This window comes from Furipterus horrens, unplaced genomic scaffold (genome assembly GCF_987537825.1).
Source record: "Furipterus horrens unplaced genomic scaffold, mFurHor1.1.pri manual_scaffold_11, whole genome shotgun sequence".
Classification (NCBI taxonomy): domain Eukaryota; kingdom Metazoa; phylum Chordata; class Mammalia; order Chiroptera; family Furipteridae; genus Furipterus; species Furipterus horrens.
Genome location: NW_028327181.1, coordinates 63,973,083 through 64,082,759, shown reverse-complemented (window position 1 = coordinate 64,082,759; position 109,677 = coordinate 63,973,083). Strand labels below are relative to the sequence as shown.

At 41.4% G+C, this 109,677-nt stretch overlaps 1 protein-coding gene, 3 long non-coding RNA genes and 1 pseudogene across 7 annotated transcripts; 2 read left to right on the top strand and 3 right to left on the bottom strand.

Moving 5' to 3' along the window:
• The first annotated feature begins 20,433 nt into the window (after positions 1 to 20,433).
• Positions 20,434 to 98,746, top strand: LOC149998022 (SKA complex subunit 2). Of its 4 annotated transcripts, XM_090257716.1 has the most exons (6): positions 20,434 to 20,489; positions 23,616 to 23,702; positions 28,672 to 28,848; positions 41,671 to 41,724; positions 55,889 to 55,958; positions 67,306 to 67,380. In XM_090257716.1, exons 1-6 carry the CDS (start codon positions 20,457 to 20,459, stop codon positions 67,323 to 67,325), a joined length of 441 nt encoding a protein of 146 aa, XP_090113842.1. In that variant the 5' UTR covers positions 20,434 to 20,456; the 3' UTR covers positions 67,326 to 67,380. The 4 variants fall into 4 exon arrangements, with proteins under 4 accessions (XP_090113842.1, XP_090113843.1, XP_090113845.1 ...); XM_090257717.1 differs by lacking the exon at positions 41,671 to 41,724; XM_090257719.1 differs by lacking the exons at positions 41,671 to 41,724; positions 55,889 to 55,958; positions 67,306 to 67,380 and adding an exon at positions 98,577 to 98,746.
• On the top strand, positions 29,780 to 30,505 carry LOC149998025 (enhancer of rudimentary homolog pseudogene; annotated as a pseudogene).
• Positions 50,767 to 53,290, bottom strand: LOC149998024 (uncharacterized). Its single transcript, XR_016507248.1, has 3 exons — positions 53,222 to 53,290; positions 51,174 to 51,228; positions 50,767 to 51,092 (listed from the first exon to the last, which is right to left on the bottom strand). It is a non-coding gene; the product is annotated as an uncharacterized LOC149998024 (long non-coding RNA).
• Positions 81,408 to 95,536, bottom strand: LOC149998023 (uncharacterized). Its single transcript, XR_016514017.1, has 3 exons — positions 94,840 to 95,536; positions 84,983 to 85,054; positions 81,408 to 81,422 (listed from the first exon to the last, which is right to left on the bottom strand). It is a non-coding gene; the product is annotated as an uncharacterized LOC149998023 (long non-coding RNA).
• A 3,022-nt stretch (positions 98,747 to 101,768) lies between the features above and the next one.
• On the bottom strand, positions 101,769 to 104,272 carry LOC149998021 (uncharacterized). The gene is made up of 3 exons (XR_016514119.1): positions 104,230 to 104,272; positions 102,182 to 102,236; positions 101,769 to 102,100 (listed from the first exon to the last, which is right to left on the bottom strand). It is a non-coding gene; the product is annotated as an uncharacterized LOC149998021 (long non-coding RNA).
• Positions 104,273 to 109,677: the final 5,405 nt, after the last annotated feature.

Below are 109,677 nucleotides of genomic sequence, written 5' to 3'. Positions count from 1 at the left end.
CAAGCCAGGCATGATGCTGCCGTAGGGCCTCTGAGTTGGCCGTTGCCCCTGCCTGCCCCAGGTATGCTGATGACTAATCTCTTGCCTCTTGAAAGTCTTGCTCAATTGGCTTGAGGGTTTTTGACCCCTGCTGATGAATTTAAATAGAAGAGCTGACTTTTGGTCAAAGAATTCTCAGGGTAAAAATGTTATTTTCCTTTCCACCTTCTTTCAGTGTTTAACATGGGCCATTTCCCTTGCTCTTCTGTGGGGATCCTGAGTTTATTTCTAAGTATTTCTAGCCCACTCTTGTCCTGGAGTCGTGGCCAGTTTCACAGGAAGTTCCTCTTTAGATTCTCCATCTTGAACAGGCTTGGGTTTGTCTCCTCTTTCATGTGCTCTACCAGGCCTTGAAAGCCTAAGTTCACGATTGCTTGGCTTTGGCACATTTCCTCAGGGAGAATGGTAGTTTCCACATCCTCTCCTGGTTCTTGCTTTTTCTTCTCCTTTGGCCTTTTAAACCCTTTTTGCTAGCTCACTTCATTGCCTTTAAATGATTGAAAACATTTTATTCAGCATTTTAAATATTTCAGTAGGAAGTAGTTCAGAGTGTCTAGTCTTTATTGCCAGAAACAGAAGTCCATTAGACATCAGCTTTAGGAAGGCAGCCCATTATAGGAGAAAACACAGGGGTTCAGGAATCCTTGGTCCCAATCCCAGCCCTGCTTTCAACTAGCTGGGATTTTAGACAAGTCCCACGGACCCTCTAGGCCTCAGCTTCTTACCTGGTAAAGTAAGGGCATAGGGTCTGTGGCCTCAGAGATTCTGTGATTCCATGTTACTGAGAGACTGTTTCTGGGTTTTGGTTTTTGTTTTCTTTAATTCTCATCCAAGGATATATATATTGATTTTAGAGAGAGAGGAAGGGAAAGAAAGAGAGAGAAACATCAATGTAAGAGAGACACATTGATTGGTTGCCTCTTGTATATGCCCGGACCAGGGATCGAACCCACAGCCTAGGTATGTGCCCTGACTGAGAATCCAACACACAGCCTTAAAAAAAAATTTTTTTTTTAAAGATTTTACTTACTTTTAGAGAGAGGGGAAGGGAGGGATAAAGAGTAGAGAAACATCAGTGTGTGGTTGCCTCTCATGAGCCCCCAGCTGCAGTCCTAGCCTGCAACCCAGGCATGTGCTCTGACCAGGAATCAAACCGGCGACCCTTTGGTTCACAATCCGGTGCTCAATCCACTGAGCCACACCAGCCAGGGCAACACACAGCCTTTTGGTGTACAGGATGATGCTCCAAGCTACTGAGCCACTGAGTCAGGGTGAGACTGTTTCTGTTTTGATGAAACTCATGACTGTTAGAGGCAAAGCTCCCAGCTCAGGCGGGCTGTCTGTATTCTCTCAGTATCTGCCAGGCCCTGGGCCTGGTTTGTGAAAGAGATGACAAATGTAGAATGTCAGAGGCAAAAAATGTGAGATAAAGAACAATTAATCAAAAAAAGAAAAAAAAAAAGATCTGGGGGAGTGTGTGGCAAGGGAGCAGGGAAGAGACTGATATTACACACTGGATAAGGGCCACTGTTTCTAGGTAGGTAGGTGGTCAGTGTGTGGGCGAGGCTGCCTCGGTGCAGGGATCTGCCATCCTGCTGATACCTTGGGGCCTTGCAAAAGAAGGTCCTGGAGACAGAGGCTCAGGACCTGGTCAGCACCCTGCTCCCTCCCCCTCCTCTCCTTCATTTTATATATATGTCTATACACATATGATTTTACATTTTGTAATTTTACATATAATTCTATGTATTTACGTAAAGTTATTTATAGACTATTTTAATTAATAGGCTTTATTTTTTTGATTTTCAGGAAAATTCCGACAATAGTACAGAGAGCCCCCATATGCCCCACGCCTAGTTTTCCCCATTATTAACATCTTACGTGAGTGTGGTACACTTGTTATAATTAATGAAATAATGTTGATACATTACGGTGAACTAAAGTCTATAGTTTATTCAGACTCCCTAGACTTAATGCCTTTTTCTGTTCGAGGGTCCCATCCAGGATACCATATTACATTTAATTGTCGTGTCCTTTTAGGCTCCTCTTGACTGCTGTGGCAGTTTTTAGACTTTTCTTGTTTATTTATTTATTGATTTTGATTAAAAAATCACGGTAAAAACATACATAAAATTTACCATTTCAACCATTTTTAGTGTACAGTTTAGTGGCATTCAGTGCATTCACACTGTTCACCTTCAGAACTTTTGTATCAACCCAGACTGAAACTCTGTACCCATTAAAGAACAAGTCCCCACTACTCCTCCTCCCAGCTCTATGCTAACCGCTGTTCTACTTTCTGTATGAATGTGACTATTCTAGGTACCTCATGTAAGTGGCATTGTGCAGTCTTTGACCTTTTGTGTCCTTCCTGCCTTCCTCCCTTCCTGCCTTCCTCCCTCCTTCCCTCCCTCTCTTCCTTCCTTCCTTCCTTCCTTCCTTCCTCCCTTTCTTCTTCCCTCCCTTCTTTCCTTCCTTCTTTCCTTCCTCCCTTTCTTCTTCCCTCCCTCCTTTCCTTCCTTCCTTCCTTCCTTCCTTCCTTCCTTCCTTCCTTCCTTCCTTCCTTCCTTCCTTCCTTCCTTCTTTCCTTCCTTCCTTTTTAACCCTCGCAGTTTGGAGAAGAGTTACTTACTGGTCAGGTATGTAGGTTGGCCCACTATTGGAATATCCGATGTTTTTCTTATAAGATTTGGTCTTCGATGTATGTCTATCATTCTATTCCAAACAAGATGCCAAGTGCTGAAGACTCGAAGATTAAAGTCTAGAGGCTCAACTTATGCTCATTTTACAGATGCCACCTGATCTCAGAGAATTTTAATTTACTTGCCCAGGGTCATGCAGTCGGTTAAAGGCAAGAATGGGATCTAAACTCTCCTTGTGACTTCAGACTGCACTTTTTCCTCCTCACTCCCTTTCTCTAGGCCAGCCAGAGCCTGTGCCCCGATGCTCTTCTGCAGGCCTTTGCAATTAGTGGGGCCTGGTCAGGGCTGGGCAGGTTCTGGGCTACCTTCACTGAGCAAGCAGCAGCTCCTCACTCAGATTTTTCTTAAGTTTTTTAAAAAATTTGAAATATTTGATATATGCACATGAGTGTATGAGATCAGTTTAAAGAGTCATATTAAAAATAAAACCCTTGGACCCAGAACCTAACTTAACAAAGACAGTGTTTTCAATACTCTATAACCTCCCCGTGTGCTTCCTTCAAACCCCAGCCTCACTGCTTCAAATAATCATCATCCTGAATATTCTGTTTTTCATTCTTTTGCTTGTACAGCTTTACCACATAGGCACATGTTCCTAATCAATATGTTGTTTAGTCTGGAGAGTTGGTGGACTTTTATTAAATGAAATCGCACTGTATTTATTATATTGTGACTTGCTTTATTCATTCAACATTGTGTTTATGGGATTCATTGGAAAATTATAGCTTATTTGTTTTTCATGGCTAGATAGTATTTGTTGTATGACTATATATTTTCTAATCCATTCTCATGTCCATGGGGTGTTTAAACTATTTGTAGTTTTTGTTTTTATGAACAATGCTGTTATGAACAATGTGGGGCCCACATGGTGTGGGAGGGTTTCTCTAGGTCAGGTTATGATGCGTAGAACTGCTGGGTGTCCCAGATAATGCTGCTGTGTTTTCTGAAGGCCTGAGTCCATTGACACTCCTGTCAACAGTATATGAGGGTCCTCAACACAGCATGTCCTAAGCTGTCTTTGGTGTTGGTTTGTCTCCCACTCAGCTGTGTCCACGTCTCAGAGGCCCCTTGGCTATACCCAGGTCTCCCTGGGCCTCTGGCCTGAGTGTCTCTGGCTTGGTCACCTCCAGGCCCACCTGGACTTCCTGCTTTCCCGAGAGTTGGAGCCTTTGCTCGTATTGTTGGCTCAGCCTCTAGGAGCTCTCAGCACAGTGCTCCAGATTTGGGTCCCAGGGGTGCGCTGTGTCTCTGGGGATCAGGATGGTTAGACATCACTTCCTCTTGCCAAGCCAGGTGGCATTGGAATTTTCTACCATAGAGGGGGACAGTGTTGTTTCCCCACACCCCCTGAACCAGGAGTCTGCAAAGAGAGCTTTAGAGGCTTTCATAAAGGCCTTTTGGCAGGTTAGCGCCAGCACTGTCAGTGCTGGCAGGAGCATGTGACATCTGTGCTGGCTGCAGACCAGGCTGAGTGAACATCTCTGTGCACAGAGTCAGCCAGCTCATTTAGCCGAGGGCCTCAGGTGTGTGAGGACGCCCAGAGCTGGGCCCCCTGGCGAGGCCCGTCTGGGAGCCCACTTCCTACTGCATTCGTCCTCCTGAGAGATGCTCCTTTTTGACAGGGCAGTGCCAGAAGTGCTGTCCGGCCTCCCCGGCCCAGAGTGCCTGGGTTTTCCTTGTTGTGGGAAGTTACTGTGATATGGTGGGAAGAACTGGGTTTGAAGCTAGAAGGACCTGAGGCTGTCACCTCTTAGTTGCGTCACTTAGCCTGTCTGAGCCTCAGTTGTCCCCATCTTCACAACGGTAATAGGAATTTCTGCTTCATTGGATTCATCGAAGTAAAATAAGTAAAGAGCCTGGCAGACAAGAGTCGTTCAATAAATATCAGTGACTATTATTACATGAGATAGAGGGGATTTACTTTCACTAAAGGGAAATAAAGGCAGAGTGACATAGAGACTGATTATGTCTTATAAAACAGCCCAGACTTCAAATTTTCAAGTATTTAAAAACATATTTTCAAAAAGAATACATCATAAATATTTTAGAAAAGAGAAAAGGAGAAAAAAAAACACCCCAAACTGCCCTAAGAGCCCACCACCTGAACACTGCACCTGGAACATGGTGGTGTACTTCCTTCCAGGGTTTTTTCACAGCATTTTATTAAGTGGTTGTCATTTTAGGATACACACATCTCTGTATTCCTTTTCCTTTACTTAACATTGTACCATAAACATTTTCCCATGTTGCTACATGCTATTCGTAATTGCAGTTTCTTATGGCTGCCTACCAGTCTTAATTAAGACTTTTATGCGGAAAGTTCTCCAGTATTTCAGGTCTTTCCCTTAGGATTCCAGAGGCAAATAACTGGGTCATAGGGCATAAACACTTTTTATAGCTTCAGATTTATATTGCCAAGTTGCTTTCCAAAAAGGTGGTATCAATTTGCAACGCAATAATGCCTGATAAAGCTCATCCAACTGCATATTCTTTGGTATTGGGTATTATAAATACAGTCTTCTTTTGGCGGATTTATGAACTGGGCCTTGTCTTTACTGGTAGCAGTTGCCAAGTGAAAAAAGTAAAAAGGAGTTAAGAAACCATAACAAATTTCATTAATGCAGAATCATGGAGCTGGAAAGAACTTGAGTGGTCTATTAACTTCTTGTCTCCCTTGATTTTACCTTCTGCACGTATTTTAATTTAAATTAATTTTTAATTTTTATTCTAACATAAAAGTTTATTTTTATACATGAATAAAATATAATTATTAAAGACATTTTGGAAACTACAGAAAAAGTTGAAAGGTAAATCACGCTTAGTCCCAAGGTTAACATTTGAGCGTATTTTTCATTCCCCCCCTAGATATTTTTCTCCTTTTATTTAATTGCGAGTATACTATATGAGCAATTTTTAAGTTATATATTCTTATGAGTATAATATAGTTATTTATCTATGTAACTGTAAAGATATATAGACACCCTTTTTATAGCCCATTTGTTTTATTTTTATTGGCTTAAAAAAAATCCTGACCCGAGGATATGTTTATTGATTTTAGAGCGAGAGGAAGAGTGGGGGAGGGGGAGGAGAGAAGCATAGATAGGTTGCCTCCAGTATGTGCCCTGACTGGGGATTGAACCTGCAGCCTTTTGCTGCACAGGACGATGTTCCAACCCACTGAGCCACCTGGCCAGGGTTTATTGGCTTTTTTTTTAAGAAACTACATACTCATGATTTAAAAAAATTCAAATAGTGCAGTGTGTACAATGAAGGGCAGTGTTCCAACTATTGACCTGTCATCCTCCCCAGAAGAATCATTGTCATTATTTTCTTATGTATTCAGAGAAGTTCTGTGCATATTTAACATAAAAAAGCTTTTCTACACGAATTGTAGAATACCAGACATATTGTTTTGCACCTTGCTTTCTTGTCTTTTTCACTTACTATATCTTGGAAATCATCCCACAAAAGCATATATGGTTTTGACATAGTCTTCCTTTTTAACAGCTAATAGTATATATTGGATGCATGTAGCATCATGTATTTTCCAGTGTCCTATGGAAGGCTATTTCTTTTTTTGATCCTATAGACAATGTGTCAAGCAACAGGCTTGCCCTTCATGCACACATGTGAGTAATATCTGTAGGATAAATTCCTAGCAGTGAAGTTTTGCTAGGTCAACAGATGCATTTAAAAATGTACACTTTACATTTTGATAGATATCATCAGATTGCCTTCCACAGGAGTTGTACTGATTTAAACTCAATAACATGTAAAAGTACCCCTTTCCCTATGCCATTGCCAACCCAAAGTGTTAACAATGTCTTTGGTCCTGGACAAACTGAAAGGTGAAAGTAGCATTTCGATTTTGTTTTAGTACATATTTTTTCTTTAAGAAAGGCTAAATAACCTTTCAAAGCTGCTTATATTTTGTTTTCTGTGAACTGACTAGACATTGTTTTCAATTGCTGAAAACAATCCCATGGAGAGGATTTTCCATAACGTACCTGACCATTTCTGTGTTCTTTCTAAACTTTCTCTGTTACAAATAATACCGCGGTGGACTTTTTCGTGTGTGTGCATAAAACATCTTCAGCATTTTGTTTTGTTTTCTTGGAGAAGATTCTTGGAAATGAAATTTTTGGGTCAAAGGGTATTTATTAGTATTTTAAAGACATGATTGCCAAATTGTTCTTGGAAAGGTTGTACTAATTTACAACCCCACAAACAATGTGCCCATGTGGCCAGCTCACTGCCCCATTACCAGTACTGGCTTACCACGTTTAAAGGATCTCCCAGGCTTCAGATTCTACAGATGTATTCCACGCTCTCATCCAGCATTCACCTAACCTTTAAAGCCAGGAGATGTTCCCTATTTGTATGGCAAACCAAATCCCTCCTGTCAAACCGAGGCTCAGCTTTGTTCTGGAAGGACTTAGAGTTCTGCATCAGAGATGGCAATGTCTGTTTTCCTTTCTCTGTCAAACCCCACGGCCAAGTTTGTGTGACTCATTGTAGAAGAAAAACGCTGCTGCTGTTCCAAGAAATGCTCAGATGCTTCTCTGCTGGATAACTGATTGGAACAGAGGACCTGCGGCCCTGGAGGTATGGGCAGCACAGGGTGCTGGGCTCAGCCCAGGGAGGTATCATCCCATTCACTCTGGCTGGGGTGCGGCAAGTCAGTGAGGGCGGCCATGGGGAAGGTGTCCTGTGTGTTGGGCTGCATCAGAGCAGGTGTCACCTGGGAGAGGAGACATTTGTTTTTATCTGCTCAACATCTCTTTCCTCTTCTGGTAAGACAGGGGCGTCTTTCGCTCTTGCAAACTATTGTATCGTGACCCAGCCCTGGCCTAATAGAATCCCCTTTCCTCTTGGCCAGAGTGACTGACTCATGAGCAGGCACTTGACCCAAGAAGGACCAGTTACAATCCTTCCTGGAATTTGACATATGGATGCTGGAGGAAGAAACTTGGTTTCTCCCACAAAGTCTGGTAAACTGGGATGATTTAGGCTTAAGGCTGCTGGTAGTTCTCTTTCCCACCATGTGCAAAACACAGTCTGCAGCAGAAGTCTGGGAATATGGACTGAAGGAAAGACACGGAGATGAGGCTAGAGAGGGGAAAGAGGCTGTTTTTACTCCAGCCATTTGTGCTTGTCTGAACTGTATTTCTTTTGGGAATTATAACAGAAAAACTGAAGTTCACCCTGAGAGGCCAGAGAATTTGCAATGTGAGAGGTGAGTCCAGAGAGTTCTAGAAAGAGGGAGCTGAGGGCTGATGCTAGAGGCAAATAGCAGTTGTCAGATTCAAACAGCTCAGATGTTTGAGTTGATAGGATGGAGCAAGGTAAGAACTGGTGGCTGGGAATACGAGAAGCTAGTCAGGAAGTGCAAAGCCAGAGAAGATGAGGGAGTCCTTTGCGTTCACCTCGGCACAAGGTGAGCTTGAGCCATGTTGGCAGTGGTCGCAAGGAGAATTGTAAAGGAAGAATCCACAGGACTCGGAGACTGATTGGCTAACTGTATTGATCTGCTTGGGCTGCCATAACAAAACCCCACAGACTGTGTGGTTTAGAAACTTTCTTCCTCACAGTTCTGGAATCTGGAAGTCCCAGGTCAAGGTGCCAGCAACATTGGTCCTGGTGAGGCCTCACTCCTTAGCTCAGAAATGGGGCTTTCTCGCTGCATGCTCATATGACCTTTTCTTTGTATGAGGGTGGACAGAGAGCACTTGCTTCCTCTTTTTGTAAGGACACCAGTTCTATTGGATTAGGGCCCTACCCTTATGACTTGATTTAACTGTAATTATCTCCTTAAAGGTCCTATCTCCAAATATAGTTGTATTGGGAATTGGGGCTTCAACATATGAATTTTAGGCAGGGGGCTGGGGGTGGCGGTGGTTACAATTCACTCCATAACACTAACCAAGTAGAAATAAGTCTAGGGTAGAATGATTAATTTGTTTGGGTTTATTTTTCCTTGTGCTTTAAAAAGATATTTGTAATCACAGGTACATGTGATTTAAAAAAATCTCGTTCTTTTCACTTGTCATTATATCATAAGCATTTCTCGGTATTGCTATGTGGTGTCCATAACTAGCCTTTTTAAAAGCAATTTGTGTTCCTGGTGGCCGGTACCCTAGCATTATTCCTAATCTTATCTTAACTACATTCGCTTAGATAGCCCAGTAGCTGCAAACCCTATCCACTTTTACTTTGCTAAGCTCATTGTAGCCATCCCTTTCTCCTTACCTGACTGCTAACAACACCCTGCCTTAAGGCCAGATCATCTCCCGCCAGGGCCTTCCCCACTGGTCCACAGGTCACCCTGCCACTCCACCCCTCAATACCCAACAAGAGGAGGCAAGTGTATTTTAAGGCTTTTCACCCTACTTCTCCACCTTAACATTAATTGGATGATGAAGTCCAAACTCTTAAGCTAGGCATTAGATGTCTTCCGCAATCCAATAAGACTTCCTTCCAATTAGAAGTATTCCAATCCTAACTTGGTTCCACTCACCTACTCTGTTTCTATAGGAACCTTTTCTAGAGTCTGACAGGCCCTTCACTGTCCTCCAATAAGATATCCTGCGATTCCCAGCCCATTAACTTTATTTTATCTAGATGTCCTTCTGGATTATCTAGTCATGCAAACACACCTACGTGCGTATTTGACTTTCCTGCTAGACCATATCCTTGCAGGTAAGGACTGTGCCTGAGTCACACAGTCCAATGTGCCGACTCAGATAAACCCAAGTTCATCTTGATTCAAACCCTGGCTCTGTCCTGTACAAACTATATGATCCTGGACAAGCTGCCTAACATTAAGCCTCAATTTTCTCATCTGTAAAATTGGGAAAATAATGGTACCTAATTCATATGGCTATTGTGTGTAACATGTATTGAACGTGGTTATATGTAAAAGTCACCTCACCAGAACCTGGGATGTTAGCGCTTACTTGTTTTGATGATGATGATGATGATGATGATGATGATGATGATGATGATGATGATGATGATCGGCACTCTGGAAATGCTCGTTGAGTGAATCTCGGACTTGGCTCATGCACAGACAGCAAGGAGCAATGGCTTTTCTTTCTCTTTTGTGATCCTCAGCCTCTTCTCTGCTCAAACATACCCGTCTTCCAGCCCTGACTCAATATACGTAGCCACCAGCGAGAAGCCTCCAATGCTTAGTTTCTGTCTGGGTAGCTTGAGTAGGCTTACCCTTAGGGCCCAACACTTTCTGCCCAGGAACCAGCTTTATGGGGTTGCATTGACTTTTCAAATAGGACATCCTGACTCACCTGGCTGGTACCCTCTGCGAGAGTCCCCTGGAGTCAGAAAATGGTTCCCGGCCCACGGCCACGACCACCGCAGTGCCTCTCATTACACCTGCCCCTACAGCTGGAGGAACTCATGACACAAAAGGAGCCCTGTATACCATCTGTTCAAAAGGTTAAAAGTTGTAAGTCAAGCTATCAAAGTGTTAAATGTGTTCCATCCCCCTACCTTGTCAAACGTACTCTTGTAATGACAAGATTTAAAAATATGTGGAAATATGTGTAAAAATAATGTACACAGCTATGTCACTCCTATTGCCGAAATTGACGAAATAGTAAATATGACTGAATTTAATCATAATTGTTTCTGTTTGGATGCTCTGTAGTGGGCAAGCCATGTTTGAATGAATATAATACAAATGTGAGAAATTAAAATTGTTTTATATGTTTTCAAAAAGTTAATATTGAATATTTTAGAAGAAAACTGTATTAAAATTAAAAGGTATCCATAAAACTCCCTATTTACTTAGATTTTCTTTAATTTTTTCAAAGGAGTTTTACAATTTTCTCCATAAGGCACTACCTAGCTTTTGTTAGATTCACTTATTTTAGTTTATATTTTTGGTATGATTATCTTTTTAAAAATTACTTTTTAAATTTGTTGCTGGTTGTAGAAACTCATTGACTTTTTTATATTGCTTTTTTAAATTCAGCAACCTTGCTAATAATTTCTTCATAGATTTTTGCATTTTCCATGTTGCTGATAACATACGTAAATAATGAATGTTTCATTTCTTCTTTCCAATACTTATACCTTTATTTCTCTCCTCTTCCTTCAATACATTATTGAATGAAAGTGTTATAAGCACTTTTGACCTCAATCATTCACTCTTTCACCATTAAATTTTTGCTGTCAGTTTTCTGCAGATATACTTTAGGAGGTTAAAGGAATTCTACCGTAGCTTTCTTAGGGTTTACTTTTATATATTTATTTTTATCATGAGTGGAAATTTAAGTTTATCAAAATTTTTTCATTTACTGAGATGTACCTGGGTTTTTTCTCTTTTAATCTGTATGAATTATGTGAATTTGGTTTTCTAACATTAAAACAATCTTGTGTTCCTGTGATAAACCCAACTGAGTCATGATTCTTTTACACATTGCTGGAATTACTTTGTCAATTTTTTTATCTTCTCCCAAAGACATACTTATTGATTTTTAGAGAGAGAAAAAGGACGGGAAAGAGGGAGGGAAAGAAACATCAATGTGAAAAAGAAACATGTATTGGTTACCTTTTATATGCATCCTGATCAGGGACCAAATCTGCAAACCAGTCATGTGCCCTGACTGGGAATTAAAGCAGTGAGCTTTTGGTTTGGAGGCTGGTGCCCAATCCACTGAGTCACAGCAGCCAGGGCAGTAGTATTAATCTTTTAAAAGAACCAAATTTTGGATTCTCTCTCAGGCCTCATAGCACCATCAAGAGGTAGGAAATACTAGACACATTTTAAAGCTAAGGGAATTGAAGCTCAGAGAAAGGAAGTCACTTGCTTAAGGTTGCAGTAGCCTCAGCACTGGCTCTGTCCTGCCCTTGGCCTTGTGCTCTGCTGCCTTGGTGGGAGTCAAACTGAAGAGGAGACCATCATTCCACCTCATTTCCCCCTGAGCCCTGGGTCCTGGGATCCCTGCAGAGGGTCTCAGTCATCAGCCAGATTGTTCTCCTGTGCAGGGCCTGGCGCTGCCTCAACAATCAGTTCCTTTTTCCCTTTTGAACCTCAACCCAAACAGAGCCATGGATACAGAAATAGAACCTCAGCATGGGGAGGTAGGGAGGGATGTGTGTGTGCCCGCGAGCACGTACGCATCCCTATGACCTGGGCCACTATAAAGGAAACTTAGACATTAGCCTTCATTCTTCCAACTCCTACCCCCACCGCTGCCTAGCCTGCAACTCTACTTTTACATGTACCAGCAGTATGGATGCTTCCCACCCGGAGGAAGCACGCTGAGTGCCCAAGAGAAATCATAGTGTTCGTCTTGCTCTGTGAATTGCCAGTGGGGTTTCTGGAAGCCATTTCTGGAATTTGTCTTCCAAGCCTATAGTGTCCAAACACTGTGGTTACAACTGTGTTTAAAAAAAATCATATAAAGGAAAAAAAATGGGGTTATGAGTTTTCTAATTTTCAAAACTTTCTGTAATGTGATTATTTTTATAATTAAGAGTTATGAAAAAATGCAATGAACTGCACAAGCTCTATGTTGCTTTGCTCTGTGTAAAACACCTGCCGATTGCTCAGCGTTGCTTTTGACAAAGTGGTATGTAATACGATATTGCCAAGGTTTCTAAAAACTGTTTTAATTTTTTATTGTGGTAAAATATACATAACATAACATTTACCATTTTAACATTTTAAGTCTATAGTTCAGTTCCATGAAATGCACTCACATTGCTGGGCAACTGCCACCATCATCATCTCCAGAACCTTTTCATCTTCCCCAAATGAAACTCTGTCCCTGTTAAACACTGACTTCCCCACAGCCCCTGGTTATGTCTATTCTACTTTCTGTCTCTGTGGATCTGACTATTCTAGATACTTCATAAAAGTGGAATCATATAATACTTGTCCTTTTGTATCTGTCTTATTCACTTGGCATAATGTCTTCAAAGTTCTTCCATGTGGTACCATATGTTGGAATTTCCTTCCTTTTTAAGACTGAATAGTATTTCACAGTATGTATACACATTTTACTTATCCGTTCATCCATGGATGAACATGTGGGTTGTTTCTATCTTTTGGCTCTTGTGATAAGGCTGCTATGAACATGGGTGTACAAATATCTACCTAGAGGTGGAACTGTTGCCAAGGAGATTTTTAAAACTTGATTTTGGGACTTTCCTTTGGACCTTATTTTGAAATAACCCAGCTAAGGCTGCTCATTGTCCGTTGAATGTAGATTTTACTTTTAGAAACTTCCAGCAGTTTTGCAGGGGCATCAAAATGGATTGGTTTCTTACTATGTGTTGCCCTGGTGCTACAAGGTTTAGACATACTGCATCTTCTAATAAAGCAAGGCTGAGAAGTAAGGACAGGTGTCTTGCTTTCCAGACGAGGGAACTGAGACAGAGGGGAAGAGCCTGCCCAGTGTACAGTACCAGTCACAGGGTCAGGGTTCGAGCTCAGATCTGTTTGAGCTCAATGCCTGGGCTTGGCATTTTACCATGTTCTCTTACTTGGAAGCAATCGTTGGGCTACCAAATTAGAAAATACCATTTTGGATCAAAAAGGTATGATTGTGGAGACAGATATTAGAATATTCATTATAAAATTTTCCAATCAAAAGGAAAATAAATGATCATTTGTCTAAATTTTGGAGTATAAAGAAAAGCAGAAAGAGAAAAGTTACCCATGGTTGTGCCCTCACTGTCAATCAATCGTACCGTTGCATAAAATGTTGAATTGCATTTCCTCCACAGTTCAGCTGGGCATGGTGCTCATTTGATCATTGCAGGTCAAGAAGAGAAGCATTTAGTCACCTTAACGAAGCTGTGTCTTTTCATTTACAAAGGATTACTCTGTCAGGAGACGTCAGAGTGTGGCAGCTGCACAGAGCAGGAAAGAACTTGCGAAGTGCTTGCCGCAGCGAGAGAGGGCTTTTAGCTGAGAGCCTCCCGCTGCCCCGGTTGGAGCCAGCCACATGCCTTGCCCAGGCAGCTCTCCAGCCCGGACCGAACGCGGTGGGGGCACCAGCACCCACTGTTTCTGCCCAACAGGGGACTCCTCGAATGGGCAACTGTGCTCCACTGCCCACGGGGTTGCCCAAGACTTCGCATAATTTGCGCTGCGGTCTGAGACGTTCCCCTCCCTGTTTTTCTCACTCCCCTCTCTTTTTTCACAGGTGTGGGTCTGCACGGCACTCTGAGGGCTTTCCCTGCCCAGGCCTGCCTCCTCCCCCTTTTCCTTCATAGTTATTGTCCCCCGATAAACCTCTCAATCCTGACTCCCGCTCTGCACCTACTAACTCCTAACTCCACCAGCCACTACCGGGAGCACCCGGCTCTGGGAACACAGGTGGCGACTGTTGATGGCAAGCTCCGTGCACATTTCTGAGTTTTTCTTTAGTCTTTCAAAAGCAAAGCTTAGGATTTCTACATGAAGTGATGTTCAACATACCACCAGTTTTGGACTTAATGCAGAGCATAAAAGTATATATTTATAATAATGGTGTTTTCTATTTTTTTTGACTCAACCGTATGTTTTAATATTTTAAGAAGTATAAAATGGTAGTCTAACAGAGTGAAATCCTCGTCTCCCTGTCTCTATCTTAATTGTAGCCTGCATTTCTCCTGTGGCCTTTAGGCGAATAGCTCCTGCTATCACACTGATAATTATTAAAGGAATTCTGCTTGAAGTTTGAGCTTTCAGCGAAAACTTGCCGAGTCTCAAGACCAGATTCAAATTAGCTGGGGTCAACAAAACTGGGCAACAAAGAGATGTAGAGATTTCCCGCTCTTCCTTGGATTCCTGTTGGCGCCTAGGTGTCTCGTTCCTCTTGGCCATCCATACCTCTTGGGCTGAGCCTCCTCCCTTTTCTTGACATTAGAGACACCTGAATTCTGGGCTCTTTTAAAATGGGTTTGCCGAAGCTCTATGCCCACCCCCTCCATTTTCTCTAGCTGGGGTCTCCTGGATCAATAATCTTCTCCTCACTCCAAGCTCTGACATTTTGAATATTGGCCTCTTTTATTGAAGCATTGGGCACACGAACCTTGAATTGGTGACAGTAGAATAATATGTAAGAACTCCGAGAAATCATAGAAGAAACACTAATGAAAGACTGGAAATGAAAGAGAATGAAACATGGAAGCCAAACCCTGCAATAACGAAGATGGACAGATAACACTATAAACGAGGGGAGTGGTGGGACATGAGGCAACTGTTCTCTGGAAATCCCGGTTGTGACTAATCAATAAATTCTGATTAATGTGGAAGAGGATAACATAGTAAAAATGTGTTAACAGCTGAGTGTCTTATAATGCAAGCTAGTGGAATTAAGTGCTAAACACATAAAATAAATATATGAAAGTAGCTGTATCTGCTGTAACTCACACCACTGCAGGGGCTTTGAAGAGCTGCTAATACAATAGGAATGCATTTTCTGTCTCTGTGTTTGGAGATACAACAGGCCATTCCCAGGAGGCCACGCTCCCCACCTCCCACAGTCAGGAAGGGCAGTCGGGCCTGTTCACCACTCCTTTGCATTCCGTGTACCTAGTGAGCAGCTCCCATGATGAAGGCGGAGCGGAGTCTTAGGCTGTTGGAAGCATTTTCATCCTGACTGCACATCTAAGGCCTGGCCTGCGATGTCTGCAGCTGCCCACTGGGAGGCAGGGGCTCCATCTTGCTCCTGTCTTGAGTGCCTGGGTCGTGTGTCTGGGACATTGAGATCACAGGCCTGGGCATTTTCTTTGTTGCTCCATTTATTTCCCTGACATGAAACCTACCCCCTCATGCTCCCTCCTCCCCCAGGATGTCCTGATTGGCCCCAGAAGCTCATCTTTGCTTAGCCTGGCTGCTCATTCACTAATGCCCAGGCCGCACTCAGAGCCTCCCAGGTGTTAACAATGTACAGCCAAGGCTAAGAATTGCTGGCTTAGCTAAACCCATTTTCCCCTCTGGGAGGAAGGAAAAAAGGCCATTTCATTGGCCACACCACTGCCCCTCAGGACAGAGCCAGGTCACCCTCACCTCATCCCATTCAGCAGTGCCTGCCGTAGCTCTTACATGCACACAGTCTTGTCCTCTTATGGAGGGCCCTTAGGTTTAGTTCTCTCCACCCTCCCACCCAAACCCTCAAATGAGCCAGATGGGTGTGGAATTTAGGGTAAAAACCCAGAATCAAGATCTATCCTTGACCACAAATGGACAGCTAGCTCTGGTCATGCTCTCTAACCCCTATGAGGCTGAGACTTTTACATCCAAAAATGAGAGTGGTACTTTTGCTCATCAGTCCTCCTTTCCTGGGAGCCCGGATAAGAGCTAAGGCTTGACATACAGCATTTGCAATCCTCTCAATACCCAGTTAGGTAAATCTTTTCGTTACCTTTTTGCTAATGGGAAAATAGACTCAGCTGAACGCACTTGTTAGGGTCATGCAAGGGGGTGGGCTTTGGGATCAGACAGACTAGGTTCAAATTCCCGCTTCACTTCTTGCTAGCTGGGGAATCTCCAGCATGGTAATGAACCAGTCCAATGGTCCATTGCAATGGGAACCCTAAGAATTTTCTGCTGTACTCTCAAATCTCTTCTGGGCAGGCTCTGGCTGGGCAGTAGTAGGGTCAAGAGAGCAGCGTAGGAAGCTCAACCCAAACTGAGGGAGTGACCTTCTCCCCTTCTCCAGTCTGGGGCTCCCTCCAGGCAGAGGTGCTGAGGAGAAGAACACATGAGACCGTTTGGATAAGCGAGTGCACAACTGACAAGTCACACAGGCTTTGACCAACCTCAGGGGGAGCGGCAACAGGTATGGGATGAACCCCCACGTTCCTTTGAGTGTGCAGCTCCAAGATGTTCCTTTATTATGTGTAATTCCGATGATATCTCCCACAGCCTCATTTTATGTTGTGGCACAAACTACTCTCAAACTCCTGCTCAGAACTCTCCCTAAGGTGGAGCCAGCTGGACTCTGTGAGGCCCGATGGGAGCGATTGTTTACTTTATTTGCATGTGGCTTTTTCAATAGAATGTCATATCCTAAGGTGCGGGGCCCGTTGCCAGGGTGACAAGATGTAGGGCATATACCGGTTTAGCCTTTGCTGAGTTCTGACTCTCTTGGCTTACACCTCTCCTGTGTGCTAGACTGTTCTAGACCATTTCCATGGTCACAAAAACATAAACATGCTGAAATTTCTCCTTATTTTCTCTGATTCTCTATAGGTTCTCCTGGAGCTTTACCTTATCCTGAATTCACCGACTTCACTTTTTATTTCTGTTGACGTATTCTGATACTGTCCCCACTCCAGTGTAATAAATTATTAGCTCTGAGCGATACAGGCACCCAACCTGTCCCTCACAGGTAATTGTGAGGAGTAATTGAGATAATGTGTGTAAGCACCAAGCACATTGTAAATGCTTATACAAATTAGCTATAATTATATAAACAATAGTCATACTGTGTGGCAGAGCTATGCTAGCAGGAAGTACAAAGTACACTAAAAATGCTCAGTAAACTGAGAAATGGTAAACAGTGATGGGTTGTAACTACTGCGTGGTGTCTGGGAGACCTGAGCCCCAACTAATACCTTTATTTACTTATTCACCAAACGTTTACTGAGGTTAGTGGTGGCAACTTGTCACATTCACAGCTGCCCCATGTTTCCTTTTCTTTTTTCAATTGCTAACTTAAAAAATACTTTTTTATCCTCATCAGAAGATATGCTCATTGATTTTAGAGAGAGGAGAAGGGAGAAAGAGAGAGAGGGAGAGAAACACCGATTGGTTGCCTCCTGTAGGTGCCCTGATGGGGACCGAACCCATAACCTAGGCATGTGTCCTGAATGGGAATCGAACCTGCGATCTTTCTGTTTATGGGACAATGCTCCAACCAACTCAGCCACGCTGGCCAGAGCAAAAAAAAATTTTTTTTTAAATTGTGATAAAATACACATAACAATATCTACCACCTTAACCATTTTTAAATGAATGGGTCGGGGCATTAGGTACATTCACATTATTTTTGCAGCCAGTCACCATCTATCCAGGGCGCCTTTTTCATCTTGCATGCTAATGTCTTTTGAATTGTCTTTCTGTCTCTGGGGAAATTCCTCTTCTGCCTTCCCAGCGAGAAAGTCAGAACTCATGTTTCTACCTGTCCTGGGACTGGGCTGCAGGTCTGTGACCAAGCTCCACCAACCAGCAATCAGATGCGGCTGTGTAGACCGGGGTTCAGACGGGAGCCAAGGAAGAAATAGGCCGCAGGGGAAGCCGCCATATTTGCTGGCATAGGTGGCAGCAAAGATGTCCAGCTTTTGGTGGTGGTGGCTGCAGTGGTGGTAGTTCCCGCAGGTGGCAAGGTCAGGTTTCTGATGCAGAAGTGAAAACAGCGCAGCTGCTGTAGCGATTGCAGGATGACAGGTTCTGGGCACTTCAAGCTTGGCATTGGCAGTAGTTTCCGTATCTCGCCATGGTTTTGGGTGTCACATCTGGATTGTTTTGTCTCAAGTCTACTCACGAGTAAATTTCTTTTCCTTCCTTCCTTTCTTCCTTCCTTCTTTCCTTCCTTTCTTCTCCTTCTCCTCCTTCTCTCTCTATCTGGAACTCTGCCAGTCATTTGCATCAAAAGGGCCACAGAGAATGGTGAGACCAAGGCTGCCTAGCCATCTTGTTTTTGGATGCTGTTGGCAAAGCTGCTCCACCCTTGAGCTCCTTTCTAATGAACTGGTCAGGCCCCAGCTCTTCCCTCGTCTCTCCTTGACTCTAGTCCAGGCAGGGAGGGCTCTGGGATGCAGTAGCTCCTCCTTATTGTTGGGATTCCTGGGAGAGAAATTATTTTCAGAAACTGTCACTGTTCAGATCCCAGGCGGCTGGGCGAGAGGGAAGACGAGCTCTAGTCTCACTGGGTCTGCAGATGGTTGACCATCCGGCCACAGGACAAGCTTCATGCAGTCAAATTTCTGAAAAGTTCTGCAAAAGCTGATGTATATCATTCTGGAGATTATTTTTCAATGAAAAAAAAATCTAGGAACTAAATAATCTTTTCTCCTCTTCTGTGGCTGTGTGCATATGATTGTGTGTGTGTGTGTGTGAGGGAGGGAGAGAGAGAGAGAGAGAGAGAGAGAGAGAGAGAGAGAGAGAGAGAGAGTGTGTGTCTTGAGCTCTGGGTCATTGTCACTCTAATAGACTTCTAATTAAATACAGTAATCAGCACATGCAGAGAATTTAGAGACTAAGTCAAATCTGTTAGTATCAAAAGGTGCAGTCTGAGATATTCTCAAATTAATGTTACATTAAAATATAACCACAGGTCTATCAAAAATTAAAGATAATTAATTCCTACCTGAAACATGACAGAGGACTCAGCGAGCTAAGGTTTGTATTTATTATCATTGGTTTATTAAAAGTATTAGGTGTTGTGTAGAGGACAATTGACCAACTGAAAGAGTATACAGCAGTCTTCCTTGAGGTTAAAATACATATACTTGTTCCCTTTCCAAATGAGTAATGAGAGATACAAATTCTTTTTACTGGGTTAGGTAAGATTCCAATTGCTCATACTAGGTAGAAGCTCATTTTCTTATGATTATTCAAAGTATTTTTCCTTTTTTTTTTAAAAATTAAAAAGTACTCTTCCTTGCTTTTTACCTCCCTTGTTTTGAAAAGATTTTAAGGGCAACTAAAAACACCCTGCATCACCCTGGCCCCAGTGGCTCAGTTGGTTGGAGCATTCTCACACACCAGAAGTTTGTGGGTTTGATTCTGGTGAGGGCGCATACCTACATTGCGGGTTCTAACCCCAGTCGGGATGCAGCCGCTCAATGTTTCTTTTTCTCTCTCTCTCTCTCTCTCCTTCTTTTCCTCTCGCTCAAATCAGTAAACATATCCTGGGGAGGGGGTTAATAAAAAAGAAGTATTAGAAATATGGTTAAGGTAGAACTCGGCATGACAGTTTTAACCGCCTCAGACCTCCGCCCGGCTCCATCTCCCCTCGAGTGCAGCCAGTCGCCACCTCGGAAAATCTTAACAACACAGGCAGCAACAGGCCCAGCCACGGAAGACGCGAGCCGGGGTAACACAGGAAGATATCCCTGCACTTACTAGTCTAAAAGCCCACGGGTTAGCTGAAGTCCAGGGAGCGGCCTCGCCCTCATCATGAAGAAAATTTCAAAATTGAAACCTTACTGTGGAGGGACCAATCGTAGCCACGTTCTCTCCAAGAATGGCGTTCCCAGTGACGTAAGAGCACAATCTGGATTGTGATTGGCTGAGATAGCAGCACGCTCCGGCCAATCATAGCTGAGGTGCTTTGGTATGAATAAGCAGAAGGCGGGAGCGAGGGGAGGAGAAGCAGGAGAGGAAAGAAGGTGTGTCACTTCCTCCTGTGCGGTTTGTGGAAGCCGCTGTGTCATTGGTTGGCTCTTCTTCCGATTGCACCAATCGCAATCTTCTCTGCTGAGCCCTAACTAAGAAACTGAAAGCAGAGATGAGGGTGTAACCAATGAAAAAAAAAAAAAAAGAGTGCAGCAACCAATCTTTTTGCCCAACAGGAAAAGGAGTTTCCTAAGGAAAGGTGTTACCTAGTCGCCAATGGGCGGGCGCCGCCGAAGCGGAGGAGCCAACGAGTGCAAGACGTTGAGTGACAGCTGTCCAATAGGGACCCTCAGTGCTAGTACGGTTTGTGGTTTAAGCGCCGCGGGCGGCCTGAGGAATGTCAACTATTCAACATGGAGGAGGAGGTCGATAAGCTGGAATTGATGGTGAGTGTAAAGTGAAGGAGATCTACTGGGTAGTTTATGTTTCCCCGGATGGCCGCCAAAGTGGGACGCAATTTGGAATCGCCGGAAACCCTGGGCGGAGGCTGGACCAAACCTGAGTTCCCTCCTCCTGCACCAAAGGGAGCTGCCTGCTCTTTTAACCGCTGGGGGGGGGGGGGCGTGCAGAGAAGGGGTTACATCCGGGCAACTAGTGAGGGAAATGTCGGGAGAGGCTGAGGGTGTGGGGCCATTGAAATAGTTTGTTCCTTGCCCTCACCTTTCTGCCCCTCAAGGAGCTGTAGCTGGTGTGGACGTTCGTATTTCCACCCAAAGATGTGACTGGAATGGTCCCCACAGGCCCCTAGAAGGGGAGAGGTCGGTCACACTCCAGAAAAAGGGGGTGGAGGGTGGGGTTTGGTGGGGATAACGGAGTGTAGCGGAGAGAAATCTGTTCGGGCCTGAACTGTTCGCATCCTCCTAGGCGGGCTGGGAAGTCTGAGAAAGGATGCCAGACTTGCGGGCTCAACTTCCTAGCGGCCAAGAACGCCCCTAGACCCGTTTTTGTTTGGCCCACAGGGGCAGGCCGTCCTTGGGTGGGGGAGCGAGCGATGGGCACCTGGACCCTAAGCTCCTTTCCTGGAGCACGGGCGGGATCGCACGAGGAAGGCTCCCTGCTCCTGAGGTGCCTGGTTTCGTTCGTTTGTGAAGGTAGGGGGCGGGGGCGAATCGTTGGAAAGGACTCCCTCAGTGCTCGTCCTGCACGGGGGCGCCAGCTGGAGAGTGTCCTAGTTTTCTTCTATGGACGCTTCTCCACTTGCCCTCTTTATTCACTCCCTTCCGTCCCTAGGCTACTAGCTACTAGCTTGATCGGCCGCGTTTTTTAATCTTGTTAGTTCCCTTATTTTACCTTCAGCGTTACCAGTTTTGTTTTTTCAATTGGGCTGGCTTCCTTTAAAACATGGAATTTGGCGGACTCACCCGTCATTGAGCTCCTGTCGGTTTTTCGGTAAAGAAAAATAAGGTTAAGAAGCCAAAAGCTTTCTCACCCCGCAGTCCGCCCCTCCCCCCCTTGCCATTCGCCGGCATTGCTCCTTCGGAATCACACATTTATGCCTGCGTTGCTTTCTCCAAGCAACGCTTTTGCACTGTTGGTGGGAATGCAGATTAAGAATATTTACATTGCTGTGCAGTCACTACCATCCATCCCCAGAGCTTCATCTTTCCAAACTAAAACTCTGCACCCATTGAACAGTAACCCTACATTCTCCCTTCACCCCAGTATCTAGTGACCACCGTTCTACTTTCTCTAGGAATTGAACTACTCTAGGTACTCATTTAATATTTGTACTTTTGTGACTGGGTTATTTCACTTAGCATAATGTCCTCAGTGTTCATCCATGATGTAGCATGTATCAGAATTTCCTTCGTTTATAAGACTGAATGATATTCCATTGTATGTATGTACCGCATTTTGTTTCCTCATCTGTTAATGGACACGTGTTGCTTCCACCTTTTGGCTATTATGAATAATGGTCCTATAAACAGGGGTGTACAAATATCTGTTTCCGTGCTTTCAGTTTTTTTTTGGTGTATACCCAGAAGTAGAACTGCTGGATTGTATGGTAATTCTACTTTTAATTTTTTGAATTTTCTGTCTCTTAAAGCCTGTTTATAATTTTATTGTCTTCTCAAATATTTTGTAATTGGAAGTGTGTATACATTACTTAAAAGGGGCATGGGAAATTTTTTTTTAATCCTCATCTGAGGATATGTTTATTGATGTATTTACTTATATTTTTTCGGGGGTGGTCAGGGAGGAAGGCAAAAGGAGAAAGAGAGAGAAAAACATCAATCAGTTGCCTCCTGCACACCGGGGATTGAACCCAGCAGCTTTTGGTGTATGGGAGGATGCTTCAATCAATGAAGCCCCCTCGCCAGGGGCTAAAGGGGCATGGGAATTTAAAAAAATAAAAAACCGAAAGCAGTGGTATAAACCCCTGACTTTTAGCATTTGCCAAGTTTCCTGTGTAAATATTTCCATCCTGATCAAATTTTAGCTACCCCTATGATGTCCTTGAAAGTAGAGTTGGAAAGACATGTGTATTAGCACATGATATTGTATTTCCTCTATACAGTTATGATATACCTCAAGAGCACAGATAATAGTAAAATAACTGGGAAGTTATGATTTTTGAGTATTTATTTGTTTTAATAGATTAATTATAAATTCACATAATTTAAATCTTAGTGATACCTGTGTTTAACAACTGGCTTGCAAAAGTCCTTGAAAATTTAGCTGACTCCATCATCCACCCAACTGTCAATTGAAAGCACACTCTGTTGTATCTTTCTTTTTTTTTAAAATACTTATTTATTTTTAGAGAGAGGGGAAAGGAAGGAGAAAGAGAGGGAGAGGAACCTCAATGTTGGAGAGAAACATAGATGAGTTGTTTCACACACCCTGACCAGGGATTGAACCTGCAACCCAGACATGTGCCCTGACCAGGAATTGAACTGGTGACCTTTTGCTTTGTGGTAGGACACCCAACCAACTGAGCCACACCAATCAGGGCTCTGTCATATCTTGTAAAATATAAGTTACTCAAAAGCAGGAACCACTATTTTTTGTTACTATTTGACAATGTTAATACATTGTGGACTTCCAGGTATTACAAGAAGTCATTGCTGAAATGACTCTCTTAAAAAAAAGATATTGTTAAATGGACTATGGGATTATGCTAGTTAAACTTTAAGCAGAAGTAAAATATCAAGTTAAAGAACACATATAGGCTTAAGGGTTTCTGGTTCATAAATAAGTTAAGGGCTTCTAAAATAGAGATTGTTTTAAGGGAACCCTGAAGCCACACATGTGATAATCTTAAGAATTCTGTGGTAATAGAGAAATTTTCAAAATGTTAAGTAGTTTAAAAAATTTTAATAGACCTTGGGTATTATATATAGACCATGGAAGATTTTTATATATTTTTTATTTCCTTTTTTTCAAAACGAGTTATATATCACATTATCAAAATATTAAAAAATATAAAGAGAAAAGAAGGAATAGTTGCAGAATTGTGTTTATTAATATGCCTCTTACTTCACAAAATAATGATTTATGCTGATTTTTAGTTCCAGAAAGCTGACTCTGACCTGGATTATATTCAATACAGGCTGGAATATGAAATCAAGATTAATCATCCTGATTCAACAGGCGAGGTAATCTGGAAAATCAATGTCTTTTCAAAAGAATATTTTATTACAAGATTTTCTGATAGTATTTCTAATAATAGTGGTTATAACAATTACAGTATTAAGTACTAAGTTTATAGAATCTTAAAATCTTTTTATGTGGGAAACTTGGTCACAGCATATGAGAACACACTATTGTTTCCATAGTCAAGGGAATTTGTGGCTACCTTTTTTTTTTACACTTAAAAATAATTATTGAGTCAGGAAATAATGAACCATTGTGGAAGCCTCTGACATTGTAACATTTTTTTGATTGAGTGGAAGTACAAATTAACATATTATTTTATATAAAATTGGTAAAGCATGGTGAGTGTTTAGTTTTTACTGAACATTCTAGCTCCTTACTAGGACTATTCTAGCTCCTTAACTGACTTAGCTTTTTCTTTGTTTTTCTCCTCTTTTCTCTGACTGAAGAACAACAAACCAATTCTGGTCCAGTGGTACCACCAAATGACTGGCCAAAGGACTCCTCTGAGTCAGTGTCCTTCAAGAACTATGTGGAAGGCATTTCACATGATGCTCCAACTTTCTCTCCATTTTCCATCTCATCTTTGTTCCACTTCCAGTTATTTTTCTCTTCTACAACTTGTTTTCAAAACAGCTTTATTGAGTCATAATTCACATAACTATAAAATTCATCCTTCCAAAGTATACATTTCAGTGGTTTTTAGTATATTCAGAGATGTGCAGTCATCGCAACAATCAATTTTTGAACATTTTCATTACCTCAATAAGAAACACATGGCCATTAGCAGTCACTTACCAACCCCACCCACTGCCTGCTCCAAGCAGCCACTAATTAATTACTTTATATTTCTGTACATTTGCTGTCTGACTATCTAATGTGAATGGGATCACCTATATGTTTTTCAGACACATTTCATATCTTTTAAATATTCATCCATGTTGTAGCATGAATCAGTACTTTATTCTTTCTTAGAGCTGAATAATATTTCATTGTATGGCTATACCACATTTTCTTATTTATTCATTAGTTGATAGACATTTTGGTTCCTTTTTTTGGCGACTATGGTAATGCTACTCTAAACATTGATGTACAGGTTTCTGTGTGGAAATTTGCTTTTATTTCTCTTGGGTATATACCTAAGAGTAGAATTGCTGACCAAATGCTAACTCTACATTTAATACTTTCAGGAACTGCCTATTATTTTATTTTCCAGAGCACCAACACCATTTTACATTATTATCCTTTTTTGTTTTTGGTGGTAGACTATACATAACAAAATTTACCATTTTAACCATTTAAGTGGTATTAAGTATATTCACATTAAATGCAACCATGATTACCATCCATCTCCAGAACTTTGCGTCTCCCCAAACTGAAAATGTATCCACTAAACAATAACTCCCCGTTTCACCCTCCCTCCAACCCCTGGCAATCACCATTCTGCTTCTTATCTATGAACTTGACTACTCTTGGTACATTAAAAAGTGGACTCAATACAGTATTTGTCCTTTTGTGATGGCTTATTGCACTTAGCATAATGTCCTCAACATTCACCCGAGGTGTAGTATGTACCAGAATTTCCTTTCCAAGGCTGAATAACATTCCATTGTCTGTAGGTACCACGTTTTGTTTATACATTCATCTGTCAGGGGGTGCTTGGGTTGCTTCCATCTTTCGGATATTGTGAATAATGCCACTATGTACATGGTTGTACATATATCTGATTGAGTCTTTGGGCTGTTATAACAAAATACCACCAACTGGGTCTCATGTAAATAACAGAAGTCCAAGATCAAGGTGTCAGTATGACCAGGTTTGGGCCCTCGTCTCTGGTAGACTTTTGATTATAATCTCACATAGCAGAGGAGAAAGATCTCTCTGAGGCCTCTTTCATCAGAGCACTGATTCCATTCATAATTACTCTGACCTAATCGCCTCCTGAAGGTCCTACCTCCTAAGTCCATCTCCATGGGGGTTAGGTTTTAACCAATAAATTTTGGAAGGACACATTCAGACCACAGTGATTATGACTCTGCAAATATTGCTTTTATCTAAAGTCATAGTATACTGTATTTGCTTTTCCTTTCTTACACACTTCTTTTTCTGAAGCTTTAAATTATTTTTTTTTCTTCAATCTCTTTAGTTTCCCTGTGCCTTTATCATTCATTCAGCCTCAGACTTTCCTAACAGAACTGTAAGACTTGTCAACATTGTCAGACACATCACATGATCCCTCAGTTCCATTTTCCCCAGTTCTTTCCCATATCCCTTCTTGTGCTGTTTTTCTGCTCCAGTCCGACCTGCGCAACAGGCCCCCTGCCTGGCTGTGTTTCTGGGATTTCTTTACCAACATTTCAGTAATTTCTTTAGTTTTTCTCCTCGTTTGGATCATGTGTTTCACTCTTTCTTGTTTTACTCCCTTGATTAGGTGAAGCATATCCTTCAGAAACTTTGAGGAGGAATACACAAAAGGTTAACTTTTTGAGATATCAGATGTTTGAAAATATCTTTATTTAAGCCTTATTTAACCCTTTAGTCAACAGATGGTTTGGTTGAATATGGAATTCTAGATTGGAGATTATTTTTTCTTAATTTAACATTATTGCTTTGTGGTTTTTTAGCTTCCAGTGTTCTTGTTGAGAAATAGATGCCATTCTAATTTCTGATCCTTTGTGTGTGTTCCTCCTTATTCTACCCTCCCCCCATCTCTCTTGGAACTTCTATAATATTTTATTCATGCTGTGAAATTTATTTTATGGTTACAGTATAGGTCCTTTCATTAATTCTGCTGTTACTTGGTGGGGCTCTTTAAATATGAAAACACATGGATCTGAAGTTTTATAACTTTTCTTACCCAGTATGTTCATAAGAAAAGAAATTCTTTGTTGTGGCCTTTAGTATTTCCTTTATTTTTCCAGTTCTGCTGGAGATCTTTTATCCAATACAATGTCTGGCCTCTAGAAATAGGATGGGAAATATACCCCTAAGGGTGACAGGACAGGTCTCAATGTCATTGGGGGCAATATTGAGTAGATACCACAAAAGGCAGCTTAATATACATTTGGTGTTATTTATTATTTCTTTGCCCATGTCAAACATACTACTAAGAGTTCTTTTTTCATACTGTCTTCTGTCCCTTCTTGTAATGCTCATGGCATAGGTCTTGATCACTCTCTGCAGAATTATATTACTTGTCTTCAAGTTAGATCTTTTGTTTTTATTCCTTCCTGTTGGATTAAAAAAACAAAAACAAAAACAAAAAAAAAACATTTCCATCATTAAAAGCTTAGAGAAAAATCTCCAAGGAAGCGGAGAGGGGAGGGCGATGAACTGAGTCTCTGCCTATAGCCATGATGAAGGGTCCATGAAGGAGATATTTGAAGAGCAGGAAGGTAACTAAGATGATACAATTTTATGGAAATCAAGAGTTTGTTTTAAGGCCATGGCCAGGTAGCTCAGTTGGTATAGCATTGTCCTAATATGCCAAGATTGTGGGTTTGATCCCTGGACACATACAAGAATCAACCGATGAACACACAAATAAAGGGAACAACAAATCGATGTTTCTCTCTCTCCCCACTTCCTCTCTGTCTCTAAAAATCAGTCAATAAATTAATTTGAAAACTTACAAAAAGAAGGTTATTAAAATTTTATTCCATAGGGCAAGCCTGACCTTTAAATTATTTTAAAGTTTTGCAAAGAATACTAGTCTGTGGGTATGTTAAACTGAGGAAGTATATTATAGGATCTCAAAGGTCAGTGGCAAATGGAAAAAAAATGAAACTGGTTTTGAAGTGACAAGAGAGTCAAGAGAAGGAGTTAATTTTTCCCTTAGTATTGGGGAGATGTCTATATGTATTTGAAGTCTCTAAAGGGTACTGAAATGGTTATTGAAATAATAGGAAAGTCAAGTTACGGAGGCCATGGAAAGGAACGACAGCAATAGTGGCAGTGTTAGGGGGCTGAGTATGGTGAGAATGTCTATAGATGTTCTCCTTTCGGGATGCAATGCCAGGAAGGGAGTTTTTACTAGATGTTTTCTGCCTTCTCAGTAAAGTAGTCAGTGAGGTCTTATGGCAGGAAGGAGTAGGTGGAAATTGAGGGAGTAGAGAAAGTTTGGAATAGCTAGTATTGAAGGTTTGCTAAGGAACCATCAGGGATTGAAAGGAGTTACCAAGTGGCAGAAAGGACCCAGTTCAAATGAAATGTCTTTTATGGAATAGTGATTATATTCCAAAAAGACTTTGAAAAACCACTTAATATATAAATATAGTTGCTTGAGTTGCCATGAATTTTATATAATGAAGTCAGCGAATTGGTATTTATATATACTTTAGCCCCATGGCAGTGTTTAAGAATTTTATAAGTGGTTCACATTGTCTTATTCTTTAACAACAAATTAATATAGTTCCTTTAATCATCTTCTGAATCGCGTTTAAAATTGTATTTTAGAAATACTATGCAATTCATTGGTTTGAACTATGTATCAAACACTATGCATTTAAAATGACCTTATTTGATGTTTAATTGCTTTTTTGTGGACTATTTCTATACGTAGGCTTTATTTTTTTTAATTTTTATTTTTCAATTATAGTGACATTCAGTATTATTTTATATTGGTTTCAGGTGTACAGCATAGTGGTTGGACAATTATATAATTTATGAAGTGATCCTCCCAGTAATTGTAGTACCCACCGAACACCGTGCATAGTTATTAGAATATTATTGACTGTATTCCCTGTACTGTACTTCTGTACCTAGACTTTAAATTCCTTGAGGATAGAATCTAGGTCTTCTACTTACCTCTTTCTTTCCCTTCTCCATCCTTGTCACACAATTGCATAATAAAATATTCACAGTGTTTCTTAAATGGATGGTAGAATGCCTTGTATTTATTTTAATTCTTAAAAGAAGTTTAATTTTTCATTTCCACAATTTAATATACATATATATTTTTTCCTGATGTAGAAAAATCCAGTTACACTCTTACAGGAATTGTCAGCAATAAAGTCTCGATATCAGACTTTGCATGCACGCTTTAAGCCGATTGCTGAGGAGCAGAAAGAGACTAAGAGCCGCATCTGTGCTACTTTCAGTAAGACTATGACCATGATACAAGAACTCCAAAAGCAAACAGACCTGGAGGTAATGCTTTCAATTGACATGTTAAATTTGTAAAGTTTTTATTCTGAGTGTTGCTTTGAAAGATGAATCCTCAGTAATGTTCATTTTAAAATTCATCAGTTTGAACTGTTGATAGAAATGAGGTTTTCTTGATTCCCTTTTAATTTATTATCTCCTTGTATTTTAAAATGAGCATGTGAACTTGGCATGGCTGATTAAGAGGTATGCTGTCTTGGATTATGCTGTCATGGCAGAAAAGGTGATAATACTTATTAAATCTACCAGCTCTGTTGGTTCCATAATGTAAGGGACAAAGAAACTAGTGACCCTCAAACCAGTAGGAAATAATTAATAGCAAAGGACAAATGTAATTGAATCTTGAATTAGGGGGTCTCCGAGTCAACAGTATTAGCATACATACAAGTCAGGAAGTGACATTCTGCAGTTCATCACAAATGTCTCTGAGATCAAAGGGGGGAAGATATTCATCACCAAACACAGGGAAATGGGAAAATGTAGCTAGACAGCTCAACAAACAAGTTAGCAAATCTCCAAGGGAGAGCTGGAGACAGACCTATAACCAGATTACCCTTAGTTAATTACCACCCTCAGTTAATTTAATTAATCAAGTTAGACTGTAACTCCAGAGTATCCAGCATGGAAAAACGGAGGAGGAGGGAGAGGGGAAGGGGGTTTTACTTGCATTAGGTTAAAGCCAGCTTGCTTTGTCTGTTGGGGCACGCATATCTTTGTTTCGTGCCCCCAGCTCTGCAGACCTGTGAATGAACAACGCATCGGCTACTGCTGAGTCCTGTGTCCTGGTGTTTTTATTGTGAGCATTTCTCACAATAAGAACTAGTGAGAAGGGAAGGAGGATGGGGAGTGGAGGGAGCTCACCAAACCAACTGAAGGAACGAACTATAAAAAAAAGTCAGTTTTCGGCGTGCGGCTAAGCTCGTGTGAGGTGGTGGTGTCGGCGGCGGCTGCAGTGAAAGAGTTGGCGCGATGTCTCACACCATTCTGCTGGTACAGCCCACCAAGAGGCCAGAGGGCAGAACCTACGCCGACTATGAATCAGTGAACGAATGCATGGAAGGAAGGCGTTTGTAAAATGTGTGAAGAACATCTGAAGAGAATGAATCCCAACAGCCCCTCTATTACATATGATATCAGCCAGTTGTTTGACTTTATTGATGATCTGGCAGACCTCAGCTGTCTTGTTTACCGAGCTGATACCCAGACATACCAGCCTTATAACAAAGACTGGATTAAAGAGAAGATCTATGTGCTCCTTTGTCGGCAGGCCCAACAGGCCGGGAAATAGTTGTGCCGGAAGATTGAGGGTGGGCTTGGAATACAGGTGTACAGTGATCTGTAGTGGGAGTTTTGTATTATAGTAATCCTGTTTCCATTTTGGTACACTCTAGTCAGGGTTGAATGTGCTAGATGATAATGGCATCGAACAAGATCACCCCCCTTTTTTTCTTTTCCTGTTTTTTTTACTGAAACATTGTTATGATTTTGAGGAAAGTTTTTCTTCATCAGTTAATGTTCATATCTACTTTGCAACATTCACTGTACTAACCCTTCAAGTTGGGGTCGGGGTGGTGACCCAGTTTAGTTATGTCCTAAGATAAAGTCTTGGTGCAAAATAAATAAATGTTCTTTAGTTAAAAAAAAAAAAAAAAGTCAGTTATAGATGCTTTCCAGACTTCTCAGTCAGAATACTATTTTCCTGTTTTGGGGACAGTAGAGGGAGATCCTCTATTTCAGTTGCAGTAAGGTACAGTAAGGTGACTTTTTCATTTAATCCATGTGAATTTGGGGCAAATGTTGGCTTGATCAGCCAGACCACCTGGGCCATTCAGTAGCCAAATGTGGCTATATAAATTAAAATTCAAGTAATGAAATAAAATGAAAAATTCAGTTCTTCATCTACTGATCGGACAGTGCAGATATAGAATATTCCCAGCATCACAGACAGTTCTATGGGACAGCACTGCCCTGGAGATTCTAATTCTGTAGTTAGTTATATGGGGTGTTCTAGATTTGGCAGTATCTGTAGAGATGACCTAAAGTAGTCCCCTTACCTGCAGTTTGGCTTTCCCCAGTTTCATTTACCTGGAGTCCAAAAATATCAAATGGAGAATTCCAGAAATAAACAATTCATAAATTTTAAATTTCAAGCTATTTTAACATGATGAAATCTTGAACAGTCCCACTCCATTTTGCCTAGGGATGGAAATCACCCCTTTGTTCAGAGTATCCACGCTGTATATGCTACCTGCCCACCTGTTAGTCACTTTTTAGTTCTTTCAGTTATCAGATTGACTGTCCCAGGACAGCAATCCTTGTGTTCGAGTCACCCTTATTTTATAATATTTAATGCAAGAGTAGTGATGCTTGCAATTTGGATATGCCAAAGAGAAGCCAGAAATTGCTTCTTTTAAGTGAAAGGGGTGAGTACAGTACAAGAAGATATTTTGAGGACTTCCGGCCAAGACGGAGGCATAGACAGACATGCTGCGTCTTCCTCCACAACTAAGAAGGAATACAACTACCTCAAAACTAGAAACAACCAGAAGCTCCAGAAAATCAAACTGCATGGAAGTCTAACAAACAAAGACAGAAAGAAGAAATCCTCATCCAGCCAGGTAGGAGGGGCAGAGCCAGGGCGGAGAGGACGAGGTGTGGTGGTGGTGGCAGCAGGCCAGTGGAAAGCATAGTTACACATTTCAAAAAGTCAGGAGGGACACCTGGGGAGTGTTCTCAGCTCCTCACCAGACCTCGCAGCTCACGATCCCAGCACTGGGAAAAATCAAGCCTCATTGCTTCTGACTGTGCAAGCCAGTGGGGGTTGGGGCGGAGGCGGAAACTGCCGGTCTCTTAGTGGAGTCCACTTCTTTAAAGGGCTGCTACGGTCCTAGAACATACGCAGATCCACCCACCCTTGGAACGACGGCCAGGGCAATAGCCAGAGGGGTGCCAGTCCCATACGAAAGTGAGAGAGGTGCCTGGAGAAGGGGCAAGTACTGGGCAAGTGGCATTGTTCCCTCTCAGACCCCTCCCCCACCCACAGCGCCACAAGGACGTGAAACAGGTCATCCTGTACTGACGAATCCCTAAGGCTCCGCCCCTTGCAACGTAACAGGAGCGACAGCTCTACCTAAGACACAGAGGCAAACAAACATAGGAGCCTGTCAAGATGAGCAGACAGAGAAGTATGGCCCAAAAGAGGGAACAGATCAAGGTTCCAGTGGGAGAACTAAGTGACGGGGAGTTAGCCAACCTAACAGGCACAGAGTTCAAAACACTGGTGATGAAGATGCTCACAGGCTTGACATATGCTTGACTGATATGCTTGAGTATGGCAAACGCATAAGAGAAGAAGGCTATACTAGGTGAAATGAAGGAAAATTCACACAAAACCAAGGGTGAAGGGAAAACCGGGGTTCAAATCAATGATTTCGAACATAAGAAAAAAAGTCAACCAGGGCAGGAGGAGGAAACAAGAATTGAAAGAAATGAGGAGAGGCTTGGGAACCTCTGGGACAACTTTAAACGTGCCAACATCCGAATCATGGGGGTGCCAGAAGGAGAAGAGGAAGAGCAAGAAATTGAAAACTTATGTTAAAAAAATAACGGAGGAAAACTTCCTAAATTTTGCGAAGGAAGTAGACATACAAGTCCAGGAAGCACGGAGCGTCCCGGGCGAGCTGGACCCAGAAGGGACCACCCCAAGAAACATCATGATTAAAATGCCAAAGGTGAAAGATAAAGAGAGAATCCTAAAAGCAGCAAGAGAAGCTGAGAGTTGCCTACCAAGGGGTGCCTATAAGACCATCAGCTGATTTCTCAAAGGACACTTTGCAGGCAAGAAGGGACTGGCAAGCAGTATTCAATGTGATGAAAAGCAAGGACCTACAGCCAAGATTATTTTATCCAGCAAAGCTAGCATTTAGAATGGAAGGGCAGATGAAGTGCTTCCCAGACAAGGTAAAGCTAAAAGAGTTCATTACCACCAAACCATTATTATATGACATGTCAAAGGAACTTAAGAAAAAGAAGATCAAAACTATGAACACTAAAATGAGAACAAACTCACAAATATCAGCAACTGAATAAAAAAAAAAAAAACAATCCAACTAAGCAAACCAGAATAGGAACAGAATCATAGGTATAGGGTCATTTGGAGGGTTATCAACTGGGAAGGGCTTAGGGGGAGAAATGGGGAAATGGTGCAGGGATTAAGAAGCATAATCACTTGGTACAAAATAGACAGGGGGAAGTTAAGAATAATATAGGAAAGGGTGAAACCAAGGAACTTATATGCATGACCCATGGACATGAACTAAGAGGGGTGGGATTGCTGGAGGGAAGGACGGTACTGGGCAGAGGGGAGCAAAGGGGAAAAATAATTGGAACTACTGTAACAACATAATAAAATATACTTCAAAATATATACAAAATATAAAAAGATATTTTGCGATAGACCACATTCACATAACTTTTATTACAGTATATCATTATAATTATTCTATTTTATTATTGGTTATTGTTGTAAATCTCTTACTGTGTGCCTTATTTATAAATTAAGCTTTATCATAGGTATATATGTGTAGGAAAAAACAGTATAGATAGGGTTCAGACTATCTCCAATTTCAGGCATCCATTGCGGGGCTTGGAACATGTCTTGGGACGACTGTATATATTTAGGCAGATTTGGAACTATTTGAGTGATTCTTTAGGTTCTACCTCCTATTATTTCCCCATATAACATTTAGTTTCAGCCAGCCTGTTTGTTGGTGCTCTGTGAAAATCTTTTACAAGTTCCCTTTGGCTTCTCTTCTTCCCTTTGCTTTTGTTCCTATCTGCTTTTGTGAATACTATTTGCTGCTTGTTTTCTTAGCATCTGTTCTTCCTTCCTGCCTTACAGAGCACTGATTTTTCGTGAGATGTGTGCCATCCCTCACAGCCTCATGCCTGAGATAAATAACGCTAGCACTATCCTCAACACCAGTGTGTGCCTGATTGGTAATGGGAATGGATTTTCCTTTAACTAAACTTAATCCAGAAATGGGTTTTTAACCGAAATGATATGTAAGGAGGGAAAGTCTGAAAGTAGAAACTGAGGAAGAGTTTCCTCTCACTTCTGAGAAAGCCCTGGGAAAAGAAAACTTTCCTTCTAAACATTTTGCATAAATGTGATGCCTAGATCTATTTTCCTGTCAGCTTGAGGAAAAAGCCACCATCAAGGATGTCAGAGACATGAAATGGAAAAAAGAGTCCTTATATTCTTGAGCTCCTGAATAAACCAGCCCTGAAGTCTGCCCTTCTGTATTTATTTTGCAAAGATAATAACTTTTCTGATCATTTATCTATTTTGAAATATGTTTTTGTTACTTGCATCTAAAAGCATCTTAATTATCCTTCAAAATTTAGCCCAAGTTTCTACTTCTGAGGAAACTTCCAGGTTATTTTTCATTTACATTTGTTTACCAAAATACGTTTACAGTGTGGCATTCAAACATCATATCTTTGGTTCTGTCAAATTATAGTCCTTAAATTGTTTGATTTCTTGGTCTTGTTTCTTCAACTTAATTGCAAGTTCTTTGGAAGTTCAAACATCAGAGTACTTTGTATACAGATAGCTAAATAATCTATTTTTCCCTGCTTCCCTAAATTTGTGATCACATACATAGTATGAGTTTATAGCAATTATTGGTGTGATAAAGAAGTTAACAATTTGACAGTCTGTAAAGGTTTTCATAAAAATAAAGTATATTTGAGCCTTTAAAGGTTTTGAAATAAAGACTTTGTTATTTGTTTTCTAGCTGTCACCACTGACTGAAGAAGAGAAAACTGCGGTACAACAATTAAAATCTCACGTATCAGACTTATGAAGAAATGGACTTGCAGAGGGGAACTCTAATAGAGTAGAGATCAATTTCAGAGAGATTTAGGAGGATATCTTGTTAGCACTTGGTACTTAGAGGTGGGGTATGGTGAAGGAGAAGGTCTGGCCTGGGTAACTAGAAAGTGATGCCTTTCACAAGAGAAGGGAATATGAGAAGGGCAGATGTTCCTAAATTTCAGTCAAAAGGATGTAATGGGAATAAAGGGATTTAAGCACACATATTTAGTTTTGCAATTTCAGGCAAGGAAGTGCTAACATTATTTTGCATCTGTTTTTGTATAATCAGGGTAGCACAGATGTCCTATTGTAAAAGAATGTTTATGCACTATAAGTCAGTCCAATGTGAATAAGCATGCTTTAAAAGATAGAAAAAGTATTTGTATTATGTTATACAATATATTATAGAACTCTTCATTTTTGAAAATTTTGATTGAAGATGTGGTCACATTATCAGTGAGACTGCTATGTGACCTATAGTCTCCCATAAAACCTACCTTTTATAATCTGGTTTTTCTGTTGAGAGCCTTTTATTTTTGTCCTGTTCCTTCTGCTTCCTAATGTTGAACAGCATGAGTTCTGCTTTCCAGTGCTCTCTTAGGCTGTTCCTTTTGTATTTCAATATGACCTTTGTTCTCCTTCAGCCTATATTACTGTAATGGTTCATACTATGTGAAAGCTAAGAAATTGAAATCAGAAGAGCAATGGCGACTGCTGCTTGCCAGTTTTGTGTGTGTTTGTATATGTTTCCTTCATTATTTATTTATTTAAGATTTTATTTAATTTTAGAGAGAGGGGAAGGGAGGGAGAAAGAAGGGAGAGAAACATCAATTGGTTGCTTCATGCACACGCTCTGACCAGGAACCGAACCTGCAGCCCAGGCATGTATCCTTACCAGGAGTTGAATCGGCGACCCTTTGCTTTGCGGAAGGATGCCCAGTGAAGCCACACCAGTCAGGACCCCTTATTTATTTTTTTAATAACTTGACAATAAGGTAACTGTCCAAAGTAGGGGCAGATCTTGATATAAATGTTAATCGCAGGGTTATATATAATAGTAATACACACATCTGGCTAATAGCAGGCAAGTAGGAAAATAAGTCATGGTGTATTTATGCAATAAGAGGTGAGAGTTGTCTATAAATTTATTACTTTTAATGTTCTGGGAAATGCCAAATGGGGGAGGGGAAGCAGATACTGAAGTTGTGAAGTTAAGGTTGGGCTTTGACATGTATCTGAGATGTAAATAGCAGGTTTTAAATTTCAGCTGTGTGACCTTGAGCAAATCACTTAACTTCTATGTGCCTGGATGGTTGGAAGCACAATGAGATGGTGTTTGGTTTTGAAGGATACTTAGCAATCCTTCCATAAGTGATCTTTCCATATATGTAATAAAAATGAAGCATTGAAAGGACTAGGAAAAATGAATACAATATTGGGTCTGTAGGTTATAGAATTATACCTCAATATAAATTTAAAAATTTCTGTTATGAGAATGTATTTGTCTCTTGACCAACTTACAATAGCTGAGAAAACGGGGTTGGGAGAGTAGCTGCAGTTAAAATTGTGTTGTTCTGTTAGAATATTTCAAGAACAGAAAGCCCCCCCCACTTTTATAAAAATTGGAGAAAAATAAGTCACACCTTAGTAACAGATACTAATTTTATCCAGTCCTCAGGCAATTGATATTAAGGAAGTTCCTGTACATAAATCTTGGTGAGAGAATTTTTCAGTCAGATTAATCTTCCTAAATTCTCTTCGTCCATGGCTCACAGTTTAAAAAAACTTCTTGTTGTCCACTACTTATAAGAAAGTCCAGACTTCTGGCCAAGATGGAGGGCTAGACAGACATGCTGCGTCTCCCTCCACAGCTAAGAAGGAATACAACTACCTCAACACTAGAGACAACCAGAAGTTCCAGAAAATCAAGCTGCATGGAAATACAACAAAGAAAGAAAGAAGAAATCCTCATCCAGACAGGTAGGAGGGGCGGAGCTGGAGTGGAAAGGATGTGGTGTGGTGGCAGTGGCAGCATAGGCCACCAGAAAGCACAGTCACATCTTTTAAAAACTAGGGAGGGACACATGGGGAGCACTCCCAGCGCCAGACCAGACCGAGCACACAGCTCACAGTCCCAGCACCAGGGAAAATCAAGCCTCATTGCTTCTGACTGAGCAAACAAGTGGGGGTTGTGGTAGAGGCAGAAACTGCTGGTCTCTCAGCAGAGTCCGCTTGTTTAAAGGGCCCCCACAGTCCTAGAATGTCTGCAGACCCACCCCTTAGGGCACAACGGTCAGGGTAGCAGCTAGAGAGGTGCCAGTCTGGTGCGGAAGTGAGAGAAGTGCCTGGAAAAGGAGTGAGAGCTGAGCAAGCATTATTGTTCCTTCTCAGACCCCTCCCCACATACAGTGCCTCAATGTGGTGAAACGGGTCAACTCTACTCACAATCCCCAAGGCTCCGCCCTTACAATGTAACAGGAGCGACAGCTCTACCTAAGACACAGGCAAACAAACACAGGAGCCTGTCAAAATGAGTAGGCAGAGAGAAGTATGGCCCCAAAGAGGGAAAGGATCAAGGTTCCAGTGGGAGAACTAAGTGACAAGGAGATAACCAAACTAACAGATATTGAGTTCAAAACACTGGTGATGAAGATGCTCACAGGCTTGACATATGCTTAAGTACAGCAAACGCATAAGAGAAGAAGTGAAGGTTACGCTAAATAAAACAAAGAAAAATCCACAGAAAACCGATGGTGAAGGGAAGGAAATGGGCTCAAGTGAATGATTTGGAACATAAGGAAGGAAAAAAACAGCCAGCACAGAATGAGGAAACAAGAATTGAAAAAAATGAGGAGAGGCATAGAAATCTCTGGGACAACATCTGAACCATGGGGCGGGGGGTGGGGGTGGGGTGGTGCCAGAAGGAGAAGAGGAAGAGCAAGAAATTGAAAGCATATTTGAAAAAATGAAGCAGAAAATCCCAAATTTGGCAAAGTAAATGGACATACAAGTCCAGGAATCACAGAGTCCCAAACAAGCTAGACCCAAGGAGGACCACGTGAAGCCACATCATAATTTAAATACCAAAGTTCAACATAAAGAGGGAATCTTAAGAGCAGCAAGAGAAAAGCAGAGAGTTACCTACAAAGGGGTGCCTATAAGACCATCAGCTGGTTTCGCAAAAGAAACTTTGCAGACAAAAAGGGACTGGCAAGGAGTATTTAATGTGATGAAAAGCGAGGATCCACATTAAGATTACTCTATCCAGCAAAGCTATCTTTTAGAATGGAAGGGCAGATGACGTGCTCCCAAGACAAGGTAAAGCTAAAGGAGTTCATCATCACCAAGCCATTATTATATGAAATTCAAAGGGAGTTAATTATTAACAAGAAGATTAAAATTATGAACATTAAAATGACAACAAACTCACAAATGAATATAAAACAAAAAAATCCAACTAAGCAAACAAGAATAGGAACAGAATCATAGGTATGGGGATCATGAGGAGGGTTATCAGTTGTGAGGTGGAAGGGGGAGAAATGAGGAAATGGTGCAGGGATTAAGAAGCATAATTGGTTGGTACAAAATAGATGGGGAAGATAACAAGAGGAAGGGGTGAAGCCAGAGAACTTACATGCATGGGCCATGAACATGAACTAAGGGGGTGGGATTGCTGAAGGGAAGAGGGGTACTGGGTGGAAGGGAGCAAAGGGAAAAAAAATTCAGATTACTGTAACAACATAATCAATAAAATATATTTATAAAATAAAATAAAAAGAAAGTCCAAATACTCCCTGACTGGTATGGCTTGGTGGGTTACGCATCATCCTGCAAACAACAAGTTCTCTGGTTCAGTTTCTGGTCAGGGTACATACCTGGGTTGTGGGCCAGGTCCCCCGTTGAGGGCGTGCAAGAGGCAGCCTTTGGCTGTTTGTCTCCCTCTTTATCCCTTCCCTTCCCCTCTCTGAAAATGAATAAAATCTTTTTTTTTTTTTTTTTAAAAAAAGGTCCAAACGCTTTGATACTTAAGAATTTTATAGGTTATTGTTGATTCTCTACATGTGCACTTCTAGGTTGGGTGAAGTGTAATAGTTGTTTGCAAACAAACCAGAAAGAAAAAAATTAAATTCGGATTAAGAATCTGATGCAAGTCCTTCGTCTCATACCTTCAATTCCTGCAATATTTAAGCATGTCCTATACCAGAAAATTGTAGAAAGCAGCCGCCAATATAGGAAAGCTCGATGCAGTTGATACCCATTTGCACTTCGTATAGTTTCATGGCAACAGCGCATCTCAAGCGGCAAGAAATGCAGCCTGTGGTGTGGCACTTAGATCTGCACAATTTATGGTCCCGTTCAGGTACCCCCGAATGAAGAAACGCCACCGCTCTGGTTTTCGCAGTCTTGAGCTTCGGAAGTCTTAAAAACCTGAGACTGGGCTTTCAGAGAAAAAACGACTAGCTAGGAAACCTTTGCACCACGGTTTTGCAAAGGGAGGATCATAAACCATCTGCCAAAATCACCTAGAACGGTTGTTAAAAACGCGGATTTGGTGGGGCCCAAGCCTCTAGAATCATGGAGACCGAGTCCTAGGGATGTGGCTCTGGAGTTTGCGTTTCGCACTGGCATTCCTGGGAGCTGCGGTCTCTGGCCGGCAAGTTTGAGAGCGGTGAGGCTCCGCCCCTATCCTGGCCACGCTCTCCGCTCCCTGCTCCCTGCGTTTTCCGGAGTGGAGGGTACGCAACTGCAGAAGCGAACCGCCAAATCTCGTGTGCGCCCCCGCACCGCAGGAACTAGGTGCAGCCTCTCCGTGGTGCTCCCCTAACACTGCGTCCTGCGCTTCCAGCTGCCCTGGTTACCGTTGGTGTTTGTGAATTCCCTGCAGCGCATTCTTAGCTGGGGACCAGCGCGTCTGGGCTTCTGCAGCATTTCCGTAGGGCGCGCCCCCCAGTCTGCGTCACTTGGGCCAAGGCTGCCTCCTGGTACCCAGCGGGCGGTTGAACCCGGAGGAAGGAGCTGCGGCCAACACTTGCCCTCCCACTGCGTCCTAGGGCGGGCACGCGGATAAAAATGGCGAAGTGGGGGTAGCTGGTGGAGAAGCGATGGGGAGCGCAGGTGGGGCGGTCGTTGGAACCTCCTGACGTGGACACCGGGTTGTTCTCCGCGGCAATTTGAAGTGGCGACCTCGGGCTGGCACTTACTAGGTCTGACCGCGGACTCCGTGGGTCACCAAGCCCCGGCAAGAGTCAGAGGCAATGGATGAACAGAGCGTGGAGGTGAGGGGCTTTGAGAAGGTTGGTGATTAGTCTGCCCCTGTCACTCGGGGAGGGCTTTTTAGTCAGGGCGCCTGGTCCTAGTTCTCTGGCCCGGCACCCTACTCTGCTGCTCTGGCTGTGGTGAGGGCTGGCCAGGTGCGAAGGACGTGGTGCTTGTTCCGCAGCCCTCTGGTGTCTGTGCTCGGAACGTTCCCGCAGTCAGGTGGTCTCTGCACGGGTGCGCAGTCCCCGCAGGGTTTCTGCAAACTACATCCTCCTCACAGCAAAACTGCAAATTCATTAGGTGGACGTGCCCTTCCACTCGCAACCAGTTCTTGCGAGTTCCTGCGCGACCCAAATCTCCCTCCAAATGGATAATCATTCCTCCCAGCGGTGCATTTTGTAGACTTTTGTCCTTCCTGTGAATGAAGGTATACTCTTACTGTCTCAATTTGGCTGTTGTGTGCCAGAACAGCTCTATTCTTTTTATATGACATTTGTAAGCTGTGATTTAAAATGTTGTGTGTATTTACGTAAAGGCTAGGAACATTTTTTTAAAAGGATTGGTTATTGGCCATAATTGTATAATGTCTAATTTTGAACCTTCCAAATACTAAATAAATTTTTGCTTCTTAGTAAGGGCAACGATGTCACTGGGCACCCCACTTGAAACTAGTTGTCCACGCCTCCCTGCCCCCCCAGCATCTGCACCTCACAGATTCTTTCTGGTCCAGCAGAGTCATGATTAGACTCCAGTAATTTTCTTCTTAATACTTTGTGTGAAGATATTATAAAGGTTTGATAACTTTACCTTGGTTTTAGGAGAGTTCCATTCTTCTAGAATGGAGTAAAAATAAATGTGAGTACCGCAATAATAAACTTAAAATATGTAATAACTTACATTTAATTATATCTTTTCTTGTTAGTTACTTCCTAAATTGGTTCACATGAGACTTCTTGCAAAGATAAGAAGTTTCTTCTATTTACGTGATCTTTTTTTCTTCCCTAAACATTGGTTGTGCTGCCACCAAAAATCTCAGCAGGGACAGAATCTCAGGCTCAGGTAAATTAGTTACTTGGTTACAGCATCAGGGCAGAAATTCGGATTTCTGGATTCTGAATTCGTTTGTTTCTTGACCAGAGTACACTGCTATTAGAACATACATCTTCTAAAAACTTTTACAATATTATAAAAATAATTCGTTCCCCTTGGGGAAATTGCAGAAAAGTAAAAAGTCCATTTGTTCCTTTTTTTCTTACTGTTAAACATAGGCTCCCCCTCCTCCCATATCGTTTCCTGAAATATTTGCAGTGACTGTAAATTAACTGTGACAGTTTAATTAATATTTGGACGCTTGGGTTAGTCAGATTCTTGCCATTCTAATTAATGCTTCCATGAAAATATTTGTGCATAAGTCTGTCTGTTTGCATGTCATAGCCTTTCCTTAAAATAGAACCATTGTGAAGCTTAGATGTACTCAGGTACCCTGGACCTTGGACTGACCAAGTCCTGATATGGAATAAAGTTAAAAGTAAAATTTTATCAAGTGAATTATTTTAAGCATGCTTTTTCCTCTTGATTCAGTAACCTAATCTGGTGGACTTTACATCTTTTATTACTTTCAGAGCATTGCTGAGGTTTTCCGACGTTTCATTTGTATGGAGAAATTGCAGGATGCCCGCCTGTGTCCTCGTTGTTCCAAGCTTTGTTGTTTCAGCTGTATCGGGGTAAGTTTTTTTTTTTTTTTTTTTACATGCATTTAGTTTACGTAAGATATTGTAAAAATTAATCGTTTTCTGTATTTTTTTAACATTTTAAAAATTGTGTTTCTATTACAGTTGTTTCATTCTTTCCCCCTGTATTTTTTCTTATTTTAAATTTTGTGTCCTCTTAAAAAATGTCTATATGAATGTTCTTTAATAGGAAGACCATCAATGTATATTGCTTAGTACTGCAGGGATGAATAATCATCAAGTGATAGCTGCCATGAAATGTCTGGAAACCAAAGCTCCATGTAATTTTCATATATTTGTATTATTAAATCACTGCACATTTAACCAGTATTAAACCAATGGACTTTGTGTTTATATTGAAGAATGTGTACTGTCATAGAGAGGCACTAACAAAATACTGAGAGACCCAGAGGAGGGAAAGTTCAAACTTGTTTGGTGGGTAAGACTAAAAAAAAAAAAAAAAAAAAAGTAAAGAATAAAATCATATCATCTTATAGTTATAAGAGACCTTAGTGATGACTATAATCCAGTGACTTTAATAATTGAATGTAGATAAACTCCTCAAACAAATTTACAAGGAGGCTTACCAGGTAGGAACTTGTTTCGGTTGTGTATGGGGATTCAATAACACATTTGCAGACCACAGTTGAAAACTGCCCTGCCCACATTACTCTTAGTAGATTATTTTCTTTCTTGAAAAAAACCAAAGCATCTCACATGCTCTTCACCTCAGAATTTCTCTGTGGTTTCTTATTTCTGTCTAAGGAAGATAAATATCCCTTTGTGAAGAGTAATATCTCTAATATATAAATCATTTGCTTCCAGTCACAGCTAGCAAATGGTGGAGCTGGAGTTGAACCCAAGAAGTCTGGCTTGAGAGCCTGTGTTCTTTGCCACTATACCATGTGCAGAAGACCTAGGTTATATACCATGCTAGTTCTCCCACTCATAAACTGAGACTCAATCTTTCTTAGCCTTGTTTCCTCAGCTATAGGAGGTGGATAACAAGATCTTCACAGGGTGGTTGTGGCATTAGATGAGATAAGCTAAAACTAATTTAGAAACTGTAAAATACTATTTTCTTGTAAAGTGTTACATTGTTGTTAAAATAGCAACTAATGCACATACATCTTCGTTTTAAAAATTTTTATTGATTTCAGAGAAAGAATTTTCGATTTGTTGTTCTTCTTACTTATTCCTGTCTCCTTTCCTCCTTTCCTCCTTTCTTTCCTCACCAGAGGACATTTTTTCATTGCTTTGAGAAAGAGGAAGGCAGAGAGAGAGAGAAACATCGATTGCTTCCCTCTTGTAGGCTCCCCACCCGGGGATTGAACTTGCGACCTAGGTATGTAACCCATCCCATTGTATGGGATGACGATCCAACCAACTGAGCCACAGCAGCCAGGGCCATTGGTTGTTTTCTTGGATGTTCTCTGACTGCAGACTCAACTGCAACCTTGGTGTACCTGAACAGTACTGCAACGAACTGTGCTACCTGGCCAGGGCCTCGTTGGTTGATACTTGTATGTGACATGACTGGGAATCGAACCCCCAACCTTGCTGTATCTGGATGACGCTGTAACCAACTGAGCTACCTTGCCAGGAATTTGTTTATGTTGATAAATGGTGAAACTGAAACTAGATAAATCAAGTCATTGGCCTCTCCTACTGTAGTTAATTAAGTGATAGAATCTGGATATGGACTCAGTCCTTGTGATGAAGGCGCAGTAGACATACGACCTCTGGTTATTACCTTATAACTCAGTGATTCTTTATTTCTTCATTGTTACCTCTTCCTGTTCCTTATAGGCATATATTTTCTTTTTTTTAAGATTTTATTTATTTTACTTTTTAGAGAGAAGGGAAGGGAGGGAGAAAGGGAGAGAAATATCTGTGCGACAGAATCGATTGGCCGCCTCTCACAGGCCCCCAAGTGGGGACTTCTCTGGCAACCCAGGCATGTGCCCTGACTGGGAATTAAACAGGTGACCTTTTATTTGCAGTCCAGCGCTCAACCCCCTGAGCACTCCTGCCAGGGCGAGGCATATATTTCTTAAATATTGCTGCTGGCATGCTGTACTCTGAGGTTTCTGGGAAAATTTTATCTACTTTAAGACACTTGATTTACTGTTGCAGGTTTAAGTTTCATTTCTGTGAGCAGGGCTCCCAAATTTATTCCTTCAGCATTGACCTATAAATGTCCTCTGATTGTCCTTCCAAGCATCTTCAACTTTCTTCCAGATCAAATTTGTCCTGTTCTTTTCTCAAATTGACTTTTTTGACTTCTTTCTTTTTATTCTATTTTGCCTGTCAACCTTGACATCTCTTACACTGATGGTTTTTAAGTCCTGTCAGTCATCTCCAAGTGTCTCTCCTGTCTGTCCTTTCTCTTCCTATCATTACCATCCTAATAGGGAAATACAGACATTATTACCTTGTGCTCAGGTTATTATAGTTATCTTCTAACTGATCTCTCTGTCTTTAATCTTTTCTTATCTCTAGTCTGTTTTGTATCCCGCTGCCATGTTGATGTTTTCCAGTGATGTCATGTTTTCCCTTCCATGCCTGTGAGATTTATTGCCTGAAGGATAAAGTCCAAGAATATTACCCTTGTGGTCAGATCATTTGGATAAAATGGTTCTAATGTTTCTTTCTAGAGCTGTCTTGATTCTTGAAGGTACTCTTCATTTGTTTATTCATCAAATATTAATTGCATGCCTACTTGAAGTTAGGCATTGACTTCCCAAGGAGTTGACTCAGTTGTTGGGATATAGACAGACAAGTGAGTAGATATATGTTAGATACCAATAAGTGCTATTAAGAAAATTGAAACTGAGTAAGGGTTTAGAGCAGGGACACTGAGGAGGGCAGAGGCAGGCTGGTGGCTGTTTTAGATAGGGTTGTGGGGGAAGGTCCCTTTGAGGAGTTGACATTTGAGCAGAGACCAGAATGAAATATGGGAGTGTTGTGAATATCTAGGGGGAGAAAATCCCAGGCAGAGAAATTAGAAGGGGCAGAGGCCTTGAGAAAGAAGTATGCTTAGTGTGTTGAGAAATAACAAAGAAGCCAGTGTAGCTGGAGCAAAATGGACAGAGGAAGAGTAGAAGAGGAGATGAGTTTCGAGATGTTGTGAAGGGCCTTGGTAAAGACCTTGGAGTTTATTTTAAGTGTGATGGCAGTCATTGAAATTTTCTGAGTGATATAATGTAAATTTTTAGAAACTGCCACTCTGGTCCCTGTGTGGAAAGTGGACTGTCAGCAGTTGGGAGAGGAAGTGAGGCAATCCTTTAGGATATGCTTTATCAGTGAAAGGTGAAGGGTGGGTTAGACTAGAATGGTAATAGTAGAGGTCATGAAAGTAGGACCGTCCTGGATGTATTTTGAAGGTAGAGCTTGCAGATGATATGTGAGGAAGTGTAAAGCATCTGGATGGTATAAACGGTATTCCATTCTGAGGTAGAAAAAACTTGGGGATGAGCAGATTTGGGTAGGCTCTAGATGTAAAAGTTTTGTTTTTAAATATATGGAGTTTATGCCCTGGCCAGGTATTCAGTCGTTTAGAGCATTGTGCCGATTTGCCAAGGATGTGAGTTTGGTCCCTGGTTAGGGCACATACAAGAAGCAACCAGCAAATGTGTAAATGAGGAGAACAACAAATCGATGTCTGTCTGTCTGTCTGTCTGTCTCTCCCCCTTCTTCTCTTTCTCTAAAATCAAGAAATAGAAAAAAGTAACTTTAAATATATGAAGTTTGAAGTGTTCATTATACATCTAATGGGAGATTTTGACAGTTGGAAATATGACTCTGGAGTGTGGAAGGGGACTTTTGGAGAGATTGAATTGTTAGCATATAGATAGTATTTAAAGCCAGGGGGTTGGTTGAGCTCACCAGGTTACCTCCTTGTAGGAAGATATTTTTAGGTCCGAACTGTGGGTTGCTCACATTTAGAGGTCAGAGGAGGAGGCAGATTCAGCAAAGGATGACAAGAAGGAGCCACAGAATTCAAGTGAGAAACATGTTTGAAGAGGAGTAAGGTAGCTGTGCCATATGGTTCTGGGCTGGGAATTGACCGTTGGACCTGAGAATGTGTGGGTCATTGGTGGTGACCTTGATGTGTAGTTTTAGGGGGAACAGAAACTTGCTGCCAGAGAGCGGGAGGAGTGAGACAGCAAGTATGAAGAGCTCAGAACTTCGTAATAAGTAAAGGGGAGCAATAAGGCTGTGGTTTGAAGGGGGTGTTGAGAGTCAACATTTTCCCCCATTTTTGGAGAAGTTTTATATCTTGCTTTGACTGAACCAGTAAACAGAATAATTAATGATGCTGGAGAGACGGGGGGAATAATGACAGGAGCAAAGTCCTTGAGAAGCTGAACTCTCCACCCAACCAAATTGTAATATTCATTTTGATGCCTTCCCTTCTTTCATCCCATCTCTGTTCACTTGACTATGGAAATTTAACTGTCTGTGAAAGGACAGATACTCATGCCCAGACCCGTGAATAAACATGTCCAAAGTCACCGAGTAGTTGGTGACAGACCAGGATTGGACTCCCATTCCAGTGCTCTACCCATGACTCTGGTGTGCCCAGGCACGTACACACACACACACACCCTCAAAAGGTGGGAACATTGTCTGTTTTCAGCCAGGTCTCCTTTAATTATCTAACTACACTTAGTGATTCTCTCTTATTACCAGTTTCCTTTTATTTGTGTTTATATCCCCGCCCTCTTTTTTGTCCCTGCAGTTCTCATTGTTCTTAGTTTTCGGGTTGGTTTTTTTTTTTTTGACTTCTTGATTTTCAACACAAGTAGCATTTTTATGTTTGCCTATATTTATTGACTTCCTTTTGTTTTTAATTTTGCAGCCTTTTTAAAATTAGGTATAATTGACAATAAATTGCACATGTTTAAAGTATATGGTCTGATAAGTTTTGACAAATGTATATACCTGAGAAACCATCACTACAGTTGAGATTGCATTCCTCCAAAGTTTCTTCGTGCCTTTTGGTAATGCCTCCTCCTGCTTGTCTTGTTCCCAGGGAACCTCTAACTGCTTTCTGCCACTATAGATGAGTTTGGATTTTCTGGAATTTTATACAAATGGAATCTTAGAATGTGTACTCTTACATATCCTTTTTGTTTGTCTTATACTCAGCAAAATTATTTTGATATTTATCTGCATCATGTGTGTCCAACAGTATTCCTTTTTATTGGTCCGTAGTAGCATTGTGCTGTGTGCATATGCCATAATCTGTTTATCCATTCACCTGTTTTTGTTTTATATGAGGTATAATTGACATATAAAACATCACATTGGTTTCAGATGTACAACACATTTTTAGATTTGGTATATGTATATGTTGCAAGATGACTATACTAAATCTAGGTAACATCTGTCAGCATATATAGTCAATTTTTTTTTCTTGTGATGAGGACCTTTGAGATCTGTTCTCTTAGCAATTTACAAATCTGCAGTATAATATTATTAACTATAGTTACCATACTTTACACACCCACTTGCTGATGGATACATGGGTTGCTTTTAGTTTTTGGCATTTACATAGAAAACTACTATGAACATTTATATACCAGTCTTTGAATGGACTTAAGTTTGCATTTCTTTTGGGTAAATAATTAGGAGTGGAATGTCTAGATCTTATGGTAGATGTATGTTTAACTGTTTAACAAATTGTCAGACTGTCTTCTAAAATAGTTGTATCATTTTACATTCTCACCAGCAGTTTATAATAGTTCCAGTTCTTCCACATTAATTCCAACACTTGTTTTTTTCAGTCTTGATTTTTAGCCATTCTCATAGGTATGTAGTGGTACCTCAACTTTCCCCCTAAGATCAGGAAAAAGATAAGGATGTCTACTTTTATTACTTCTATCTATTACCTTCTCTCCCAACCCCTGGTACCTACTATTTTTCCTGTCTCTATGAATTGGACTAGTAAGTACCTCATAGAAATCCAATCATGTAATATTTGTTCCTTTGCATTTATTTGTGGACTCTCTATTGCTTTCTATTTCTGTCCTTATCTGAGCACCAAACTGATGATTACTGTAGCTTTGCTGTAAATTGAAATCAGGAAATTCAACGTAGTTTTGGCTATTTGGGGTCCATTGAGATTCTGTTTGAATTTCAGAATAGGTTTTTTTACTTCTGTAAAAAGCACCATTGGGATTTTGATAGGAATTGCATTGATTCTGTAGATTGCTTTGGGTAGTATTGTCATCGTAACAATATTAATTTTTAAATCCATGAATATGGGGTGTCTTTTCATTTATTTAGGACTTCTTTAATTTCTTAATTTTCTTTCAGCAGTATTTTGTAATTTTCCACCTATAAATATTTCAGTCTTGGCTAAATTTATTCCCATGTGTTTTCCTCTTTTTGATGCTATTGTAAATGTATTGTTTACTTAATTTCCTCTTTGTAGTCTTCTTTGCTAGTGTGTGGAAATGCAAGTGTTTTTTATTCGTTGATTTCTATATCCTGCAACTTTGGTGAATTTATTAGTTTTAACAGTTTCTTGTGAAATAGGGTTGTCTACATAGAAGATCATGTCATCACAAACAAATGATTTTTACTTCTTTTCTATTTTGTATACTTTTATTTACTTGCTTAATTGCTCTGGCTGAAATTTTAGTATTATATTGATTAGAAGTGTTGAAAGCAGGTATCCTTGTCTTTTCCCTAGTCTTAGGGAAAAGTTTTCAGTCTGTAACCATTGAATATGATGTTTACTGTGGGTTTTTAAAATAAGGGCTTATTAAGTTGAGAACGTTTCCTTCTATTTTTCTTGAGTGTTTTTTTATCATGAAAGGATACTGGATTTAGTCATGTGTCTTTTCTGTATCAATTGAGATGCTCAGATGTCTTTTTCCCTTCATTTTATTATGTGCTATGTTCCACTGAATGATTTTTGTATGTTGAACTGTCAGTGAATTCCAGGAATAAATTCCACTTGGTCATGGTGTATAATCAAGGAGACTTGAGCTAAGTCACTTGTCTGGTGTCGTGTGGTTAGGATTCAGACTGAGGTCTGAATACTATCTGAAGCTTGTGATTCTTCCATTTGATGGAGAGAAATTAATTATTTAGTCAAATGTGGAGGAAATGCCATAAGGATTATTTTTTTAATATTGTGCATTAATATTGTTCAGTGGTTCTTACCTTTGGTTTTGGTTTGGGAGAAACATTGTTTTTCCCAAAGTATTAAAATTGCCATATTTATTTTTTGATTAAGTGAGATTCTAGAATACAAGGTAAAAATGCCACATATATACAGAGAAGGGAAAGGTCACCAGCTTGGGATAGGCAGGGAAGTTTTATGGCTATAACCAATGGACATTCCCAAGTGACAACATATGGAGGGAAGAAAGGACTGTCTAAGCAGGTACACAGACTTGATGCTGAAAGTTGGATACAAGGTCTGTCCAGAAGGTATCCAGCCATGTAATATGAAAAATAGAGACATTCATTGAGGAAGATGCAAGATACAAATAACATTGTACATAAGACAAGCCTAGGTGTCCTTCAAAGTAGACACCTGGGGACCTCACACAGTTCTCCCAGTTACCACCAGCTGCCCCATCGTATTTTCCTGAATATCATCTACAGTCTGAAATCTCTTCCCTTTCAAAGGTGATTTTAGCTTTGGGAAAAGCCGGGAGTTGCTGCCAGTCACCAGTCACCCTTAGCTGTGGCCTTCTGAAGCATCCAGAGAGTTTCCAGGAGGAATGTTCAAGCTTAATGCAATATTTGATGCAGATTCGTTGCTCTACTTGCTCAGTCATTGTGAAAGTGACGGCCGTTCAACAGTAGGTGTGCTCACTCAGTGGCTTCTACCACCCCCACTGACTAGTGCAGTGAGGTCATCATTGTTCATGCATGTGCATTCCAGTTCACGCATATGTATTCCAGTCCACTCTCCTTGGCTGTCAGGTTACACTGATGTCACGCAAACCATTCTCTTATATTAACAGTGGCTGATAGGTCTGGTCTACAGCTAGGGGTGCTCTCCAGGTGCTTTTCGCCTCCCCTTAAATACAGGTGTCTATGCTTACCACCGTCCCACCATCATCGCCGTTGCTGCCACCACCAGCACAGTTTGACCTCTCCACCCCAGCTTCACACCTCCTACCCTTCTGGATGAGCACCACTTCTTTATAACTTCCTACGTTGGACTTCCATTTATTTTCTGGAACTTCTGGTTATTTCTGGTTTTGTGGTAGTTGTATTCCTTCTTAGTTGTGGAGAGAGATGGAGCGTGTCACTCTAGGCCTCCATCTTGGCTGGAAGTCTCCTGTGTGTGTTTGCCTGTGTGTTAGGTTACATTGTAAGGGGCCGAGCCTTAGGGATTCCTCAATTTTTTATGTTAGCTTGCTATTGTATACTCAACCTTTGACTGAAAGATGAATATAAGCTTTTATTAATTTAGCTGACATTACTAAATTACTTATTTTCTTAATGACTTCTATCTAATTAGAGTCTTAATCTGAAATGACTTTCTTCCCTTAACTGTGAACTTTCTACTAGCTTGTAAGGATGGAGAACCCGTTACACCAAGACAGGGCACAGGTTTGTGCAAGTTTAAGATCTCAGGGGAGAAGACAGGCCTCACCGTAAAGGCATGCTCAGGGATCCAAATATTCTGACAGCCCTAAGACCTGATGATGGGGGGCCACAATGGGGGTCAAGTATGTTGTACATAACTGGCGCTTGGTGAGCCAGGGGCCAGAGCACCAGGATAAATTGTTATTTGACTTAATAACCCACACCCCTGGATGATGATGTATCTTCCAGTTCTCGGGGACAGACTATATTGGGGAACATGGGGGAGAGGAGTCCCTTTTCACCCTTGTTTGACCACACTGCTGCTTGAGGAAGTGCTGGCTACCCCGGGAGTCCTGCTTCAGCCTTGCTTTTCTTGCTTATGGCTCGTGCTATTTGTGTGTATATATATTTACCTATTTACATTTTAATTCTTTCCCTCATGGCTAGAGGTGGTTACAAACGTACACATTTCAGTAGAGAAAAACAATTTATTAGTAACCTGGTTCACTCAGCAGGAGGATCAGGTGTCACTTTCTGTTACTACTGATTCCAGGGTGTCATAGGAGACTCCCTCCTTTGTTCTGGGGAGAGAAAAAGAAGGTCAAAGCTTTTACTCTTGAAAGGAACAATGAAACTATTCATTATTTCCCCCTTTTAGACAGGAATTCTAAATAACTCCCAGTTATTTACATGTCTGAAGGCTCCTCCTCATCAGAGGAACCCATGTTTTGCAGATGCTGTGCCTCTTCTTTTTTCAAAGGGCCATGTGCACCCCGCAGCCAGCTCCAGAAACCGCCCTCCTAGAAAACAGAGAGGGAAACATGAATCCTGCCTGTCCCCCACTTTTTCCCACCACAGTGCTTGATCCTCCTGAAATTTACCTCCATCTGGCTTTCCACCGGTCGGTCCTTATTCAGGAGTCGCGAGAGAAAGCCCCTTGGAGGAAAACGCATACCAACAATTAGTGATTTGTCCCTCGCCTTATTAGGATTAAATGGGTAACTGGGTCCATACTCAGAGGCAAAGTCACTGTAGACCTGGGACCTTGGAAATGATTCTTTGCACACTGGGCTTCCAGGGGTTCTCTGTGTCTGTTTAAAATGTCCCTGCCATGTCTCTGGGGTGACCTCTGTGGGTGGTCTGGCATGGAGTACAGGTGGGATTTTCAGCCTGAAGCACTTTCCTGGCCCTTGGCCAAGCGCCCTGAAGTGCATTGGGGAAAAACTGCACAGCCACACTGGGCAGAAGCAGTTTGCTCTCTCCAGAAGCATTTCACATCTGTCCCATTTAGACTTAGTCCCACATACACCCTTTGCTGGGGGTGGGGGTGAGGGTAAGAAGGTGCTTTTAACTTTCTAGCTGCTTTATCCTATAAGTTAAATCACACAACTAAATGCCTGAGTCCAAATAGCAGTTAGCTAAGTTAGCTAGCTTGCTGACTTCCGTACTGCAGGCTGTCACCGCTGAGTGAGTTGTGAAATCAGTTTACAAGTCACAACCAGCACTAGACTACAAAGTATTCTTTTTGACTGAAACAGAATAGAAAAAAATCAGAGTGCATAATGAGTCTGTTTTAGAAACGACTTATGTCTGTGTGGTACGTGTGTACTGAGTTCTGACATAAAGTGTAGCTCACAGTCCAAGCACGGGGTAATCAATGGAGAGACCCCCAGCTGGAAAGGCACCATCTTCTTTCTGACACTAGCAATGTGGCCATGGAGCAAGATATTTCCCTTCCTCCTCTCTGTTTCCTTATTATTAAAAAAAAAAAAAAAGAAAAGACAAACTACTGCGTAAGGTCTTGCCCAGTTAAAACTCTATGAAGTTGGGATAAAGGGAATAGAGAGAGTAGGGGCCTGAAAACCAGGAGGAGGGGAAGGGAAATTTTCCTGCCACCTTACAGGAAGGACTCATATAGTCTACATTCCGTCAGCCTTGAAGGAGACCAGAGCCTTTACCCTAAGGCCACGTGGCTTTCCCTGTCCCTTCCCCAGAGCTCCACCACCAGCAGGAACAAGTACAACCAAGACCTCCCCCTTTGCTCCCTGTTTCCTTAAAGGACCAGTGGCAGCAGATGCACCTGTGCTAGTCACACTCTCTATCAGCTTTGGCTACGGAGCTCATTTTGCAAAGTCCAGGCAAAGCATCAGAGTTAACAAGTGTTCTTTCCAAACTTAGCGGTTTCCTCACTGTAAAATGAGACTGAGGTAGAGTTCTAAGTTCTCCTCTAGTTCTTTCTTTTCTTTTTCTTTTTTTTAACTTTTCTAAGCATTTATTTTATGATAAATTTACTTTCAAGTTTTTCTTGCTTCAGTTCCTTATGGGACTTTTCTTTTCTTTTCTTTTCTATGCATCTTCTTCTTCTGGTTCAGGACCAATCTGCTCTTTTTCAGGGAGGAGCATCTCAGTGCGGCAGGCCTGAGAGCCCTTGTGGGCGTTAATCCACCATGAGCGCCGTAAACTCTGCGCTGCATCTTGGGAGCTTTGCTCACCTGGATGTGCTCAATGCCCAGAGAGTCTGCACCCCAACCCTTAAGTTCAGCACTGCTCTCTGCAGTTTTAAGCATGTGCAGCAAAAACGCAGCACTCTTTTGGGGGCACCAACCTGCACCCAGCCCCAGTCTTTGGCCTGGGCACTCCTACCAACTCCACCATTGTAAGGACAGAATGGCACACATTGCTTCTGCAAAGTGACATCCTTTAGCTGCTTGGTGGCTTTTCAGATATGCATACCCTTTTGGCCTGGCTGTTTCCCAAGTGTTCTCAAAGTGAACATGAATATTTAAAACTCTTGATTTGCATGATTTTGTGGGGTTTTCTGGGTCAAATGAGTAGCGCACCATTTTCAGAGGTCACTTCAGGCCACCTCCAGGAAGAAGCTCCTCTAGTTGTAAAATCCTACTTTAAAAACTGTCAGACTAATATTTACCTTGGCTTTCCTCCATTATTGCCCACAGGTGTTCTTGCGGCACGGAACTGTTTTAGGAAGAAAGCGACATCACAATTATTCATCACAATGACCACTATCTCTAAATCTTTATTTGTTCCCTTCTAGGTAAGGTGATAACTTTCTTGAGGACAGGAATTTGTTGAATACCCTTTGACTCTTCTTCCATACTCCCTAAGTTAGGATCTTGCAGGGAGCTGGCAATGTGTTTCATTGGCTGCTTTGGATAACGTTCAGCAGTTAGTCCCTAATAAAAGCTCTTAGAAGTAGAAAAAGAAAATAAAAGTATCTACCGGAAACAACGCAGCAGCTTTGTTTTAAGTTCAAGAACAAGAGTAGGATGCCTGTTATTACTGTTACTATTCATCATTGTTGAGGAGGTCCTAATCAATTTAATAAGAAAAGTGAAGTATTGGAAAGAGACAAAACGCATGTGCATAGGAGATGATGCCAAACCTAAAAGTGCAAGAGCATCGACTAGAATTTTAATGTCAAGTAAAATGACAATTCAGTAAGTGAATCCAAAATCAAATGATTAATACGCAAACCTCAAGAGTTTTCCCACGTACCACAAAAGACTAATTAAAAAATGAAAGATCCCACTTGCAATATCAATAAAAATGCATCAAGTACCTAGAAACAGACTTAACAAAAAATGCGTAAGACCTACGTGATCAAAACATTAAAACTCTTCTGAAGGACATTAGGAAGAATACACGACGTGAAGATACCATGTTCTTAGGTGTTGTGAAGATGTCAGTTCCCTTCAAATGAACCTACCGATGTAATGCAATCTATTCAAATTCCAAGAGAGTTTTTAAACAAAACCTGGCCAGCTGGTATTTGGTAGAGAAAATATGCAGGAATAGCCTACAAAATGTATGAAGAAGAAGATAAAAAAGCAGCAGCTTATATGTTATAAAGAAATTGGAATTACATGGTGATACTGTCACTGGTACAAAAAAAGATAACTAGATCAACAGACTAGAGTCCAAAGAGAGCTTTTTAGATCAGGAAAGAAAGAATGAGTCATTCAATAAAAGATTTTAAAACAATTAAATCTTCACGTAGGGGGAAAACAGTCAACCACACTAAAAACAAAACCAATACTAGACAGATTTCTTTTTTAAATTATGAATAAAAGAAATACTATAAAAAGGACTAAAAGAAAATATCAGAGACCACTTTCATGCCATGAGGTAACAAAGGCCTCGCTAACAAAACCCATACCCCATAAGCCAGGAGATGATCGGCAGAGAGGGTGACAGATGATCAATACACATCCTGCTCCGCACAGCCCTTGCCCTCTTCTCCCCTTGTTTGTTTGTTTTCTCCCTGTCGATTTATGGAAGTCCTTTGATATTAAATATCTTCATACTTTCAGTGGTTTTCATTGAATTTCAAAATTTCAAATATTTCTCAGTGTTGTTGTCTTTAAGGAGACAGAAGAGTCAGGCAAACCATCCTCAAAAAGCTTATCATCTAACTGGGGAGAGGAAATAATGAAACCACATAAATAAACACAAATGCGAGATTAAACTCCATAGAAATTAAATGCATTATAGGAGTTTATAGAAAATCCAAAAAAGCAAAGGCCATGTGCCCACTAGAGAGGGAGAGGGTATTGTCTGGGCACTGGCCAATGACTTCTTCCCAGAGGCCTTGGCAAGCTGCCCACATGCTAGTCCCCAGCTCCTAGGCTCAGAAGTCAGACTCTTCACCAAGAGAGGGCTCACTTCTTCCGATCGGGGTAGTCTCACCTTGTCAATACTGCAGTGCTAATAAAAAATCAGAAGGCCAAGATTACGGCCTGAGAGTGAGAATTACATCTGTTCCACAGACAACACCTGTGTCTACACGATCAGGGAAATACACTCTGTGGAGCTAGGCCACATGGCACACAGAAGCACAGTCAGAAGGCTACTTGGTGAGAACAGAATTAGAACAATAGGAATCAGCTGAATCCTGTGTTTAAAGGAAAAGACTGTATTAGCTGGATCCATGCATCTCCCCAACAGGCACAGCCTGGCTAGTGGGCTGGACTCTCCACGTCTGCTGCCTGAGGTGCCATCTCTACTCTTAGGCACTGCTAGGATGGGCAATGCCCATGTCAGACTCTCCCTCACCTGTTCTCTGCTTTTACTGCTGACCAACCCTCCTGCAAATAGACATGTTTTCTTTAGCAGTTACACATCCAGCCAGGTATTTCTCAAGTCTGGTAGACCAGGAGGCCATTTGGTCCATACACATCTCTGCTCTGCTCCATGATGTGTTGACCTTGGTATTTCTCTCTTAGGGAGCTGCCTTTTAAAAACTTACTTACCATATTTTTAAGTTCTCGTGGGAGGGGAATGCCTCACTACTGCCCACGCCCTGAAAGGATGATAAATCTCACAGAAGAAGGAGGACTAGCAGGGCTGAAATAGGAATTTGAGCTGACTTTTGAGAGATTCACAGGACTTGCAGCACAGGCAGAGCAAAGTAAGGGAGTTTTAGATGAGCAAAGGCACGAACAAAAGTAGAAATGGGCATGGTGTGGCTAGGTTATGGTGGGGGGCTGCCATGACCATTGAAAATGTAAACAAGGTATTAGGTTGGATTAGTAGGGTAGTCAAGATTGTCAGCTAATTATATCACTTTTAATATTAGCTCCTGCCTGTTGGGAAAACAAGCCATTGTGTAATTGAAGAAAAGGCACACAGGCAAGCTCCAGGAAGAGGTGAGTATAAATACGACAGGCTTTAGAGAGGCCTGATGCAGGATTTAGTTTGCAATGTTTTAACTGAACCTATTTACGCCATGCTTTTTACACACTGGAGAAGAAATCCGCTAAGTAAATCTAGTCAATTGACAAGATCACACTTTTGTCTTTTAGCCATGTCCTTTTGACCAGGGTGACATAACTTTATGAGGGTGGAGAGTCTAAATCTCTCCTCAGTTCAGCCAACAAGAAATCAATGGTAGAAAGAGAGTAATTGGTAATACATCAAATCAACATCATCCATTTTGAGTTGAAGAAATTTTGCTGTCATGTCAACTCTGGCCTATTGTAAGTTCTCAAAATAGTACAGTGGCTTGTTATCTTGATTTCAGTTCCACACAATCTCTGGGAGTGGGCTTCCTTTAAAAATCTTTGGAATATAATGTGTAATAAAATAATAAAGCATATCAGCATTCATGACTAAAGAAAAATATCAGGGAGGAGTAGGTGGGAAAGTGGCTTTGATTTTCAGTTTGTGGGTTCTGACTCTATTCTAAAGACAGAATGTATTCTGGGAAGCTGAATGAACCGTTGTCTTACCATAATGAGACAGAAGATTGCAGTTAAACCTGTCGCCACTACAATAACAGGAGAGGCTAATAGGAGTATCTCCTTATAGCCATATCTTGGCACATTTCTGATGACCTTAAAAGAGAAAAACAAGCAATAATTTTAAGAAACAAACCAAAGAGATGGAAAAGATAAAAGTTAACTATTCTTAAGCCTGTGCTAAAGAATAGCTAACTATTCTTAACTACTACTCTAAAATCCCACTCTTTCAGGTGAATGGCTTATGAGGAGAGACCCAAAAACCCACAGAATATATTTATAAAATATTGTGTGTTTATCCTTACATGCTTAAACTTCAGTCCCCTTTACAGTACTCTCTATTTGATGCAATACACCTATTGAGACGTTTTTTTCCACTGCTCAAAACAGTTTTTGAACTTGTCAATTTTGATGCCATTTAGTGCTTCTGCTGTTTCTTTGTTTCACTGATTCCACATTGGCAAAACAAATCCCCTTGAGGAATTTTTCATCCAGGGAAACACAAAAAGTCACTCAGGGCAAGACTGGGTGAATAGGGAGGGTGGGGTGTGGGGGTCATGCGGTTTTTGTCCAGAACAGCTGAACACTCAGCAAGGTGTGCGCAGGCGCACTTGTAAATTACCCATCAAATATGTTGAAAGAGTCTTCCAAAAAAAATTCACTGATGCCTAACACACCCTCTCACAACAAAACCAGCTGGTACATTCTTACAGATGGGTTCCTAGAATACTCCCCTAGTGGAGGAAACCTGTACTACAAGGGGCCCGCCCTCCAGAAGACAATTCTGGGTTTTGGGGGGTTCCCTCTCATATAGGTTCTTAAAGAGCATACCGTATCTAATGTGTTATGCAATCTTAGTATTAGCATTTTCTTGTGCAATTTATCTTGTGTGTTAGGTCCTCTTGGTGTCTACCCCAGGAACAGTGGCACCACTGTCTAAATGAGCAAAGTAGAAGATCACTGTCTTGGGCTTTGGCCAAAGTCACATGGCTAAGACAAGAGGCAGTCTGGGTGCCTCTGGTCTTCCTACCTCAGTGCTTTCATGGCACGTCCTAACTGACTGGCTGTCCAGGCCTTGTGCCTCAGGAGCTGCCCTTACCTCATGTGGCTCCTCCTCTTCCTCTTCACCCTGGGCTCCTGTCTTTTCATTTGCCCATTTGTTCATGTCCTCTGGCTTGGAGACCTCTTCTTCTTCTGGCTCAGTGAGCAAGTCTGTTAATAAATCTGTTCCAAAAAATAGTTTCCTCCATTTATTTTTGTAACTTGAATTGTAAAATTTAGGTTTAAGAAGGGTCCCTCTATTGTTTTTCAAACGACTCAGGGGCATACCTCCATCTTGTACATTTTAAAAAGGAAGTTTAATGAATGGTAATAACATTGATTCTATACCTGCTTTTTAATCTCCGAGAAATAAGGCAGTCTGTACTGTAGTGCACTAATGACATCACTGTTATCATTAAAGTCTAGCTGCTTACCCAGAATGGCTGACAATTTCTTCTTTTTTTGGCCTAAGGAGACCTCCTCTGGCTGAATTGTCAGCTCACTGCCCGCATTCTTATGTTCTCGCAACGCGCTCATGAAGGAGCCTTTCGGATTTTTTAAATGTGGTTCATCTGTCAAAAAAGAAGAGACCATTTTTGATCATGAAGGACTCATGGGACAGCTTTTTGTCAGTCCAAAGCCCTACATGCCAGTCAAATAAGTTGGGAATCAGCAAATATCGGAATGTTGTTGAGAGAGGAGAAAAATAAACCCCAACTTAAACCTGATTGACAACACAACAAAAGGAGAAAAGCTATGTTTTTAAAGGGCGTTATTGACTCAGAACATTCCACAGCGTGAAATAGAGTAACTATATTTAGGGTTAGTCCCTTAATCCCCGGGGGCCAGTTGCCAGGTACTGAAGAAAAACCAAGGCTGGAAGACCCCACTCAGTTACACTCTCTGCAGATCTACTGCGATTCCTCACGTTCATGGTTCCCACCCTGTCCTGCTCAGATGCAGAGGGAGCATGAGGCTTCCTCTCTCCGCCTCTTCGTGTGCTCGTGTTCTTGCTTCCATCACAGGTGAGCGTGATTAAAACCCACGGCTAACAGCTCTTCATCTGGACATGCCCTTCTCCACTTACCCACCAAAGCATTACTTCGGTCATTGCTTCTACACATCCCTGCCCCCAGAACAAAAGGCTCTATACAGAAAAAGAACTCTATGTCCACTCTTGCTCTGTACTTAAATTTAGGCAGGCATCTGGAATGTAGGTGGGTTAAGAGACTTGGCAGGTTGTGTGCCACTGTGGAATGTTCAACACATCTATGGAATAATACTTTGGGGTTCTAATATACAGAAGGGAAAAGGCAACTGTTGTCAGATGCCTACTCTCCTTTCCTTTCATGTCTTTTCTTACATTTTCAGCTTTACTTGGGGAACCATCCAAAGCTTCTGACTGCATGAAGGTCAAGTGTATCATTGTGCAACTGGGTTTCCATTCCAGAATAATGAAAGTATTGCTGTTGAAGCTGAGGGTCAGAGAAGGAGTTGAGGGTCCCAAAGTGGGGAGCTTGTGGAGCCCCAAAAGGAAAGCCAGAGATCTGAGTACTAGGTGACAGCACTTAACACTCTCTAATCTTGTTTTTACTCTCCTGTTAAAGGAGATTAAAATGCCTGCTCTGCCCACCTTTGGGGTAGAAGAGAGTAATATAATGGGCCAAAAATTTGTTTTTGAAAAATGAGCCACACTCTCTTAATATAAGTAGCACAGTGTTATTATTTATGATGTGCCCCAGATCCCTGCCAGAGACCCACATTCACACTATTTGGGCATGAAAGCACATTTTGGAAGTTATCAGATGGTGCAAATAAGCCTAATTTGTAGAAAAATACTTAAAAGCACCCAAGTGTTTGGTGGATAGAAAACCGTGAGCTTCAGAGCAAGTTCAGAGTTGGACACTCTAAGAATACAAGAGGCCTCCCACCCATTAGAAGGATTTGTCAGTAGCTTCTGATAATAAAACCAGAAATTCAGATCCCAAATAGAATTTTCATAAAATACAATCACTCGTACTCTTTTTATAAAATTGCAAAACAAACAGAATAAAAATATAGCTCTACCTGTCCAACGAGGCAAAGGACAAATGAGGCCCAATGCATCCAGAGCCAGTTTACAGGCTGTGCCACTGACCAACAGGTTCTCATTTGGACGGAAAGCGCCAACTGAGCACCGCACGCACTGTGTGCTCATTGCTGTTAATCCCCTGCCCCCTTCCTTTCTCTTTTTCCTTCATCCAACTTTTAGCAAGGAAGCGATTCTCAGAAATATAGGGAGTTAAACTCTGGATGAATGAATAAAAATAACACGGTGACCTTATTTGTTTAAAAACTTACCATCACTGGGACAACTGTAATAGAACAACAATTTTAAAAAAGAAAGAACAAAAGAAAAACAGCAACAACAACGAACCTTCGAAAGGTATTTCCAAAGGAAAACAACTTATCATCATCGATTAAAAATTAAAACAAATAAAATAAAAAAGAAAGAATTTACCATTGGGCAATTCAGACTCACCACAAGTTGTGTGTGTCAGACAGTCAGCGGGGCAGTGTAATTTCACTCTCTGGCTGACCCTCTCAATGTTCTCACTGAATTTGCAGAGGCAGCAGGCCAAATTACGGGGGAGGATCCTATAAAGGGAAAGGCAGAAAATTAAATTATTGGCAGAAAAGCTATTTGAGCAGGTAGAAGAGGTGGGCAGAGGCTACCAGAGGGCTGTGCGAAGAAGCGTTATGGGGGCTTCCCACCTGAACAGTTTGGGGGGCATCAGCTGGCCATCGATTATTCTTTTGGTAATCCTCACTGGGGAACGTGCTTATTGATTTTAGAGAGAAGGGAAGGGAGGGAGAGAGAGGGGGAGAGAAACATCTATGTGAGAGAGAAACTAACCGGGACCCTCAGCGAAACCCTAGGCTGGCTGGAAATGGAACCCGCGACCCTTCGGTTTACAGGAAACCTCTCCAACTCACTGAGCCACACCAGCCAGGGCAGCCATTTGCTCTCTTGAATATTGTCAATAAATAGAGGGGAGGACAGAAGAGTAAGAATGGCAGACTAAAGGTGATAGGCACTAGAATCAGGTGACACTCTGATCTGTAGTTATAATTCAGATGTATCTCCTTCTCCCAACCCAGAAGTCTCACTTTGGGTGGAGAGTGCACTAGGAGGGGGAAATCTTCTAAGAAGGCTCTGGATAAGTCCCTAACTTATAAATCCCTAATTGTGAGTGGTAAATGTATTAGAAGTTACTCTGGGCATAAAGAAAAACATTATGTGGTTAAATAGTAGCAGACTGCATTGGGCAAATCTGGGCAATATGAACATTCAAAAGAATAATGATAATAAGGTATAACATAATTAATTTAAAGAAGAGCCCATGAGTTCACAATAATACTCAAAGAGAAAATAGGTAAACTATTATTTATAGAATAATTCCAGCTAATAAATGTAGTAGGAATAATAAAATTAGAAAAAGAGTGTCACTTTGTAACCACCAATGTAGTAATCGATCAGACACAAATTATTACTGATGCACAATTGGGTAAAAAGTTGAGAGGAGAATGTCCACTGATCTTAAAGCATCATTCAACAGATTATTTATTAATTACCAAGGAAAAAATAACTTTACAATGGAGGGATCTGGAAAATACCATGTTCACCAAAAGATCAAATTTAGCATTATAGGCCACTTAAAATGATGAGGTAGAAAGGATACATCACTTACGTAGTATTCCTTCCAAAATATTTTACTTTGAATCTGATCATGAGCAAACAGACAAATCCAGACTATGGGACAATTCATAAGACAACCATCTTAGACACATCAAAAATGCCAGTGTCATAAGAGACAGAAAATAAAAAGGGTAGATAAATGTTTTAGATTAAAGGAAACGAAGACAAGACATGTGATACCTGATCTTTGGTTAGATTCTGGATCAAAACAAAACAGACTTAAAAAATATTATTGAGGCAGGGGGGAGAATATAACTGACTTTAGACCAAGATGGGATCAATTTGACCTCCTGCCTAAAACAATTTAAAAACCAGACAAAATATATGTAACAACAGTTCTCAAGAAGTTGAAATTCAGGTAATGAAGGACAGTGACTCCCAAGAGATAGGAAACAAATTAAGTAAGCCCTCTGATGCATTGTTCTAACTTACTGCTCTGAGCTTCCAGGTCATGATGTAAGGAAGAAAAAAAACCCACAGAGACTGGTTAACTCCCTAAGGAATGGATATGAGAGTTGGGGAAACCAAGGTGACTGGAATGCACAAAGCAGAATACTAGGAAAGAAAAGAAGTACACAGACAAGCACTCTGGGGATATGCAGAGAGATCTCTTGAGTATTCAACAAAGTACTGGATGGTGCCTGTGTGTGAAGAGTGGTTTGAGCCCAGGAAAAGAACCACATGAAAGGATCAGAGAGAAGAATAACTGGATATCACCCACTGTTAGGAATAGTGCCTGCTCCAAGAAGCTGGAGATTAAAAACTACAGTGTCTAACTGAAAAAGACACTGGAGGGGGGATAAATGGTAATGGAGGAAAGATGCAATAAATACCTACATAAATATAAAAACCAAAAAGAACAAGAAAAAGACACTGGGTAGGATTACTGGCGTATTAGACAGTGCAGAAGAAGAAAAGACCGGTGACTTTAAAATGTAGCAATACAAACTATACAAAATGGAACGCCAAGAGAAACAACCAACAACAAAGATGAACAGAGCCACAGGGAGCTGGGCAACAACTTCAGGTGCCCTAATGTATGTGTGCTTAGAGTCCATGAAAGGGGGGAGACATAAAAATCTGCACAAATAGCCCCAAATCGTTCCTGTTGGTGAATACTGAACACTCACAGATCCAAGAAGGCCAGTGAAGTCCATGCACAAGAATTATGCCCAAAACTATACTGAAGCACATCATAATCAATTTGCTCAAAACCAACAATAAAGAGAAAATATTAAAATCAGTCCAAGGGGGAAAATAAAACCACTATATAAGAGGAACAAAGATAAAAATTACAGTAGATTTTTTTGTTGGCAATAATGTAAGCCAAAACTCCCAGTGCAAAAAAAATATTTGAGATAGTGAAGTGGGGAAGGGAACCCAACAACTATCAAGCTAGAAATCTCTACCCATGACCTTTCAAAAACAAAACCAAAATACTCTCAGACATCCAAAAGCTGAAAGAATTCTCCACTAGTAGATTTGCACTGTAAGAAATGTTAAAGGAGGTCGTTTTCAGCAAAAGAAAAATGTTACCAGATGGAAATACAGATTATTACAAATTCTGAAGGACACTTGAATTGGAAGTGACTTAGGTTAATATGTAAGATTTTTCTTATTATTTAAATATCTTTACAGATAATTGATTATTTAAACACAAAATATAGTGTAGTGTTTATAATGTAAGTAAAAGTAAAATGTATTGAAAACAACAGCACAAAGGCCAGGAGGGACAAATGGAAGTACACTATTGCAAGGTTCTTATACCATTGATGAAACTATAAAATATCATTGGAAGATAGGTTGTGATAAGGTAAAGATGCATACTATAAACCATAAAGCAATCACTAAAATAACAAAATCTGAGCTATAGCTTTGTAGCCCACAAAGAAAATAAAATACTCAAATGTATTCAATCCAAAAGCACAAATGAAAAGAAAACAACAGCAACAGGCAAACAGATGGGACAAATAAAAAACAAATAGCAAGACAGTAGATTTAAATGTAATTGCATCAATCATTACATTAATTGGAAATGGTCTAATACAGTTGTCACACTAGATAAAAAAGGCAAAAGCCATCTTTATGTGTCTACAAGAACCAACTTCAATAGAAAGATACACATAGGTTAAAAGGATAGAAAATATACTATGCTAACACTAACCAAAAGAAAGCTGGAGTGGAGATATTTCCATAAGACAAAGTCAATGTCAAAGCATATTACCAGGGATGAAGGAGGCTATATTTCATCAAAATAAATATGTCAAATAATGAAGACGTTACCTAGAAACTTATACACCTGATAACAGAGTTTAAACATAGATGAAGGAAAGTGAGAATGACTAGGAGAAACAAACAAATCCACAATTATAATTGGATACTTTAACATTTTCTTTCAGTGATTGATAGAGCAAGTAGATAGAAAATCAACAAGGATATAGAAGACTAGAAGAACACTATCCACGTACATGATGTGTAGAAGACACTCCTCCCCAAATCAGCAGGATGTACACTTTTTTCAAGTGGACGCATAAGATTTGCCAAAATAGACCATATTCTGGCCTATTACCAGAATTTACTGGCTATAAAGTCAGTTTCAATAATTTAAAAAGGATTTTAGTTATTCAATATACGTTCTCTAACAACAGTGAAAGTAAATCAGAAATTAACAGATCTATAAAAAAAAAAGTCCACAGTTTTGACAACTAAAAAACATGCTTCTGAATAACCCTATGGGTCAAAGAAAAAATTCATAAGGGAAATTAGAAACTATTTTGAACTGGCTGAAACAGAAAACATGAGATGTCAATATGTGGGATGTTGCTAAAGCAATACTCAGCTTCTGCAGCTTCCATCTTAAGGAACCAGAGAAAGGACTTCAGGTCAAGTTGCAGGTATAGGCAGACATGCTTCAGCAGCCCCTTGCACGAGCATAAGAAATATCACAACTATCCTCAAAACAAAAAACACCCAGAACTGTGAGAAAATCGAACTGCATGGAAGTCTGACAACCAATGATTTAAAGGAGCCATATTCATCCAGATGGGTAGGAGGGGTGGAGCCGGGGCGGAAAGGACACTGTGTGGTGCTGGTGAGTTGGCACCAGTGGCTGGCAGAACAGGCAGTCCTACATTCATGTGTGGTGCATAAAGATCGAGTGATCCCAATCCAAGGCCAGACCACATAGCCCAGGGCGCCAACACCAAAAATATAAAGCATAATAACTTCTGGCTATAAAAACCAGTGTGGGTTGGGGTGGCGGAAGAAACCACTTGTCACTCAAGAGAGCCTGCTTAGAGGGCCCCCACAGTTCTAGAATGCACTCAAACCCACCCACTCTGGGAACCACCACCAGTGCAACAGCTAGAGGGGTGCTAGTGGGTGAAGTGACTGGAAGCAGGGTGAGTGCCGAGCAAGCCTCCAGAAGTCAGGCAGTGGCATTGTCCTCTCTCTGACCCCTCCTCCACATACAGAGCCACAGAGTGGTGAAATGGGTTGCCCCGCCCTGGCAAATACCCAAAGCTCCACCCCATACAACTTAACAGATGTGCTAAGACAGGGAGTCAAAGCAGCTCTACCTCGTACACAGAAACAAACACAAGGAGGCTGCCTGGTTGAGGAAACAAAGGAATATGGTGCAAATGAAAGAACAGAACAAAACTCCAGGAAAAGAACTAAACAAAATGGAGATAGCCAACCTATCTGATGCAGATTTCAAAAACACTGCTGATAAGGATGCTCAGAGAACTCACTGAGTACTGCAAAAGCATAAGGGAAGAAATGAAGGCTACACTAAGTGGAATAAAGAAAAATCCACAGGGAATCAACAGTGAAGGGAAGGAAGCCAGGGTGCAAATCAATGATTTGGAACATAAGGAAGAAATCAACAGTCAACCAGAAGAGAATGAAGAAATATGGAAGTTAAAAAAATGAGGAGAGAATAAGAAAACTCTGGGACACCTCCAAAAGTACCAACATCCGAATCATAGGGATGCCAGAAGCAGGAGAGGAAGAGCAAGAAAGTCTATTTGAAAAAATAATGAAAGTAAACTTCCCTAATTTGGCAAAGGAAATAGACATGCAAGTCCAGGAAGCACAGAGAGTCCCAAATAAGCCGGACGCAAAGAGGACCACACCAAGATACGCCATCATTAAAATGCTAAGTGGTAAAGGTAGAGAGAGAATCTTAAAAGCAGCAAGAAAAAAGCAGAGAGTTACCTACAGAGGAGTTCCTTTAAGCCTATCAGCTGATTTCTCAGAAGATACTTTGCAGGCAAGAAGGGACTGGCAAGGAGTATTCAAAGCGATAAGAAACAAGGACCGAAACCAAGATTACTCTATCCAGCAAAGCTATCATTTAGAACGGAAGGGCCAAAAAAAAGTAGAAACAACTCAAACATCCATTAACTGATGACCGCTTAAACAGACTGGTATCTTCACACAACTGGAAAATTACACAGCAATAAAAAGGAATGAACTACTCACAGATGCAATAACATGAATGAATTCCAAAAGGATTATGCTAACTGAAAGAAGCCAACCCAAAAGGCTACACTTTACATGATTTCATTTATAAGAGACTCTGGAAAAGGCAAGACTATCGTGACAAAAATCAAATTGGTACTTGCCAGGGACTAATGGTGGGAGGAGGAACTGAGTGCAAAAAATCATGAGGAGCCTTTTAGGTATGACGAAAGTATTCTGTATCTCAAATATCATGGTGGCACATAAATACACATTTCTCAAAACTCACTGAGCTTGTATACTTTAAAATAGTGAATTTTATTAAATAAGAATCCGACTTAAGAAAATAATAAGGCAAACCTAAAAGAACAACTAAGTGAAAATAAATATAAGAAAAATCAACTTACAGTTTTTCCAAATTAGTGTTTAGCGCGAGGATGCGCTCAACTGTTGTGAGTGACACATCTGTTTTCCCCAGATCTCTGAAGGAGAAAGTCCAAACATGCATCAAATGAACCCAAAGACAAAATTCTGTACTTGAAAGGGCACTTAATATCTGCTTACTTCAGTTTTGGCTTCTCTGTCAAGCCAGCTCAAAAGTTTACTTGCTGTGGATAATAATTTCAGAGAGCTCTTCTTGAAGAAATTTACATTTATTTGCATCATCAAATTAATGATGTTGGTGAACAGTACAACCTACTTTTTTTTAGCCATTATTCTACTTCTCATTCTCAGTAGCATCCACCACTTCATTACTCTTTAAAAAATACATAATGTACAAGTTATTCCTTTTTTCTTTCTGAGATCAATGGTATTTCTACATGCTTCTCAAGTTACATATCAGTGTGTGTTCTTTAACATCGCTCCCTTTCTCTGCTGGCTCCCTTGTCCACCTGCATTCTCTCGTAATCATTTTTCTGTGCCAATAACTTTGTTTTTTTTCAATAGGGAAAGATATTTTATTTATTTTTTATTTTTAAAAATATTTTTAAATTTATTTTTAGAGAGAGGGGAAAAGAGGGAGAAAAACATCAATGTGTGGCTGCCTCTCATGCTTCCCCAACAGGGGACCTGGCCCTCAACCCAGGCATGTGCCCTGACTGGGAATAGAGCTGGCTATACTTTGGTTCGCAGGCCAGCGCTCAATCCACTGAGCCACACCAGCCAGGGCTACTATGCCAATAACTTTTATGCAATAAACCAGTTATAATTTAAATTACGACTTTTTAGTCAAAATGCAAAATGCTAACACTTTGACAAAAGTAGAAAGGAGCAGAAATCATCTCACAAACCAAGAGATTATCGCAATACTTACAAATGTTTTAATGCCGGCAATTTGAAAAGATAGGGATCATCAAGACTTCTCAAAGGATTGCGATTGAGGATTCTGAAAAAAATGCAATATAATAAAAATTATCTGCATTTTCAATAACTGCTACGAAAGTTTATATTCATTTTGTTGGTACAGAACTAGAAGGTTAAAAAAATATTATTTTCTGTCTTTACTTATAGATCACCCAGAGAATCTGTAAAACACTCTTTGTTGGGGAACTACCCAGATCTCTAAATGATAAAGTGGGGAAGAGAAAGTGGAAAATAAAAAAAGAAGAAGAAGAAGAAGATGATGATGATTAAAAAAAAAAAAAAAGTGGATAGCAAAGAAAAAAGTATGCCGAAGAACTTTCAGATGGAAAACCCTAGAGGTGACTACGCTGACAGGAAGCTCTTGCTCTACAGAAAATACTTATTGTAGCGTCCTCCATAATTCAAGTTGCTTTTCTTTCATCTACAGAAAGATTTTTAAATTCAAGTTTAAACCCCCCAGTTAAAAATAAAAATAGGACCAACTCCTTGGTTTTAGAGCCAAAGAAGGGATAAATCTTAAGAGGAGCTGGTGAAAACCACACTCTCATTACATACTCCCATGTGTATTCTTATATCACAAACTTCCTTACATTTCATGTAATCACCTGTTTACTTGTCAATTTCTTGGACTGTTAGTGCCTAAAATTTTCTAGGTATTTAATAAATGTTTGTTTAATAAATAAATAACATTTTAACTACATATCAATAAAATGAACAAATGTGATTTTTGACAAAATTTTTTATTTCAAATGCTGAAATAAATTTTATTCTTGACTCTTTAAAACAAGCAAAACAGGCAAAAATAAGAAAGAAAAGAAAGTCTGTTTTTAGGTTAACTCTTCTCAAGAATCATTAGTGTAACCCTCACAATAATCTTACTGATAAATATTATTATTACCCCATTTTACAAATGAGAAAACTGAGGCACAGAGAGGTTGTATTGCTTGTCCTAGGTCATCAAGCTAGTAAGAAGCAGAGGTGGCATTGAACGCAGTTCTGACTCCAAAGCCTGTTTAACTTCTATGAAGAAAAGGGGTTTAAAATAACTTGTAATTTAACCTTACTTGTGAGACCACTAAATAAAGAAATAGATTTTCAAATTTCATGTACCCATCTGGGAGACCCTCAATGATAAATTACATTTTCTGTTTTTATTTCTGTTTCCTAATCATTCCCCACGATTAAATATTTAACTAACGTATAGTCAAGTTTAAAACCATGTTGTAGGCAAATCAGTAAAAATTATGAAGTAAGGACACCTGAAAATTCATTTCTACAAAAGCAACAAAAAATACAACTGGAAAAAATAGACTCAATTGTTTTTAAACTGAAAATTTAACCAGCACGCTTGCAGGAATCCAGGGAACACTTATTCAAGAAAAGTGATTGGTTTCTGTAAGATCAATGATCTGTGTTGCTTTAATTCTTCCTAGAGCTTTGCTCTCCATCCCATGGGTAACATTGAAAAACAACCCACATGCCCAGTACCACAGGGGACAGAATGGAATACAATCTCATTCCCAAAGAACTGTCTGGTAGTTCCCTGAAGACTCACTTAAAAGGTTTGTCTTTGACGTGACTGAGAGCTGGGTAGCACCAAAAGCCTCTCTCCTCAGGGGCAATTTCGTGAAAACAATTGCAGGTAAAAGTTTTAAGAGGGTAGCCGCGGAGGCAACAGATAACGGTTGGTGCAAATTAAAAAAAAAAGAAAAGAAAAAAAAGAGAGCCTAACAAAAAAACTTAAAAATCAAAGCTGAGAAATGAGATATCCATAAAAACTCTGAAGGGCTTCAAAATATGCTCAGGAAATTGGAAGACCATGGGACACATTCCTGAGAATCTAGGAAAGAACTATCAGAGCTAATAAATGAGTTCAACAAGGTTGCGGGATACAAGACCAATATGCAAAAATGAGCTGTATTTCTATACACTAGGAATGAATAATCCAAAAATGAAATAAAGAAAGAAACTCCAGCTATAACAGCATCAAAAAGAATGAAATACCCAAAGAAGTGTATGACTCACATACTAAAAACTACAAAACATTGTGTAGAGAAACTTTTAAAAGATGTAAACAAATGGAAAGACATGATGTGTTCGGCATTGGAAGATGATACTGTTAAAATGACCCTCCTCCCCAAATCAATTTATGGTTTCAATGCAATCTCTATTAAAATTTCAACTGACTTCTTTCCAGAAATTGACAAGCGATTTTTAAAATCATATGACAATTCAAGGGACCAAGAATAGCTAAAATGATCTTGATAAAGAGGAACAATGTGGAAGAACACACACATCCTGGTTTCAAAACCTAATTCAGAGCCACAGCAATCACAGTGTGGGACTGGCACAAGGCTAGACATAGCAATCAATGGAACAGAATTGACAGTCCGGAAATGAACCCTCACATGTGTTGTCTATTGAGTTCCCACAAGGGTGCCAAAGCTATTCAATCGTGGAAAGAACCGTCTTTTCAAATGGTGCTGGGACAACTGTATATCCCCACGCAGAATAATGAAGTTGGACTCTGCCTACACGTCACACCATATGTACAAATTAACTCAAAGCAAATCAAATACCTTAATGTAAGAGCTAAAGTTATAACATCCTTAGGAGAAAACAAGGGATAAATCTCTATGACCTTGATTAGACCAACAGTTTCTTAGATATGATACTAAAAGCACAACCAAAGGAAAAATAGATAAATTAGACTTTATAAAAATGAAAAAGATTTTGTGCCTCAAAGGACACTCACTATCAGGAAAATGAAAACACAGACTTCCCGCCAAGATGGAGGCCTAGACTGACACGCTCCATCTCCCTCCACAACTAAGAAGGACTATAACTACCACAAAACCAGAAATAACCAGAAGTTCCAGAAAATAAAGCTACATGGAAGTCCAAGGTATGAAGTTATAAACAAATGGTGCTCGACTGAAGAGGTAGGAGAGGCGAAGCCTGGGCGGAGAAGTCAAGCCGTGCTGGTGGCAGCTGCTACAGCGATGGGTGGAGGGACTGCAGTAAGCACAGACACCCCCTATTTAAGGGGAGGCAAGAAGCACCTGGGAGCACCCCTGGCTGCAGACCAAACCCGTCAGCTCACGATTCCAATGCCAGGGAAGGCAGACCCCATTGCCTCGGACTGTGAGGCCCAGAGGGCGTGGGGACGGAGGAGGAGGCTCCCGGTCTCTCAGTGGAGAGAGAACGGCAGGAATCCATCTTGCACCCCTGCCCCCACGCAAAGCACCACAGTGTGGTGAGAAAGGTTGTCTGGTAGTGACAAATGCACGGGGCTCCACCCCCTATAGCAGAGAAGGTGTGACAGCCCCGCCCAGGGAGCAAAAACCTGCCAAGATGGCAGGGTTAATGATAGAGATCTCAATCATGCAGCTGACTAGAAAGCAAATACATGAATTAACGGACGAACAGATAGATAACATTTCTGAGGCTCAGTTCAGAGCTATAGTTATAAGACAGCTTACAGAAATAACAGCGGGACTTAATCAAGATGGGGAAGGAATGAAGGCTAGTCCTGCTGAAATGAACGAAGACACATATGAAACAAGTGGTGAGGGAAGGAAAACCAGGGATCAAATCAACAAATCAGAACAAACAGTCAACAAATGCAGAAAGAGGAAACAAAACGTGAGGAAAATGAGGAGGAGCTCAGAAACCTCTGGGACAGCTATAAGAGAGCAAACATCTGAATTATGTGATTGCCAGAAGGTGAAGAAGAAGAACTAGAAATTGAATAATTATGTGAAAAAATAATGAAACAGAACTTCCCTAACTTGGGGAAGGAAACAGATTTACAGGTCCAGGAAGCACAGAGAGTTCCAAAAAAACTGGACTCTGGAAGAACCACACCAAGACACATTATAATCAAAATGTCAAAAATTAAAGATAAAGAGAGAGTCTTAAAAGCAGCAAGAGAGAAGAAGAGAATTGTGTACAAAGGGGTCCCAATTAGACAGACTATCAGCTGATTTCTCAAAAGGAACTCTGCAGGCGAGAAGAGACTGGCAAGAAATATTCAAAGAAATGAAAAGCAAAAACCTACAACCAAGATTACTCTATCCAGTGAAGCTCTCATTCAGAATGAAAGGGCAGAGAAAGTGCTTCCAGGACAAAGTAAAACTGAAGGAGTTCATGAGATCCAAACCACTGTTATATGAGATGCTAAAGGGACTTGTTTAGGAGAAGGAGGATCAAAACTATGAACATTAAAATGAAAACTGTATCGCAACAACCAACAACAGAAGCTAGGGAATCAAAACAAAGGCAAACTAAGTAGGCAATGAGAGCGGGAAAAGAATGATAGGTAGGGGAACATTATGGGGGGAGGTCAGCGGAAAGGAGGAAGGGGGTAAGAGGGGAAAGGGAGGCAGATGATGCAGGAATTAAGCATAGTAGGAGGGAGTGGAGTAGACAGGAAGATGTTGAGAAGAACTATATTCACAACCAATGGGCATGGACTAAGTGGGGGGTACAACTGGAGGGAGGGGGGTCACAGGGTGGAGGGAAGCAGAGGAAAAGTAATTGGGAGAACTGTAACAGTAAAATCAATAAAACATATTAAAAAAAACTGAAAACACCACTCAAAGAATGGGAGAAAATATTTGCAACTCGTATATTTGATAAAAGCTCATATTTAGAATATCCAGAATATGTAAAGATCGCTTACAACTCATTAAAAAGATAATAACCAAATTTTAAGATGGACAAAAGATTTAAAGAGACATTTCTCCAAAAACGATATACAAATGGCCAATAAGCACATGAAAAGATGCTTAATGTCTGAAGTAAACAGGCAAATACAAATCAAAGCTACCGTGAGATACTACCTTACATTCACTCAGATGGCTATAACCAGACAGACAGACAGTAACAAACGCCGGCAAGGATATGGAGAAATTGAAATCCTCACACACTGTTGGTGGGAATACAAAATGGTGAAGACACTGTGTACAGCAGTTTGGCACTTCCTCAGAAAAGGTAAATGTGTAGTTGCTATATGGCTCAGCAATTCACTCCCAGGTATGCACCCAAGAGAATTAAAAATATGTCCACAGAAACACATCCCTAGGTATGGGACTGTCATAATAGCATTATTCATAATGGCCAAAAGGAATAGCAAATTCCTTGCAAAGCTCATAAGTGGCTCTACCACTTATTAACAGTGTAAGCCTAGGTAAGTTGTTTAACATCTCTGAGTTCCAATGGGAATAATGATACCTGCGTCACAAGAGTTGTTGGGAAAATGAGATACAGCCTGAGGTAACACGTGATGAGCATTTACTGTGTGCAAAGCACTATTCTAAGAACTTTAGTCACGATATCTTACTTGTATCATAATTAAAAGTACCAAGTATACTGCCTGAAACATAATAAGCACCTAATAAATGTAAGTGTTAAAGAAACATGGGGCAGAGGATGAATTACTATGCTTTTGAGAGAAAGAAAATATCTTCTTATAAATGAGAAGACTAAGATGCAGTTGGAAAAAGAGAAGTATCATCGTAAGCTGCTGGGTTTGACAATCTCAAAACCTTTGTACTATTACAAATAAAACGACCCCCCTAGATGATCCTAAAGGACAGATTCCTCACTGCTATTTTTAGTGTCTTGTTTATGCCTTTCAGAACCCAAGAATAAGCTGCCAAGATTCCAGTCCATACCAAAAAGGGCATCCTTTAGTTGCCCACAGCTATCTAAAGGAACCCAATCAAGGTTAGTAGACAAGGGGAGCATTAGGGTGTCTCTGTGATCACTGCTCAATTTGCCTTCAGCGTGTGGCCTGACTTACCTCACTGATATTCTCAAGAGTGGGGTCAATAATTCAACAGGGATAAGGCTTGGATTTTCCTCTCATATCCTCTCAGTGCCTATGATCTTGGCACAATATGGATGTACCACGGACAAGCCAGAATGTGAACGTGCTCTACCTGGATGAGGTACAGCCTTTCTGCATTGTAGAGTCCTTTGTTTTCTAAAATCATGGAGCTCGTATCGTTAGAATCAATGAAGTGAGCTAAAAGCATTTTTTTTAAATGTTTTATTTTATTTTTAGAGAGAGGGGAAGGGAGGGAGAATGAGGGGGATAGAAACATCAATGTGTGGTTGCCTCTTGTGCGCCCCTTACTGGGGACTTGGCCTACAACCCAAGTTTGTGCCCTGACAGGGATTCGAACCAGCAACACTTTGGTTTGCAAGCTGGCACTCAGTGCACTGAGCCATACCAGCCAGGGCTAAAAGAATTTTTTAAAACAAGCCATCAGCCCTGGCTGGTGTGGCTCAGTGCATTGAGTGTTTATCAATAATATAATGACTTCATTCAACGACTTCCGGCCAAGATGGAGTCCTAGACAGACACCCTGCATCTCTCTCCACAACTAAGAAGGAATACAACTACCTCAAAACTAGAGACAACCAGAAGTTCCAGAAAATCAAGCTGCATGGAAGTCCAACAAACAAAGATATAAAGAAGAAATACTCATCCAGATAGGTAGGAGGGGCAGAGCTGGGGCGGAGAGGATGCAGTGTGGTGGTGGCAGCAGCAGCAGCAGCAGCGACAGCGGTGGTAGCATCAGGCCAGCAGAAAGTGTAGTCACACATTTCAAAAAGCAGGGAGGGACACCTGGGGAGCGCTCCCGGCCAGACTGCACAGCTTAGAGGCCCGGCACTGGGAAAATCAAGCCTCATTGCTTCTGACTGTGCAAACCAGTGGGGGTTGGAGTGGAGGAAGAAACTGCTGGTCTCTCAGCAGAGCCTGCTTGTTTAGAGGGCCCCCACGGTCCTAGAACGACTGCAGACCCACTCACTGAGGGCACAACGGGCAGGGCAACAGCTAGAGAGGCGCCAGTCCCATACAGAAGTGGGAGAAGTGCCTGGAAAAGGGGCAAGTGCTGAGCAAGCGGCATTGTTACCTCTCTTTCCCCTCCCCCACATACAGCATCACAACGTGGTGAAACGGGTCATGCTGTACTGATGAATACCTTAGGCTCCACCCCTTGCAACAAACAGGAACAACAGCTCTATCTAAGACACAGAGGCAAACAAACACAGGAGCCTGTCAAGATGAGGAGACAGAGAAGTATGGCTCGAAAGGGGGAACGGACCAAGGCTCCAGTGGAAGAAATAAGCGATGAGGAGATAGCCAACCCACGAGATGAGGAGATAGCCAACCTAGCAGATGCAGAGTTCAAAATGCTGGTGATAAAGATGCTCACAGGCTTGACAGATATGCTTGAGTACGGCAAACGCATAAGGGAAGAAGTGAAGGCTATGCTAAGTGAAATGACGGAAAATCCACACAAAACCAATGGTGAAGGGAAGGAAATCGGACTTCAAATCAATGATTTGGAACACAGGGAAGAAAAATCAGTCAACCAGTACAGAATGAGGAAACAAGAATTGAAAAAAATGAGGAGAGGCTGAGGAACCTCTGGGACAACTTTAAACGTGCCAACATCTGAACCATAGGGGTGCCAGAAGAGCAAGAGCAAGAAATTGAAAGCTTATGTGAAAATATAATGAAGGAAAACCTCCCAAGTTTGGCAAAGGAAATAGACATACAAGTCCAGGAAGCACAAACAGTCCCAAACAAGCTAGACCCAAAGAGGACCACACCGAGACACATCATAATCAAAATGCCAAAGGTGAAAGATAAAGAGAGAAACTGAAAAGCAGCAAGAGAAAAGTAGTTATCTACGAAGGGAGGGGTGCCTACAAGACTATCTGTTGTATTCTCAAAAGAAACTTTGCAGGCAGGAAGGGACTGGCAAGAAGTATTCAATGTGATGAAAGGCAAGGACCTACAACCTAGATTCCTCTATCCAGCGAAGCTATCATTTAGAATGGAAGGACAGATAAAGTGCTCCCCAGACAAGATAAAGCTAAAGGAGTTCATCATCACCAAGCCATTGTTATATGAAATGTCAAAGGGACTTATTTAAGAAAAAGAAGATCAAAACTATGAACATTAAAATGACAACAAACACAACTATCAACAACTGAATCTAAAAAATAGAAACAAAATTCAACTAAGCAAACCAGAACAGGAACAGAATAATAGGTATGGGGATCATTTGGAGGGTTATCAGCTGGGAGGGGGAAGAAGTAGAAATGAGGAAATGGTGCAGGGATTAAGAAGTATAATTGGTTGGTACAAAATAGACAGGGCGAAGTTTAGAATAATATAGGAAAGGGTGAAACCAAAGATCTTATATGCAAGATCCATGGACATGAACTAAGGGGGTGGGATTACTGGGGGAAGCGAGGTACCGGGCAGAGGGGAGCAAAAGGGGAAAAAATTGGGACTACGGTAACAACATACTCAATAAAATATACTTAAAAATAAAAAAGACTTCATTCAAGAAACTTACTGAATTATAATTACCTGAACCCCAGGGGTGAATCAAGATTTTGTGGAGTTTGAGCATCATCTGTTCTGGGAAATCCTAATACAAACATGCCAAACTAGAAATATGAAAATTGTTAGTGCCCCTCCTAAAACTTTGAAAGGCGCCAATGCAAGTGAAGAGCTCTGAAGCTTAAGTTTCATTCAGTTTATGATAAGTCTACCTCAAACTTGTCACAAACTTGTTTAATGCAGAGAAAAGTATCGTTTCAACGTATAAAAACACCAGTAATACATTGTATAGACGATCGAATGACTCACCTTGAGGGGTGGCATCTTCCCTGGGCAAGTTGCCTTTGGAAAAAGATGCAATTTAGTTTACACCTTATCATGGCAGATGTTTCCTGAAGCAAATTAGCCTTGTCCCTAACAAAGATTTGGCCCCAAACAAAGGAGCCCAGCCTCCAGAACACACTCATGGCATTGTGACAAGCTTTTGAAAATAACTGTGAATTAATTAGTTCTAGCAGTACAGCTCTATGCAAATCACAGGAGTATTTTTATTTCTAACACCTTTTCCTGTCGTTTAAGATGAACCCAGAAACTGAAGAACTGCAAGCTGGTGCCTCCTGGATGACGAATCTTTTCTAACCCACCCCCCACTTCCCACTTAGTCTCCCTCCTCTCCCGTTACTCTGCTGCAGAGATGCTGGCATGGGTCTCCTATATTCTTCCCAACAACATCTGTCTTCCTCCTTCCAGTATCTTAAAGTTTCTTGGGGATAAAGTCCCTGCCCAATTCTTCCTTGTACCCCGGCACTTAGTACAGTGCTGATACACAGTGGGCATGGCACCCAGGAAACCTTTTTTCTTCCTGTGCTGCCTTCCTAACTATAGTGAAACTCAGGTTCTTATGAGAAACTCCCCATGTTACACAATGCTTGGCAAAGCTGGTGAGTTTACGACATTGTACTCATACTACCGAGACCTCTGGGTGGGAGGACCCCAGAAGCCTGCTGCTCTGATGCGCGCGCCAAAGGAAAACTGACCCTCAGTCTTCTTTCCCCAAGTTAGGGATCAGCAAACTAAACAGGGAAAAGGAAGGCTGCTACAGATGGGACACCTGCGGGAACTGTCAGTCCAGCTCCAGACACACCCTGAACACCTGCATCTAACCCGAAACTGTGGGAAATTGGATTTCTGAGCCATAAGACGGTAAGACAGTCTTTTCAAAGGCAGGTGGAGGGGACAATCTTCCCCATAAGTCCAAAATCCTGTTCAGGCCCCTGAACATATGCATTATGCTTTGCTCGTGTCACTGAGAAATCACAGAATTTTTGAGCTGCGAGGGGATAAAACCCACACTTCTTACTGACGAGTGGTCAGGAAAGAAACTGGAATTAGGCTACGGCGATGTATTTTCTTTATGACTGTTTTTTCACAGCACACCTTAACATAAATAGCATATTTTCCCATACCTCAAAGGTTCCCATTGCCACAGACAATTCGCTTCAGAGTTACATACTTTCTCAAAAAGATAACATTCTGGGTTATTGAGGAGAGATGTGCCCTGTGGCAGGTTTTTAGGAAGACTTCCTGCTTTACCGTTTAAGAGACCCATGGTTGAGGAGAACTCTGAGCCAAGCTTAAACTCTTTCAGTCCTATGTTCCGTACATTTACACAGTTAGAAACTTTGCACGTAAGCAGGAATCTAAGTTCAATTTAGAAGTGGAATTTCAAGGACCATTCACAAGTCAGAGCAGCAGCACCGCTGGGATAGCCAGGACGATGCTACTTTGAATGATATTTGCTTGCTGCCTTTTATCGCCCCCGCCGAAGGTCAGTGCTGGGGAAAGCGGAGCCTGCCTATGAGTCCGACAAGTCCTTGGCCTCTTTGTACCTTAGTTTCCTCATTTGAGAAAAATGAATGGCTCTTAAGCCATACTTCTCAGAGTTCAAACTGGGCTTACACCCAGCTCACCAATCACTGGATAATGTGTTTACCCATAGCTTTTCACGTGTATTTATCTTCTATTTCACTTACAATGTATGTAGAAATCGCATTCCATGCTGGGCCTGAAATGTCCCGGGCCTCAGTTCTTCGACTGAATTGCCACCAAGGTTCCTTCAAAAGAAGACACAAGCAAAAAACAAAAAACAAACAAACAAAAAAAATTCAGCTCTTTTGGCAGTGATTCTAATTTATATATGATAAAACAACCTCAATGCTCCCTCTATACATTAAATAAATCTCACTGTGGGAGATATCTCGTATGAGCTAGGCTTTCATGTGTACACATGCAGTGCATTAGATACAAAACAGTAAGTACTTGAAAAAAACTTGCATTAAGTGGTCTTTATTTCTCTAGCACAGGGTTACATAACTTAACATTTTGGGCTAGATAATTCTTTGTTACAGGGGCTGTCCTGTGCGCTGTAGGATGTTGAACAACTCCGCCCTCTGCCCACTACATGCCAGTAGCATATCTACAATCCTGGCAACTAAGAATGCCTTTGGATATTGCCAAGTGTCACCTGGGTGCAAAACCGCCTTGGCTGAGAATCACTGCTGTAGAATGCGTCATTCCGATCTGTGAGATAATTCTCACACTAGTCTGGGCTAGAGACAAAAACGACTTGCTACATAACTTTAGTAGCTTTCTACTAATACAATTTTAATCTCACTTCAAAAGAAATAACAAAGAGATTTACAATTAAGTTTTATAAAAATTCTAGACATAATGAAGTTATAGTTATAACTTACAGAACTTCCAGAAAAGGCATTTCTTCAAAACATTTCTTCCCAATAAAGTTTATATTATTGCCAGATAAATCTCTAGAAAAAAGTAAAGGAGAGATATTGCCTGAATTAGCTATTAGATACCTAAATAGTAGAAATAATTGGTAGAGGTTGGAATGATAATATTGAATACGTAGCTTTAGTCTAAACTCTGAACCTTAGGAATTGGGATTTGAACCTTCCAGAGCTCGTAAACCTGCCCTCCCCTCCCTGAACAATCTCACCCTCATGATCTTTATAAAGAAAATATACAACTATAGATGTTGATAAATTTTGAAGATAATCTTTTCTGAGAGAAGAATTGATTAGATGACATTTCGTGGCCTCATCAAATTTAAATTATAAGCTGAAAGCTTTTATCTTTATATTTAATTACAAATTTCTAGTATGAAAAAGAAATAGCCTCACACTTACACACCTTCCTGGCTTAGTTCTGTTTTTCTAGGCCAATTCAATACCAGAAGAAATAAAAGATCTCTTTTCACATAACTAAAAAGAAAGTTGCTACTTTTTAAAATTCAGAACTTTGAACTAATTCAGAACGATACTTCTATTGTTTTAGCAGAAATTCGTTTTTTATTTTACATGGCTTTAATAACCCATGAATTTAATTGCTTCAGTTGTACAGTGGTGGGAAAACAAAAAACCAAAATGGTACTGGATTTTTATTTGAAAACACCCATTCTTGTCTAGAGTTCCTCTTATGTCCATTGATTCCAGCTTAGTCCCTCACTATTCACCTAGATGAGTATAACTGTCTTCTCACTGGTGTTTCCATTTCTAGTCTCTCCCTTTCTAATCCATCCTGCACATTAACACTCTGGAAGTGGTTCTCCAGTACCGGCCAGCATCACTTGGGAACTTATTGAAGATGCAGATTCCCAGCCCTACTCTGGACCGACTGAATCAGTAACTGTGGGGGTGGAGCTTGAGTTTTAACGGGCTCTTCAAGTGATTCTGTTGCAGGCGAAAGTTTGCCCTACAGCACAGGTGTGATAACATGGTAGCCTGGCATGTTATCCTTGGCTTGGCCTTCAAAGCCCTAGAAGATCTGGCTCTAATAGTCTGTTCTTCCTAGCTGTACTCCACAGGCACTCAAGGTATTTTTACTGTATTTTGCCTTTCCCCACGCTCCTTTTGCAAGATTATTCCATCCAAGATGTCTGTGTGATGATCCCTAAGGGCCCTTCAAGGTCGTCTTCAAACAGCATTGCTCTAGTAACATCTTTGCTGATCCAACTTGAAGTGTCTTTTCCCTCTGCTGTGTTCCAAAACCAATTCATATTTCTCATTGCCCATCTCCATTTCTTCTTTTTGATACAGTTATTCTTGCATCCTATTTCCTCTGAGCATAAACTCCTTGAAAGGATGGATGAGGTCTTGCTCACCTGCACTGTCTACCATGTTTAAAAGTGGCACATGAACATATGTAAACTCAAATATTTATAAAATAAACAAATAGCTGGGGAGTAGAGGGAGAAAAATAAGTGTTGTAAAGGAAATGTGGTTTTATTGTTTTATGGCTCCCTCTATGCGCCTCTGCAGCACTGTCTTCTGTTTAGTACTAGTGCATTGTGGTATGAGCTTGCATGTTCATTTTCCCTGTGAGATCATGAGTTACTAGAGGGCAGAAGCCATGTCTTACCCATATTTGCGCCTACAATACTAGCGACAGTGCTTGGCATATTCTTTTTTAGCTTGTTTGTTGGTTGGCCTTTTTTAATGAATGGGAATACTTAGGCCGGCATGGAATAATTAGCTTACAAAGTATTTCACAGCAGAAAGGATGAATGACCTAATCGATTGAGCAGTTAGTTACCTCATTTGTCTTCCTCCTGTTTGTAAGGTTTGGAACCCAGATGGCGAGATACCCCAGAAGACCAATTCAAAAGTGCTTATGCCCTGAGGCTTGAAAAGTTTCATAATTCAAAGGACTATTTTTAGTGCCTCATGAGGCTCTTCCTACCCACTTCCCTTAAGCCTTCTATATTTTCAAAAAGCATCTATTTGCTAAAAAGCATCATTAATTAGCTTCAAAAAATTAATGACATACACATCTCTGAATGCCATGGACAAACAATAAGAATTGAGTTCTTATAGCAAAGGACATCTCCTTTATCTCTAAGTACATGGAATCACCAGGCAAGTGTTTCTTCCTTGGCCAGGAGGCTGGAGAGATCTTTATTTTGTAATTAGTGAAGTTAGAGGCATTTCTCATAAGCTTATTTGGTGTAGACATTTCTAAGTATACCACTTAACCATCATTTTAAACATTAAAATCCTGAACACCAAATCTGCTCTCCTGGTAACTTAACATGTTCATAACAATATTGTTTACATAGTTCATCTACTTAGTTAAACATTTGATATGTAAATGTTAATCTAATTTAGATTAAATTATTGAAAATTTCTGGGTTAATAGCATTCAAATTAATGTAAGTGTTCCATATTTTCTTGTCCTTTAGGAGACAATTTGAGGTTAACCTGAATGCTTCTCATTTTACTAAATTAACATTTTAAAACCTTTTCTGTAAAGGCAGACAGTAAATATTTTAGGCCTTGCAGGCCACAGACAGTCTGTCTCGCATATTCTTCTTCGCTTCTTTCTTTTCTTTTTTTTGTTTACAGCCCTTTACAAGTGTAAAAAGTATTCTTAACTTATGGGCTGTATGGAAACATACCATAGGCTCTATTTGATCCATGGGCCCTAAATTAAATGTAAATACAGGCAGATGATATATGAATACTTATATAACAAGGTTCATATGGGTGTGTATAAGTACTCAGACATTATTACCACTTTTCCTCTATAACTGGAGACAATTTCCTACCTATATCTTGTTTATATGATTAAAAAATTGAAAATGCATTGAGGATAATAAATGCTCAAGATAGGCTGGAAGCCCTATCCACACTTACAGAATTGTAGCATTTTATTGCTGGGAGAAATTGTAAAGATTATCTAATCTGAACCCCTATGTATCTTATAGATAATATAACTAAAAAATTATAAATAAAAACAATTAACTTACAAAGACTTGAGGAACAAAAGACGTTGAAATGAGTCCTTATGAATTTCTTTTAACTGATTGTTACTCAAGATTCTGAAAAATAAAAAGGTTATTTCTGGATCAAAAGGCAAAATAACTACAATTATTTACGACACAGAAATATATATGGAGAAGCCTGGACAGAAAACGAAAGCAAACATAAGAGTTTATAGCCAATGATACGGAGTTAACGGAGGAAGCACAAGAGGACTTCAGGATAGCACAATTAATATCCTCAGAGAGCTGTAAGCAGCCAGCACATCCACTGAAAAGAATGAACTCAGCCTTATACAAATGGAGTGTTGTCATTCATAAAAACAATGCTCAGTATATGCGCAGCAGAAATGACAGTTGAATAAATTAGAAAACTGAGCGATCTGGCCAGAATTCTCCATAATGAAAGAGGAAGGGAACAGGAATGAGCCACAGACAAGCCTGACACCTGGTCTGCCCAAGGAATGTGAAGGCCTTTGCTTTATCTAGTCTCTCAGTAACGACGAGGGACATGCTTGGGGTTAGGGGTGGGGAGTGAGGGGAGTTTCACTCATTTCCTACATGTGAGGAGCAGAAAGGCACAGGGCCAGTGCCTCCAAGAACGGAGCGAGGGAGTGGTAGAGAGCCTGTACGGAAGCAGCTCTGCCAAACGTCAACGTGGGTGTCTCTTGCAGGAGACTCCGCGCTCCTTGCACATGACATTAGGTGGTGCCCCCTTCAGGAGCCTTGGGGATTGGAGGAGGTGCTGTGTTGCCTTGTGAAGCCATTTCCATCAAGTTCAGCGTTTGAAATATTCTGCTTTTGCTCAATGTCTGTTGGCCACATATTTTTATAACCGCATCTTGTAGCATCATTCTACCCCAAAGCTTAATTCTTTACTCATAGCATATGGCAAAATATTACGGCCCAGAAACTCAACAACTAAGATCAGGGACTGTTCTCAGTTATAAGGTAGTTCAGATGACACAGATATAGTTACCTTTAAAAACAAACAAACATGAAAATAAAAACACAAAGACTTTAATTCCAACAAACAAGTCTTGGAGTCCTAAAAAGGCATCAAAGACCCTGGCCTCAACTTGAAATTCACCACATTATAAGGAACAGCAGTGATGGCCAGAATGTGTATGCAGCGGGAATGGTCAGGGGTGATGCTCTGATTCATTGTTTTCTCACCTCCCTTTCTCACCTCACGCTTTCATATTTCCATAGAAATGGTCCAGAAAGAAAAAGCAAAAAAACTGCCATGTCCAACAATGTTTATAGTAAACCTTTTCATAAATGTAAAACATTGGAAAAAATTGTACCTCCCTAAATCACTTAAAACTGTATGCGTATTTTCAAATCACATATTTGTTGCAGATGTCATTCACATCACTACTTAGAAGTTATAACCAGTTATTAGATCTACCACTATAGCTCGTTTCTTAGTATGTTAAGAGAAGCAGATCTATTACTATATCAATAGCTTTAAAAAATATTTGAAAACTTTTTTTCAGTAATAGTTTTCCTTTATTTTCTTATATATTTTTTAAATTTATTTTTTATTGTTTTTCTATTTCATTTAAAAACATAGTCCCCAAGAACAGAGGCTTCTGCCAATCACCAAAGAGACTAAAGGAAAAAACAAAAAGTTGAAGAAATCCTGCTCTGGGGAGCCTATTGACCCTACGTTAGAGACCTCTCCCGCATAAGGTAGAAATCTCAAGCTGACTTAGAAATCTTCAACACTTCCCAGATTCATGCTATTGTCTATAAGATCCCAAACACATATTATTTTTTTAAAAAGTAATGTTTAATTTTTACCTTAAAAATGTGTAATGTATATTTCTCATGGCTCAAAATTCCATAGGTATATAGTTACACAATCCAAAGTTTTTTCTCCTACACCATCTTTCAGACTACCCCGTTCTCTCTACTCCTTAAAGAAAACCAATCTTATTTATTTCTTGTGCTAAATGACTTCCGTTTTTCTTACAAGTTTGGGAAATAAAATTTCCAATTCAGACTCTATCATGAAAAATATAAACTATATATAATTTCAAAGAAATTCATAAGTTAAAAAAAAAACACCTGCCTGGTTCTAGCATTTTTTGTTACCAATAAGATATCTTAGAGGGTGATCATAAACCCTATTTTTAGATTACTATGGCTAGTAGGTCTCTTATTATTAACTCAGAGGTCGTTTATGACATCTATTCGAGTTGAACTAATAATATGACACACAAACTTGTCATAAAAAATGCCAGTTAATTACTTTGAATGTAAATATTTTTCCCAAACTACTTGTGTACCTAAACTGACTTTTATACAAATTGATTTTAAAAAGATAAAAGAAAAATAGGCAAAAAAGGACAGGGCAAAATCAGAGAAGAAATATAAATGTTCAATATTTAAAGATTTCTTAAAATTGTTGTTCTCTTACAATTGTCCCCATTTCCCCCCCCACTGCTCTCCCCTGCCCTGCCCACCCCCAGCCCTCTCCCACAGCAACCCCCTCCATGTTGTCCATGTCCATGGGTCATTTACACTAGTTTCTTCACTAGACCCTTCCCCTTCTTTCCCCCCTTTTCCCCCTCTCCCCTCTCCTCTGGTCACTGTCAGCCTGTTCCTTGTTTCCATGTCTCTGGTTCTACTTTGCTCATTGGTTTGTTTTCTCATTAGGTTCCTGTATGAAGTGAGATAATATGGTATTCTTCTTTCACCACCTGGCTTATTTCACTACGCATGATACTCTTCAGTTAAATTTACAAGTAATCAGAAAAATTCAAATTCAGATGGGACCCCTTTTATTCACTCATTACATAAGCCAAAAAATGGAGACTATCAGTGCTGGAAATGAATGCTGTCGTGGCCTACTACTGACTGGAGCATAAGTTGGCACAACTTCTTTGAGGGCAGTTAAAATGTTATATCAGTATAGTCTTCACCCCAACAATTTCATTTCTAAATATCTATTCTGCAGAAAGCCTGTCCATGTTCACAAAGATGCATGTACAAGAATGTTCATTGCAGCAATACGTGCAACAGGAAAACTAGACGTAATCTAAACATCCATCAATAGGGGTATTTTTAACTGTAACACACCCATCCTGTAGAATATTATGCAGGAGTTTAAATGAATTGGTTAACCAGGAAGGAAACAAATCTAAGACATAGCAAGAGGTGGAAGGACCAAGTTGTTACCATTTATGTAAAAAAAAAAAAAAATGAAAATCATACAACATGCCTATCGTGCTATCAGTATGTAGGCAAAGGCACGGGGAAAGGTCTGCAAGGGCACACAGTAAACAGCTCAGAACAGCCTCACCTTAAGGGTGGGGGACGAGGGCGGCAGCGAAGGTTTCACTATACCTGTATTTCATTTTTATATACTGAGAATATAAACATGTATTACTTGTTACAGTGAAGAATAAGGTTAAATTGATTCATTTTAAAGAGGGCCTGCCAATTTAATTTTTAAAATAAACACAGACTTGGAATCAATAGAGGTTGATTTATGATATGGAGGTGAATACCTTTTCTCAGAGCTACTGACCTCAAAATTGGGGACTAAGAAGGATCTTACAGTGCAGTCAGGTTTGTTTGTTTGTATTCATTTTTGGAGAGACTATACTCACAGTTTCTCAGTTGTATGGAAGAACCTCCATGAATACTTATCAAGGTAAGAAATAGAGTTGCCTTTTAAATTGCTGCAAAGAAACACAGTTAATATCTTTAAATAGGCAGGAAAAGAACAAACAGTAATTAAAACAGTCATGGCAAGCTTGTGGGGATTAATCAAATGCAGAAAATACCAGCTTTCTAATTTCCACAGCTATCAGCTTTCCCAGTCTGCACAAATTAATAAAGACATAATGTGGGGCCCCTGGCACAAACCATGAGGCATCTCCTCAGAACCTCAATTTATTATCTAGGCTAGGTAATGCCAGTTAATTACTTTGAATGCATTTTCTCCCAAACCACCTGTGTCTAAAATGACTCCTTGTACAAACCAATGCAAAAATAATAATTCAACAGAAAAATTTATCATTATCAGCAAATTAACATAAAGAAACCTTGTGTCAGCCAGGCCACAGCAAAACTTTGGGTCAGTGCCCTCTGTGGGAATCTTTCCAGGTGTTAGAAAGATAAGGGCAATTAGAAATGAGAAGGACTGATATGGAAAGATCTCACAGACATATTTGACAAGGAAAAGCACAAATCACTGAGCAAGGAGTAAAGTATTACCTCTTTAGGGGGGAAACTGCAAAAGAAAAGGAAAAGAAGAAAGAGAGAGATTGCAAGAACAGACACATGCCAAAGTGGTAACAGGAGTGGCGGGAAGTGCTGCGTGGGATTTTCACATTTGTCCTGTGTGTTTCTGTGACTTTAACACCAACACCAACAACACAGGGAGGCTGTACCCATGAATTACAAGTGTTTAAAAGAAGCTGTGAAATTCCCAAGGTTCAGTCTCAACCACTAACTCCGTGGGTGACTTTGAATCTTCACCTTTAGCTTTGTCCTTGTCCCTCAGTGACAACTTACCTATCCAGTTTATATGCGCGTTTCCCAGGAAGGTGAGAAAAGTCAAACGGGTCCCTGTCTGTCCCTCTGCACAGTGGACACTTCCACCCAACCAGAATCCTTCTGGTTGCTTTCGGCTCCCCAATAAAAACTGCCCAGTCTGAACTTGTCTCCTTCAGTCTGGCTCTCCTCTCCAACTGCTCTTTGTCCACCTCGTACACCACTGTGGTTCTCCTCATCACCCAGGACAGAAACTTTACAGGGTCGTATTTGATTTTTATCTTTCCTGTACATCCCATTCCCCAACTCCAGCCAGTTACTACAGCCTGTCGGTTTTTCTTTACACTGTTCCCAGGATGTTCTTTCTCCTCCTATCACAACCACTCTTCTCGCTTTACTGCTAGATTTTGCTCAAGTATTCTACTGGTCTCCCTGAATCAGGCTTTCCTCTTGAGATCGCTCTACATATGGAATTTAAAATAACCCTCTTATTTTTACCACCTGTCTCTCTCACTTGAAAACATTCAGGGGCTCTCCCAGTCTCAGTGCAATTTCCAAACTCCTAGAGCCAAAGTTTTTCATAAGCATATTTTTCACCGCTTCCTAAACCAATTCTTGACAGCAAGACTAGCCTAATAAGTCCTGATCGTTCCTGCAGCCATGCTGCTGCCAAGACTGTACACATTATTTTTCCTCTATGTAACAAACCACAGGCACCTTTAAGTCCCAGTTAAAGTTATAGCTTAGCCATGCAGTCTTCCGACTTCCATAGGCCAGTGACTACAGATTCTGCTGAATTATACCACCTCTGGCCCGTATCTTTTTTAGTACTTAACTATATATCATCTCCCTTTTTAGTCATATTCCCTTTCTTCCCACCTGTCATTGTCATGTTTTATAGACAATGTCATACATCTGTGGCTCCCATAGTACTTAGCCCTGGCTGGACACAGAATGGGTGATATATTTAGAAAGCCAGGTGGCAAATGTGAGTTCTGGGTATAACTGCATATATGATAGGCACTGACATATGTGAACTCATCTAAATCTCACAACAATCCTAAGAGATGATAACTATCATAATCTTGACTCTACGGATGATGAAATTGAATCCAAACACTAATATATGGCATAACTGCATTCAAACTCGGGCACTCTGGCTCTAGAATCTCTTCTCTTATCCAATTTGTTGTATCACCACCAATGAGATTCGGAGAGGGCCACGAAGCTGTAAAGAGGATGGCGTAAAAGTGGGCGGAGAGTAGAGGGTTAAGGAATGAAGTGATGGGGCTAAAGAAAAATCACTAAGGAAAAATGCGGAGGAGGAAACAATGGTAAGAAGGAGAATGAAGATAAGGAATAGATGACAAACAAAATATAAAAGCAGGAAGTAGTCAGTGTGGGTTTGAGAAGATGAGGACGGCTCAGGGAGACCAGGAGGAGAAGGCCGGCAGGTCAGGCATGTTGCGGAGAACAAAGGATGAAAGGCAATTCTTACAAGGTGGTGAAGGTGTCGTTGTACGTGTCGGGGTCTGGCACAGGCACTCTGTGGAGCTTCTGCGTTGGGCCGAGGCCAGAACAAGACAGCGTCTCATTTTGGCAGGAACAGAGCTCACATATATTGACGATGGTATTCTGTTCAGGCATTGGAGGACCGACCTCAGATGACACTGCCTGATGGGCCCTTATAAACTGCTTGTCCCAAGAGGGATCTGTTATCTCAGACCAGGTTGGCTGCTGAGGCTGAACAGTCTCTGGATGTCGAAGTGTCTCCTCAGGGTGTTTCGGAGGAGCTGTGGCCTGCTGCAAGGGTGTCGGATGTTCAGCCTCCACGATAGCTCCTGGCTTTATGATGAGGTCCAGGTTCAAATGTAGGCCTGTTACCTCAGGCCAGAATGGCTTCTGGGGCTGAACAGTCTCTGGATGTCGAAGTGTCTCCTCAGGGTGTTTCGGAGGAGCTGTGGCCGGCGGTGGGGATGTCAGACGTTCAGCCTCCACAGTAGCCTTTGGTTTTACCGTGAGTTCCGGGTCCGAAGGTCGACCTGTCACCTTAATATGTTTATTATACTTGGGAGGCTGAGTTGGAAACTTCTGCAGGCCTGTGGAAGGGTCTGCATTGTTCCACGGGTAAAGAGGCCGTTGGAGCAGAGCTGAGCTGTCTTGCTCCGTCATAGCTTCAGGAGGTTCTCTCGTCTCAGGGGCTTTTGGTTCCTGAGTTAGGATCTCCTGAAGTGTTGAAAATGTTTTTCTGTCTAGGAAGTTGTCCGTTGTCAACTTCGCATCATACATTGGCGATGCTTCGGCCAGCAGCCACAACAGCTGCAATTGTACAACAATCAGTGGGGCCCAGAGGTGCAGCCCGGACATGCCAGCAGAGGTCCGGGTGACACAATGAGCAACCTAGGAAAGCTGGGGCACAAGGAGTGACCCGGAGGGGATGGGGCACAGTGAGTGACCTGGGGGCCCAGGGCACAGTGAGCGATCTGGTGTCGGGAGCAGGGGTGTCTGGGGCAGCGCAATGAGACCCAGACAAATGAGGTGCAGGCGCACGCACTGAGCAGGAGCCTACAATTGGCAGCCATGTCACAATTGGCAGCATGTCACAGTTGGCAGCTGTGTCACAATTGGCAGCCATATCATGCACGTGCCCCTTAGCAAGAAAGCACCCCTCCCCCACCTCAGGTTCCAACCTTTAGGCAGTTATATTAGTCTGGGGTGAGAGTACTACAGAAGAGCCAGCCTTTTTCTCCAGAATCACTGGGGACCAAGGGGTCCTTTTTTCTGCAGAGAGGACAGCTCCCTCCTGACGGACCTCCCCTTCCCCCTCACAGTGAGGCAGAACTGGGCTGCACACCTGGCGGCCACGGACGCCAGCAGCCAGGGGCGGTGGATGCGGGCGGTAAAGAGGGTGGGAAGTTGCGGGGGCAGAGGTGCCTGCTGCAGAGCTTCCCAAGGAAGCCACAGGGCCTGGCATCCCAGGAAATTCCCAAGTGCTGGTCAAGCTCCTGCAACCTGAACTCCCCCTTAAAGCTGAAATCTGAGTGACATTCTTCTGCCCTTTGGCTACACTGCTTTTTAAAAAGTAGCTGACCTACAGAATGAACATCAGTGTGGGTGGCTGGGAAGGGGACACACTTTACAGTTCTAAAATGTTGTCATTTCCTGGAAATTCTCAGAATCCACGTCTGATTCTTCACTTGCCACTCTGTTAGGTGGGGGCTACCACTGAGTCAGGGACGACTCCAAAATTTCTGCAGATGGGCTTTGATAGTGAGCAATTCACTCTGGGAAACAGGGTCTGAAACCCAGTATACAACCCTTTACAATGGTTGGGAAAAGGTGCCCCTCCCACTTGGCTCAACACGGCCATTAATCTAGAAAAGCAATGACGGCCTTTTCAGAGGTCAGCCCTGTGCGCACATGTGGAGAAGACACTCCGGTGTGAAAGCCGGCACATTAAACCATTTTCTTCAGACACTATAACTAGCACCCAATTTGCTTCCTTCACAGCCCCTTTTATATTCTATTTTATAAATTACTGTCTGGCACAACGTCTGGCCCATAAACTCCAAGAGAGAAGAGCTGCATCTTATTCCCAGTGTCTAGCACATAGTACTGGTTTCTAAAGGAAACTGATTCCAGGATTGGCCTCATGCAGCGATGACTCTCTTGCTAGAATTAGGTTTCTGAAAATTTAGCATCAGTATGGAATCCCTTCCTCACATAATTCGAAGGAAGACAGGCTTCTTCAAGCCCAGGACGACACCAGAGCTTTTGTTTCTGTAGCCATCAGAGGTTCCAAATTCAAAATTCCACATAAGTATTCTCAGCAGGCTCACACAAGTGAAATGAAAGAACTATTCTATTTCAACTATGAGTTAATTTTTCTTTAATTAGCAAATGTTTGATTTCAAGGTACTGTCAGTACTTTACTAAATACCTATTCTAAATAGGTTTTCCAGACCAGCCTTCTCAGGGTACTGGAAAAATAGGTCATAAAACCTATAGGCTGAAATAACTTTGAATTTTATCAAGAAAAATAAATAAAAGCCTTATTCAGCCAAGTACCTCTACCTTATGCAAAGCAAGATGATTTTGATTTTGTACTAACAAGTTGGCAGCCATACAACAATGTCATCGGAGTACTTTACATACCCATTTAAAGTTTTCTCCAAAAAAGGAAAACACTTAATCTCCAGTGAATAAGACTTTTTAAATCTATAATTTTAGAAAATTAAGCTAGTGACATCAGTCAATGTCTTTGCACCATCAACAGCTATATTAGCTACAAAGTACTCAATAGATGGCTAGAGGAATGAGTTATTTCTTATACTAGGAATTTAGTATGTTAGTACTTAAACCATCATTCTAGTCTATAGAATGAATATAAAGTACCAGTAAAGGATATTAGTCTTTTAGCCTTGACACTACAGCAGGATTCCAATCCACCAACCACATTTGTTAATGTGCTTTTGGAGTATCTTAAACCAGCCCTAGAATGTTTTTACTTACAAAGCATACACACATACACACATTTACCTGACAACCTTCTTCCCAGCCTTTATTGTCTGGAAGTACACGTCACAAAAAAACAAAAACAAAAAACTAATGAAACTGGTGTTTAGCCTAGACAACTCGCTGTCATGCACTGTTACTCAACTTGGCAAGTGGACATATTCTAAAAGTTGAGAACACCAAGTGTGTTATCCCTTTATCTTAATCTTGAGGAATACTGTGTCTCACAAAGGTAGACATCCAACAACTTAACACCACATCCAATGAACAAAAATGCCTGGCAAGCAACATGAAATAGCAACTCAAAGCATACTAAGTCTGCTACTCAAAACATTCACTGGTCGAATTGCCTATAAAATCTAATTAGATAAAGTTTTAGTTTCCCAAATACAAAATATTTAGAATTATGGCACTCACAGAAGAATGATCAAAACTTCATCTGTTACAAGTTATCACCTACTAACAATCATTTATCCAACCAGTCTTTGATGAGCACCTGCTACTGCTACATGCAAAACATTTTGCTAAAAATGTAGGGGACATAGATTAACATAAGGAAGTAGAATCCTTAATTTCATATAAAGACAGGACAAGGTATATACAAGGTAGACTGAATGTCGTTAAGAAAAATAAAATGTCATGTGTGCCTTTTAAAGTAAACGCAACCACAAATTGTAATCTCAGTATATACACAGCTAACAATCCTAAGTATTGTTTGCTAGGCCTTCAAAGGGAAGTGAATGTCAGCTTCACACTCATGATCTCATCTAACCCTAATTACTTGCCAAAAGAAATAATACTATTGCATTGGGTGGTCAGGTTTCAACATATGAGTTTGAGGGAGAGGGACACAAACATTGGACTGCAACATTTCAATTTTGGACTTCTATACACCAAAACTGTGAGAGGATAAATTTCTGTTGTTTAAGCCAAGTTTATGGTACTTTGTTACAGCAGTTTGAGGAAACTAATAGACTCCAACTACCCGTCAGGAATGGTTTTGAACTCCAGTGATTAGTGTGTATGAGAAATCTTCTCTCATCTCTTGATTAATAAAAAGTTAGCTCACATGTCCGGCCAAGATGGAGGCATAGGTAGACACACTTCACCTCCTTGCACAATCATAAGAAGGATCACAACTAACCTCAAAACAAAGAACAACCAGAACTGCCAGAAAATCAAACTGTATGGAAGTCTAACAACTAAGAATTTAAAGAGTAAATATTCATCCAGCTGGGTAGGAGCAGCAGAAATGGAGAGGTGGGGTGAAGAGGACACGGTGTGGCAGTGGCAAGGCAGCAGCAAGGCAGTGGTGGCGGCTGGTGGAACGAGTGGTCCCACACTCACACCTGGGGAGTGATCCCAGCCCCAGGCCAGACCCTGAAGCGCAGGTTCCCAGCGCTGGGAAAATAAAGCCTCATAGTTTCTGGCTGTGGGGTTGCGCGGGAGAAGAAACCACCCATGTCTGTCTGTTCAGAGGGCCGCCACAGTCCTGGAAAGCACTCAAACCCATCTGCTCAGGGAACCACCACCAGGGCAACAGCTAGAGGGGCACCAGTCATATATGGAAAGTGAGTGAAGTGACTGGAAACAGGGCGAGTGCTGAGCAAGTAGCATTGTTCCATCTCAGACCCCTCCCCAACATACAACACCACAAAGCAGTGGAACAGGTTGCCCCGCCCTGGTCAATACCTAACACTCTGCCCCTTACAACGTAACAGGTGCTCCAAGACAGGGAATTAAAGCAGCTCTACCTAATACACAGAAAAAAACACAGGGAGGCTGCCAAGTTGAGTAAACAGAGAAATGTGGCCCAAATGAAAAAACAGAACAAAACTCCATGAAAAGAACAAAGCGAAACAAAGATAGCCAACCTATCAGATGCAGAATTCAAAACACTGGTGATAAGGATGCTCAGAGAATTCATTGAGCATGGCAAATAAATAAGGAAAGAAATGAAAGCTACACTAAGTGAAATAAAGAAAAACCTACAGGGGACCAACAGTGAAGGGAAGGAAGTCAGGATTCACATCAATGATTTGAAACATAAGGAAGAAATAAACAGCCAATACAGAGTCCCAAACAAGTTGGACCCAAAGGGGACAACACCAAGACACATCACAATTAAAATGCCAAAGGTGAAAGATCAAGAGGGAATCTTAAAAGCAACAAAAGAGAAGATGAGAGTTCCCTACAAAGTAGTTCCCATAAGACTATCAGCTACCTTCTCAAAAGAAACTTTGCAGTCAAGAAGGGACTGGCAAGAAGTATTCAAGGTGATGAAAAGCGAGGACTTACAACCAAGATTACGCTATCCAGCAAAGCTATCATTTAGAATGGAAGGGCAGATAAAGTGCTTCCCAGACAAGGCAAAGCTAAAGGAGTTCATCACCACCAAGGCATCATTATGTGAAATGTCAAAGGGACTTACTTAAGAAAAAGAAGATCAAAACTATGAACATTAAAATGACAACAAACTCACAACTATCAACAACTGAATCTAAAAAAATAAAAACAAAATCCAACTAAGAAAACAAGAATAGGAACAGAATCATAGGTGTGGGGATCATTTGGATGGGTATCAGCTGGGAGGGGGAAGGGGGAGAAATGGGGAAATGGTGCAGGGATTAAGAAGCATAATTTTAGGTACAAAATTGACAGGGGGAAATTAAGAATAATATAGGAAAGGGTGAAGCCAAAGAACTTATATGCATGACCCATGGACATGAACTAAGGGGGGTGGGATTGCTGGAGGGTAGGTGGGTACTGGGCAGAGGGGAACAAAAGGGAAAAAATTGGGACTACTGTAACAACATAATCAATAAAATATCCTTTAAAAAAAAAAAAAAGAGGATGCTGACTTGTGTACTTCCTTGTTGCCCTATAAAGGACTATCGTCCAAATCTTAAGCTCTTCGTGGTACCAAAGTTACCACCAGAAAATGAAGCTACATGTCGGCTCTGGACATGCAGATTAGGGTGGAACTGGCTCTGCCACAAACACCATCTACTCATCTCATACAAGCAGAAGCCTGGGGACAGGGACGGGGATGGAGAAAGTGAAAGAACTCTCAGAATAATGAGTCATCATTACTGCAGTTGCCCACATTGAGGAAGAGGGGGCAGTCCTTTAACATTAGGTGGTCAAGGGGGTCGATGACTGGGGGAACCTTCTGTTTGATACTTCTATTCTCCTTCTTTCCTTGGACCAGCATCCACAAAAAAATATTGTATGGAATTGGCGACATTCCCGGACACTGGGTGGGTCCTAATTAAAATAAGCCAATTTGTATCTTTGTTTTTGTTTTTTAACTTATTATAACATAAGTGTTTCCCACATCATTGCATTGTTTGTAAAAGCTCCCAAATAGACAACCAAATGAAGATGCCATAATTTTCTTCGCCATTTCCATATTGTAGATGCTTTAAATTGGGTCCAGTTTTAAATTGCTATCGATGTGCTGGATGCCATAGATTCTTATGAATAAATCTTTTTTCCATATTTGAAGTTACTTACATAGGAAATAGATTCCTAACCATGGATTACCTTGGCCAAAGGCTAAGATCGCCTAAGGTTCCTTATGCACATTAGCACCATATCTAACACATCTTCGTGCCCTTTTCCATGTGTATATTGGGGCCCTTGACGGACCTCTCTCGAATGAACCGGTGTCTGAGAGGCTGCCTGTGCTCATGACTCCTGAAGCCCAGGATGTGGCTTCGGTTGGGTTGTGCTGCCCAGGGCTCATGGCATCATTGCACTTTGTCACATCTCTGCAGTTAGAACAGCTGTAGAATAACAGAGAAGTTTCTGCTCTGCTAAGGGAAACAATGACTAGAGAGTTCTAGTGAGAAGAAACAGCTCAGTGTTGCCCCCAGGGTGACATCAACATCTCACCTCCTCTCGCTGTGGAAACCACTTCCCCAGAAACAGCCCCAGTCCAGTGAGTACTTGGAACTATTCTTGCAAATACCCTGAGCCCTGTGGTGACCCAAGACCCCTGTTGCATGTACAAGTCAACAGGCACCACTGTACTTAAAACTTCCTTTCTCACTCAGCTTGGACCCCAGAAGGAGGCTGGCATGGGCGAGTCTTGGTCCCTCACTGTCCTCCTCACCATGGCCCTCTGTCCCCAGGCCTCCTCTGACAAGTGTCCTCCTGCTGCCATTTGCCGGTGTTCCCCCTACTCTCTGGCTCCGCTCAGACCATATACCAAAGTTCTATGGACAGAGGCACCCAAATGAGATCAATAACTTCTTGAAGGGTTTTCAAAATTCCCTGGGCTGTTTAGGGGGCTTTTCTTTCAAAGGACTTTTAGTTTTCTGTTCTATATAGCTGCCAGGAAGGGTGGGGGCTTGTCTTATTTTGGAAATGGTAAAGTGGAGTAGTTTTCAACAAGACATAGAATCTAGCTTCACCTGCTTTCCAGTGATCAGCTGAGTAACAAACTCACCTCAGTGCCACTTTATGGGTGGTTTACAAAGACAGTCTCTTGCTGGAAAAATCTCCCTGGACCAGACTAGGTTTTCCAACTAGAACTGGCACAAGAGGCAGACTGTTCAATTGTATGCCTTCCCTGCAGAGAGAGCTCAAGATCGAAGCTAAGATTAGAGCAAAGATAATACACAGAGGTGTCCAAGGCTGTGAGCTAAAAAGAGCCTGAATTCCCCGCTTCCGCGGACACACCAGATCGACAGCGGCGTATGAAACAATGTCCTCTGGGGGGAAAATCCTGAAAACTCGCTCAGCTGCTGCTTCACATCTGCAAACGAGAAACAAGCCGCATGGAGGTGGTTAGGAGGGGCTGAGACGCGGCTCCCTAATCCACAATCGCGCGGGGACTCACAGGCCCAGGGCTTCTCCATTGGAACTGAGGGCGGGTGCCCCACATCAGTCACCAACGTTTTTAGATTTGCACTCCAGAGACAAGCTCCCCAAACATCTGGCTGTGAAAAGCAACGGGGCTGCATCCGGGAGACCCAAAGGCCCAGCGCGGAAGCAGCCTTCTGAAAAGTGCCCAGATTTTCCACGCAAGAGACTCTCCTGCTGATCTTAGAGCCTTGGCCCGAGGGGCCGGGCCTGCTGGGAAACCCTTCGGGACAGGGGCTGGTGGCAGCCGTTCTCACACTCTCCCCTGCCTTACTACCTTTTTTTTTTTTTTTTTTTTAAGCTCTCGATTTTCTTTTTTCTCATCAGGTGCCGTCTTTACGCTCCAACAGGCGGGCACCATCATCTCTGCGCTCTCCCTCTGCAGCGCTCCACAGCGCCAGCAACACGCGGGCGGTGCCCTGGTTTTTGCAGCTGCCGCTCAGGGGCTGCCCCCTGTACATCTGGCTCTAGTTGGCCGTGGGAGGTGGGGACATGAGCTCCTGGATCCCACAGGACTGTGACAATCAGAGAGACTGTAAGACTGAGCTACCACTCCCAGGGCACTGTACAAACAGCGGCCTGAAATGCACCCAGTCTCTCAGTGAAAGGGGGCTACTTCTCCCTGGGTTTGGAAACAAAAAACAAAAAAACATTCTGTGCAGCTAATAAATAATATAACTAAGATGCAAACGTGTGCCATCATTTCTCAGAGCAGCCCAGAACCCCCTGGGTGGTTGTTTAAAATGCTCACAGTAGAATTTCTTGGGTTTAGATCTGGGAATCTAGATTTTTACTAAACCCCCATGTTATTTCACATGCAGACAGAAGACCAAAAACCGTTGAATTAATCAGTAAGGATTTACCACTCTTTCCTTAATAAGGTGCATATGGTAGTATTTTTTGATAAGCCCCACTTCATTTTCTTTTAACTACATTTTAGTATCAAAAAGTGGAATTTTGGTAGTCAGGACTTTGGAAAGGCAATGACACAGTTTCTAGCAAATTTTAAAGTGAACTTACTCTTCAATCTAGCTATCTTATTTTTAAGAATGTATTCCAAGAAACTCTATATGAGACACAAAGGTACAGGTACACGGATGTTCCTTGTAGCCCTCCTTGTAAAAGCAGCGACAGAGAAACAAATTCATCAGAAGAAGAATAGTTGAAAGCATCATAAATATGAAACCACTGAACAGGATGAAGTACACTTAGATATTAATGTGCAACTATATGTATATAGAATATACATTCCACATGTGTACCGATAATCATACCAATATTTATATGAGCACATATTCGTTAACCTGAGCACCTTAAGAAAAGGCACCCTCTTGGAGCACCCAGCCCTGTGCCAGGTGCAGGACTTTACAGGTGAAGGGCAGACTGGACTTCGGCATCTTTTGTCCACATAGCCAGGGACCTCTCTGGACATCAGCCCTGAGACCATCCCACCAGCTAGCTGTTAGGGTCCCTCCAAGCAGGGATCTCCTATTGGTCGGATGAGCCCATTTTGAGAGGCAAAGGGGATACTGTTAGTAATTATGCTGCCACAACTGATATAAGCTGGGTTTTCCCCAGGTAAGGAGGTTGTATATGATTCTCCAACCTACGTGCAGTGTCGTTGGGAGGAAGGGTCAAGCTCAGCTACCTTCCACAGGGTCACTTGACCAATGGGAAAATCACCTCGTGCGATGGGAGTGCAGCAAATCAAGTTCATGCCAGAAAGACAGACAGACAGAAACAAACAAACAGAAGAGAGTGGCCAGCCTAGTGGGTTCCACCTTTGTGGAGGAGAGGTCATCACTTCTCCTCTGGAAGGGGTCTCAAGAAGGTAACTTGTAAATAGTGGAAGTGTCTGCAAGCAAAGTGACTCTCTTTACAGTTGGATGTTCTAGAATGAAGGACAAACTGAAGGCATAGTTTATGGTGGCACTCAAGGCCCACTGGATCAAGCTTTGCCTGAAGCTAATGTTACTTCTTGAAGTTTTAGTTATGTGAGTGAATGAGTTCCCTTTATTGGTTAAGCCAGATTGAGTCAGCTTTTCTGATGCTAGAACCCAAACCATCCCTAACTGATACAGACCGCAGTGCTGCAAGTAGCAGACCCCGAAACCTGGGATTGGCTGGGCCAGGAGTTGAAGGCAGTGAGGTCACCTCTACCTAGCACAGCAGCTGCTTAGCCCCATGACCTGTTTCAGATTCTTACCAAGGTTGCATCAAGAAGAAAAAGTCAGGATGTTGTAGTCCGGTTACTTCTTGCATAAATCAGTAAAGCCTATTAAGAAAGAGATTAGCTCACTTTGAAGTTGGCTCCTCGGAGAGCAGAGAAGGAAAAAAATGTCATTTGCTTATAAGAGGCCATTTCGGCTCGCTGCCTGCAAATCCAGCTCATTGAGAATCAGTGATCTGGAAGAGAATTCTCCTCTCCAAGCTAATGTTAGTATAAGCAGAAATGGAAAGATGGGAGACTAGGAAGGACAAAAATAGTGGGGTACATAAGCAGCCTGATCCTCCCCCTTTTCAGACTCCTCTTTTTAAAACTCTAGCTTGTGAACAAAATGAACAATCATGTTCTTTGTGAAGGCGGACCTGGGATGCAGTCAGTCAGAGGCAGGGAGCTAATTGTGGTGACCTCCATGCTATAGCATTGCTTCATCAGCAGAAGGCAGTGTGGAGCTGGAAGTCAGGGCGATGGCGGAGCGGTGTGGCGGTGAAAGGATTGACCAGAGGTCCGGGGGCTGAGCTGCGCGAGGCTTTCCACAAAGGCGTTCCTAAAGTGACACTGGACGACAGCGTGGGGATTGCTGGGGGGAGGGGAGTATAAGGGGACGAAATGGTCATGGGGAAAAAAAATACCACAAAGATTACATTTTTTTAAAAAAGTGACACTGGCTGACACATTTTTGGATTCTAATTAGCCGTCCAGTGGGATTGACCAAAAACGACCACCAGGCTTGAAAAATTGAAAGGGAGTTACTTGTATCGCTGCTGAAACCCCGAGGCTGGCCCAAAACAGCCTTCAACGGCACCCCGACTGTGGTTCTCAGACCTGTGTGCATGAACATCACCTCAGGAGTTTTTAAATTCCTGAGCCCAGGCCCCACCAAAGTCCCACTGAATTCGTAACTTCGGAGTGAAGTCGTGGTACTGGGAATTTTTCAAAGCTCGCCGGTCGCCGGAGTGATTCTAATGTGAATTCCATCTCCAACAGGAAATAAGACTTTATACCCATACAATGTTAAGAGAGAGAAAAGCTGTGGCAGAATTTGAGCACCTGAAGAGCAGGGATCTTGCCTTTTATGTCTGTCTCTGTATCCCCAGGGCCTAGAAAGTGACTGCTTTACAGTAAAAGCTCAATAAATAAAGTGAATTAAAAAAGAAACTGAAAACCCTGGCCGGGTAACTCCATTGGTCAGAGTATACGCCAAAGTTGCGGGTTTGATCTCCGGTTAGAGCACATACAAGAATCAACCAATGAATGCACAGGTAAGTGGAACAACAAATCCAACATCTCTCTGTTTGTCTCTCTCTCTCTCTCTCTCTCTCTCTCTCTCTCTCTTCTTGTCTCTTTCTCAAAAATCATTTTTAAGAAAGGTATGGAAAAAGGTAGGTATTCAGAATTTAACATAATTCTTGCTGGGTCCTACATTTTGTTTGTTTACTTGTTTTCTAATTTTATTAGGCAAAAAGAGAAGATATTTGGTGAGCTATTTGCTTGATTTGTGAAATTTTTCTGGGGGGAATGGGGACATCTGTAATAGTGTCGACAATAAAAACAAAGTAAAAAAAATCCTTTGTGGTTTTCATTTAACATGGAGGATTTCTTGTAACATATTCCCATAAAAATCTTTAAAATAATGCTGTATATTTGAAGTGAAATGAGGAGGTTGTTAATTGGTCAATGTTGATTGTTTGTTTACATGAATCATGATCCTATTAACTAAATATTCTTTTCCTAAATACCAGCAATGTTAGACTTATCTAAATAATTAACTCAATTTTTAAAATATGCTTTATTGATTATGCTGTTACAGTTGTCCCAATTTGTTTTCCCTTTATTCCCCTCTGCCCAGTGCACCCCCACTTAGTCCATGCCTATTGGTTGTGTATATAGTTCTTCTCAACATCTTCCTGTCTACTCCACTCCCTCCTACTATGCTTCTTAATTCCTGTACCATCTCCCTCCCTTTCCCCCCTTCCTCCTCCCCACTGACCTCCCCCCATAATGTTCCCCTACCTATCATTCTTTTCCCACTCTCGTTGCCTACTTAGTTTGCGTTTGTTTCCATTCCTTAGCTTCTGTTGTTGGTTGTTGTGATACAGTTTTTATTTTAATGTTCATAGTTTTGATCCTCTTTCTCCTAAACAAGTCCCTTTAACATTTCATGTAACAGTGATTTGGATCTGATGAACTCCTTCAGTTTTACTTTGTCCTGGAAGCACTTTCTCTGCCTTTTCATTCTGAATGAGAGCTTCACTGGATAATCTTGGTTGTAGGTTTTTGCTTTTCATTTCTTTGAATATTTCTTGCCAGTCTCTTCTCTCCTGCAGAGTTTCTTTTGAGAAATCAGCTGATAGTCTTATTGGGACCCCTTTGTATGTAATTCTCTTCTTCTCTCTTGCTGCTTTTAGAATTCTCTCTTTCTCCTTAATTTTTGACATTTTGATTATAATGTGTCTTGGTGTGGTTCTTCCAGGGTCCTTTTTTTTTTTTTTAACTCTCTGTGCTTCCTGGACCTGTAAGTCTATTTCCTTCCCCAGGTTAGGGAAGTTCTGCTTCATTATTTTTTCACATAATTTTTCAATTTCTACTTCTTCTTCTTCACATTCTGGCAACCCTATGATTTGGATGTTGGCCCGCTTATAGCTGTCCCATGGGTTTCTGAGCCTCTCCTCATTCTCCTCACGTTTCGTTTCCTCTTTCTGCACTGGTTGACTCTTTTTTCCTTCCCTGTGTTCCAATTTGTTGATTTGATCCCTCACCACTTGTTTTGTATGTGTTCATTTCAGCAGGACTAGCCATCATTCCTTCCCTGTCTTGTTTAAGATCTGCTGTTAGGTCTGTAAGCATTTTTATAACCAAAGCTCTGAACTGTGCCTCAGAAAGATTTCCTATCTGCTGTTTTGTTAGAGTAGATATTTGCTGTCTGGTCAGCTGCATCACTGGGATCTCTATCATGATCTGTGCCATCCTTGCAGTTTTATGTTTACCTTTGCTTTCTGGGCAGGGCTGTCACACCTCCTATGCTATAGGGGGCGGAGCCGCATGCACTCGTCACAACCGGGTGGCCCTTCTCACCATGTTGTGGCATTTTTGTGGGGGCAGGGGTCCAAGATGGATTCCTGCCGTTCACTCTCCGCTGAGAGACTGGGAGCCTCCTCCTCTGTCCCCACCCACTCTGGGCCTCCTCACAGTCCAAGGCAATGGGGGTCTGCCTTCCTTGGTGTTGGAATCGCAAGCTGACGGGTCTGGTCTACAGCCAGGGGTGCTCTCCAGGTGCTTCTCGCCTCCCCTTAAATACGGGTGTCTATGCTTACCACCATCCCACCATCATCGCCGTTGCTGCCACCACCAGCACAGTTTGACCTCTCCACCCCAGCTTCACACCTCCTACCCTTCTGGATGAGCACCACTTCTTTATAACTTCCTACGTTGGACTTCCATTTATTTTCTGGAACTTCTGGTTATTTCTGGTTTTGTGGTAGTTGTATTCCTTCTTAGTTGTGGAGAGAGATGGAGCGTGTCACTCTAGGCCTCCATCTTGGCTGGAAGTCTCCTGTGTGTGTTTGCCTGTGTCTTAGGTAGAGCTGTTGCTCCTGTTACATTGTAAGGGGCCGAGCCTTAGGGATTCCTCAATTTTTTATGTTAGCTTGCTATTGTATACTCAACCTTTGACTGAAAGATGAATATAAGCTTTTATTAATTTAGCTGACATTACTAAATTACTTATTTTCTTAATGACTTCTATCTAATTAGAGTCTTAATCTGAAATGACTTTCTTCCCTTAACTGTGAACTTTCTACTAGCTTGTAAGGATGGAGAACCCGTTACACCAAGACAGGGCACAGGTTTGTGCAAGTTTAAGATCTCAGGGGAGAAGACAGGCCTCACCGTAAAGGCATGCTCAGGGATCCAAATATTCTGACAGCCCTAAGACCTGATGATGGGGGGCCACAATGGGGGTCAAGTATGTTGTACATAACTGGCGCTTGGTGAGCCAGGGGCCAGAGCACCAGGATAAATTGTTATTTGACTTAATAACCCACACCCCTGGATGATGATGTATCTTCCAGTTCTCGGGGACAGACTATATTGGGGAACATGGGGGAGAGGAGTCCCTTTTCACCCTTGTTTGACCACACTGCTGCTTGAGGAAGTGCTGGCTACCCCGGGAGTCCTGCTTCAGCCTTGCTTTTCTTGCTTATGGCTCGTGCTATTTGTGTGTATATATATTTACCTATTTACATTTTAATTCTTTCCCTCATGGCTAGTGGTGGTTACAAACGTACACATTTCAGTAGAGAAAAACAATTTATTAGTAACCTGGTTCACTCAGCAGGAGGATCAGGTGTCACTTTCTGTTACTACTGATTCCAGGGTTTTAGAGGAGACTCCCTCCTTTGTTCTGGGGAGAGAAAAAGAAGGTCAAAGCTTTTACTCTTGAAAGGAACAATGAAACTATTCATTATTTCCCCCTTTTAGACAGGAATTCTAAATAACTCCCAGTTATTTACATGTCTGAAGGCTCCTCCTCATCAGAGGAACCCATGTTTTGCAGATGCTGTGCCTCTTCTTTTTTCAAAGGGCCATGTGCACCCCGCCGCCAGCTCCAGAAACCGCCCTCCTAGAAAACAGAGAGGGAAACATGAATCCTGCCTGTCCCCCACTTTTTCCCGCCACAGTGCTTGATCCTCCTGAAATTTACCTCCATCTGGCTTTCCACCGGTCGGTCCTTATTCAGGAGTCGCGAGAGAAAGCCCCTTGGAGGAAAACGCATACCAACAATTAGTGATTTGTCCCTCGCCTTATTAGGATTAAATGGGTAACTGGGTCCATACTCAGAGGCAAAGTCACTGTAGACCTGGGACCTTGGAAATGATTCTTTGCACACTGGGCTTCCAGGGGTTCTCTGTGTCTGTTTAAAATGTCCCTGCCATGTCTCTGGGGTGACCTCTCTGGGTGGTCTGGCATGGAGTACAGGTGGGATTTTCAGCCTGAAGCACTTTCCTGGCCCTTGGCCAAGCGCCCTGAAGTGCATTGGGGAAAAACTGCACAGCCACACTGGGCAGAAGCAGTTTGCTCTCTCCAGAAGCATTTCACATCTGTCCCATTTAGACTTAGTCCCACATACACCCTTTGCTGGGGGTGGGGGTGAGGGTAAGAAGGTGCTTTTAACTTTCTAGCTGCTTTATCCTATAAGTTAAATCACACAACTAAATGCCTGAGTCCAAATAGCAGTTAGCTAAGTTAGCTAGCTTGCTGACTTCCGTACTGCAGGCTGTCACCGCTGAGTGAGTTGTGAAATCAGTTTACAAGTCACAACCAGCACTAGACTACAAAGTATTCTTTTTGACTGAAACAGAATAGAAAAAAATCAGAGTGCATAATGAGTCTGTTTTAGAAACGACTTATGTCTGTGTGGTACGTGTGTACTGAGTTCTGACATAAAGTGTAGCTCACAGTCCAAGCACGGGGTAATCAATGGAGAGACCCCCAGCTGGAAAGGCACCATCTTCTTTCTGACACTAGCAATGTGGCCATGGAGCAAGATATTTCCCTTCCTCCTCTCTGTTTCCTTATTATTAAAAAAAAAAAAAAAGAAAAGACAAACTACTGCGTAAGGTCTTGCCCAGTTAAAACTCTATGAAGTTGGGATAAAGGGAATAGAGAGAGTAGGGGCCTGAAAACCAGGAGGAGGGGAAGGGAAATTTTCCTGCCACCTTACAGGAAGGACTCATATAGTCTACATTCCGTCAGCCTTGAAGGAGACCAGAGCCTTTACCCTAAGGCCACGTGGCTTTCCCTGTCCCTTCCCCAGAGCTCCACCACCAGCAGGAACAAGTACAACCAAGACCTCCCCCTTTGCTCCCTGTTTCCTTAAAGGACCAGTGGCAGCAGATGCACCTGTGCTAGTCACACTCTCTATCAGCTTTGGCTACGGAGCTCATTTTGCAAAGTCCAGGCAAAGCATCAGAGTTAACAAGTGTTCTTTCCAAACTTAGCGGTTTCCTCACTGTAAAATGAGACTGAGGTAGAGTTCTAAGTTCTCCTCTAGTTCTTTCTTTTCTTTTTCTTTTTTTTAACTTTTCTAAGCATTTATTTTATGATAAATTTACTTTCAAGTTTTTCTTGCTTCAGTTCCTTATGGGACTTTTCTTTTCTTTTCTTTTCTATGCATCTTCTTCTTCTGGTTCAGGACCAATCTGCTCTTTTTCAGGGAGGAGCATCTCAGTGTGGCAGGCCTGAGAGCCCTTGTGGGCGTTAATCCACCATGAGCGCCGTGAACTCTGCGCTGCATCTTGGGAGCTTTGCTCACCTGGATGTGCTCAATGCCCAGAGAGTCTGCACCCCAACCCTTAAGTTCAGCACTGCTCTCTGCAGTTTTAAGCATGTGCAGCAAAAACGCAGCACTCTTTTGGGGGCACCAACCTGCACCCAGCCCCAGTCTTTGGCCTGGGCACTCCTACCAACTCCACCATTGTAAGGACAGAATGGCACACATTGCTTCTGCAAAGTGACATCCTTTAGCTGCTTGGTGGCTTTTCAGATATGCATACCCTTTTGGCCTGGCTGTTTCCCAAGTGTTCTCAAAGTGAACATGAATATTTAAAACTCTTGATTTGCATGATTTTGTGGGGTTTTCTGGGTCAAATGAGTAGCGCACCATTTTCAGAGGTCACTTCAGGCCACCTCCAGGAAGAAGCTCCTCTAGTTGTAAAATCCTACTTTAAAAACTGTCAGACTAATATTTACCTTGGCTTTCCTCCATTATTGCCCACAGGTGTTCTTGCGGCACGGAACTGTTTTAAGAAGAAAGCAACATCACAATTATTCATCACAATGACCACTATCTCTAAATCTTTATTTGTTCCCTTCTAGGTAAGGTGATAACTTTCTTGAGGACAGGAATTTGTTGAATACCCTTTGACTCTTCTTCCATACTCCCTAAGTTAGGATCTTGCAGGGAGCTGGCAATGTGTTTCATTGGCTGCTTTGGATAACGTTCAGCAGTTAGTCCCTAATAAAAGCTCTTAGAAGTAGAAAAAGAAAATAAAAGTATCTACCGGAAACAACGCAGCAGCTTTGTTTTAAGTTCAAGAACAAGAGTAGGATGCCTGTTATTACTGTTACTATTCATCATTGTTGAGGAGGTCCTAATCAATTTAATAAGAAAAGTGAAGTATTGGAAAGAGACAAAACGCATGTGCATAGGAGATGATGCCAAACCTAAAAGTGCAAGAGCATCGACTAGAATTTTAATGTCAAGTAAAATGACAATTCAGTAAGTGAATCCAAAATCAAATGATTAATACGCAAACCTCAAGAGTTGTCCCACGTACCACAAAAGACTAATTAAAAAATGAAAGAAAGATCCCACTTGCAATATCAATAAAAATGCATCAAGTACCTAGAAACAGACTTAACAAAAAATGCGTAAGACCTACGTGATCAAAACATTAAAACTCTTCTGAAGGACATTAGGAAGAATACACGACGTGAAGATACCATGTTCTTAGGTGTTGTGAAGATGTCAGTTCCCTTCAAATGAACCTACCGATGTAATGCAATCTATTCAAATTCCAAGAGAGTTTTTAAACAAAACCTGGCCCGCTGGTATTTGGTAGAGAAAATATGCAGGAATAGCCTACAAAATGTATGAAGAAGAAGATAAAAAAGCAGCAGCTTATATGTTATAAAGAAATTGGAATTACATGGTGATACTGTCACTGGTACAAAAAAAGATAACTAGATCAACAGACTAGAGTCCAAAGAGAGCTTTTTAGATCAGGAAAGAAAGAATGAGTCATTCAATAAAAGATTTTAAAACAATTAAATCTTCACGTAGGGGGAAAACAGTCAACCACACTACAAACAAAACCAATACTAGACAGATTTCTTTTTTAAATTATGAATAAAAGAAATACTATAAAAAGGACTAAAAGAAAATATCAGAGACCACTTTCATGCCATGAGGTAACAAAGGCCTCGCTAACAAAACCCATACCCCATAAGCCAGGAGATGATCGGCAGAGAGGGTGACAGATGATCAATACACATCCTGCTCCGCACAGCCCTTGCCCTCTTCTCCCCTTGTTTGTTTGTTTTCTCCCTGTTGATTTATGGAAGTCCTTTGATATTAAATATCTTCATACTTTCAGTGGTTTTCATTGAATTTCAAAATTTCAAATATTTCTCAGTGTTGTTGTCTTTAAGGAGACAGAAGAGTCAGGCAAACCATCCTCAAAAAGCTTATCATCTAACTGGGGAGAGGAAATAATGAAACCACATAAATAAACACAAATGCGAGATTAAACTCCATAGAAATTAAATGCATTATAGGAGTTTATAGAAAATCCAAAAAAGCAAAGGCCATGTGCCCACTAGAGAGGGAGAGGGTATTGTCTGGGCACTGGCCAATGACTTCTTCCCAGAGGCCTTGGCAAGCTGCCCACATGCTAGTCCCCAGCTCCTAGGCTCAGAAGTCAGACTCTTCACCAAGAGAGGGCTCACTTCTTCCGATCGGGGTAGTCTCACCTTGTCAATACTGCAGTGCTAATAAAAAATCAGAAGGCCAAGATTACGGCCTGAGAGTGAGAATTACATCTGTTCCACAGACAACACCTGTGTCTACACGATCAGGGAAATACACTCTGTGGAGCTAGGCCACATGGCACACAGAAGCACAGTCAGAAGGCTACTTGGTGAGAACAGAATTAGAACAATAGGAATCAGCTGAATCCCGTGTTTAAAGGAAAAGACTGTATTAGCTGGATCCATGCATCTCCCCAACAGGCACAGCCTGGCTAGTGGGCTGGACTCTCCACGTCTGCTGCCTGAGGTGCCATCTCTACTCTTAGGCACTGCTAGGATGGGCAATGCCCATGTCAGACTCTCCCTCACCTGTTCTCTGCTTTTACTGCTGACCAACCCTCCTGCAAATAGACATGTTTTCTTTAGCAGTTACACATCCAGCCAGGTATTTCTCAAGTCTGGTAGACCAGGAGGCCATTTGGTCCATACACATCTCTGCTCTGCTCCATGATGTGTTGACCTTGGTATTTCTCTCTTAGGGAGCTGCCTTTTAAAAACTTACTTACCATATTTTTAAGTTCTCGTGGGAGGGGAATGCCTCACTACTGCCCACGCCCTGAAAGGATGATAAATCTCACAGAAGAAGGAGGACTAGCAGGGCTGAAATAGGAATTTGAGCTGGCTTTTGAGAGATTCACAGGACTTGCAGCACAGGCAGAGCAAAGTAAGGGAGTTTTAGATGAGCAAAGGCACGAACAAAAGTAGAAATGGGCATGGTGTGGCTAGGTTATGGTGGGGGGCTGCCATGACCATTGAAAATGTAAACAAGGTATTAGGTTGGATTAGTAGGGTAGTCAAGATTGTCAGCTAATTAGATCACTTTTAATATTAGCTCCTGCCTGTTGGGAAAACAAGCCATTGTGTAATTGAAGAAAAGGCACACAGGCAAGCTCCAGGAAGAGGTGAGTATAAATACGACAGGCTTTAGAGAGGCCTGATGCAGGATTTAGTTTGCAATGTTTTAACTGAACCTATTTACGCCATGCTTTTTACACACTGGAGAAGAAATCCGCTAAGTAAATCTAGTCAATTGACAAGATCACACTTTTGTCTTTTAGCCATGTCCTTTTGACCAGGGTGACATAACTTTATGAGGGTGGAGAGTCTAAATCTCTCCTCAGTTCAGCCAACAAGAAATCAATGGTAGAAAGAGAGTAATTGGTAATACATCAAATCAACATCATCCATTTTGAGTTGAAGAAATTTTGCTGTCATGTCAACTCTGGCCTATTGTAAGTTCTCAAAATAGTACAGTGGCTTGTTATCTTGATTTCAGTTCCACACAATCTCTGGGAGTGGGCTTCCTTTAAAAATCTTTGGAATATAATGTGTAATAAAATAATAAAGCATATCAGCATTCATGACTAAAGAAAAATATCAGGGAGGAGTAGGTGGGAAAGTGGCTTTGATTTTCAGTTTGTGGGTTCTGACTCTATTCTAAAGACAGAATGTATTCTGGGAAGCTGAATGAACCGTTGTCTTATCATAATGAGACAGAAGATTGCAGTTAAACCTGTCGCCACTACGATAACAGGAGAGGCTAATAGGAGTATCTCCTTATAGCCATATCTTGGCACATTTCTGATGACCTTAAAAGAGAAAAACAAGCAATAATTTTAAAAAACAAACCAAAGAGATGGAAAAGATAAAAGTTAACTATTCTTAAGCCTGTGCTAAAGAATAGCTAACTATTCTTAACTACTACTCTAAAATCCCACTCTTTCAGGTGAATGGCTTATGAGGAGAGACCCAAAAACCCACAGAATATATTTATAAAATATTGTGTGTTTATCCTTACATGCTTAAACTTCAGTCCCCTTTACAGTACTCTCTATTTGATGCAATACACCTATTGAGACGTTTTTTTCCACTGCTCAAAACAGTTTTTGAACTTGTCAATTTTGATGCCATTTAGTGCTTCTGCTGTTTCTTTGTTTCACTGATTCCACATTGGCAAAACAAATCCCCTTGAGGAATTTTTCATCCAGGGAAACACAAAAAGTCACTCAGGGCAAGACTGGGTGAATAGGGAGGGTGGGGTGTGGGGGTCATGCGGTTTTTGTCCAGAACAGCTGAACACTCAGCAAGGTGTGCGCAGGCGCACTTGTAAATTACCCATCAAATATGTTGAAAGAGTCTTCCAAAAAAAATTCACTGATGCCTAACACACCCTCTCACAACAAAACCAGCTGGTACACTCTTACAGATGGGTTCCTAGAATACTCCCCTAGTGGAGGAAACCTGTACTACAAGGGGCCCGCCCTCCAGAAGACAATTCTGGGTTTTGGGGGGTTCCCTCTCATATAGGTTCTTAAAGAGCATACCGTATCTAATGTGTTATGCAATCTTAGTATTAGCATTTTCTTGTGCAATTTATTTATCTTGTGTGTTAGGTCCTCTTGGTGTCTACCCCAGGAACAGTGGCACCACTGTCTAAATGAGCAAAGTAGAAGATCACTGTCTTGGGCCTTGGCCAAAGTCACATGGCTAAGACAAGAGGCAGTCTGGGTGCCTCTGGTCTTCCTACCTCAGTGCTTTCATGGCACGTCCTAACTGACTCGCTGTCCAGGCCTTGTGCCTCAGGAGCTGCCCTTACCTCATGTGGCTCCTCCTCTTCCTCTTCACCCTGGGCTCCTGTCTTTTCATTTGCCCATTTGTTCATGTCCTCTGGCTTGGAGACCTCTTCTTCTTCTGGCTCAGTGAGCAAGTCTGTTAATAAATCTGTTCCAAAAAATAGTTTCCTCCATTTATTTTTGTAACTTGAATTGTAAAATTTAGGTTTAAGAAGGGTCCCTCTATTGTTTTTCAAACGACTCAGGGGCATACCTCCATCTTGTACATTTTAAAAAGGAAGTTTAATGAATGGTAATAACATTGATTCTATACCTGCTTTTTAATCTCCGAGAAATAAGGCAGTCTGTACTGTAGTGCACTAATGACATCACTGTTATCATTAAAGTCTAGCTGCTTACCCAGAATGGCTGACAATTTCTTCTTTTTTTGGCCTAAGGAGACCTCCTCTGGCTGAATTGTCAGCTCACTGCCCGCATTCTTATGTTCTCGCAACGCGCTCATGAAGGAGCCTTTCGGATTTTTTAAATGTGGTTCATCTGTCAAAAAAGAAGAGACCATTTTTGATCATGAAGGACTCATGGGACAGCTTTTTGTCAGTCCAAAGCCCTACATGCCAGTCAAATAAGTTGGGAATCAGCAAATATCGGAATGTTGTTGAGAGAGGAGAAAAATAAACCCCAACTTAAACCTGATTGACAACACAACAAAAGGAGAAAAGCTATGTTTTTAAAGGGCGTTATTGACTCAGAACATTCCACAGCGTGAAATAGAGTAACTATATTTAGGGTTAGTCCCTTAATCCCCGGGGGCCAGTTGCCAGGTACTGAAGAAAAACCAAGGCTGGAAGACCCCACTCAGTTACACTCTCTGCAGATCTACTGCGATTCCTCACGTTCATGGTTCCCACCCTGTCCTGCTCAGATGCAGAGGGAGCATGAGGCGTCCTCTCTCCGCCTCTTCGTGTGCTCGTGTTCTTGCTTCCATCACAGGTGAGCGTGATTAAAACCCACGGCTAACAGCTCTTCATCTGGACAT

Excerpts from the sequence above, each read along its gene's own strand:
- LOC149998022 (XM_090257716.1), top strand. The coding sequence starts at position 20,457 with ATGGAGGAGGAGGTCGATAAGCTGGAATTGATG. Across the intron at positions 20,490-23,615 it reads TCGATAAGCTGGAATTGATG|TTCCAGAAAGCTGACTCTGA; the intron begins GTGAGTGTAAAG and ends GCTGATTTTTAG. Across the intron at positions 41,725-55,888 it reads GTTGTTTCAGCTGTATCGGG|CTCCTGCCTGTTGGGAAAAC; the intron begins GTAAGTTTTTTT and ends TTTTAATATTAG.